A 144,179-nucleotide genomic window follows, 5' to 3' on the forward strand; every position below is an offset into this window, starting at 1 on the left:
AAAAAAAATTTTAAATTAACAAAAACACCCCCATCGACCCATACTTTCTAGATTCCGACAACTACCGTCTATGGTAGCCTGAATCTGTCACAACAGCCTACACCACGACCGGAACTGGTCAGTAATTCCCTGATCTGGCCGTCAGCGAAGGCCAAAGATGGACTTTTGCATCCGTCGATGGCCACATCTGGCCATAGATCTGGCCTTTTTAGGCCAGATTCCGGATGTGGTGGTCGGAATTTGGCACTGCGGGTGATGGGGGTGTTTTTGTCATTTTATAAAATTTTTATATATTGGGGTGTTTAGTTAAATTAGCAAACTTATGGGCTTTTTTAAAAAAATTTTAATTTTAACTTGTAATACTCTCATATTCAACTACCCATTATTATTCCCAAAATCCTATCCAAAATAACTATCTAGAAAGAGTTTTTAACTTTTTATATCAAATAGAGTAACACTACAATCACTAACACTTCTTACTAACTTTCTCTCACTAATGTCACGTGTCAACTCACAATTTGTCAGTTTACATAGGTCCCGCCTGTCCAATAATGGATCCTACTTAACCAAGCCAATCACAAACTCCCGCACGGGGTTAGTGAGAGGGGTTAGTAAGAGAGGTTAGTGAGATGGGTTAGTGAGGTTAGTATTATTGTATCAAATAATATAGAGAAAATTACTTTCAACCTCCTGAGGTTTGGTCAACTTTGGAAAAACCTCTCATGTCGTCTAATGCAAAACCCTATGCCGTCTGAGGTTAACAAAACTGACAAATTTACGCAGCTACCAAAATAGTTAAATATCATTTTTACTCTCAACTTTAACTATTTGTAAGAAAGAGATATATTACCCAAATTTGAAGGAAAAAAAAAAAAAAAAAAAGGTTTTACCAACCCCCAAGGGACTGGCTTGACGGTTGACGGTCAAAGAAGTTTATTCACTTCCTTTGAATTTTGGATTTAAACCTTAGGATCATCTACCATAATAACATTGTGGTTCATTTGATCTCTTAAAGTTATACCTTATGTTGTTTAATGGATCACGTCATTAATGGTATTTGAGGGGGGTTTTTCTAGGTTTGACCAAACCTCAAGGGTTAATTTTTCTTTTTTTCTGAAATTGAATGTTAGATAGAGCAATATTTGATTGTAAGCAAAACATTATCATGATATTAATAATTATTAAGTGCAAAAACTATTTTTCATGAATGGATTGAATTGTGCTACTACATACTCCCATAAGACTTTCTCAGGAAACAAACACGCTTAATAACACCACCACTGTAATATTAGAAGCTTACATAATAATTTTCAGGCAATAAACCTGAAATATAAACATGTTAAACACACACCATGCACACTAAAAAAACATTGAAAGTTCAGAATTTCTAATATATACAATCATCTCTCAGAGAACTGAATCAAATCAGGGAGCTTGGTTTTGATTGTTCTGCTCGTTGATCGAAGACAGGTACATCAACAGCTGGGCACCTCGCCCTTCAAACGCCGACGACCCCATGAACTCTTCCATGGCTTTGGCAGCTGCAGCCGACATTTCCCGGGAGCTCTTCTCCCAGTTCGCAATCTTCTTCACAAGAGACAGCGCCTTGTTCTCCGAGTTCCAAACCTTCTGCTCCGAATCAACCGCCTGGTTCTGCAGAGCCTCAACCTCCGCCTGCCTCCTCATCAACTCCGTCTCCAGGAGTTCAACTCTCGCCCTCAGGTGCCCCTGGGAAGCCTCGCTTTTCTTTAGTTTCTCGTCGAAGCCCGCCCGCTTCCGAAACAGGACTAACTCTGACCTAAACTGCCTCGCCGCAACTTCTTCCAGGGACACTTCACATCTCTTCAGCTTTGCCTCCGTTTCCGCTAACCTATTACATTTCAACGCCAACTCGGCTTTCAGTTTAGAAATGGTTTCACTCTGGTTCGAGATTGTGGCCTCATAGCCGGATCTGGCTCTCTGGAATTGATCTTCCTGGTCTAGTGTTAGATTTCTGAGTTCAAAGGCACAAGCCATGGTATGGGAAAAGCTAGAGCAATTAATTCATAAATTGAAAAGATAAAAATAAAAGAATGACGAAAGAATGCAGAGCTGCGGTTCGCTCCGAAAAGGTAAACTGAGCTGCCTGTAGCCGACACAATTCGAACTCGTCCGAATAATTCAATTTTGCGGAAGCGCATAGAAGTCGACATTGCTCTAGAGCGAAAACAGGATTTTCAGCGATGGCTTGTAGACCCATCTGGTCAAGAAGATGACTCATTTCGTCCAATGTCCTGAACAGTAATGGGCTGCGGGTGGTTTGGCTTCTTACGTGACGGCGGGCGGACTCGGAGGCCTCGGCGGGTGGCCTACTTCCGGCTGATGGAATTTCTTGCGGGGCAGATGTTACTTCCTGGATACGAGAGGAGTAAGTTTCAGCTTTAATTCTCTTGACAGGACGTCCTGATTCGGAGGAAGCTGAAGCGAATTCGTTTCTCGAAGGATGTTTATAGATTGATCGATCCATTGCTACAGGATACCAATTTAAGAAGTTATTCCACAAACAAAATGATAAAATGATAAATTTAGCAAGAAGTCACCATCTTTTGTCGTCATCCATTGCTGCAACCCCATAACATGTTGAGAAGAAGAGAAAGAAGAAACCCCAAAAAGGCCAGAAACAAGTACAAAATTAAAATAACAAAAGTAGGGATGCTAAAAACTGAGAACCCATCATCTTTAAGTCAACCCAAATCACAAATGAAAAACAGAAACTAAAACTAAACTATGGGAAAGAAGAACAGGCTCACATGTAGTCACAGAAACTGAAATAATTCAACAACCTTTGAAGTGTTTTGAAGAGAGAAGATGAAAATATAAGGGAGTGTTGTGATGCTAAAAACTCAGAAGTCATCATCTTTTAAGTCAATAGAAAATACATACAATAGTACAGAAAAAAGCCAACGAGAAAGAGTGTAAATCAACCAAAAAAATAAGAAGAAAGAAAACAGTATTCAAGCTTTACATCATCACTAGCTTAACAAAAAAATATGGGAAAGAAGAATAGGCTCACATGCAGTCACAGAAACTGAAATATTTTGAAGAGATTTGAAGTGAGAAGCTGAAAACAAGAGAGTGTTGAGAATGTAAAAACAAAAAAGTGAAAGCTCAAGATTGGAGAGTGCTGAGATTGAGATTGAGATGGAAAGAAGTGAAGGAGACGAAAGAGGTTAAATAGGGACAGATCTAAACCAAACCAAAGGGAGTCCTAAGAAGAGAGATATAGAGAGAAGGTGATGAGCCAGGCTATTCATATAGGTTTACATGTAGTCTTACGTAAGAAGTATGACCTGAAAAATAGTACTTCAATGTATATCAATATTCACTATACATATTGTTATGCCTGTGAAATCAATGACTGACGTGGGAAATTACGTGATGGAGTGTGACCTGCTCCCGTCAGAACGGTAAGTGTGCGCCAGACCTGCTAGACGCTGTGGAGATCCCACGTGTCCATTCCCTGCTCCAAATCACGTGAAATCAGTTTGGAAGGTGGGCAATGTGACATAAAGCCGGATTTTATCCTGACATTCACACCAACCCACGGATTTAATGATAATTACTTACACTCATCTCACTATAAAAAGGAGAAGACCCCTTCATTGGGATTCGGCCATTTACACCTGAATTAGCTATCCTCTCTCTCTTGTATCTTTGCATTTACTTTTCACTATCATTTGTAAGTCAGTCCACTGTTGCGAGCTGACCCACAATATTAATACAACTATCGATGGACGTAGGACTTGCTACCTTAGCATCCGAACCACTTTAAAAAGCTCTTACTACTACATTTACTACACCACTTTATCCATACTCACTGTGTCTCATGGCCAGCCATTTGCGCATATGTCGATTAGTTGGTGTAAAATCACGCATCAACACATATATAATCTACCAACCATGAGAGGATATCATTTATGTAGACATCAACAAATCTATATATCAACACAGTCGAATTGCAGGATTTTCTGAACGAAACATCCTGCAATTTGTTAAAACAAACCATCAGGAGTTTGAGTTGGATTTGAATATCGATTCTATTGAGGTGTAAGCCTACACACTCTTTCTCATCCTTTACCTCTTATCTCTTGACATAAAAAAGATTAAAAGGTTTATGTTACCAGTTTCTTAACATCATTAATGCACACTAATAAGACTCTTGACTGTAATATCAAAAGGTACATTCAAATTTTCCTCAATTATATAGGGATAGTCATGGGGTTCTTGTCTGGCCGATAGTTTTAGAGTCTCGAAAGATTAGTTGAGGCGCATTGTAATACCCAAGATATCAAAGGTATGTTCCTAACTCAAATTAGTCCTTTAGATGTTATTTTATGTTAAAAGCATAAAATCTAATTAGGGCAAAATAGTTAATTCATTTGGAACGGTATGAATCAATTATCCATAGAGAGGCTTAGGGGCAAAATGGTTATTTTGCCTATGGATAGCATTGAAAAAGTCAAGGATGAGTAGGCTTCATTGCATTTAATGGCATTAATTAAGTAATAATTATGTCTAGTGTGAAATGACCAAAATGCCCTTATATGAAGAATTAAGGACTTATGAGTTATACAATTAAAATAATTGGGCCAATTGCATAATTTTGGAAATAATGAAATATTTTCCTATAAATGAGATGAAATTCGTTCAACCAAAGGAGAGCCTTTCTTCAACATTTCTCCATTTTCTCTCCAAATCTTCCATGAACAAGCTTTCTTTCTCTAGTTTCAAGGAGTTTTGCATAATTTTCAAGAAGAACAAGAGGACCTTGGATTTCAATTAGAAGGGTTTAAGGTAAGGATTAAAAACTTTAGTTTTGATGTGATTTGAAGATTTGAAGTAGATGTTAGGTATAATGTTATATATGTAGGATTAAGTGTAAAGAAGTCAAAGGCAAAGGATTTGTTGAGGAAGTCTTTAAAAAGGTAAGGAAGAACCTCCCATGACTTTAGGGTTTATGCTAGGGTTTGTAGATTTTTATGAAACCTTAAATTAAGCTTTAAGCATAGAATTAGTTGATGGCAAGTGTAGTTAACTTATTTATTCTACTTATTGCCTTGAATTCATTATACATGAAGGTATGGCTATTTATGTTTTATGAGTTGTTATGCTTGATTGAAGAAAATGAAGTGTAGATGCTGATGTGGGCAAAACTGTAGTATGGAGGCCACATGGTGTTGAATGGTTGCTATTATAAGTGTTGATGTGTTGTTTGCATTAGCTTACAATGTTATAGCAATAATGGATGATTAGTGAATGAGATTTTACACTTCCTTTAAGATGTTAAAGCCTATTAAGGGGAGGTTTATTTGACCCATAAGTTAACCTATTGGTTAATGTTATAGGAATTGATGCGGCATAGTAATATAAAATTCGGATTTAGTGGGCTTAGGGTTTTTGTTAACCCTGCTTCAGTATTTTGACCATAACTTGAGTTATAAAAATCGAAATGAGATGATTCTTGAAGAATTAGAAAGCTAAGACACAGACCTATAACTTTTATGTTTATGCCAAGAGCCAATTCGTTTGAGAAAAGGATGGAAAATGCCTGAAGCATAACTGGTTATTAAAGTTTAAGATTTAACATAATCAATTCTTATGATTATGAATTGATTATTATGTATTATTGTAAGTATGCCATGTACTAATGTTTACCCATCAGTTAGATGTATTTGAAAGATATACATGGTCATGAGTTAATACATGATTAATGTTATGAAATGGCATGAAGTTGCAATGTAATACTGTTTTAAGATGATGTAGTGGCAAGAGGTAATGTAAAGGATTGATAATCCATAGATGAATTAAAAGTTTAAGCTCACCAAAATATGTATTTACATGCCAAAGATGTTAGAGATGCAATAGACATGATAGAGATGCATATAGACATGATGGAAAACACGTAAGCATATCCTCGTTTCTGATTGAGGAATGATGAACATATGCTTTAGATGCTAAATAACGTGTAGCATGCCTCTCGATGATATGAGCTCTAGATGAATTTGAGGCTAGATGAATATATGCTTTAGATGCTAATTAACGCGTTAGCATATCCTCGTATTCTGATTGAGGAATGGAACATATGCTTTATGCTAAATAACGTGTAAGCATGCCTCTCGATGATATGAGCTCTAGATAATTTGAGGCTAGATGAATATATGCTTTAGATGCTAATTAACGCGTTAGCATATCCTCGTATTCTGATTGAGGAATGATAACATATGCTTTAGTGCTAAAAACGCGTAGCATGCCTCCCGATGATATGAGCTCTAGATGAATTTGAGGCTAGATGAGAGAAAAAGAAATAAATGCTTTAGATGTTAAATAACACATAAGCACGCCTCCCAATGATATGAACTCTAGATGAACTTGAGGCAAGATGATATGAAGTGCTTAAGATGCTAAGAAAGTCCGATCGGCTAGACGTTAAATGTTTCATATGCATTTAGTTGCATTACAGGAGTTATGATATTTTTACATCATGAGATGATTTATACTCATGTTAGATGATTTTAGATGTTATGTCATGATATGGGATGTGTGTGTACTATGTTTACATACTCATTTGTAGTGTACACATTGATGTTTATATAGCCATGGATAAATATGATGAAAAGCATAAGAATTAGTAAGAAAAGGGAAGCACACCTAGTGTAAAAGGTAAGTGGTGTGTTAACAAATATGTTTAAATAAAGATCAAATGTACATTTAGATGAACCAGATCCATTCCACTGAGCGATTAGCGCTCACCACTCCTTTCATTTGTTGATTGCTTTGCAGGTAGACTAGAAGCGAGGGATGCTAGAGCAGCGGGACTACACGTGAGGGGAAATGATTATTGTCATCTAGATGTTTTTATCTTGATATAAATAATGTAAATGATAAATATTTTGATAAATCTGGAAGCTTCCACCCTATAAATATGTTTTGATTGTGTAATTTCTTAAAGTTTGTAAATTATAAGTTTGGATCCTGCGTGACATTTTATATGCATGTTTTAGATATTATTATTATTATCCTTATACTGATTTTTTTAAATACAACTCGTTCTCCAGACATGTATCCTCGGGATTCCCTTTGAGGGAATTCAGAGGATACCTGACTGGAGGGGTTTTACACGCATGTAATGTGTGGCCAAAATCGTCCTTGGCCCAATAGGGAATGGACCACTAGTGAAGAAAGACCAAGCCCATCCTCAGAAGCCCAAGCCAGATTATCCTATTTGACACGAGGTAAAGCCGCCCAAACCAGGGCGCGAGCCTCTTAATCCCAGTCCATTTCCTAGGTCCATGGGCGAATCCAGAGCCCACAGCCCCCTCAGAGTACTTTCCTACTCCTAATCAACCTCCTATTCAAAGTCGCCTTCCTATTCCTAATCACTTTCCTACTCAGAGTTACTCTCCTAACAGAATCACCTTCCTATCCGGACACTGGTAAGACAGCTCACCACGGCCCTAATTCTTCTAGGGTTCGCATCAGAGTCATACTAGGACTCTTACTTTTGCCAGGATTGGGAGACCAACGACCACTATATAAGCAGAGGCCACGCCCTCTCACAAGGGAAGGACATTACACCTTCACACCCGAAGCTCTTACTTGAGAGCTTCGCTTTAACCGCCGTAGTCAGAGTCCCCGACTAGACTTCCGGTAATCTCTCACTCCCTAGCCCTCACTATATTAGCCTTTCAGCCTTACTGACTTGAGTCGTTGGAGTGCCTACGGCAAACACCACCCCGGTGTTTCCTGTTCACTTCACGTGTGTTTCTCTACGTGTGCAGGTACAGTAGATCGCTAATGGCCTCAACCTCACGGGATCAGACCCCCCCTTCCGTACAGGTAGATTTTTACATCTACGGTAAACTAACTCAGACACCCTCGGTCATTAAAAAAAAAAAAAAAAATTGAATATGCACACTAACGCACACAGTTTTACAATCAAATATTGAAGCCTAGAGATTTTTAATAGTTTAGGCCCATTCGTTTATGAATTATGCGTTTTATTTTCAGTTTTCCTCCCTTGAAAATCACATAATTCTTATAAAGGAAGGTTTTTAACACAAAATTGTAAATGAAAATAAAAAATTGATATACTTAAGACAATTTTTTCGAGACAATCAAAATAAATGATATTTTGAAGGGATTTTATGCGGTTGTGGACACGACAAATTTCATATTTTTCATTATTTTTTTAGTATGTTGTCAAACAAACATGTCAAACACATTTTTATTTTTTATGTTTTCATTATTTTTTTAGTATGTTATCAAACAAACATGTCGAATACATTTTTATTTTTTAAGTTTTCTAATACGTTTTTAGACAAACATATTAAACATGTTTTTATTTGTCGCTTTCTCTAATTATATTTAATATTTCACAAAAAACAAAAAAATGGGATACACAGAATTATAAAAATAGAATGCACCCTTCATAGTTTATATTACAATCTTAAAGTCAATTTATATCTCTTTTGATCTTTGATGCATGTGTCAATAGAGATTAGAAGGTAAAAAGAAAGAAAAAGCTGGTAAGAAGATGAAGGAAAAGTGAGTGAAATTCAAAATAAAACAGTTCATCAATAATAGAGTAAACAACTATTTCCCACCCAAGGTTTGCCTTAATAACAATTTCCCACAAACACCAAATTACCACCCACTCCGTTAGTAGTTTTTGTAATGTAAAAGGGTATAATGGTCAAACGACAGGTAAAAGTAAGGGCATTATTATCAAATAATATTTTAATAAAAAATTGAAATTTGAAATTGAAGTGTAAGGTTGGGGCATTAACAAGTGTCCATGAGAGTTGACATTTGAAAGAAAAGGAAATAGAAACGCTCATGACCTTTGAAAGAAAAGGAAAAGGAAACGCAATGTTTGCGTATTCTAGAAGCGGCGACTCTTGGGTTTTCAGTTCACGTCTTTGACTGCCTTTCTGGTGACTATTTACGGTGACCGGTGAGTGTTAACGGCAAGGTAGACTAGTGGTGGAGTAGCGGTTGGCGAGTTTAGCGTCCGTATACATTGTTAACGGTAGGGGTTAAGGGTTGTTGACAACGACTTTTACCAGTGAACAATTAGGTTTTTCACGACTTCTAGTGACGAGTTGGTCTTCTGACTGTTGAAGTCCATAATTGTTGAGGCTGTCAACAATAAGTTTAAGTGTGCGAATGTTTGAACTTTCGGAGGTAGTCATCTTTGTTTATACTTTTTTTGTTTTGTTTACTACATGTTGTGTTGGAAAGAAAAGTTTTTTTCATTTTGTGGTAATATCTATGTAACTGTGGTAAGTTTGATGATTTGAGTGTTATATTTATCTGCAAGTGGGTCACGAAACTTATCAAGAAGAGACAATTCGTGTGTGACCGAAGAAGCTTGGCATCCAAATAATGTGGGTATCTCCTTCTTTGTCTTTTGCAGTACCTTTTTTGAGCATTTGTAATATGTGCATGTATGTATAAATTAATTCCTTATGTTTATGGTTTGAATGTGAACTTGTTGTTCTTGTATGTGCTTTCACTACTTTATAAAAAATCTAACAATGGAAAAAGAGTAGTGGAGCATTGTTTATTCAATGGGTAATTTTTATTCAATTAATCATTAATCCATTTATTTTATATTGAAATTATTGAAAATTGTGAAATTAGATTTTAATTGTTAAAATTGTGGTTCTGGATGTACTTGAAAATTGGTGTTGAGAATAGGTTCTCATGAGAGTTTAAGGAAGGTGTTTTTAGAGTAATAAACGGTTTTTTATGGAAGAAATTTTGTCCTTATCTTTCAATACTCCAAACCAAAGTGAAGGATCTATAAGAATTCTCATAAGCATTACCCAAAAAAATCAACTTAGTGTTTATTGAAGTCTTTAGCGTGTATAGATTTTTTAAGTTTGACTAGTCACGTGTATTAGAAAAAATTATGCTGCTTTAGTTTGTATTTAGTTCCAAGTTCTAAAGCTGATTTACTGCACTTTTATTAGGCTTAGCTTGTTTAGGATTGTCTATATGTAAAGCTTCTTTCTTTTGTTTTTTTTTTTTTTTTTTTTTTTTTTTAGAGTTGTTTTATTTTTTGTTTTTTTGTTCACCCACTTAAAATGCTGATTCATGATAGGGGATTTTTTTTTTTTTTTTTAAATTTAAGAATTTTAACATTTTACTAAAAATCATTTAAATAAAAGAAATTCATATAAAAGGACCGAACAAAAAAGAAAAAGAGGAGGGTGTTGTTTATTTCTATAATCTTATTGGGTTACAGTAAGACCACTGTGTGTTATTATTAACTAATGAAACAAAATACACCAATTCTTGTAAGCAAGTCTTAGAAAAATTAGTTTATTGCAAAGAAAATATTTTAGTCAACAGTAAATTCTAACATTTCTCTTTCAGCTATATTTATATGCCCCAACATAAAAGAAGGTGTTGACTGAGATTAAGCTTAGGCTTAGGTTTGGTTTGGTTAATTTTGGGTGTCTCATTTTTCAATTTTGTCTTCATGTTTTAACATGGTTGTAATGTTTCAATTTCCTATAGGATTGCATTTTACACTTGTTTTGTTGTATTGCTGATATTCAACTCTTTTATGAGCCTGGGAAATTTGTAGTGATTCATCCATATGAATGTGAATGAATTATGGGTAATAGTTGTTCACTGCTAGTTGCATGATATTGCTGAAATTTTAAATAATGGTTTGCAATTGAATTTCTTGATTTTGCAGCTGTATAGGCAGTATGTATAGATAATATAATTTATCTTTTGATTCAATTTGCTCTATCTTAAATGCAAGTAGTACTGTTATTTCATACAAAATATTTGTTTGTGGACATTCTGAGGTGAATTTGAGGTGGTAATAAGTCAAAAAGGCTTGTTTTTTATTGGTTTTTGTTGGAATTTTTTTTTTTTCTATAAAACTGGTTAATTATTTGTACATTGTATGTATTATAAGTTTGTGGACATTCTGAAGTGAATTTGAGGTGGTAAAGAGTGAAAAGTGGCTTGTTTTTTACTGGTTTTTGTTGGAATTTTTTTCTGTAAAGTTGGTTAATTATTTGTATATTGCATCTATTATAAGTTTGTGGACCTTCTGAAATGAATTTGAAATGGTTCTGAGTGAAAAATGGCTTTTTTTTTTTACTGGTTCTTTTTGGAAATTTTTTGTGTAAAGTTGATTAATTATTTGTATATTGTATGTATTATAAGTTTGTGGACATTTTCAGAGGAAGTTATTGAGTTACTTTGTTTCAGGTCATAACTCTTGGAGATCATCAAGGGTTTGGAGTACAAGAACTCAGGAAGTACTAGAATCAAAGCCTCATGTTTCAGGTCACCCAGGACAGATTGTATACTGGTCATATTTTTGCTATATGTATATATTACTGATCATAGATTTATGACCAAAATTAAAGCCTCATATTTTTGTTCTCTGGAGATGAATTGGCTTTAATATTTTTGAATGAGAAATGTGACAATGACAATTAATTGGCTTTGATATTTTTGAATGAGATTTGTTACAATGACAATGAAGTGATATTTAGAGCTGGTCCCAAATGGGACTAGTTGCTCATGCCCAGGCCCATGAGCAATATTAGGACCCAAACCGGTCCCTAGGACCAGTCCTATGGGCCTAGGACCGGTCCTATGGGCCTGGATAATTTCTTCCCCCCCCCCCCCCTTTTTTTATATTTTAGGGGCGAAATGAAATTTTATAGGGGGTTTTTAGTATTTTTTAAGGGTAGATTAATAAGTTTCTAAAAATATAATTAATTTTAAAAAATAGTTAATTTTAATTTTTAACATAAATTCATATTTCACACATTCACGCTTCACAAATAAACAATTAAATAATTTTTTTTATTAAATTATTCAGTTTCATCGTCAACAATATTTACATCATTCAAATCTGTATTCCTAAAGAGTTTGAGTAGTTCGGGATCTTCAGGGTGCTGTTGTAGTCTTCTTTCTGCATGAGTCTAATCCCGTAAACACGGTATCACTTCAATCATCTCATCGGTTAAAGAACATGTTCTGTCTTCAATAATCCGACCACTCGTTGAAAATGTTGACTCGGATGCAATTGTAGAAACCGGCACAGATAAAATGTCACATGCCATTTGGGCTACAATGGGGAATCGACTTTCATGTTGGTTCCACCATTAAAGAATATCCATATCATGTTGCTCCTTCATCATTATAAAGGACAAGTCCACTTGTAGGTAGTGATTCAGCTCATTTGGTTCATGTATGTACGAGTTAAGGCTGCTACTTTCGCCACGTTCCACATACGTCCACTTGCTCGATCCTTGACAGAGGGTTGCATTAAGGTCCTGATCCTCTCTCCTGAACATTCTACTTCCATTGTACCTGTTCTCATATAAAAAAAAAAAAGCTATCCAATTTTTGTTTAAAGTTAGTCAAATAAGACGTATAATCATGTCCTAAATGCTGGCCTAACTCAGTAATTATACAGTTAACTACGTGTAATTTAAACCTAGGATCTAGAACAAGGCCTAATCCATATAAGAATGGAATATATAACCAATATTTCTCATATTTTTCTTCCATCTTTAAAACAATTTCCCTTAAAATGTTATTATATCTATATGTAGCAAAAGTTTTAGCAATTTGAAGTAAAATATCTAACACTAAACCAGTAGTCGGATAACAAATGCCACTTAATGTATTAGTAGCATCATTAAAAATTTGAAGAAATGAATAAAAAAGTTCACAAACCGCCCAATCATCATTGTTGTCAACTTCTTTTGGATAGTGCTTCCGGTTGACGAAATCTGTAATTTGTTTCGCGATTGGCAAAGCTTTTTCCAACATCAAGTAGGTGGAGTTCCAGCGGATAAGCATATCAATACATAACTTCAAAGGTCGAACCGGTGGGTCCTCTTGCTTACAATATTTGACGTACTCCTGCCATTTTTTATTGCTACCGCCGACGATAAATCCGATAGCCACACGCACCCTCTTCATCTTCGAATGTATAGCATCTAAATCTGCTTTGACTATCAAATTGATGATGTGGTAAACACATCTTTAGTGAAAAAATTTGCCTTCATCACGCGGATCCAATCTCTTTTCAAATAAAGAGACTGTCGCGGTATTAGCAGCTGCATTATCAAGCGTTAGCGCTACAACTCTATCAGTTAATAAATATTCTTACAAAACTTCAAAAATTGTAAAATAAATAGTTTCAGCACTATGTTTTTCATATAATAGTTTAAAACCCATCAATTTTTGTTGTAAACCCCAATTATGATCTAAGAAATGTACTGTGACAGTTAAAAAATAAGTTTTTAATCTACAAGCCAATATGTCTGATGTAAAAGCAATAGATATATTCCTAAAATTTTGAAATTAGTTTTTAAGTTTATTATTTATTTTGTTATAAAGTTTTAGTATATCTCTTCTACTTGTACTTCTATTAACAGGGGTATATACTGGACAAAATGCAGTTTTAAACATGTGAATAAAATAAGGATTTTCATATATACAAATGGAAGAGTCCGTAGCAACTATGAATCTTGCTATTTCCTCTCATGCAACATTTGCATTGTATTGCCATGTTGTGAGAGTTGAGGATTGTGGATTAAAATTAAGTTGAGTTTGAATTTGTCTACCTGATCCGCTTGAAGATGTATCCGATAACTGCATTATTTGGAGGTGTTTCTTCTCCACGTGTCGTCGCATCGTCGAAGTCCCCTTCTCAGCGCCAATAATAGTTCCACAGAAATTACATATCCCACACGATTCTTCCCCCTCCCCATTTGTCTTTGACCGTTTTGATTTGGTGAAGTGTCGTCATACATCAGACACGACCCTCTTTGACGATCGGGGGGGTCGGGCTATGCCCGTGCCTATTGACTCGCAGCTCGCATGTATTTGGCTACACCTCGTCCCGACCGAATGTGGTTGTGGAATTGCAGCTGCTGCCTTTGGAGGAAATTGTGAAAATGGATTGAACCCTTCCATTTCTTCGGTGGATGGAACGTAAAACTCATTTGGGGAATCTATTATAAATTTATGATAAAATAATAAATAATTAAAATGAAAAGAAATTAAATAATAATATGAATAAGAGATGATATTGAATAATAGAAAAAAACTGAATAATATAAATAAATAAATAAATAATATGAATAAATTATAAATATAAATTGAATGAGAATTTGATTAGAGATTTGGAGTTGAGAGATTGAGAGAATAAGAAATTGATTGGTGTGGAAAAAGGGAAAGATTTTAGAGTTATTCATAGTGTGGGGGGGGGGAGAGGAGGAATGAAAAAAAAAAAATTATAATAAAAATTATAACCGTTGGCTGTTAGTAGAAAAAGTTAATTTTTTTTTTTTTTTATAAATTTTGTAAAATTTTATTTTAACCTTTATAATTTATGTTTATTTCAAAATTTATAAGGGGTTTAGTAATTGTACAAAGGACTAAACTAAAAAAATGCAAAAAAATTTGGGCCTGGGCCTTGGATGAGGGCCCAATGGAGGGCCTGGGCCCAATGGAGGGCCTGGGCCCTCCTCTTTAGGCCTGGTCCCGTTTTGGGACCAGGCCTCCTAGGACCGATCCTCTCAAAGACCATGCCTCCTGAGAGGACTGGTCCTAGGATCGGATTTTTGGGCTGGGTTTTTGGACCCAGTCCCAAATGCCCACCTCTAGTGATTTTAACTCCATTTTTTGTTCTTCCCCTTTAAAACCTGTTGGTTTATTTAACCAGCTTGAACATATTTGAATTGCATTTCCAATTTCTTTTTTTTTTGGTATCAATTCAAGTAATTGCATTATGATTTTGGAATCTACACTCTTGCTGGGTTTTAATTGATAAAATTCAGTCAGTTTATTTTGCATCAAACACATGAACAAAATGGTAATATTAATTACTTCAAAATTTTAATATCTTAACGATTACTGATTGGTTTTTAGCATTAGGGATAAATTGGTAATTTAAATTTTATACATATTTGGGTATATATTGGTAATTACATAGCTAAAAAGGGGTATATTGGTAATTACATAGTTAAAAAGGGGGTATATTGGTAATTGAATGCGTTGACGTGACATATAATAATAATAATAAAAAAAATAATTCCTATCAACAGTTAAGGGTATTTCTGTCTTTCTAGTATAATTATTGTATTTGACGGAATTTACCAACAGAAGTTGACAAGTGGATGGTTATTTGGTGTTTTGAAACTTTTTGAGTGGACTTTTGGGAAGTAGTCGTTTACTCTAAAAAATAATATAAAAACTGTTGGTACGATGAAGTAGAACCCGTGACACGCAGAGATATACTTTTCTATTCAGAATCAAACAAATTTCCAGCTCATAACTCTGAATCCCCCACCCACAAAACAACAGAAAACAAAGAACTGCCAGAACCCTACTCTGATAAGGAATCAGAAGCCACATCTCAACCCTTGTTCAGTTTCATCTTTTTGCTATCCGCCATCCTGTGCCATCTTCATATGCACCAAAATTGTGAAAAAAAAGTTTGAACAGATCCATCTTCCCATACACCAAAATTGTGAAAAAAAAAGTTTGAACAGATCAAAATGAAGCAACGAATGAAAACAAATGTTGCAGACAAAGAAGAAAGTCGGGGGGTTGCTGATGGTGATGGTGGTGTGTGAGATGAGATGTTGACCAGTCGTAAATTGATTTATCTTGAGTTCTTCCGGAATCCGGATTTTGTATTTGATTAGACGTGGCAACTGGGTTTTTGAGGACAGGCAGAAAAATGGCCCGCCGCATGGCTGGGTTTGGACATTCTGAAACTGCAGCATAATGTACTTACAGTGTCATTCTCAAAAATAAATATGTGAATTTGCAAGTGAATAATTAATTATCATCCCCTTGATTTAGGGGGATGGCTCTCTTTGTCGCCGATTGAGGATATTTTCGTCATTTAACTTTAATGATCATCTAAAATTTAGAGTTAATGTTACTGGGATTCCATAAATTATCGTATTAGACCGGCCTTATTATCTTTCTTGCAATTCCAACTTTATCCATAACAAAAATTACTATAAAGAACGTTAAAACAATTTTAATTTTTTTTTGAAAAATAATATTTATTGAATTTTAATAAATCTGATAACTTTTGTGACATCCTCGATATTAATAAAACTTGCAAATAAATTGCTATATTTTAGTGAAAAAATGTTGTTTAATACTGAATATTCAATATGATTTTGTTGTGTGGTCAATCCGGAGAGGATATTTCCCTATTAGGAAATAGATATTTAAATTTGTTTAATTTAGAAGGAAGATATTCAGACTGACTTAAACTCCAACTAAGGTAGCCAAAGATTATGCAACTTCTCAATTCTATGTATTTAAATCTTATCTCAACTCTATCATATAAATGAGTGTTATATAGGGGGTGTTTGTATAAGCTTATAAGCTGGTCAAACTTGCTTATAAGCTTTAAAATTTAGCTGACATGTTTGTTTATAATTTTTTTGAGCTTATAAGTCGAGCTTATAAGCAAAAAAAAAATAAGTTGGGGGGGAGGTACTTTTTTTTTTTTTTTTTTTTTTTTTGCTTATAAGCACTCTGCTTATAAGCTAATTTGACCAAGTATATTACCACCTTATTCTTATTTAATTTTAAAATTCTGTAGTATACCCTTATTTTTATATTTGAAATAGGTCATTAGTTTATTTGGTATAAAGAATCTAAAAACTTGGGATATTACTCATTTAAAAAATTAAGTTAATATAGTTTATTATTTGATAAAATAATATAGAACCCTTTTTAGTCATTTTATAATAAAATGTACTTATAAGCCACATTTTACCAAACACATCAACTACTTATCAGTCACTTATAAGTATTTTAACCAAACACGTAATTGCTTAAAATTTCAAATGCTTATAAGCTAAAATTAGCTTATAAGCACTTGTTGCTTATAAGCTAATTTTCATAAGCTTAGACAAACACTCCCATAAACTCATCATAACTTGTTTTCAGGGGGGCTAGCCAATTATTTTAAGCAAATTTTCTTAGGAATTATACTATTCTTTATAAGCTCTCAAAACCAATAAGATAATAGTGGACGTAGGCTCAAGTTCTAACTTGTCGAACCACTTTAAAAATTGTCTTATGTTTTTATTTATGACTCTTTTTATTCATTGCTAATTTTCATTAAATCACGTGCACATCCATTCCGGTTCCAGCAGGGTCAATCGAAATTCTCTAGTTAATGCAGATTTTTGTATCAACATTTTGGCGCGAGAAGGAGGGCATGTTCACATCAGCTCTCCATGTTTTTCCAGCAAGTCTCAACTTCTTTAGCAAATCCCAGCTTCTTTTTCTAGAATCACGTTATCAAATGTGAAAATATGAGCAAGATACAGTCTGAATCTGGCTAAACAGTAAACACAATAATTGTAGCCCTTCGAGTTATCTTTTCGATGGTCCAAGAATCATCAAATCTGAGGTCTGCAGATTAAGTTATCATCAAAATACTGAAGCATATTTCAAATCAGAGCTCTCAGATCGCGTGCTCAGATCTCTCATATTAGAAAGAGCTCGCTAGCTCTCTAGTTCTCAAGCTCTCTAGCTCCCCAGCTATCAAGCTCTCCATATTTTCTAATCAAGCAATGCTCTCAGATCAAGCTCTTTATGCTTCTTGATTGAGCAATGCTCTTAGATCAAGCTATCCATGCTTCCTAATCGAGCAATGCTCTCAGTTCAAGCTCTCCATGCTTCTTGATCGAGTAATGCTCTCAGACCAAGCTCTCCATGCTTCTTGATCGAGCCATGCTCTCAGATCAAGCTCTCCATGCTTCCTGATCGAGCCATGCTCTCAGATCAAGCTCTCCATGCTTTCTTATCGAGCTATCCTCTCAGATCAAGCTCTCCATGCTTTCTAATTGAACTCCTCACACTCTCAGATCGAGCTCTTTATGCTCTCTAATCGAGCTCTTTATGTTCTCAGATCGAGCTCCTTATGCTCCCTGATTAAACTCATAAGCTCGCTCATTCGCTTCAGATCACATGTTCAAGATCTCTCATATCTCTTAAATTGCACCAGGCATAACTCAAGTTCTTTAGTTCGAGACTGCAGCCTATAGTGCGACAGCCATCCAGATCAAAGACATGAGTTTTTTAAGCATGATTACACACTTCAAAAACTGGGGGGCTATTGTTGTGCGGTCAATCCAGAGAGGATAATTTTCTATTAGGAGAGAAGATATTTAGATTGGCTCAATTTAGAAGGAAGATATTCAGATTGACTTAGACTCCAACTAAGGTAGCCAAAGATCATGCAACTTCCCTATTCTACGTATTTAAATCTTATCTCAACTCTATCATGTAAATGGATGCTGTATAAACCCATCATAACTTGTTTTTAGGGGGTTAGGCAATTGTTCTAAGCAAATTTTTCTAGGAATTATATTATTCTTTATAAGCTCTCAAAAGCAAGAAATAACAGTGGACGTAGGCTCAAGTTCTAACTTGCCGAACTAATTTAAAATTTGTCGTTTGTTCTTATTTATGACTCTTTCTTTTTTATTCATTGATGATTTTTATTAAATCACGCACACATCCATTCTGATTCCGACAGGGTCAATCGGAATTCTCTGGTTGGTAGAAATTTTTGTATCAACAAATTTTATGCTATAATAACAATCTCACGAGAAAAATGAGGTAAAATTAATCTACAATATATTAACAATAAAAAAAATATTATAGCTAATTTGGAAATAAAAAGGGTTAGCTTAGACATTTATATAAGGGAGAACAACATATTCCCATCCAAGGTTCGGCGAAACAACACTTTTCCACCCGTTAAGTTTCAAAACGACACTTTCCCACCCACCATTATGTTTTGTTAGGAAATTATGTTCTCTAACATGTATAAACAGTGTAAAGACAAAACTACCCTTCTCCCTTTTCTTCTTTCTCCTTTGCCAAAAACGCTGCCGATTTGCACCTAATCGGATGAAACAAAGACACAATACCCCTTAAGCCTAACTTGGCTTTAGGTTCACTAGATTGTATTACAATATGAACATTACAACAAGAAATTGATATTAAAATGTGTAAAAGCTTAAACATAGAACTGGATTTTCAGAAATATGAAGCAAAACTTTCATGTGGTATAGTAAGATGATTAATGCGGTGTTACACCTTTCAAATTCAGAACAAATGACATTATGTTTTCCACAAGTTAATATGGTCAAGATAGAGCTCTTTGAATCATTCTCAAACTAAAATTTTCAAGCAAAAGTTCTCTACTTAAAAAACTACACTAAAATTAGAAAGGGAGACCAAAAGGTAAAACTAGCTGGGAACTGCTAATTGTTTCTTCCCCTTCTTGCTCCCACGGGTTGTCTCCCCTCCCTTATCATTCTAGAGAGTATATCTGCTTGCTTTGTGTTCCCTTCTTGATTAAGGCTAGTAATCAAATCCTCATAGCTCTTCCAATCAGTGGCTCCTCCTTTCGCCAAAATTTCAAACAATAAAGAATATGCATTGAGAGTCTTCTCGGTTGCTAAGAGAGCATCCAACATCTTCTCACAGTTTGAAAAGTCTACAATGCAGTCTCTCTCCCCACAAAAATACAACAACTTCAGAGCAACAACAGTCTTCCCTTTCTCAAATAGAATAGATAGAAGACTACCAAAATTGGATCCACAACCATTGTGCATCAGCAGATCAATGCATCCAAGGGCTTCCTCAACATGACCTCTCATGAGAAGAGCTTCCAAGACCTCGGCGACCAAATCGCATATGGCCAAATCAACGTGGATTTGGTGTGATTCCATTTTTACCATCCCTTTTCTGATCCCATCAATTTCCTTAACAATTCAATACACAAAAAACAGCCCATTTTCCCAAATAATAACAATATAACACCAAATCCGGGCAATTGGTGGGGGAGGGGAAATGATGAAAGTGATATCATTTGGCAGAGTAAGTAGTGTGTCTTGAGTGAGAAGTGTAAGAATTCATGCCTAGAAAGGGTAAAATTGGTGCAAAACATGGTATAAGGTCATATAACATGTTATTGAAACTAAAAGGCTGAAATTGTTACCTTTTATGCTTTACAACTTTTGTAACTTAAAAAATAGTTCAAGATCTTCAAGAAATTTGATGAAAATCCTCAAAGTAAAGTCCACCTCAAGATGAAGGAAAGAGAGCCGGCCATAAGAGCTCAAGAGAGAGATTTTAGATCCAAATGAAAAATTAGATTAAATTTGGAAAATATCACTTATTTATATGCAAAGACCATTTTGAAATTGTTCTCAAGTCCTTGAATTAATGTGAATCATGTATTAACACTTAATACAAATTCACTATTCCTTGAAATAATTTCAATTTAATATTAACTCCTTAATATTAAATCATTATTGATCCTAAGTCCTTGAAACAATTTCAATTTAATATTAAATCTTTGATTTAAACAAATTTATAATCAAGGCATATTAAATAATCTCATTTAAAATTTAACCCATTATTGAATCCAATTCAATAATATATTTTAGTCCATCGTTGAATCTAATCCAATAATAACCAAATTGTCTTATTACCCTTGGTAACTGCTAGTTTCCCATGAGTAATCATTTCTCATCAATACATAAATTCAGATGCACACGTTTACATCTGAACATCGTTAACCTTTAACGATATGTATTACTCTCTCTTCTCATACAATTCAATAATATATTTTATTCCATCATTGAATCTAATCCAATAATGACCAAATTACCTTATTACCCTTGGTAAGTGCTAGTTTCCCATGAGTAATCATTTCTCACCAATATATAAATTTAGATGCACACGTTTACATCTGAACATCGTTAACTTTTAACAATATGTATTACTCTCTCTTCTCATACTTGGTTTTTAGGTGCGACCACTTAGGTTCACTGTAACCTAGCTATGGGCCTTATATCACAATCTAATATGTTTCATCATAACTCTTTATGATCGAAACTCGCACCGATCATGGTAGGCATCTAACAATGCTCCATAAACCCTAATCCACAATGAAGTTAAACTCCAATAAACTTTTTTCCCGATCATACGTTTTATATAGCAAAATCCCTCTGTCGTCTAATCCCAATTAAGTATAAGTTCATGGTATGTCAAAACCCTTAACATAATCTTTATCCAAATTGTTAATCAATACAATGGAACGTGTCATCATGAAACTCCTTTTTCATATGACTATTTTGTACTCTGGCTAGAGATTTCTCTTTTCCAATGTTTATTGACATTTGTTTGGGAATTCGGGACCAAACTATTTCGAGTCAACGGATCTCATCTTGACCATCACTTGTCCTCACACATGAATAACATATGACCAAACTCACTTCTTACACAAAACATGACTAGTCTCGTGTATATACACCATTTGAATCATATGCATCCTATGTCGAGTCCAACCATGATGTCTCAAGTCCAAAGATTAATGGTACACTAGTATGATCCTACGATATATCATTGACCACATTCTAAATGTCTATGTGATTCATCGTAATCGGTCATATTCGATAAATAGTTCACTAACTGTTTGTACATGCTAATGCCCTACTGACATAACTCTTATAACCACCCACACTAATACCATCATATGATATTCAATGGAAGCATTCAGCATGCCTACTATGCAATGTTATTGCCCAATTAACATTACTTACGTAGGGAATGCTTCGATGATTTGATCTTCTAAAAATTCGTATCATCCGGACATTTCACATGCGTTATAAATAGTACAAATGAAGCAATAAACAACATGTGAAATCAGAACTTTTTCTTCCATTCTCAAAAGAGTATTTACAAGATATAATGCCCTGAAACCGATAACACAATTCATTCTTAGGGTATACACTAACAAGAAGGAGATAGAGTTAACTTGGCGATGAACTGAGCATAGGTGAGAGCTTGACCGGTAATGGTGTTGACGAGAAAAGTAGTGGAGACTGTCGGTGGGGTGAGGAAGGAAGCGTTTGAATTCATGGTTTTTTTTTTTTTTTTTAAGTTTATATATACGAGATAAAATGAAATAACTATCTTTTAACTGTTTTGTAAATTTACCATTTTATCCTTTTTTTAGTTAAAGTTAACAGACTGTGGGTGAGAAAATGTCGTTTTGAAACTTGATAGATGGGAAATTGTTGTTTCATCAAACTTTGGGTGGGAAAAATCCCCGCCCCACAAAACACAGAAAAGAAAGAAACTGCCAGAACCGTACTCTGATAAGGAATCATAAGCCACATCTCAGCCCTGTTCAGTTTCATCTTTTTGCTATCTGCCATCCTGTGCCATCTACTATGCACCAAAATGTGAAAAAAAAGTTTGAACAGATCAAAATGAAGCAACGAATGAAAACAAATGCTGCAGACAGAGAAGAAAGTTGGGGGGGGGGTGTGGTGGTGATGGTGATGGTGGCGTGTGAGAGAGATGTTGACCAGTCGTAAATTGTTTTATCTTGAGTTCTTCCGGAATCCGGATTTTGTATTTGATTAGACGTGGCAACTGGGTTTTTGAGGACAGGCAGAAAAATGGCCGCCGCATGGCTGGTTTGGACATTCTGAAACTGCAGCATACTGTACTTACAGTGTCATTCTCGAAAATAAATTGTGAATTTGCAAGTGAATAATTACATCATCCTCCCTCGATTTAGGGGGGTGGCTCTCTTTGTCGCCGATCGAGGATATTTTCGTCATTAACTTTAATGATCACTAAAATTTAACTGGGATTCCATAAATTATCGTATTAGACCGGTCTTATTATCTTCTTGTAATTCCAACTTATTCCATAACAAAAATACTATAAAGAACGTTATAAAAATTTAATTTTTTTTTGAAAAATAATATTTATTGAATTTAATAAATCTGATAACTTTTGTGACATCCTCGATATTAATAAAACTTCCAATAAATTGCTATATTTTAGTGAAAAAATGTTGTTTAATACTGTATTCAATATGATTTTGTTGTGTGGTCAATTCAGAGAGGATAATTTCTTATTAGGAAAGAATATCTAGATTGGTTTAATTTAGAAGGAAAATATTTAGATGACTAAACTCTAACTAAGGTAGCCGTAGATTATGTAACTTTCCAATTCTATGTATTTAAATCTTATCTCAACTCTATCATTAAAATGGGTACTATATAAACCCATCATTCAGGGGGGCTGGGCAATTGTTTAAGCAAATTTTCCTAGGAATTATACAATTCTTTAAAGCTCTCAAAAACAATAAGGTAATAGTGTACGTAGGCTCAAGTTCTAACTTGTGAACCACTTTAAAAATTATTTTGTGTTCTTATTTTTTGACTCTTTTTATTCATTAATAATTTCATTAAATCACGTGCAAATCCATTCGGTTCCAACAGGGTCAATCGAAATTCTCTGGTTGGTGCAGATTTTGTATCAACATTTTGGCGCGAGAGAGAGGGGTGTTCAAATCAACTCTCCATGTTTTTCCAGCAAGTCTCAACTTCTTCAAAAAATCCCCGCTTCTTTTTCTAGAATCATGTTATCAAATATGAAAATATGAGCAGGATAAAGTCTGAATCTAAAAAGCAGTAAACACAAGAATTGTAGCCCTTCGAGGAATCTTTCGACGGTCCAAGAATCATCAAATCTGAGGTCGCGGCTTAAGTTATCATCAAAATACTGAAGCGTTTCCAAATCAGAGCTCTCAGATCGCGTGGTCAGATTGCGTATCAGATTCTCAGATTAGAAAGAGCTCGAGCTCTCGAGCTCCCAAGCTGTCGAGCTCTCAAGCTAGCTCTCTAGTTCTCAAGCTCTCTAGCTCCTAAGCTATCAAGCTCTCCATGCTTTCTAATCGAGCAATGCTTCAGATCAAGCTTTTCATGCTTCCTAATTGGCAATGCTCTCAGATCAAAATCTCCATGCTTCCTAATCGAGCAATGCTCTCAGATCAAGCTCTCCATGCTTCTGATCGAGCAATGCTCTCAAATCAATTTCTCCATGCTTCCTGATCGAGCCATGCTCTCAGATCAAGCTCTCCATGTTTTGATCGAGCTATGCTTCAAATCAAGCTCTCCATGCTTTCTGATCGAGCTATGCTCTCAAATCAAGCTTTCACGCTTTCTGATCGAGCTATGCTCTAAACAAGCTCTCCACGCTTCTAACGAACTCCTTACACTCTCGATGAGCTTTATGCTCTCTGATCGAGCTCTGATGTTCTCAGATCAAGCTCTTTATGCTCCCTGATTAAACTCATAGCTACACTCATTCGCCTGAGATCATGTGTTTAAGATTCTTCAAATCTTAGATCGCACTAGGCATAACTCAAGTTCTTTAGTTCGAGAAGCAGCCTATAGTGCAACAGCCATCTAGATCAAAGGCATGATTTTTGAAGTGTGATTACGCACTTCAAAAACTGGGGGGGGGGGGGGGGGGGGGGGGGCTGCTATTGTGTGCAGTCTATCTGGAGAGGTAATTTCTAAGGAGAGAAGATATTTAGATTGGCTCAATTTGGAAGGAACATATTCAGATTGGCTTAGACTCCAACTAAGGTAGCGAAGCATGCAACTTCCCATTCTAAGTTTTAAATCTTATCTCAACTCTATCATGTAAATGGATACTATATAACCCATCATACTTTTTTCAGGGGGGTTGGGCAATTTATAAGCAAATTTTCCTATGAATTATATTATTTTATGAGCTCTCAAAAGCAATAAGATAACAGTGGGCGTAGGCTCAAGTTATAACTTGCCGAACTACTTTAAAAATTGTCTTTGTTCTTATATGACTCTTTCTTTTTTATTCATTGCTGATTTTTATTAAATCATGCGCACATCCATTCCGATTCTGACAGGGTCAATCGGAATTCTCTGGTTGTATAAATTTCTGTGTTAACAAATTTTATGCTATAATAACAATCTCACTAGAAAAATGAGGTAAAATTAATCTAATATATTAACAGTAAAAAAAATATTACAGCTAATTTGGAAATAAAAAAGGATTGCTTAGACATTTATATAAGGGAGACAAACATATTCCATCCAAGGTTCAGTGAAACAACACTTTTCCACCGTCAAGTTTCAAAACGACACTTTCCCACCATACGTTATGTTTACTAGAAAATATGTCTCTAACATGTATAAACAATGTAAAGACAAAACTACCCTTCTCCCTTTCTTCTTTCTCCTTTGCCAAAAACGCTGCCAATTGCACCTGGCCGATGAAACTAGAAACACAATACCCTGAAGCCTGACTTGGCTTTAGGTTCACTAGATTGTGTACAATATTAACATTACAACAAGAAACTGTTTAAAAACAAATCATCATCTTCAAAGCTACAAATGGTACCAAGTTTATGTTAAAACGGTTGAAAAGCTAAACATAGAACTGGATTTTCAGAAATATGAAGCAAAAATTTCAGGTGGTATAGTAAGATGATTAATGCGGTGTTACACCTTTCAAATTCAGAACAATGACATTATGTTTGTTAGTATATGCCCTAGGAACCAATCGTGTTCGGTTCCGAGGCATATGTTTTGTATAATAGTGAATGTATATAGTTGTATATACATTTATCTTATCAATAGAAGAAAGTGTTCTTATTTTACATGTGGTTTATTGCTATTTAATATATGTGGTTTATTGCTTCATTTATATATATGTATTACATGTGAAATGTCCGAATGATACAAATCTTTAGAAGATCAAAATCATCAAAGTATTCCCTACATAGGTAATATTAATTGGGCAATAATATTACATAGTAAGCATGTTGAATGTCTTCGTAGAATATCATGTGATGATATGGTGTGGGTGATTATAAAGTTATATCACTAGGGCATTAACATGGATACGCGGTTAGTGATCTGTTTACGAATATGGCAATTTATGATGACTCACATGGACATTTTAAATGTAGTTAATGATTTATCATAAGATCGACTAGGTATTATTAATCTAGACTGAGATATCACGGTTGGATTCTGATAAACGTATATGGTTCATATGGTGTATAACATGAGGCTAATCATGCCATGTGTTAAAAGCCAATTTGATCATGTGTTGTTATGTGTGAGGACAAGTGATAGTCAAAATGGGATCCGTTGACTGGTATAGATTGATATCAAGTTCCTAGACAAATGTCAAGATACATTGGAAAATGGAAATCTCACGGGGTATATAAAATGTTACATGAAAGGTTGTTTCATAGTGACACGTTCCATATGTATTGAATTAAAATTAAGATAAGGATTTTGACATACCATGAATCCATTCTTAATTGGGATTAGATAACGGAAGGATTTGATTATACAACTTGTATGATTGTAAAGGTCGTTGGAGTATATTTTCATTGTGACTTAGAGGTTATGGAGCATTGCTAGATGCCTACCATAATCAGTGGGAGTTTTGTTTATAAGAGTTATGACAAAACATATCGAAATAGTCTTGATATTGGGCCCACGGCTAGGCTACAGTGAACCTAAGAGGTCACACATAAAAAACTAAGGAGAATGGAGAAATAGCCAAAGAGAGTTGATTATCCAAGGTTGGCACACCATCGAGGGTAATGAAGTTATTTTATTAATCATTTTCTTTATATTAAATTGGATTTTGTAAGGGGTTGTAATGTAAACATTAAACAATTTAAGGGTTAAATTGTTATGTAAACAATTTAAGAGTTAAATTGTTAATTGTGATTAAATGTTAATCCAATGTTATAATTTAAAGAAGTTAACAACTTCATAACAATTATGGAATGGTTTAAGAAGTCCAAAACAATTATTGAATTGTTTACAAGGATTCCTATATAAGAAAATGATATATCAATTTTGTGTAGAGAAAAAATCTCTAAGAACCCTAAATCTCTCTCTTGGCCAAATTTCTTTTCCCTTGGTGTGGATACTCTTTTGCTTAATTTCTCTTGAAATTAAGAGTCTCAAGGTTGCTAAGGGCTTAAGGTAACATGTTCTACCTTACTTATTTCAATTTGATTGAATTTTTTTAAAATATAACTACTTGTTTAGTATGATATGTTGACTCTCCATGCATCCATCTTTCAATGTTTTCCACAAGTTAATATGGTCAAGATGGAGCTCTTCGAATCATTCTCAAACTAAAATTTCAAGCAAAAGTTCTCTACTTAAAAATTACACTAAAATTAGAAAGGGAGATAAAAAGGTAAATCAGTTGGGAACTACTAATTGTTTTTTGCCCTTCTTGCTCCCACGGTGTGTCTCCCCCCCTTATCATTCAAGGGGGCGTTTGGTTGGGGGTTATATGGGATTAATAGGGTAATGTCATCTTATATTACTTGATTACTCGTTTGGTGTCAAGTAAAGTAATGTATTCTGGTAATCCTCAAATACATAGTAGTTACTATGGTAATATAGGAGGTAATCTGATTACCTTCATTTTCTTAGGTATTCTAAGATTACCAAGGTAATCTTTTTTTGTAACAATTCTACCCTTATTATAAAATTATAGGACATAATGCCCTTGTATTTAAACAATTTACAAAAAAGTTATGGACATTTTTAACCTTACAAAAAAAATTTAAACCTGTTTATACCCTCCAACTTCAACAAAATTAAAAATTCAATTCATTACTACGTGAAAACCTAACTCCTTTACTCATCATCTATCGAATAAATCTTCATTACCAAATTAATTACCCATTTTTCCACAGTTGAACACAAACCATTTGCATTAACTTTAGCTTCCTTTCATGTCAGATCAAGTGGAGTGCGTCTGTTGCAAAATTCTCGTCTTCACTCCAGCAAAATCTTTGAGTGTACTTGAATCTGTGCCGTCTTCGCCGCTGAATCGAGGTAATCATCCATTTTCCAAGTGCCACTGCCTTTGGGTTGCTGGGGTGATGTTTGCAGGGGGGTGTAGGATGGATCTTGGAGTTTTGTTGGTTGTTAGTGCATGTCGTTTGTTTGTTTCAGTATTATTCATTTGATTAAAAAGTTTGCATTTCACTGCGGTGTTAAATTGGGTAGGGGCTGGGGCCTTGGGTCCACCATTGAGATTTCTCATGGCAGTTTGATAATATAAAAAAGAAATGTATAGGCGTGCTGGTTGGAAAGAGAATAAAACAGAGTGATAAAGAGAGAGTGGCGGGGAGGTGGCGACAGAGGTGGACATAACTCAATAAAGACAGCAATTATTTGACCCAAACCCAAGTACTTCAGTTCCTTTTCTCCTACCGGGGGGCGAGGAGGGCGTCGGGGACGGAACGACCCTCTGAGTTCCTTATGAACAACAGAGTATAAATTAGAAAGCAAATAATCAGGAGCATCAGGACCGTTAAATCCATCATAAATCTCACCAAAAGCCGACAACTGGCGTATCCGTGTTGTTACGTTGCTAGATTTGGTGGCCGACGGTGGTTGTCAACGGCCGACAATGGCTGGGTTGGTGGGGGTGTATTGTTCATTTTCCAAACTTTTTTATGGGGCTGTTTTTGCTAAGTTTTAAAAGATAGGGAGTTATAAAATCTAAATATATTAATAATAATATTTAATTAAAGGACAATTCAGTAATTTAAACAACTACCCACCAATTTATTCCTTCTAACCAAATATATTAATAAAACATACCCACCAATTTATTCAACTAACAAAAAATTTTCCTAAGATTCCCAGTAATCTTCCAAGGTAATCTATCTTTCAGTAATCTAATATTTCTCAACCAAACGCCCCCTAAAGAGTATATCTACTTGCTTTATGTTCCCTTCCTGTAAGGCTAGTAATCAAATCCCACAACTCTTCCAATCAGTGGCCCTTCCTTTGCCAAATTTCAAACATAAAGAATATGCATTGAGAGTCTTCTCAATTGCTAAGAGAGCATCCAACATCTTCTCACAACTTGAAAAGTCTACAATGCAGTCTCTCTCCACACAAAAATACAACAATTTCAGAGCAACAACGGTCTTCCCTTTTCAGATAGAATAGATAGAAGACTACCAAAATTGGGTGCACAACCACTGTGCATCAGCAGATCAATGCATCCAAGGCGGAAAAACAAACACAAATGAAACTATTCCAATGAAAATAAAATAGAACAAAGTAAAAATGAAATTACGCAAACAACCTAAAAAGAAAATAATTAACTAAAAATACAAAGAGACAAACTAAACGGGACACAAATATTAAACAATTCACCCAAACATCTATATGTAAAGCTTTTTTCTTTTTTTTTCTTTTTTTATAGGGTTGTTTTATTTTATTTTATTTTTTTCTTCACCCACTTAAAATTTTGATTCATGATAGGGAAGTTTTTTTTTTTTTAATTTAAGTATTTTAACATTTTACAAAAAATCATTTAAATAAAAGAAATTCATATAAAAGGACCGAACAAAAAAGAAAAAGAGGAGGGTGTTGTCTATTTCAATAATCTTATTGGATTACAGTAAGACCACTATGTGTTATTATTAACTAATGAAACAAAGTACACCAGTTTTTGTAAGCAAGTCTTAGAAAAATTAGTTTATTGCAAAGAAAATATTTTAGTCAACAGTAAATTCTGACATTTGCTTCTAACATTTCTCTTTCAGCTATATTTATATGCCCCAACATAAAAGAAGGTGTTGACTAAGATTAAGCTTAGGCTTAGGTTTGGTTTGGTTTGGTTAATTTTGGGTGTCTCGTGTTTCAATTTTTTCTTCATGTTTTAACATGGTTGTAATGTTTCAATTTCCTATAGGATTGCATTTTACAATTTGTTTTGTTGTATTGCTGATATTCAACTCTTTTATGAGCTTGGGAAATTTGTAGTGATTCTTGCATATGAATGTGAATGAATTCTGGATAATAGTTGCTCACTGCTACTTGCATGATATTGCTGAAATTTTAAATAATGATTTGCAATTGAATTTCTTGATTTTGCAGCTGTATAGGTAGTATATATAGATAATATAATTTTTCTTTTGATGGTATATCAATTTGCTTTATCTTAATGAAAGTAGTACTGTTATTTCATACAAAATGTTTGTTTGTGGACATTCTAAGGTGAATTTGAGGTGGTAATGAGTGAAAAAGGTTTGTTTTTTACTGGTTTTTGTTGGAAATTTTTTTTGTAAAACTGGTTAATTATTTGTATAATATATGTATTATAAGTTTGTGGACATTCTGAAGTGAATTTGAGGTGATAAAGAGTGAAAAGTGGCTTGTTTTTTTACTGGTTTTTGTTGGAATTTTTTTCTGTAAAGTTAATTATTTGTATATTGCATCTATTATAAGTTTGTGGATATTCTGAGATGAATTTGAGAGGGTTCTGAGTAAAAAATGGTTTTTTTTTTTTTTTACTGGTTCTTTTTGAAAATTTCTTGTGTAAAACTGATTAATTATTTGTATACTGTATGTATTATAAGTTTGTGGACATTCTCAGAGGAAGTTATTGAGTTACTTTGTTTCATGTCATAACTCTTGGAGATAATCAAGGGTTTGGAGTACATGAACTTAGGAAGTACTAGAATCAAAGCCTCATGTTTTATGTCACCCAGAACAGATTGTATACTAGTCATATTTTTGCTCTATCTATATATTACTGATCATAGATTTATGACCAGAATTAAAGCCTCATATTTTTGCTCTATGGAGGTTGAATTGGCTTCAATATTTTTGAATGAGAAATGTGACAATGACAATTAATTGACTTTGATATTTTTGAATGAGATTGTTAAAATGACAATGAAGTGATTTTAACTCCATTTTCTGTTCTTCCCCTTTAAAACCTATTGGTTTATTTACCTAGCTTGAACATATTTGAGTTGTATTCCCAATTTCTTTTTTTTGGGTATCAATTCAAGCGATTGCATCATGATTTTGGAATCTACACTCTTATCGGGTTTTAATTGATAAAATTCAATCAGTTTATTTTGCATCAAACACATGAACAAAACGGTAATATTAATTACTTCAAAATTTTAATAGAGTGATGCTATGGGTACTAATGGATGGGTACTAATTTGTGTACTAACTAAAGCATAGTACCCGTACTATGCGCATAGTACGGGTACTATGCTTTAGTTAGTACACAAATTAGTACACATCCATTAGTACCCAAAGTATTATTCATTTTAATATCTTAACGATTACTGATTGGTTTTTAGCATTAGGGACAAATTGGTAATTTAAATTTTATACATAGTTGGAGATATATTAGTAATTACATAGCTAAAAGGCGTATATTGGTAATTACATAATTGAAAAGGGGTATATTGGTAATTGAATGCATTGACATGACATATAATAATAATAAAACAATTCCTATCAACAATTAAAGGCATTTCCGTCTTTATGGTTTAATTACTGTATTTGACAGGTGGTGGTAATTTGGCGTCGTGAAACTTTTTGAGTGGGAAATTGTCATTAAGGCAAAACTCCGAGGAAATAGTCGTTTAATAATATAAAAACTGTTGGTACGATGAAGTAGAACCCGTGACACGCAGAGATATACTTTTCTATTCAGAATCAAACAAATTTCCAGCTCATAACTCTGAATCCCCGCCCCACAAAACAACAGAAAAGAAAGAACTGCCAGAACCGTACTCTGATAAGGAATCATAAGCCACATCTCAGCCCCTGTTCAGTTTCATCTTTTTGCTATCTGCCATCCTGTGCCATCTACCTATGCACCAAAATTGTGAAAAAAAAGTTTGAACAGATCCATCTTCCCATACACCAAAATTGTGAAAAAAAAAGTTTGAACAGATCAAAATGAAGCAACGAATGAAAACAAATGTTGCAGACAAAGAAGAAAGTCGGGGGGTTGCTGATGGTGATGGTGGTGTGTGAGATGAGATGTTGACCAGTCGTAAATTGATTTATCTTGAGTTCTTCCGGAATCCGGATTTTGTATTTGATTAGACGTGGCAACTGGGTTTTTGAGGACAGGCAGAAAAATGGCCCGCCGCATGGCTGGGTTTGGACATTCTGAAACTGCAGCATACTGTACTTACAGTGTCATTCTCGAAAATAAATATGTGAATTTGCAAGTGAATAATTAATTATCATCCCCTTGATTTAGGGGGATGGCTCTCTTTGTCGCCGATCGAGGATATTTTCGTCATTTAACTTTAATGATCATCTAAAATTTAACTGGGATTCCATAAATTATCGTATTAGACCGGTCTTATTATCTTTCTTGTAATTCCAACTTTATCCATAACAAAAATTACTATAAAGAACGTTATAAAAATTTTAATTTTTTTTTGAAAAATAATATTTATTGAATTTTAATAAATCTGATAACTTTTGTGACATCCTCGATATTAATAAAACTTCCAAATAAATTGCTATATTTTAGTGAAAAAATGTTGTTTAATACTGTATATTCAATATGATTTTGTTGTGTGGTCAATTCAGAGAGGATAATTTCTTATTAGGAAAGAGATATCTAGATTGGTTTAATTTAGAAGGAAAATATTTAGACTGACTTAAACTCTAACTAAGGTAGCCGTAGATTATGTAACTTTCCAATTCTATGTATTTAAATCTTATCTCAACTCTATCATATAAATGGGTACTATATAAACCCATCATTCAGGGGGGCTGGGCAATTGTTTTAAGCAAATTTTCCTAGGAATTATACAATTCTTTATAAGCTCTCAAAACCAATAAGGTAATAGTGTACGTAGGCTCAAGTTCTAACTTGTTGAACCACTTTAAAAATTATTTTGTGTTCTTATTTATGACTCTTTTTATTCATTACTAATTTTCATTAAATCACGTGCACATCCATTTCGGTTCCAACAGGGTCAATCGAAATTCTCTGGTTGGTGCAGATTTTTGTATCAACATTTTGGCGCGAGAAGGAGGGCCTGTTCACATCAACTCTCCATGTTTTTCCAGCAAGTCTCAACTTCTTCAACAAATCCCCGCTTCTTTTTCTAGAATCATGTTATCAAATATGAAAATATGAGCAGGATAAAGTCTGAATCTAACTAAGCAGTAAACACAAGAATTGTAGCCCTTCGAGTAATCTTTTCGACGGTCCAAGAATCATCAAATCTGAGGTCTGCGGCTTAAGTTATCATCAAAATACTGAAGCCTGTTCCAAATCAGAGCTCTCAGATCGCGTGGTCAGATTGCGTACTCAGATCTCTCAGATTAGAAAGAGCTCGCTAGCTCTCGAGCTCCCAAGCTGTCGAGCTCTCAAGCTAGCTCTCTAGTTCTCAAGCTCTCTAGCTCCTAAGCTATCAAGCTCTCCATGCTTTCTAATCGAGCAATGCTCTCAGATCAAGCTTTTCATGCTTCCTAATTGAGCAATGCTCTCAGATCAAACTCTCCATGCTTCCTAATCGAGCAATGCTCTCAGATCAAGCTCTCCATGCTTCCTGATCGAGCAATGCTCTCAAATCAATTTCTCCATGCTTCCTGATCGAGCCATGCTCTCAGATCAAGCTCTCCATGCTTTCTGATCGAGCTATGCTCTCAAATCAAGCTCTCCATGCTTTCTGATCGAGCTATGCTCTCAAATCAAGCTTTCCACGCTTTCTGATCGAGCTATGCTCTCAAATCAAGCTCTCCACGCTTTCTAATCGAACTCCTTACACTCTCAGATTGAGCTTTTTATGCTCTCTGATCGAGCTCTGTATGTTCTCAGATCAAGCTCTTTATGCTCCCTGATTAAACTCATAAGCTCACTCATTCGCCTGAGATCATGTGTTCAAGATCTCTCAAATCTCTTAGATCGCACTAGGCATAACTCAAGTTCTTTAGTTCGAGACTGCAGCCTATAGTGCAACAGCCATCTAGATCAAAGGCATGAGTTTTTGAAGTGTGATTACGCACTTCAAAAACTGGGGGGGGGGGGGGGGGGGGGGGGGGGGGGGGGGGGGGGGGGGGGCTGCTATTGTTGTGCAGTCTATCTGGAGAGGATAATTTCTATTAGGAGAGAAGATATTTAGATTGGCTCAATTTGGAAGGAACATATTCAGATTGGCTTAGACTCCAACTAAGGTAGTCGAAGATCATGCAACTTCCCCATTCTACGTATTTAAATCTTATCTCAACTCTATCATGTAAATGGATACTATATAACCCATCATAACTTTTTTTCAGGGGGGTTGGGCAATTGTTATAAGCAAATTTTCCTATGAATTATATTATTTTTTATGAGCTCTCAAAAGCAATAAGATAACAGTGGACGTAGGCTCAAGTTATAACTTGCCGAACTACTTTAAAAATTGTCTTTTGTTCTTATTTATGACTCTTTCTTTTTTATTCATTGCTGATTTTTATTAAATCATGCGCACATCCATTCCGATTCTGACAGGGTCAATCGGAATTCTCTGGTTTGTATAAATTTCTGTGTTAACAAATTTTATGCTATAATAACAATCTCACTAGAAAAATGAGGTAAAATTAATCTACAATATATTAACAGTAAAAAAAATATTACAGCTAATTTGGAAATAAAAAGGATTAGCTTAGACATTTATATAAGGGAGAACAACATATTCCTATCCAAGGTTCAGTGAAACAACACTTTTTCCACCCGTCAAGTTTCAAAACGACACTTTCCCACCCATCGTTATGTTCTACTAGAAAAATATGTTCTCTAACATGTATAAACAATGTAAAGACAAAACTACCCTTCTCCCTTTTCTTCTTTCTCCTTTGCCAAAAACGCTGCCAATTTGCACCTGGCCGGATGAAACTAGAAAACACAATACCCCTGAAGCCTGACTTGGCTTTAGGTTCACTAGATTGTGTTACAATATTAACATTACAACAAGAAACTGGTTTTAAAAACAAATCATCATCTTCAAAGCTACAAATGGTACCAAAGTATTTATGTTAAAACGAGTGTAAAAGCTTAAACATAGAACTGGATTTTCAGAAATATGAAGCAAAACTTTCATGTGGTATAGTAAGATGATTAATGCGGTGTTACACCTTTCAAATTCAGAACAAATGACATTATGTTTGTTAGTATATGCCCTAGGAACCAATCGTGTCATCGGTTCCGAGGCATTATGTTTTGTATATATATGTGAATGTATATAGTTTGTATATACATTTTATCTTATCAATAGAAGAAAGTGTTCTTATTTTACATGTGGTTTATTGCTTCATTTATATATATGTGGTTTATTGCTTCATTTATATATATGTATTACATGTGAAATGTCCGAATGATACAAATCTTTAGAAGATCAAAATCATCAAAGTATTCCCTACATAGGTAATATTAATTGGGCAATAATATTACATAGTAAGCATGTTGAATGTCTTCGTAGAATATCATGTGATGATATTGGTGTGGGTGATTATAAAAGTTATATCACTAGGGCATTAACATGGATACGCGGTTAGTGATCTGTTTATCGAATATGGCAATTTATGATGACTCACATGGACATTTAAAATGTAGTTAATGATTTATCATAAGATCGTACTAGGGTATTATTAATCCTTAGACCTGAGATATCACGGTTGGATTCTGCATAAACGTATATGGTTCATATGGTGTATAAACATGAGGCTAATCATGCCATGTGTTAATAAGCCAATTTGATCATGTGTTGTTTATGTGTGAGGACAAGTGATAGTCAAAATGGGATCCGTTGACTTGGTATAGATTGATATCAAGTTCCTAGACAAATGTCAAGATACATTGGAAAATGGAAATCTCCAGCCGGGGTATATAAAATGTTACATGAAAGGTTGTTTCATAGTGACACGTTCCATATGTATTGAATTAAAATTAAGATAAGGATTTTGACATACCATGAATCCATTCTTAATTGGGATTAGATAACGGAAGGATTTGATTATACAACTTGTATGATTGTAAAAGGTTCGTTGGAGTATATCTTCATTGTGACTTAGGGGTTATGGAGCATTGCTAGATGCCTACCATAATCAGTGGGAGTTTTGTTTATAAAGAGTTATGACAAAACATATCGAAATAGTCTGTGATATTGGGCCCACGGCTAGGCCACAGTGAACCTAAGAGGTCACACATAAAAACTAAGGAGAATGAAGAAATAGCCAAAGAGAGTTGATTATCCAAGGTTGGCTAGCACCTACCAAAGGTAATAAAGTTATTTATATTAATCATTTTCTTTATATTAAATTGGATTTTACAAGGGGTTGTAATTGTAAACAATTTAAGGGTTAAATTGTTATGTAAACAATTTAAGAGTTAAATTGTTAATTGTGATTAAATGTTAATCCAATGTTATCATTTAAAGAAGTTTAACAACTTCATAACAATTATGGAATTGTTTAAGGAAGTCCAAAACAATTATTGAATTGTTTACAAGGATTCCTATATAAAGAAAATGATATATCAATTTTTGTGTAGAGAAAAATCTCTAAGAACCCTAAATCTCCCTCTTGGTCAAATCTCTTCTTCCCTTGGTGTGGATACTCTTTTGCTTAATTTCTCTTGAAATTAAGAGTCTCCAAGGTTGCTAAGGGCTTAAGGTAACATGTTCTACCTTACTTATTTCAATTTGATTGAATTTTTTTTAAAACTATAACTATACTTGTTATAGTATGATATGTTTGACTCTCCATGCATCCATCTTTCAATGTTTTCCACAAGTTAATATGGTCAAGATGGAGCTCTTCGAATCATTCTCAAACTAAAAATTTCAAGCAAAAGTTCTCTACTTAAAAAATTACACTAAAATTAGAAAGGGAGATAAAAAGGTAAATCTAGTTGGGAACTACTAATTGTTTCTTGCCCTTCTTGCTCCCACGGGTTGTCTCCCCTCCCTTATCATTCTAAGGGGGCGTTTGGTTGGGGGTTATATGGGATTACTAGGGTAATGTCATCTTATATTACTTGATTACCTCGTTTGGTTGTCAAAGTAATGTAAGATTCTGGTAATCCTCAAATACTAATAGTAGTTACTATTGGTAATATAGGAGGTAATCTGATTACCTTCATTTTCTTAGGTATTCTAAGATTACCAAGGTAATCTTTTTTTGTAACAATTCTACCCCTTATTAATAAAATTATAGGACAATAATGCCCTTGTTATTTAAACAATTTACAAAAAAGTTATGGACATTTTTAACCTTACAAACAAAAATTTAAACCTGTTTATACCCTCCAACTTCAACAAAATTAAAAATTCCCAATTCATTACTACGTGAAAACCTAACTCCTTTACTCATCATCTATCGAATTAAATCTTCATTTACCAAATTAATTACCCATTTTTTCCACAGTTGAACACAAACCCATTTGCATTTAACTTTAGCTTCCTTTCATGTTCAGATCAAGTGGAGTGCGTCTGTTGCAAATTTCTCGTCTTCACTTCCAGCAAATCTTTGAGTGTTACTTGAATCTGTGCCGTCTTCTGCCGCTGAATCGAGGTAATCATCCAGTTTTCCCAAGTGTCCACTGCCTTTGGGTTGCCTGGGGTGATGTTTGCAGGGGTGTAGGATGGATCTTGGAGTTTTGTTGGTTGTTTAGTGCATGTCGTTGGTTTTGTTTCAGTATTATTCATTTGAATTAAAAAGTTTGCATTTCACTTGCGGTGTTAAATTGGGTAGGGGCTGGGGCCTCTGTTGGTCCACCATTGAGATTTCTCATGGCAGTTCTGATAATATAAAGAAATGTATAGGCGTGCTGGATTGGAAAGAGAATAAAACAGAGTGATAAAGAGAGAGTGGCGTGGAGGGTGGCGACAGAGGTGGCACATAACTCAATAAAGACAGCAATTATTTGACCCAAACCCAAGTACTTCAGTTCCTTTTCTTCCTACCGGTGGGCGAGGAGGGCGTCGGGGACGGAACGACCCTCTGAGTTCCTTATGAACAACAGAGTATAAATTAGAAAGCAAATAATCAGGAGCATCAGGACCGTTAAATCCATCATAAATCTCACCAAAAGCCGACAACTGGCTATCCGTGTGTTGTTACGTTGCTAGATTCTGGTGGCCGACGGTGGTTGTCAACGGCCGACAATGGCTGGGTTGGTGGGGGTGTATTGTTCATTTTCCAAACTTTTATTATGGGGCTGTTTTTGCTAAGTTTTTAAAAGATAGGGAGTTATAAAATCTAAATAATATTATAATAATAATATTTAATTAAAGGACAATTCAGTAATTTAAACAACATACCCACCAATTTATTCCTTCTAACCAAATATATTAATAAAACATACCCACCAATTTATTCCAACTAACCAAACACATTTTCCTAAAGATTCCCAGTAATCTTCCAAGGTAATCTATCTTTCCAGTAATCTAATATTTCTCAACCAAACGCCCCCTAAAGAGTATATCTACTTGCTTTATGTTCCCTTCCTGATTAAGGCTAGTAATCAAATCCTCACAACTCTTCCAATCAGTGGCCCTTCCTTTCGCCAAAATTTCAAACAATAAAGAATATGCATTGAGAGTCTTCTCAATTGCTAAGAGAGCATCCAACATCTTCTCACAACTTGAAAAGTCTACAATGCAGTCTCTCTCCACACAAAAATACAACAATTTCAGAGCAACAACGGTCTTCCCTTTCTCAGATAGAATAGATAGAAGACTACCAAAATTGGGTGCACAACCACTGTGCATCAGCAGATCAATGCATCCAAGGGCTTCCTCAACATGACCTCTCATGAGAAGAGCTTCCAAGGCCTCGAAGACCAAATCGCATATGGCCAAATCGACGCGGATTTGGTGTGATTCCATTTTTACCATCCCTTCCCTAATCCTATCAATTTCCCTAACAATTCAATACACAAAAAATAGCCCATTTCCCTAAATAACAACAATATAACGCCAGATCCGGGCAATTGGTGGGGGAGGGGAAATGATGAAAGTGATATCATTTGGCGAAGTAAGTAGTGTGTCTTGAGTGAGAAGTGTAAGAATTCATTCTTAGAAAGGGTAAAATTGGTGTAAAACATGACATAAGGTCATATGACATGTTATTAAAACTAAAAGGCTGAAATTGTTACCTTTTATGCTTTACAACTTTTGTAACTTAAAAAGGAGTTCAAGATCTTCAACAAATTTGATGAAAATCCTCCAAGTAAAGTCCACCCCAAGATGAAGAAAAGACAGCTGGCCATGAGAGCTCAAGAGAGAGATTTTAAATCCAAATGAAAAATTAGATTAAATTAGGGAAATATCACTTATTTATACGCAATGACCATTTTGAAATTGTTCTCAAGTCCTTGAATTAATATGAATCATGTATTAACACTTAATACAAATTCAATATTATTTTCAAGTCCTTGAAATAATTTCAATTTAATATTAACTCCTTAATATTAAATCATTATTGATCCTAAGTCCTTGAAACAATTTCAATTTAATATTAACTCCTTAATATTAAATCTTTGATTTAAACAAATTTATAATCAAGGCATATTAAATAATCTCATTTAAAATTTAACCCATTATTGAATCCAATTCAATAATATATTTTAATCCATCATTGAATCTAATCTAATAATGACCAAATTACCTTATTACCCTTGGTAAGTGCTAGTTTCCCATGAGTAATCATTTCTCACCAATACATAAATTCAGATGCACATGTTTACATTTGAACATCGTTAACCTTTAACGATATGTATTACTCTCTCTTTTCATACTTGGTTTTTAGGTGTGACCACTTAGGTTCACTGTAACCTAGCTGTGGGCCTTATATCACAATCCGATATATTTCGTCATAACTCTTTATGATCGAAACTCCCACCGATCATGGTAGGCATCTAACAATGCTCCATGAACCCTAAGCCACAATGAAGTTAAACTCCAATGAACCTTTTTCCCGATTGTACATTTTATGTAGCAAAATTCCTCTATCGTCTAATCCCGATTAAGTATAGGTTCATGGTATGTCAAAACTCTTAACTTAATCTTTATCCGAATTGTCAATCAATACAATGGAACGTGTCATCATGAAACTCCTTTTTCATATGACTATTTTGTATTCTGGCTATAGATTTCGCTTTTCCAATGTTTATTGACATTTGTTTGGGAATTCAGGACCAAACTATTTCGAGTCAACGGATCTCATCTTGACCATCACTTGTCCTCATACATGAATAACATATGACCAAACTGGTTTCTTACACAAAACATGACTAGTCTCATGTATATACATCATTTGAATCATATGCATCATATGTCAAGTCCAACCGTGATGTCTCAAGTCTAAGGATAAGTGGTACACTAGTACGATCCTAAGATATATCATTGACCACATTCTAAATGTTTATGTGATTCATCGTAATCGGTCATATTTGATAAATAGTTCACTAACTGTTTGTCCATGCTAATGCCCTAGTGACATAACTCTTATAACCACCCACACTAATACCATCACATAATATTCAAATGGAGGCATTCAGCATACCTACTATACAATGTTATTGCCCAATTAACATTACTTACGTAGGGAATGCTTCGATGATTTGATCTTCTAAAAATTTATATCATCTGGACATTTCACATGCATTATAAATAGTACAAATGAAGCAGTAAACAACGTATGAAATGATAACTCTTTCTTCTATTCTCAAAAGAGTATTTACAAGATATAATGTCATGGAACCAATAACACGATTGGCTCCTAGGGTATACACTAACAAGGAGGAGATAGAGTTAACTTGGCCGATGAACTGAGCATAGGTGAGAGCTTGATCGGTAATGGTGTTGTAGTGGAAAGTGGCAGTTGGGTGAGGAAGGAAGCGTTTGAATTCATGGTTTTTTTTTTTTTTTTAAAGTTTATATATACAAGATAAAATGAAATAACTACCTTTTAACTGTTTTGTAAATTTACCATTCTATCTTTTTTTAGTTAAAGTTAACGGACTGTGGGTGGGAAAATGTCGTTTTGAAACTTGATAGGTGGGAAATTATTATTTCATCAAACTTTGGGTGGGAAAATATCGTTGTCCCTTTATATAACTCTAAAAACTATTAACAATATATATTTAGAAAATAGGATTTAATAAGATAAGAAAGGAGGGGCCAAAAAGCATCACTCAAAAATTGATTGTTTTGATTTAAAGAGAATAAGAGAAAATTTGTATTAACTAACACACTAACACTAACCTTATTTTATAATTGGTTGGATTAACTATAATTATTAAGAAAGCGATAGTGACAATCATAGCTACACGACAATCGTTGCCTTCTCGTAACACGTATAAAATTAAAAAATATATTAAATTCATTTTTACACATTTAATAAAAGTAGTAACTATTTTTTTTTATATATATTATAGGAGTATTTTCATCCATTTTTGTATATCTCAATTAATTTCTGATGTCTATTAAACTTTTAGTTTCATTGAATATTTTATAAGCCTAATAAATTAGGTAAAATATAAATATAATAAATGATCATTTTATAAGATTTGAATACAAAATTTTTGAATAACTTACACAAATGACTGTGAGAAAAGTAATTATTAATAAAATCAAATTAGATTTAAAAAATATTGATATAGATGTATTTTTAAATTTTTAGAATATGATAATAGAATAAAGTAAAAATAGGAACAAAGGTCCTTTTAAACTATTACAGTTCCAATTGGGAGAATTTGCTAGTGACAATCGCGACAGCGCAGCAATTGCTGCCTTCTCGCGACAGGCTTTCTACATTGCTGTCCTTTACTCTTCCTTTTTAAGCCTCAAATACGATCTTATTGAATAATCTTATTTTGAGTTTAATACCTTTTCCCCCTCATGTTTCTTTAAATACAATAGTTCCCTTCACGTATCAAAAATAATAATTCACCTCCTTCTTCTTTTCACTGTTATGTTAGGTATCCGTTTATTAAGCAACATATTTTACACTTAATCCATTAAATTAAATAGCAAAATCCTAGCGAAATACTGATATTAGGGGGTAAATTATTATTTCTGATACTTGAGATGAAACCTCAAGGGGGGAATATTTTATTCTTATATTTTACTTTTAAATTATCTCACTTTTAATTAAAATAAAAAAAAACAGTGTTATTTAAGTCTCATAAAATCTTATTATAAACCCATTTATTAAATATAAAATATTAATAAAATTAAAAAATTAATTTTATTTCAAAAATACCCTTCTGCTAAATTTCTACAACTTGTGTTCTATTTTTTTTTTTTCAGTTCTAATCACAGTTTATTATCATAAGAAGTTTGTACAAAAATTAAAAGGAACTGAAACACATGAAGAAGAAGAAGAATCAAATCCAGTTTTTTTGTTTGCTATAGCAGAAAAATAAGAAGATAAATAAAAAATTAAAAGGGTTTATTTCGTACACCCCTTATGAGATCGTTTAATTTTAGCATACATAAGGTTTTTCAATAACTATCAATATAATTATTGAAAATCCCCTGAAACAGAGGGATTTTTAGTAATTCAAGAGAGTAGTTAATAATCATATGGAGGGTTTTTGATGGTTTATAAAAAAGTTTATGAAGAAATTGAGAACTAGTTCATGAATGGAATTAAAATACATGAAGAGATAAATACAGTTTCTTTGTAAAGGGATATGCCAATGAACCAAAGTTGCCAAAAGTTGGAGAAAATGGTGCATTTTACAGAAAAATCCCAGAAACAGAACCACAAAAACTTAAAAACAACAGCAATTGCAACTTTTCAAGGTAAAAACTTGATCTTATCAGGATAATGTCAAAATGATAAAACGTTGAGAACCATCCAGCCACTTAAAAGACATCCTTCTGAAAATGAGAAAATTACACCTATTCTTTTGGGGTAAGTTATGAACACCTACACTCTTTTGTTTAAACTGTAAAGTTTCCTACCAAGGTTTGTTTCCTTCGGCGGTTAGTTGCCCTCTGTCTTCTTCCCTCCTTCCACTGCTTTCTGGCTCGCTGACTTCTTCCCCCGCTTGCTCGCTTCTTCAGGTTGACGCTTCTCTGCTTTCAGGTCCTCCGGCAGATGATCAGGGTTTCCTTCTTCAGGATTCTTTGGCAAAAGCAACTTGCTGACTGCAGCACTGGCAATCTCAATGGTGAGAGTGGGAGCTGACTCCATCTGGGACAGCTGCATATCGACATCTGAGGTTCCTTGAGCACTGATTTCTTTGATTGCTTCCTCCTCAACTTTTTCTGTAGGAGACAGATCCTTCATCTTGTCTTTCATGCAACGAAAGCTCAAAATGGAGCTGATTACAGCATCTTCTGAAGCTGTTGTGTTCTCTGGTTCCGCCTGCTTTTCTCTGCCCTCCATATCTCCATTCACATCACCAGCTTCCAAACCGTCTTTGTTCTTCACAGCAGCTAGAGCCAATATGGTAATTTGACCTTCAGCATACTTTTCACCAACTTCTTCAAGAGCTTTAGCCTTCTTATTGTCTGTTTGATGATTAACTTCCATAGCTTTTTCGACGTTGACATCAACCTCTGATTTGCTCTTCTTGACTTCATCACCTGGTTTCACATCAACCTCCATCTTTGCATCCACTTTCTCCATCCCTGCAGCCGAATCCTGCTTAACTTTTGTACTTTTCTTTTGCAATTTCGAGCTCCCAAATTTGCCCACCTTCTTGGACACGTTTTCCTTCTTTGTCTCTGGAGTCGTCATCACTTCTTTAGCTTTAACATTCAACACTGGACTCTTCATCAATTCTTTAGCATCTTCAACCTTAAATGCCGTCTCTGGCAGCGTAAGTGGACTCACCTCATTACCATCCAATCCCCTACCTTTCTTTTTGGAACTGGAATCAGCTTTCAAGTTGAAACCCTCATTTGGCAAAATTTCAAGCTCAAACCGCTCCTTCCTTAAATTCAACTCCTCCTTGTCACCATCATCATAGAGAATGCTGTGCAGCCCTTTATTGGCATTGAAAGCTTTGATGTGCCCAGTAAACCATTTCCGTGACTCTGGCCAATAAACCTTGATTCTTTTCTCAACAATTCGGTGATCATCATTCTCACCCAAATCTACCATCCGGAAAGTGGGCACCTGTCTTGGACGAAGCCTTGGTGAACCTCTCTCTTGCGATTGCAAATAAGCTAGAATCATTTCTCCATCCGCACCCCTCTTCCGCCTCAGAGTTATACAGTTCTCGTCACTCTCCATCACAGATTTTTTCTCTGTGCCTTCTTCTTCCTTCTTAGCCTGGCCAGAGTTGCTTTCGTTTGCCAATGGTTGCTCTCCCTTAGGAGCACTGTTTGGATCTGTCTCTGCCAGCGCTTCTCCACCAATAACCTGCACCGTGTCTCCTAACTTGCTTGGTTTTGCCATGACCTCTCCAGTAGGCCGCCCACCAGCTAACTTCCTGGCTATTTCATCTTTCATAGCCCCTATTGTCATATCATCACCCACAGCAATTTCTTCTGATTTGCTTTCACCTCTGCTTTCCTTCAGAGTTACAGATCCGGATCTCTTCCTATACACATTTGCTGCCATCTCCTAATCAACAATGAGTACCAGATGAAACACGAATCCTGCAAAATCATAGAATACTCATAAGAATATACCTTAAAAATCGTAACAAGTGAGCCTTCATAACTCAACTTAGAACAAAGTTTTAAAAACACAACCAGTTAATAAAGCCAGCATTTCTGGAAGTTCAAGACCACAGAAATCATCCATAAACTAGAAATATGAATTCCTTGTTCAACATATTTCAAGACCCCAAAGTAAAGGCAAACCCATGGAACTCTACTAGAATTTAGAACCTTTTAAGAAGATTAAAACAAACCCTAATTTGATCAGAACAGAAGTCTGGAGATTACCCTTTACTTCAACCCTTCTACTGTTTATTAGAGGGAAAAGCCATATATGATTGGTTGGAGCTGGTCTGTAGAAGGTAACTAGAAAGGCACTAGGGAAAATAGACTTGATTACTGCAGCAAGATAAATGTATTATGCAAGATGTTCTGGAACAAAGAAGGGAACTATAATCAATGCAAACTCTTTATAACATCCATATTTTGCAGAACATCAACAATCATCTCGCCAATGGTATACGTTTGGCACAGAAGCTAAGGACAAGAAGGGTAGAGTTATTGTACCACACTAGTGCAAGGGAAAATGATTAGAGATGCTTTAGCTGATTGATTCATGAAATAAGATGTTTAGATTTTCACCGAAGAAGAGTTGAAATTGGAGGACATTGTAAAACGAGAGCAATCTGGACAAAACCTTAAATGCTGATACTCAAAATACAAAGTTAACACACAACAAAAATCACTGCAATCCCATAACTTATGGTATCAATCTTTGCTGCATGAGAACACCCATATTGACCAAAGTAGTCAAGAACTTTTATGAACTTGAGAAAAAACCAACATTGATTCTAGTATCAGAAAACTCAAAACTCAACAAAATCTAATGATTCCCAACCCAATGCATTCCCATTTAACTTCAAAAATGCAAGAAAAAACTAAAAACCTGAATCGATCAAAGAAAAATAAATTGTTGAATAACATCCACATTGCACGTATTAATCAACTTATCTGCCCAACCCCATCATAGAAACTGTTTTATTTGTACTTGAGTGTGCAAGTGAGTTTCGATTCATGAGTTTTAAAACTGTTTGGCAGTGGCTGTATGTATGGTGCTTGGAAGCTTAATTACTTTTCTATTGGAAATAAGATTAAGGCACAATCAAATGCAAGAAAAGCATTTTGGACACCACAGTGGCTTGAATGCTTAATTACTTTTCTATTGGAAATAAGATTAAGGCACAATCAAATGCAAGAAAAGCATTTTGGAACCACAACTGACAGCCGAAAGATTTAACCAAGCACACAATCCATTGCAACACATGAAAGCCATGATCGATTAGAGACCATTAGCCTGTTTGGTGTAAAAACACAGGATGCGATGAAACAAAAGCAAAATAAATAAAAGCATTACAGAATGCAAGAAATTTAACCTGAATGCCAACAGAATGGAACAATAGCAAAGCATATTGAAGACTATAACTCCAAACATGCTCAAAGACTTTGTTAAATTTCTGTAACAATGTAGCCAGATATGAAACCCAATCATCCTTTCAAGAAGAAATTGGTCAAATACAAGATTAAAAGCACAAAATTGAAGAAACAAACCTTAACTTTTGATACTTGGAAACCCCAATTCAACAAAATTGAAGACAAGAACCTCAAAAGAGCTTTAAAAAAAGGACCAAACCCTAGATATCAGGCAGCAAAAAATTGAAGAAACCAGAGACTGAAGACGAGTCCAGAAACCATAAGGATGAAAACTTGAATGCTGATATGAAAGAACCCCTTTACAAAATCAAGAAGTGATAAAAATTACTTAAAATTGTAAGATGGTAAAGTACATTTGACCAAAGAATCGTGAACATGAAGAAACAATTCAAAACACAATAAATGAAAACATTGGAGAGAGAGACTCAGAAACCAAAACGACAAAGTAAATGCTGATGTAAGAAACGCAAAAGCCCTCTTCTTGAAAGCCTCAAAAAGCCACATGCAACCCAAAATTCACAAGAGACATCACAAACAAATAATGATCAAATCAAATAAACCAAAAACTCAAACAGAAAGCAAAACAATCAGCCTTCAAAGAATCCCATGTCATCACAAATTCATGACTATAACCTGACCTTTAACAGTAGCAACACAACGGCCCTAACCCTGCAAGAAAATAACACAATTTAAGACCCAAATTCATCAAAAACCAAGACTACAAACTACACTCAACCCAAAAAAAATCAAAACTTTACCAAACAGAAACACTAGAATAAAAAATCAGAACATACCCACCAACCAAAACTTCAAAAAGAACTAAACTTTACTGGTAGCAACCAAATAGGGGCACCAACCCTGCAAAAAATACAAGAAAATTTAAGAAGCCCGAAAAGGAAAAAAAAAAAAAGAACTTTCTGTGGAAAAAAATTGAACTACAATGAGGCAAATTAAGTACTGAAACCGAAGAAACAGTGCATGGACAGTGAAAAGACAATACTTGGTAAGCAATTTATAGGCAGAAGACAAACCAGGGAGAGAGAGAGGGAAAAACCTTGTGCCAGTTGAGATTTGACAGTGTGCTGTGTGAGTTGTGAGTTGTGTTTTTAATAGGTGCAGGTGGTGTTTAGTGTGTTGTGTAGTTTCATAGTGTAGCCAGAGAATAAACGCCATGTCAGCATGGAAAAGTGGCGGGAAGGCTTCTGCGAAGCGACACATCAGAGTGGGGTCAGAGGCTTCTGTCATTGAACTTGAACAACCTTAATTTAGGCTAAACACCCTGTTTCGGAATAGTAATTAAACACTACTCCTATATATGAGCAAATAATAAACACATAATCTACCATTCTAGACACAAAAATTATGAGATACAAAGATTCTTATCATATATATATATAATTTTAACATAAGATTTGTCATTGAGAGAGAATGACATATTTCACCCTGAGTTTTTGGCTTACATCGAGATCCTGACCTTTTAAATACTTGGAAAAAACCCCCTCTATCTAATATCTCTAATCAAATTCTAACTTTAAACAACTTTTTTTTTTTTTTTTTATATAGATCTGAGTGAATTACATGTTTTATTCTTATGTCTACTAGTGTATTGCCATTCTACCTTTACGTGGGTTAACGTCTATTAGGTTAAAGGAGATTTATCTTAATAGTTTAAAGTTTAAACATTAGGATTTTGGCTAAAAGACCAAAACCCTTGGGGGTAAATCTAATTATCTCTTTTGTCACTTGTAAAAAAAAAAAATATATATATATATATGGGAGATTTTCAAATTCTATCCTATCCTTGGGGTTTAGCTAATACTCAAACTCCTAACACTTTTACGGGGAATCATCAAAAACGACCCTTAAACCCTAATTTCATCAAAAGATAGTTAACGCCCAAGGATACTTTCTTGTGAAAGTGACACAAATTTGAGTATTAACTAAATGTTAAGGGCATTTTATGAAAATCTCCCCAAAAAAATCTCAAAAATCTCATCCTAAATACTATATGACATTGATATGTAAATAAAGTAATGATTTTGTAAATGATATACAAACACCATAAAGAAATAATTATACATCACTTAAGATGAAAATTTTTGAAATATCTCTCCGGATGTATAATATTACTAAAAAACATACCATGAATGAAGTAGTTTCCTTGGAGTTAGAAAAAAATTTCGAGATTATAAAAAACGGAAGATACTAAACATATCAAATATCATACTATTACTTATAAAAAAAAAAAAAAAAAATTCATAATAAAATATCGAATTAATATGTAAATGATAAACAAATGTATAAATAAAACGGTAGTTAGTGACCATGCATTCTAAGTTTTAGTTCAATTATTATATTTTTGCAACCTACTTATATCCGTTATCACATCAATTCATCATTTACATGATTGAAACTATATAATATATTATTTTGGATGAAAATTTTGTCATTTTTCATTCAAAGTAATACACTATAACAAGTAATAAACTTATTACATAGCCATACATAGGGTGCACAACATTTATTTTTATAAAGTTGGAAATTTAAAGTTCAGTTTTTCACTTCATATAAAAGCTTGAGTAAAAAAAAAAAAAAAAAATTAAGCAAAAGTAATGCTATAACTACTAAGTTTTAACGTAATTTTTTTTTATATTTTAAGTGTTTTATATCGTTTATTCAATAATATTATATATCCCAAATAGATAAAGAATAATATTAGATGTACAAACAAATCTGACAAATATTTCTATGCAAACTAATGTAGCAGAAAATGGATTGAAGAATGAATATAATAAGTTTGATTTTTTGTATTTACTCTTCTATTCATTTTCGGTTACATCATTTTGTATGAAAATCTTTGTAAAATTTGTTTATACGTCTAACATTATTGATAGATAAAACATATAAAATAGATATTGGTAAAATGAAATTATGACTTAATTTAGTCTAAAAATCTATTACCATTGCTTAGCATAAATATTTAACTAAAAATAAACAATTAATTTAAAAAAAAAAAACTTTTAAAATAAATTTTATTATTTACAACACTTTGGATAAATACCGATACATTACTTAAATAATAGATAATATCGTAAAATGAAAATTACTATTTACTGTTTATAAAGTAGTTTTATTAACAATTATCTTTTATATTTCATCATTTCTCACATGTAAACATTAAGGGTTATTGTCACTTACACCCCCTCAACTAGAAACAAATAACAAGCTACCTTCACCAGCTGAGGACTTAATTACTCGGACACCCTATCGTCAACTTCGACGGTCAGTTTCGATAGAAAACCATAGTTGATGAACAAAAGGACCAAAATACCCTTAATGATGTCTCCGTAGTTTGTAATTACATATATACTCATAGATATTTTAAGATTTGACCATTCCACCCATGTAATTTCATTAAAAGCATTTATATGTGTTGCTTTTAAAAAAAAGGCATAAGAATGTTAACAATATTTACTTGTATTTCTTCTAATATTTCATTTTTGTAAAATAAAAAAAAAAAGGAAAAAAAAATTAAGACATACCTTTTAAATATATTTTCCTGTAAATAAAACAATCAAAAATCAAAATGTTTTTGTAAATTAAAAAACGAAAAAAAAGTATTAAAAATATGCTTTTTAAAATACATATTTTTTTGTGTAAATTGAAAATTTTAAAAATTTAGAAAATTGTTTTTTTTTTTTTTAAATGAACTGCAACAACAATCTCAAAAGTGGTTTCTACAATGTAGGACAATCAACGATTACAAATTTTCTTAAAAATATATTTTCTAGAATAATATTAAAATTTAAAATATATTTTTATTTTTAAAAATTTTCTAAAAAAATTATTATTTTAAAATATTTCATTTTATATTATGTATTTTACCATGAAATGTCAAATATACCTATTTTAGCATGAAATGTCAAATTTACCTTTCCGTTATTTAACTTTAACATAAAAAAATTTGATGGTAAAGGGTCTAAGTGGCTAATTCCTTAGTTGGTGAAGGTAACAAGTTAGTTGTTTATGTTTGAGGGGGTGTAAAGTAATTAACCCAAACATTAAACAATGAGTTAGCATGATATGTCATATGATCATACCAATAAGATAACACATTGTTTTGAACACAAAAACTTGAAATTGTACTTAGATGTATAAAATTACCTATTACTTACTGCCTCAACTCTTCACTTTCACTATTCTACATATTACACACCATGAGCATATATTTGCTTTTGTGTTTTTTTATTTTTTTCCACAAATGTTTTATGTACAAATCTAGATGAGGGATATGGCTACCTTAGATAGTGAACTTATATAATATTAGGTTTAAGTGCTAATTTATTACTTAAAAGGCTTCTAGGGTTAATGCTAAGTGTCACGAATCCTATATTGAAAAGCGTATTAAGGAAGTCTTGAACGTATAAGAGAAGAGTTTCTTTATCTAATGGGTTAATCTTTTGAGTGAAAAACTCACAGTCCATGACAGTGGTATTAGAGTAAATCTGATTCGTTGAATGTCATGAAACTAACATCAAAAGCATATTAGAAAAGTTTTGGACTTATATAAAGAGTTGTCCCTCTGCATAATGAGTTATTATTTGGGGCGTGAAACTCCCGCCTGTGACATAACGTATTTTTTTTTTTTAAAAAAAACATGTTATCCTACGCACCATTTTTTAGATACCACACTACTAAAGCAACAGTAACATTACCGGATTGGGTGTAGTTCGATTTGACATAGTGAGGAGGGACACGTGGCAATAACCCACAAGAGTTCCCGCTAATTTTTATAAGGAGAAAAATTTGGGTTAAAAATTAAAATGAAAGAGCTTGAAAGTCTTTTACAAATGTTGATCTCTTCAAGATATGTAATCTAGGGTTTATCTCTTCAAGTCTTTCAGGTTTGGTTGTTTTGTTTAATATCTTAATTGCTTTTTATGATCCTTTATGAAATTTTCAGATGAATTTGGCTTAGGTTAAGTAAATTTGATATCTGGGTTTGAGTGTTCTAGTAAATTAGAATTTCAGGTGTTCTAAAAGTGAAAAAGATTCAATTTTCATGAGGCCTGATGATGAAATGTTGTAAAAAAAATAATGATAAGCTGGAGTCATAATGAAATTAGAGAGTGAGTGGCTTTTGAAGTAGCTGCTGACAAAAAAAATCCTGATATTTTGCAGGGAAAATTGAAAAGTTCAATGTTTGATCTAAAGACAATGTATCCAGTAAGGAGCAGCAAGGGTTTTGAATGCGAAAAAAAGGACCTAGTTGGATGAAGCCAAACAATGCGCAAAACACGTGAGTGTACTTGCTATTATCTGAAGATTATATGACTGAAGTGATAACTAAAAGTTTTCTATTATTTTAGTTTGTTTTGAGGAGGTAAAGTCGCTTTCACTCTTAGGAGTTTCTTTAGATTTGGTACTTATGACTTGCTCTTGATGATAGAAAGTGTTGGCTTTGATTCTGAAAGTAAGTTGTAAATTAATCACAAACCTTGATGGGTTATACTTCAAGCCATTAGATTGATTCCTAACATTTCAGATAATGTTTGCTTGTTTTGATGGCTTAGTATATCAAATAAGGGTAATCACTTGTCATTCTAGATTTTGTTGGTTAAATGAGTGCCGTTTAATCGTATTTTACCTTGGAGTGGATGCAGTTAAATTGATTGGAATTGGTTTGCTTTTCTATTTGAATCCTAAGTGTCATCAAACTGGGAAATTTGTGAACTTAAAATCTACACTTAGAGCTTAAAAACCACTAGAACTCTGATGATTAGTTAACACATCAATAACAAGAAAACAGAAGTAGACAACAATCCTACTTGAACTTATGCATATTAGATAAATAATGCAACAAATCAAGTTAATGAATAACATTTTAGGAAAATCACAAGTAGAGTTGATAGATGCATACCTGCGTTGCTCCAAGATCAGTAGAAAGAGTTCTCCTGAACTTTTTGAAGATCTCAATTAGTTAGAATAAAAATAGTGTAAGAACTTACTGGAAACTCCTGCTAAGTTTGAACATCTAAGATCAAGAACTTCCTTGACGAACTAAAGTACCTCCACCTGCTAACGTACTTACTGGAAAACATCTGCTATGTCTGAACAGATAACCTGAAGATCCTTACCTGGTTTTGACAGAACTACAAAACTAAAGTCATTTTATTAGGAATTTTCAAGTAGGACATTGCAATTTTCATACTTGAATTTCATTAATGAATTTGCAATCTTATAAAGGGCTTGGAATCAACAATATACTTCCTGTTTGGCTAAATGCTTCAAGCTGAACATGGTAAATTTTTATGGAGTAAACATCACAAAAAATAGGAGGGAAATCCTTATACCAAATGGTGCAACAATATTATGCAATGTAATCAAAATCTTGTCAATGTATATGTCTAAATGACATTCACATGCTTGTTCATTATTGAAAACTAGGGTATTCTTGCCAACAGAGCAGTTAATTGTCTTTTTTACCTATTTTTGGTCAGAATTTATCCCAAGAACTAACTTGATACAAATGAACTTAATCTCTGGGGTGAGTTTCTTGATATCATAGATCATGTACTTAAATTTTGATTAAGAATAAAATATAACAACAACATTCAAGTCAAAATTCCTCACATACTTATAATTTAACTGATTTGATAAAATTAAGCACAGCTCATTTAGAGAATAGGCAAAACTCAAGCGAAAAAATTAATATCAAAAGCTATTAAATGATAGGTGCAATAAAGAAAAGGAAAAGCTTGTTAGTTGATCAATGATTGAAGAGTAACCAAACAAACAGATTGCTGCTCATATAATGGGATTGATGATCAAACAATAACAAGAAAGCAAAAAAATAAATGAATTGAATATTAGTTTGAAAATTGGTTACCTATAAACAAGAATCAATTTGGTAAAAAGTTTTAAGCAAAGGTTGCAAACATGCATGTTCAATATTCATTAGCGTGTTGATAGAATATTTTTTTATGTAAATCTTCTAAAAGGATATAAAAAGAGATAATCAATACAAATCATCCAACAATTGAATTGAAGAAATTGGTGTGGATCAATAGCTATACAAGATTCACCAGCAAAACACCTGCAAGGAATTATTAGAAGAAATCAAAGAGTCAATTAATGTAGAAATCAATTGAAAGAGTGATCCAATTCAAAGTAAAAGCATATGAAAATGAGTCTAGTTAATCCTTAATCATGATAAATGAGAGGAAATTAAAGAAAGAGATATTAGAAAACTTAAAAAAGAAGCAAGTATTCACAATAAAGAGGGGTAAAAGTACTCATCTCTTCAAGTTTGGGAAAGGGGAAGAGTATGAAAATTGCAAAGAACACAAGGTAAGTTTCAACTTCTCCATTCTAGGGCTAATATAGCTAGCTTAAGTTCTCGAACTTATCGAAATGAATGCTACGTGGCCCTTTCTTGTCCATATTTTCTAGGTTTTAAGTTATCTCTAAAGGTTCACTAACGGCGTTTGCAAATTTGACGCTCATATACGTGGCATTACAAGTTGAATACCAACTTGTCCATCATAAGTAAAACAATATGGCAAAAATGTTAAGATCTCTTAAATTGTTTCTAGAAGCCTTCTAGCACAACTGTAAGTCTATGAAATTTATGAAGTTCATGTTAAAAATGGTCCACGTATGTGTGGACATTATCAACACTAGGTGTGAGTCTGTTTTCCTTATTTGGGTGTCACCAAGATGTAAGGTAAATATCAACCTATCTCTTTTAGGTTAATTACAGACAAGTCAAGCTGGTAAACTATACAAAGTAATGCTAAGTTGTCTCCAAGTAAATGCAGGTCTATCTTCTGATAGCTGGATAGGAAGAGCAAGGAGATCTAGAATGGAGAGTGATTAATGAATTGTCCATTAAAGTTGCTAAGTGAATACAAATGCTTCCTCTATTGGCAGAATGTTCTCTGTGTCTATGAAGAATCTTGAAGTGAAAAAAATATTGTGCTCTTTTAAATCTCTAGCTAGAATTCGTAATTTCAGAGACCTTTACATCTAAATTTTATGACTGACACTGTGAAGGTGGTGAAGAAATTCCAGAATATCTTAAAGGAACCTTATTTCATTCCAACCATGACTTTTCCAATGTTTTTATTTGAGGAGTCATAATCAACATGAAGAAAGTGGGAAACTAAAAAAGTAAAATCTAAACCAATAAAGAGAGAGGTGTTGATCGTTAGTTGTATCCTCAAAAATGAATGTAACAAAGAGCATTGTCATGAAAAGTGCTGCTGACATACAAAATTAATTCTCCAAATACTAATTAGAAAGGTTTTATTGGTTTAGTCAAACATGACTCTGGATTAAAATGATCAAAAAATGGAAACTGTATCGTAGGAGAAGGAAATAACTGACCAAGAAATTTTTGTTGTACTTGAAATGAAACCTATCACTAATGATTCAAATTCAACATGAAGAAACATTGTGAGGAAAATATTTTATGAAAGAAATAATGTAATATAATCTTACATTGAGTTTAATGTTATTATTTCACTATCTCTGCAATTGTCTCACCATGCTAGGTTCCTTGATGCGTGAGCATGGCTTGGACCGTGTTAAATCTTGACTCAGAAACCTTGGAGAAGATCAGTGTTGAAACATTTTCCTGTACATAAAGCGACTCTAGTCTTGTCTTGTATTAGAAATAAAAATTTTGTGGGAGAAGTGTTTATAATTCTAGCAATTTAGAGGTTTGATTGAATGTGAAAGATAAAGAGGGATCTCATTTGGAATGTGTGAATAGAAGATCTGTTACAAAATATTTTAGTCACGCATTGAAGTATTTGTATAAATAATTGATTATTCAAAGAAATGATAAACCTAGCTTGTGAACCAACTAAATTATGATTAGAAACATTAACTGAATCCATGATCAAGCAATGTGAATCTTAGATGTCAGTTTTTATGAATGTGAACAATAGTCAAATAGATGAATGAGGTTTAATTTGAATTCCCCCAAAGGTGGACCTCTTGTGCTATTGCAAAAGATCTGACAGTTAGGCTATCCACTGCAATACAAGTTAATCTACTATATTTATTAACAGGATTTGTTAATTTTCATCCCATTAGTGAAAAAGATTTGATCTCTCAAAGAAATAAGCTAACTAAAGAATATAGAAAGTCATCAATGTATTGACAGTTCATCCTCAAAAGATTAACTGACAGGAATTCTAGATTTGGAAATGTTGAAGATAAATCCTTAATAATAGTAGGTCATTGAAAATTTAACATGTTGCTAGAAACTGCAATATGGTAGTGATACCTAACTCATTTGTAAACATAACTGGTTGTTCGACAAATCACTTTCACTGGTAGATGTGTGACCTTAGTTTCTGTAGAAACTATTTTCTAGAAATGGAAAGAAAACTTCCCTTTTTAGTCTTTTAGACCTATATGTTTCTTTGATCAGAAATAAACGCTTATATATTTGTTTCCACTATCAACATTTATGGTCTTTTAGATATTTGCTAGCAATGGTGAATTCAATACCAACATTACTTCCTGAGCACAATTTGAACCTAGATAATTAGGAATCCAATCAAATGTCAAAACAAATGACTTGTTCTTTTTGGGTCTCTTTATTAAAATATTACCCAAAAAAATAAAAAGGAGAAGAAGAAGAAGCTCAATTGGCTAAGATTAGTAAGAAGATAAGATCTAGTATGAAGTATGAACAACTGCAGTACCTAGTTTTGCCACAGCATATTATACCTGTGCAATAGTTTTGTCAAAACAATGGCATAAACAAATTTTGTTGAACTTAATTTCAGCCAGTGTGTGGATGAGCTTCTAACATACCATTCTGAATTTCAGTTCACCTTCTTGGTCAGATGCGCTTTATACTTGTGCAGTCAACTGATTTGTTTTCAGTAGATAATTATTCTGACAGTTTTGATTGTGGCATTACAGGGCCTAACTGAAGGATGGGTAGTTCCAATTTCATTCATCTGAAAATTGGTTTTCCGTATGGTTGGAGAGGTATAAGAATTTTGTGTTCCATATGTTTAAGATTTAAACATTCTCTTCTCATTTATAAGTTTGAAATTGTATTTAGTTGATTAAGTAGATATCAGTTACTATGGAAAAGAGAAAACATTGGTGGCAGTAGAAAGATATTGAATTTTATCAAACATGTTTTTATGTACATAAAACATTGATGGCAGTAGAAAGAAATTGAATTTCATCAAACATGTTTTTGTGTACATTTCAAGGAATTTCATGAAGTGCACCTAAAAGGTACAGAGTGCACATCCAAACATTAATCCCGTCTACATTTAGTCTGATTCTATGCTGCTTGTTAATCTGCTGTCTTCATCTTGTCTAATTCTCTACAGCTTGTTATCGCATGCCGCAGAAGACGCCGACAACCATGCCCATGAGCCAGGAGCATCTATTCCATCAGTTTTCTGTCTAACCAGCCAATTTTGAAGGTGAAACCTTGATTGAAACAAGGCAGTTGTAGAGGAAGATGTCTTACAAAACTTTTGAGAGAATTTCTGTAAATACTTGTATTCACCAGTGTCTTGTACCATAAATGAGACTGGCTTCTCTTTTCCTATCTTATGATAGTGTGTACATATGACTCAACTATTGTATTGCTTTCTTTATTCCTCTTCTAAAATTAAAAAGGTAAAATTCAGTTGAGCATGAGAATGACTCCAATGAAAAATTTTGTGGGGAACACTGCAGCAAATACACAGCTTACTTCACGGCAGTTACTGTTGTTGGCACCAAAAAGAAGTACTAACTTTAGTCGCGCCTGGTGTTGCCAACTCTTTTCGTGACAAATGTAAAAGTGAATCTAATATGCATTGGTTTTAAAGAATTTTAAGTCTAATGAGAAAAACTAATGACTGGCAAAAGCTAATTACTGTGGCAGGCGCCACTGCAACTCTTGCAGAAACTTGTTTACACAAAACAAAAGTATAACTTCATTGCTCTATTTGGAATGTTGCAACCGTAAAAAGAATAACATATTAATCCAGATATAAGTCATTCCTGCTACCAAAAGTCTCAAAGTGATCCAAGTCATTTCAGGCAAAAGCAAAAGCAAATAAAAAGCTATTACATAAATATTTCTCTAAATAAAAAAGGGCCTGTAAGCCTAATTCAATATGTACAACCACTAATAGTGGTTCATAATAACAATCTTTCCATCTCTCTTCAAAGAATTCTTTTTTCTTCTTTTGAAACTACATAAACAGATAGATTCTAAACATTTTTGCTAGTTAAGAAACTTTAAGACCAAGCCATCCTAATCCTACCTACACATGGGAATAAATTGAAAAAATAACAAAATTAAACAATCTTTCTTCTTTTCCCCAGTCTTTCGGATAACTTCTATAGTCAGCTGGCTAACTGTAATGATCCATCCCTCATCAACTTCAAGCTCAAACTGTTGAATCTTTCTCGTGAATATTGTCGGGATGCCTTTCTCCAGTCTGTACCAGCCTTCATCATTGCAGCAAACTCCTCGTAACTTATGCGACCATCCTGCAAGACAAAAATGGAACAAGATTGAGCTTCTAATATAGCTAGATAAGGTTCTAAAGCAAATACTAAATATATAAATTGTTGAATACAACCATGATTGGGGCTAATATCTAATGTCAACGATTTCATTCTCTAAAAGCATTTGGCTAAATTGGTCATTTTTTGGAGGTCTGGCTTGAAGAACTTATAAAACTTGTTTTCCAGTTCTCCAAAGGATCATACCAGATGTAACTTCACTATTTTTGTTCACAGAAACTGTTTTCAAATAAAACATCAAACCCTTGTTTAATCTTGAAAATGCAAAATCCAATATCTTGTTTCCGATTTACAAAACAATTTTGCAAAACATTACCAAGCATTCTTAGAGTTTCTAGTATTAGAAACAAGATTAAATGACAGAAAACAATGAACCTATAGGTAGGGCAAATAGGCATTGAGATGAGGGAAAATGGGCCAAAAATGATTTATTTTATTATGTGCACAAAATACGAACCACTCAATAAAGAATTATCTACAGCAAAACTAAGGCCTCACAGGGAGAATTAAAGGACCACATGGTAGTTGAATTGAGGAATAGAGAAATGACATTGAACTCTTTTGTCTTAATTAGCCTGAAAATATGATTCATTGTGGAATGTGGGGAAAAATAATCAAAATAATGATGACTTGGGTTAAAAGTCATTTTTATTGGACATGACCTATTGCCTATGAATATAAAATGGACACAAACCTTGTCTGTATCAACATCATGCATAATGGCATTGATAACATCTTCACTATTGGGCTCGACTTCATCGTATAAGGCTTCTCGTAGCTCCTCAATCTCTATGTAACCAGTCTGATTTTTATCAAAGAAAGCAAAAGCTTTGTGCAAATGCTCATCATTGCCCATCTTCTTAAGGTGAACTGAAACCGCAACAAACTCTCCATAATTCAAAGTTCCATCCCCATCAGCATCAGCCTGTAGAAACCAAAAAAAATCTAATTCTGAGACTTTATTCAATCAAATGATTAGTGAAATTCAGGAAACCGTTTTCCCCCAATTCATTGCTTTTACTTTATACTGATCTTCAGACTTTCTCCAATGCACTATCTTGGTTTCTTCTTTCTCTTTTTTTCCTCTTTTTTTTTTTTAAAAAAAAGAAAAAGAGAAAAAGAAATTTCAATCATTATTTTTACCAAAACTAACGAATTCTTTACCATATTCAGTTCAATATGATCCAATTAATGAGTCGATAATGCTTTGAGAACTTGTCAGCTATGTTGAGAACAGAATAATGCTTACAGCTTCCATTAGGATTTGAACATCTGCATCAGGAATGTTTTGGCCAATTTTTTGCAGCCCAACTCTAAGCTCCTCAAGGTTTATCTTGCCTCTCTTGCTAGTGTCCATCATTTCAAATGCTTCCTTTATGCCAGCCGCTTCCTCCACGGACAAGTGCTCAGCCACAACCTGCAGAAGAAACAAGATTCAGTCATCTAAAATGTAATACAAAGCGGAGAGGACAATTTTTCATGATCATTTGACACTCTGATAACACTTCCTCTCATGACTCCAAAAAAGAAGCAAACAAATGTAGCAGGAATTCAAATAGTACCCTTAGAGCTCTTTTCTTCAGCTTGTTCATTACAGAGAATTGTTTAAGCCTTGCTTTCACAGTCTCACCAAGTGGAACATTCGGTGCCTTCTTGGCATTTTGTATCCAAGTATGCTCTGCATACACAAGAGAGAGCTTTTTTATTATATCGCACCATATCTAAACCATATCAAACATATTTTAAAAAAAATAAAAAAATAGGGAAAGCATATCAGAGAAATTACCTAGCACTTGCTCAGCTGTAAGCCTCTCCTTCGGGTCAGGATTAAGCATCTTCTTCACAAGGTCCTTGGCATTGTCAGAAACTTTAGGCCAAGGGTCCCTCTTAAAATCAATAACTGAGCGAATAATTGCCTGTGCTACACCTTGCTCAGTTTCTGCATTGAGAACACAGAAATTTTATACGAAGCAAGTGCAAATATAAAACATGAGATACCATACACATGAACATGATATGTGTTTGCATGTGAAGACCTCCAACAGAAAAAAATTAAGAACCAGAAAAAATGAAATGGGACGCTCATAATGTACTCCCTCCTTTCGTTACACTCAAACCAAGCACTGGTCCGCAGCCCTACAAATTATAAAACTCATGCAGGTCCAAGAAAAAGAAAGAGAGCTAGAGATAGTCTAACCCCATTGAAGTCAAATGAATAAAGAAAAATATTAACCTGCCCAGAAAGGTGGGACACCACAAAGTAAAATATACAGAATAACTCCAGCACTCCAGACATCAATCTCAGGACCATAATTGCGCTTTAGAACCTCTGGAGCCATGTAATATGGACTTCCCACAATCTCATTAAATTGCTCACCTGTAGAAAAAAATCACTTTCCAGTAAATACAGTATAATAGAAAGGTATAAAGGTGACATGATAGGCTACAATGTTGATTTTCCAGCTAAATTAAAAATAGAATAAAAATAATAAAAATAACACATATATAGGTACATGCAAGAGCTAGGATATAGCGCTTTACCACGTCTGAAGAAGACTGACAGCCCAAAATCAATTGCCTTCAATGGAGAAGTTTCCTTCTTATTTGCAAACAGAAAATTCTCTGGTTTGAGATCACGGTGCATCACTCCATGCTTATGACACACCTAAAATGGGACAATAATACAAAAAGAGAAAATTAAGATTATGGTGCAAGAATTTCACCAAAATGATAGCATACTTAACAAGAACCACATAAGTTAGAGCAGAACCAGAGTAAGTGAATATAATGGTCCAAAACACATGCATGCACGCACACATGCACAGGTATATCATATATGTCATATGGGGTAAACCACATGATAAGATGCACTAACACAGAACATTTAAGCTTTATGGAGAAACCAACTTCAAAATGACTGAAACAATTATTCTGTATCAAAATGAGTATTGAGAAGTTTAAGAAGCCAACTTCTAAAAGATGTAATAGACATAAGAGTTAATGAAACCACTAAATAAATCCCAGCAAGTCAAGTGCTAGACAAAGAAAGGGCAAAAGGAATCAGAAAATCAATTAAGTGGAAGTATTTTAAGGAAACTTGATTCAAAATTTTCGAGGAATGTTATCCATCTGTGTAAAAACCAACTTTCACAAACAGAATCCTTCAGGAGAATACCCAGAAATTAAATTTTTAAAAAAAAAAAAAAAGGATTTGTAGGTAACCAAAACAAAAGAAAGAGGGAAAAAAACGAAAAAGAAAGCAGAAGTCATAGCACAAATAATTTAAATGAGTTTCAATATTAATATTTGACTTCAAAGGCCTGTGTGTGCAAGAACTTCCAAAAACTCATCTAGTACAAAACCAATTGCAGGATATCAATATCATACTTTCCAAAATTCTAAATTATCAAAGAGTAAATCTCCGCAGACCATTAATGTCTAAACCACATCAAAACAAATTAAAAATAATATGATAGGTAATTCAGTAATTGAAAATCCTATTTAAGGCCATAAGTATCAAATTCATAAAAATGGAAATTCAATAACAAAGTAATTATCTGAACCTGCACAACTTCCACAATGGTCCGCATGACTGCAGCAGCAGCTCTCTCTGTGTAATGCCCTCTCGCAACAATCCTATCGAACAACTCTCCTCCCTCACACAACTCCATCACAATATGCACAGCACTATCATCCTCATAAGTATCCTTCAATGACACAATATTTGGATGCTTAGGCAAATGCTTCATGATCTGCACCTCTCTCCTCACATCCTCAATATCCACTGCAGTCCTCAGTTTCTTCTTTGAAATAGACTTGCAAGCAAACTTGTCACCAGTATTTACATCAGTACACAAATATGTTACACCAAACTCCCCTCGTCCGAGCTCACGACCCAGATCATATTGAACTGAAATATTATGAGCCGTGGGGTCTTTCAGTACACTGAGCTTATGGGTTCCAGATACATTGCTTACTACATAATCATCACCATAAAATGGATTTGGTTTGTTCCTTCTCGCCTTTGTTTTCTTCTGAGATGAAGAGGTAGGTGTTGTACAGCAATTTCCCATGACTCAAAGCTTCAAAATTCTCAAAATCTCCCTGACGTTCCAACAAGACCTGGTTAATTTATATAAGATCAACAAAATCAAACTTTGACCTTCCTATACAAAAAACCACAAGCAAATCACAAAACCAATGCCCCAAAATCAAAACTTCATCAACATAACATCAATTCCCTTTCAGCAAAGCAAAAGTGTTTTCCCTAAAGGCACTTTCCAACAAATTTGGAAGGTTTCAACGTCTAAAAAACAACCATCACAGACAATCCAAAACTATTAACCCCCCAACAGCACCAAAGCTCATAAAAAAATTCAAAATTTCTTCTCTTCTAGTCTCAAAAACTTACCAAACCCAGAAATTAAAAAAATTGAAACTTTAAATGAAATAATAAAAAAATAAACAAAAAAGAAAAAAGAAAAAAACCCACCTGAGATTTGCAAGAACCCTTGATGCTGAGATGGGAACTTCGAGGGAAAAAAAAAAACCAAAAACCCAGATGGGGTTAGAAAAACGAAGAGGTTTGCCTTAAATTGCACCACAAATGAAGGGTTTTGAGTGGATAAATAATGAAAATAATTGGAAATAAATGTGAAATGAAATGGAGAGAGTCAAAGCTTTGGTGCTTTTGCAGTCTCTGTAATTAAAAATTAAAAAAAAATTAAAAATTATGCGAAATTTCGTAGTGTTTTGTAACTTTTGTCTTCTTAGGATTCAACGTAGGAAGGAGACAGAAGAACAACCATTCTGTCTTCTTTGTTCTTTAACTTTTCTTTTCCCAAAATACCCATAAATCCAACATACATAAACAAATAAAAACATTTTAATTTTTGCCAATTTTAGTTTTGGGTTTTACATCCTAATTTAATTTTTAAAAAAAATTGGGTAATTATAGTATTTAATATATTATATTAGTTAACGTTACCCAAATAAAGAATTTTTTTATTGGAGCATACACGAAATAACATCCAGAATAACAAAATATTTATAAGTCGATATTATGTGTTATGTATACTATTCGATCTACCTAATACCTCATTAAATTAAGGATAAATTATTGGTATTTTTTTTTTTAAGTTTTTATCATTGGAATAAATAAAGATTTGATCAATTTTGAAAATGTATAAATAAAGTTTGAATAAATAAATAAATTAATTAATATTATCACTATCAATTAATTATTATTTCATATCGTCAATGTTTATCTTATTTTATTTTATACTAATAAAATGATATATATGAGAGAAACAAAACGTGTTTTTTGTAGTTAAATCGTTTTTATTTTATTATTTTAAGTGGAGATACAAATATTTTAGAAAGCCCTTTTAGTTTTTTTTTTTTTTCAAAAACATGAAAATAGTTTAGGAAAAAAAAATAGGTTTCTAGAAAGACAAGCCCATTGTATAATATAATTTTAATTCATAAATATATATATACTAATAATTAAAAAATAAATAAAACGTGAAAAAAGGTAGTTCACTTTTAACCTACCACAATTAAATTGTGAAAGTTGAGAAGATAGATCAAATGCTTAAAACTTTCTAGATTATGCAAAATTAAAATTAAAAAAATTATATATATTTAATATTGATTAAGGAAACGATAATGATCAAAACAAAGTTTTTTTTTTTTTTAATTAATTTTGGTCAAAACCACTTGCATTTCATTAATTATTTATTGACTCATGAATTAAATAACTCCAATTTTGCAGCCCTTTGATTTGGAGATTTTTTGGCTTATATCAACTTAAATTCTTATTGTCATATTTTTGTTTTTATACTATATGGTATCGAAACATGTTTAAGATAACGGTTTTATAATTTTATAGTCGTTTATTTCAAAAATTAACATAACATAATCAGTGCTTTAAAACTTACAAAAGAATCACATACACAGGTCTTATATAAAAAAATAAAGATAATACAAATTAAAGGAATCTTATTTTGATATATTAACTTATTTAAGTTTGAAGATGCTTTAGTTATATTATATAAAATATAAAAAATTATATTTTAAAAAATTTAATTGAGACTCACTAGTCAAATCACTTATTTGTTTTTATTAAGGAATTTAAATTAATTTAGACCAAATAATGGATGATTTTGTAACTGACTTTTAATCTTTTTAACGGTCAAATAAATTAAATATAAAATCATAATTAATTAATCAATATGGATAACGGTTGGAGTAATCTGTAGAAATTGAAGGAAAAAAATAACCCTAATCATAATTATAAATAAATGATGGATTAGGCGTATGTCTTTGATGATTAGAATTGAGATCTAGATCCAAACTTTGTAATCTCTTGGATTTTTAATAATTCATTAACAATGATATTATATAATAATAATAGAATAAAATTATTCATACCCCTTCGGTTTGTGAAAATTACATATGGTTCAAGGTTTGGGATATTTACAATCACCACCCTTGTGTAAAAACTATTTTGTGATTTGACTTCTGAGTTAACGACAAATTATTTGTATAATAAGCTCGACAAAAAGAAATTCGTCAAACTTGGCGGGGTTTAATATAATTTTTTTATGAATTTAATAAATTTGTTGCTTTTGGTTTCTTAAATAATCTTTTAGAACCGGTCTTTTATTATTTTAAGAATTTATTTTTAGGGGTAATTTTGTCATTTAATAGTAATTCAATAAAGTTTCTATTAATGGAAAAAAAAATTATAGTAAAGGTGTAGTTGTGTAAACTACAACTTCTGGACCGTCTGTAATTTGTAAACCTTAGGCGTAAGAGGTTTAATGTGATAAAAATAATAAATTTTGGAGAAGCAACAAAAGGTTCATTGCTTTAAATTTAAAAAAATAATAATAATAATTAAAAAAAAATGTCACTACAAGATAGTGGTTTGCCCAATAAATAAAATATCAAATTGGTTGAGATAAAATTTGATTATTCAATAAATAATAAATAATATTATTTTCTTAATATGACTCTTGAAAATGTTTTAATTAATTAATATGGCCGGCCAAATAGTTCCATAGATTTGATTTGTTTGGTGAGTGCAGGCCCTTTGATTTTGAAGGTCAAATTTAATTTAATTAAACATAAAAAAAAAAGTGGTCAAAGACGAAAAATAATTTAATTGAAAAATAAAAGATTAAATGCAATTAAAAAAAAAAAAAAAGACAACAAATTCCAACATATAATGCAAATAAATAAACTTTGAGCTTATGGGTTTTCTGAATTGAAATTTAGGCAAAAATTCAAAAAATATAATTATTTGTTATTTATTTAGCATATTTTATTTTTGAGATCGCATTATTTTGCACGTGAAATATAATCTCAATCATCTGTCGATTAAGCTTATATATTGTCCGAAAGAACTTATTTAAAGTTATAACACTTTTAAAAGCCTTTTAGTTGTTTGGTTGGATGGTAAAAGTGTTTATAGAATTTGAGCTTCTTCCATAAGCACTTTTTAAGCTTATTTAAAGTATTAAAATTTAAATTGCCAACTGTAACTCAACTGATAACTAGACTCCCAATAGGCAAACTCACTGGAAGCAGCTTATGGCCAGGGGTATTTACCTGACCCCCAATTGAGAATTAGTCTTATACCTTCGGATGTGTTGACATCTTAAGGCGCAACATCAAAAAGACCTATTTTACAAAATCAAATTCCGAAAAGGTTTCAGAAATTTCACCTTCATATCACCAAATTAATACTTCACCGAAAACCATGCTCAAGCCTAGCAATTCATAACATTCAAAATGATTTTGGATAATTCATGTATTTAGTTACTTCAAATATTCTAAGACTCGACAAGGGTCTTTTAGTTGTTTGGTTGGATCGTAAAATTGTTTATAGAATTTGAGCTTCTTCCATAAGCACTTTTTAAGCTTATTTAAAGTATTGAAATTTAAATTACGAGCTATCGAACTGGATTGTCAGTGAGCGAACTTTACCTATGATGTCAAAGATTCAAATTTCACTAGAAGCAGCTCATGGCCAAAGGCATTCACTCGAGGCCCGTTCAAAAATTAGTCTTATACCTTTGAATTTCACTAGAAGCATCTTGTGGCCAGAGACATTTACTCAAGCACCATTCGGGAATTAGTCTCGTACCTACGGGTGTGAGGACATTGTATTATAAATTTGATTGATCATTTCTTGGGTTTCAGAAATTTCACCTTCATATTACGAAATTAATACTTCACCAAAAACCATGCTCAAGCCTCGCAATTCATAACATTCAAAACGATTTCGGATAATTCAAGTATATATTTACTTCAAATATTCTAAGACTCGAAAAGGGTTTCAGTTTCTAATTTAAGCATTTTTACAGATAATCAACATTTCAGAGTTGAAGGAAATCTTTCGGTACTGAGAGCAGCGACTGCAAAACTGCTGCGTTCGGAGATTCTGTCACCATGGAAGGCGGAGGAGCTTCTGATACATCATCAGGTCCATCTATAGCAGGCTTTATTACTCCATAAAATAGTGCATTGTAAAGTATGGTGAAGATGAGGAGAGCAAAAGCAGTATTGGTAAGGAAAGAGCCTGAAATTTCTGGCATTTCTTCATCTGTTGGACCCCTTGTAAGCTTCACATCCTTCGCTGCAATTAGTAACCGGAAAATCAAAACGTTTAGGCACAAATAATGCAATCTTGATATCAACCTCACTTGAAAACCAAAACTTGGCAAGCTCTGAAAACTTGACAAAATTAACTATCCTGATGCTTTCTTGTTTGAAACTTAAGCAGCTTCAAACTTTAACTGAAGTGCAAAGGGCCAGAGTTCAATATGCATCAAAACAGATGCCAGAGGAAATAAGATATAAAGAAACCTACAGAAATCCTAACACACATATTCTAAGCAGGAACAGACCCAGGAATTAACGTTAGGGAAGCAAGTTAAGTGATTTAATATTAATTTGGGAAACTAAGTGGGATTGCAAATAATTTAATATACATATAGAAAAAGTGAGTGGGGTCAAATATATAAACATTAACACGAGTACAACCTAATCAAAACAGAAAATTAAGTAGAATTGGTGAATTTTTTGAGTGGGGTCACCAGCCCCCCTTTGCCCCCTAACAGGTTTGTCCATGATTCTAAAAGTGTATTGAGTAATGACCAATTACAGTTTGCGTGCAAAAGAAAGATTATCGATCAATTGACACAACAATCTTCTGAATGTAGCAATAATAATTCAAAAAATGCAGAAATCCAAAAGCCTATATATTTAATGCAGTTTATAAGCTGCAACTGTGTACTAAAAAATGGCTCTACTGCCTTCATTCTGGTCACATCTGCACTAAAATTTACCACTAAACTGGTATCACTAGCAGGCGAAAACCTGGATTTTCATTACTATAGTTCATGAAACCTGAGTTTTCTTCTAAAATCGGTTGCTTTATAATCATTGCATAGTCAAAATCGAGACAAAATACAGCAAGGGGAAAGAAGAACAAAAGCCCTGCTTCATCCATCATCGTCTGAGCTATTCCGCTATGAAGTTAAACGCACTTTACACTCACCAATTACTGATAGAAAGCTTAAGTAAAAATGAATTAAAAAAGCCATGCATCACTTTCCTCAACAGGATAAATGCATAACTGGAATTCGACTAGACAAGTAGAATTGATTCATTCATAAGTTTTCAGTCATGCTTCTGCACAAATCATAACCTCAAGAAGCAGATTTTTAAATACTATTTTTCGCATTTTCCAATCATTTTCAACATTTTCAAAAAATCAGAATAAGAATAGAAAACATTATCATAAAATGATGAAAACAAAAATAATAATTGAGCTGATAAAAAGTACCCTTTATCTTTGGAGTTCTAGGTTGTTTTCGGGAGAGGGTTTGGAGCTGCTGGTCAAGTTTTTGAAGGGCGGCTTTGGCCTCATCTGGGTCAATCTCAAACTGCTGTGCATCTTTCTCTCCTGCATGAACAATACAAGCTGAAGAACCGCCGCCGCCGCCACCACCACCACCACCACAACGGAGAAGTGACTGAGAAGGGAGTGTTTTAGGGCTGTTGGAGATGAAAGAGATGTGGGAAAGTGATAAAGTTGAGATTTTGAGAAGTGAAGAAAGCATTTGAACTCTGGGAAATTCAGTGCAAAACTCCAAACCTTAGCAACTGCAACAATGGCTTAACGATAAAAACTGAATGGACATTAATGTCTTTTCACGATAAATATCTTTTTATAGCTGATCCTCACTCTAGATATGTAACTACCCCGGGCCGGGCTGGGCCGGGTTGGGCCGGGCTTCTCAGGTTAGATTGGGCATACATCTAAAAAATTCAAGTTTGATATCGGAAAAAACCTCGGCCTTCGTTTGGTTCAAAATTGGGAATACTACTCTTAGTATTCCCAAAAAAGTTAAATAGTAAAATACCCAAAAACTCTCATTTTTGAGAATACTACTTTCAATATTATTCAATTTTTTTTAAACCCTCTAAATTTGTTAATTTAATTAAATACCCCTAAATATTTTTTTAAAAATTATAAAAACACCCCAACAATCCACATTTACCAGATTCCGGCCACCACCGCTGGAAAATGGCCGGAATCTGGTAGGATGGCGCACTACCGGCTGAATCTGGCCAGTAGTGCGCTGATCTAGCCTTTTCCGGCCAGATCCACAGTGGATTTGGCCGGAAAAGGCCAGATCTAAGGCCAAAGATCTGGCCGTTAACAGCCAGATCTTTGGCCGTAACAGTCGGTCACGAAGGCCAACAAACGGTCGTCTTTGAGAGCAAATACGGCCAGATCTGACCGTAGATTTGGCCTTTGCCGGTGGATCTGGCCGAAAAAGACCATAGCGGCGTATGACCGGCAAGATCCAACCGGTCATGCGTCGATAAGACGACTCCGGCCACCTCCGGTGGTGGTGGCCGACTGGAGGTATTTGAGGGTGGATTATGGGTGTTTTTGTTAACTTTTAATGTTTTATTATAGGGGGTATTTTGTAAAAAAAAAAAAAATATAGGGGGTATTTTATTCATTTATAAATCGTACCTCATAATATCCGCCCAATTCAACTTTTTTTTAACTTTTTTTAAAAAACTTTTCCCAAAACCCCCAAATTTTGAACCAAAGGAAGCCTCGGTTTTTAACACTTAGAGGATTGGGAGATAGAAAATGTTTGTCGGAAAATACAAGGTATAATCTATTAGCTTACATAGAAGGTAATATTAACTATATTTCGCTCTCAATAGTCCATAAGAACGGACCCATATTGGGCCCAATGGGGTCAACAACCCGCACTAGGCCCAACGTGGCCTTTGAAAAGTTTTCGTATAAGTTTTTATATGCATAGAGGGTTTTAAATAAATTCAACATTCATTTAAATTCAATAACAACATAAATAAAGGAATAATTTTTTCTTATTTATGTCAAAACTTACACTTTACTTCAATTTATTTAATTGAAATATTTTTTTCACCTCCTAATTGACCACAAGCATACTCAAAGGTCTCCTCATTTAATAATGGAACATAATTTTCTTATAAAATACAAGAAAAGTAGCTCCAAAATTTGACTATTTTGTTGACAATCATGAATTTTCCATTAGTTTAATGCTACCCACATAAAATTTTAATAATTTATGATATTAGAATCACTAGGTTTTATCTAATTAGTTAATATTATATCTATGTTGGTTATAATTATTGGCACGTCAAATCTTTTTATGATAAATAGAATAATATACATAAAATTCAACACAATAAATAATAATGTCAAAATAATTTGTATAGTAAAATGTTTGTAGAAAAAAATAATTAAATATTAAATTTTTTATTATCTTTGTGGTTATTAAGAGTAAAAAAGAATCAAAACATTGAATGTGGAAATTGTATTTAATGTGTATGTACTCACAAAATCTTCTATTTAATACCAATTATGACATCAAATCTTACTTAATAATAATAATAATAATAACAAGATGTAATCCTTTAACTACAGCGTTGTATTTTTTATTTTATTTTTTTAATAGTTCATAAATTATTAAAATTTCAAGCATTAAGCAATTTTAGAAAACTATTAAATATCTTGGAAATTATCCAAAACTTTATTAAAAATATAACAAAATTTAAAAATTCATTAACCATCTCACAGCCGACGAAATTAATTATTCTTATATATACATATGACATGGCACAATCTCATTGGTGAAAGAAATGAAAACAGAGTGATTGACCAAAAATGTTTTGGGTGTTTTATTTATTTCAACACGACAAGATTTGTGGGCAAAGCAACATGAAATATTTTTGTGAAAGAAAAAGGACTAAATCCATTTAGTACCCCAGAGTTTCCCGAAATTATCTGGTCCCTATGTTTATCCAAATACAACCCTACTTTTAGTTTTGTCCGTTAAATCTAACTTTTGACCAATTGTGACCTATGAAATGACCAAATTATCTCTAAAATTAAGCTTCTATAAAATTAAGTAAAATATCCAAAATTTTCAAAAAAAAAAAAAAATTAACTTAACATCAAAAATTTAATAAAGTTACCTAAAACACAAGAAAATTAAATAAAATTAGAAAAAAATATTATTAAGTTTAATTTCTTTATGATTTTTGCTTCTTTAAAACTGTTTAAGAATTTAATATAATTTTGATTTTTTTACTCTTTTTTTTTTTTTTAATTTTAGGTTTTTCTTTTAGAATTTTCAAAAAGTTTATTTTAAAGGCTATATTGACATCTAGTAGTTAAAATCAATCAAATGTTAATTTTAACGGAAAAAACTACCAGTAGAGGAAGCTATTGGAGAATTCGGATAACACAGGTACCAGATTGATTTTTGGATAAATCAGGGGCACTAAATGGATTTAATCCGTAAAAAAAGAAACATGAAAAGCAGAAATAATAATAATAAAATAAAAAACAAAAACACAACACTTGGAGAAAAGAAAGAGAGAGACGAGAAATCACAAAACAAAACCACAGAGAGATGAAGAAAGCAGGGGCAGCAGAGAAAAAAAGGGTGCGAAGATCATCAGCAGCCTCTCAAAACAGCACCAGAGATCCCAGCAACGATACCCCACCTAGGGTTTTTCCCTCTCTCTCGCTTTGTCTTTACACTTTTCTGTGAAACGACACATATCCACATCTCGTTTCGTTGTTTTTGTTCTGTTTCCTGATCTGGGATTTTGTGTTCGTCAGGTTTTATGTAGGTTTAAATGTTTGTGTTATGATGGACATTTTTTAGTTGGTGAATAAAGGTTGTGTTTTAATGCTTAACTGTTTTGAAAGTTGAGGCCTTTGTGGGAAATGTTTGTGTTATTGTTTTGATCCGTTTTTGTGGCGTTTAGCAATTGAAAGAGGGGAAAGGAGATTAATTTGTTGGAGAAATTTTGATGTAATCATGCTTTGTTTTTGTGAATTTGAGGATTGTATGTGTGTTTGGTGGTGTTTTTTATTTATTTTTTTTGTTTTTTGTTTTTGGGAAGTAGAGGTAATGGTTTTCATGTAGGGAAGAATTGGGTTGTTGTAATGAAAATAAAGTGGGATTTTAGCCCTTGATAGATGGTAGATGATAGAACATTACTAAATGAAAGGAAATAAACTTTGCTTTAGATTACACTTGTTCTATGTTTTCGTTTCGCTAACGGGTAAATAACGGTTAAGGGAAATTGAATCGTTATTGTGTTGGTTGGTATAGCCTTCAAAATGAGAACATGAAAGCTGGTAATAGCACAAAGGTTGAGTTTTGGATTGACATTTAGTGCTTCAATTTATCGATGCACAATTTGTATGACGGTTATAAAACTTGGTTCTCATTTTCTTTCGGGTCACAGGATTTTCATTTTATTTGTAGAATTGCTAATAAGATGAAATGCTTACGTACGGAGTCTTCACTGTTTCTGTGGTCCTGTATGTAACCTTATTTATTTATTATCAATCTTATTGCCTTGCTTAGACCAGTTGCTTATCTTTGTCTAAATTTTGCTCACCTTTTTCTGTGCGGATAGTTTTATATATTTCTGATCTTAGTATTATGAACATCTTTCTGTTGTCTTATTTGTCTCCGCCATCTAATTGTTGTTCATGTATTTTTTTACTTTCTCTGTAGAAACAAGCTGCCAAGAAGGATGTTTACCAGTTGTTTGCTGAGAAGGTGAGAGACCATAAAGAGTTGGAATCTAGGTGGGCTGTATTGCAGGAAACTCGAGTAGAATATTTTAGAGGTAAGGATTTTGTAAGCTTTTTGAGAAATCATCCAGAGCTTAAAGAAATACTAGAATCAGACAAGAATCTAGAAACTGAAGATATTGCCAATGCTCTATTAAGAAAGAATCTCTTGGTGCGCTGTGATCGTGTGGTGAAAACTTTACGTCCTGGGAAAAAGAAGTTGTCTACCTGGCCAGCACATTTAGAGATCTTCCCTGTAAGTCTTCCTTCTAAACTTTTATATAAAGATTGATGCAGTGAAATATTTGAGTGGTCATAATCTACATGAGGCTCTTAAGCCACTTGAACTTCTCTTCCAGTGAGATTTGATGATGCCATCTCTATATTTTAGGATTTATTTGTATGATGAAAAAGTTATGCTCCAACGATCACTTTGAAGCATGTCCTGTTGGCTTGTACTAGAACCTGTATCTTAGGGGGGCTCATTTTGTGCTTTTTATTAGTTTTCTAGGGATAAAAATAGGTTTCCTGGCCTTTCTTAGTCGCACATCGTGCTTTGAACCTGAATCCTTGTCTGGGTTTAGTGGTTGTAACAAAGTGCTCGTTTTGCAGCTCAGTTAAGGTGATCTCCTGAGCTTGCAGTAAATATTGTGCACTAAACCTTTAATGTTTTCCGTGACATACGTGTCAATTTGTACATGTCATGAGCTACTATTTCTCAGAAAACATTTTTTTTTATCATGTATGTCTTCTTTTTGGATGTAATTTAATAGAATTTTACTGTGTTATTCCTTACCTTTTGATCTCCTCCTGTGCTTGCTTTTATCCATGATGTCCAAGTTGTATTTTGTAATTGCTGAAAGGGTAAATCTTATCCACTTTATACGTGTAAACATAGACATATGTGCTCCTGCATCAAGCAAGAGGAACTTGAATGCTAGGGATAAAAACAACTTGATTGAACCATCTGAAGTTCTTGAATACATCCTTTTTTTGGGTAAAATTACAAGCATTTTCAAAGCATCTTCGTTTCTTCTTACTTTGTGCTTCATTCTAGATATTTTTTTCCTTGTTCTAATGCTGTGATTTTCTTTATTACAGGAGCAAATATTTTCTGATAATGATGCCTTTTTTGCGTGGACATTTGTGAAACGGCGGCCTTTGTGGCAAACGCTTCTCTCATTTTGCTGGCCCGTCCTGACCCTTGCAATTTGCTTGTTTCCTGTTTATCCACATCGGTGCAAGCTATTAATACTTTATTCTTGTGCGGGGGTCTTGCTAGTTATTCTCTCTTTACTCCTGGGTAAGCTTTATGGCTTCATTAGATATTATACTTTTATCTTCTTCTTTTTTATTCTATTGTATCTTGAATCCTTTTTATATTATTTAGTAGCTTACATTTGCGACTTTTTTTAAGTCCTTTTGCTTTCTGAACTAAGAGGAATCTGATTTTTTCTATGAAAGCATGATAGTATGAAGATGTTAATTGGGTTTGTTGATTCTTATAGTTTTGTGCAATGATGGATTCTGGTATTAAGCATAATGTCAGTAACTTGGTGATTAATTTTCACATCTACCACTTCTTTGTCTGATGAGCCACAAGTTGCAATTTTGTTGTTCTAAATTTGCTATGTTTGACCTCATACTCATATTCTTGCTTCATTGATCTGTATTTAACTGTACCATTTATTTTTCAATCTAATTTTGGTTTGGGTCAGAAAGTGCAATGGTAAATTTCTTTCTTTTGTGTTTGTTGATGGCCAAGTGCATATTCTGCCTTTATGTATTTAAATTCAAAGTGCTTCTCTTGTGCAATAGCAAGGATTTTGCACCTTCCATTTAGATTATGATCAATTATTCAATCTTTCATGTGTGGGCACCAAAAATTTCTGTTGTGTTTATTTAGTATTTAATCCTGTAACCATGTAATTATAACCATTTCCTGTATTTGTATATTAAAATTTTTTACTGAGATCTTTTTTTTCTTTGGGTGGTAAATTTGAAGTGAGGGCTGCAATATTTGGTGCTATATGGGTTATTCTTGGAAAGCGTGTTTGGATTTTCCCTAACATTCTAGCTGAGGAAGCAACATTAGGGGAATTATTCCGGTTCTGGCCCAAGAAAGATGAAGAGGAACGGCCTAAGTGGACAGCAAGACTTTTCTTTGCTGTAGTAGCTGTACTGGTAATATTATTGCTAAGGCACCATGCCCCTGACGAAGCTGCTAGAGCCAGGTTAGTTGCTCCTCTTATCACCACTTTGGATTAAATGCTGTTTTCTTTTGCAAAATGCAGTCATTTAATTTCCCTACGGAAGAAACATTAGTTCGAAAATTTTGAATGAGTGTTTGGTTCTTTTATTGTTTATATTACAGTCTGTATATATGGTTTACATGTATTGATCTAGTGAGATATTGAGATTCCATCATTGTTTAAATGGATGATTAGTTATTTGTTGTTGGATAAAACCGGTCATCATGAATTATTTCATCACCGCGGAGGTTGTTATGTTCATAATCTCTTTAGTGGGACTTACTTTAATGTGCATTAAGCTTTTAAGAGCTCTCTTCCAAAGAGGGGTTTTGAGAAACATTTTGCAGGTGCCTTCATGAGGTTGGGTCTAAAGTGCCAATTTTACTCTTTCAGGTATCATAAGCGGATGTCAAACATAATTGATGATGTTCTTGAGTGGAATCCAAGGTTGGCCCTGTCTGGGATGATGGAGAAGCAGCCAGATGTGGCTAATGCCACAGAACCGGACAGAAATTTTTCAGACACAAGCCAAACAAGCTCAGAGAAGACTACCGCTTCTGATAGAATTGCAGAAACCATTTTAGAGCAACATGAGAATGAAGAAACTGGAAACACACAAGACAATCATCAACATCAACAGCAACATCACGACAATATATGATAAATACCTGCTACGTGTAGCACACAGAGAGCATTGTTGTCTCTCTCTTTTTTTTTTTTTTTTTTTTTTTTTTAATTTTGCGAGTTTTTTGGCTTAATTTTGAGTGTAATACTATAAAGCATGACAATAAAGCAGTTGAGTTTCTAAACTGTGCCTTTTTGACAGATTTATGAATATAGATTACAATGCTAACTATAGGATTTATTATTGATAATGCACCTTCATCGATATCGAATAGTGTAAGCTTTTGTTATGCCGCTTATTTATCTTGTTCTGGAAATGTTTTTGCATTCTTTTACAACAATCAAACTGTGAGATAGATGTTGGCAAATTGCTTCTTATACTATACTTGTTTTTGCATCTGAGGTGTTTCAGGATTCTTTTGAACTGGCACTCCAATGGGAAATGGCCACGCATTGTGAAGTCTGCTTTGTACTATTATGAACCAGCCTGCTTTGTACTATAGTTTTGATTGTGTCAAGGCCTCTCCTTGCATTATTATATTATCAATGCAGGGATTCCGGTGTTCATTTGAAAGAGAATAAAATACTATAAGAAAAATCACAGCTCAGACTTTTTAATAGCTGAAACTCCAGAAGCAGAAAAGTAATTTGTTCAAGTCACCACCAATGGCACACAAATTCAGTCAATGCTGTCACCCCATTAACACTATCATGACATTTTAAGTACAGAGGGTAAGACTTTTTGTCTAGTTTCACAGAAAAGGAAAGGACTGCTGTTTGTTTGTTTAAAGTTCCTCCACAAACTATTTCTAGTTTTGTTTAATTCAACATGATCACTGTACAAAACAAAAGATGGAAAGAATGATAGAAGCATTCATCTCTTCTTCCCCATTCACCCACAATCCATGCAAAAGAACAAAGCCAAGAATGATTTGCCGCCTGGCAATGAATTGCCAAGAGTGGTCACCAGACAACCAAGAAGTTACCCTTCTCCATATTATATCACTTGGGTCTAGATCCTACATCTTGGCGCCCACCTTGCCCACAGAGGGTTTTCACTGAATGGCAAGAGGCCTCTGTGAAGCCTGGTTCGAAGAGATGCTTCCCCATTGCTGGCCTGAACAGTCTCCATCATCTCCTCTGTCGCTAAGGTGTGAATGGTATGTTGACACCTGCAAGCCACCATTGTTCTGGTAGCGGCCATTGCCATTTACATGATTTTTAGCTTCATGTGTGTCATGTACTTGCGACCCTCTTGCATCTTGTCGACTAGTGGAGGAATTCCAGGTTTCAGCAGAGTCAGATGGCAAGGGTTCAGATCCTGATGAACTACCAGACTGAGATGAACGAACTGGCCCTGAACCGCTACCCTTCTCTTCACCTGTGCCTTTGGAATCATCACCACCAGTTTTCTTTGCAAAGCGTCCACCAGTACCCCTTGCTCTTCGCATAGCATGCTGGTGTCGAGACTCATGAAGATATGGCTGTAGAACATAGAATCAATTAACATACTGAATTCAAAACGGTACAAACAACGCCAATTAATCAAATAATGTATCTTGTTAATAAAATATCGCAGTAGCACATGATGATGTAATAATCCATCCAAATAAATCCCTTATTATCCAAACTATAATTGTTGAAAATATTTGCAGTCGCAACTACGCACTAGGACATTGAGCAACTCCCACACTGAATATGTATGCTACTCCATATTATCTACAGTAAAACGTCAGAGTGCACAAATATCCTGAAACTAAGAGAATGAAATACGCATATTTACCTTTCGAACTTTTATCAGCTTCCTTTCAAGCTCTGCCTTGGCACGTGCCTGTCTTCGCCTCAGAATCCCCTGGTATTGCTTGGCATTCACATAAACAGGTTCTTGGGCCATCTCAAGGGGCAAAGGCATTCTAGCATGAGGCATTCCAACAAAAGGAGGATAACCCTGATAATTGCAAGGATTGCTTAAAAAAAATTCCAGGTTCTACAATTTTCAAAGATTAGAAGCAAAGTATGTTACAGCCAAATTCTTGTTACTCCCTCACTCTTCTGTTTAGAAAAGGAAAAAGTCAATAAAAAGACCGGAAAAGGAAGTCCTCCCTGATCAAGGCCTAGAAAATAAATGCAATGACCTGAGTTAAAAGACAACTCAACCACATTTTGTTTCATGCCCATTGCCTTGATTCCAACAACTATTCACAATATAAACACAAAAGGGTGTAGAAAGGAGGAAAGTTTTTTTAATATTATTTTGGCTTTGGGGTTGCAGCTCATGCAATAACACTTTGCTAGGTCATCACATTTAAAGAATTTAAACCATCCTCCATGACTGTAAAAAAGGTCAAAGATTTTAAAATTTTTACTCTCAAACAAGGTTTTGGGATCTAAAAAAAGATAGAGAGAAGAGGCAACTAGAGATATAATTCTATTCCAACATAATTTTACATTCCAACTCCATAATACAGTTGGTAAGTAGATAAGAAAGGGTGAGACAAGTTGGGCTAAGCAAGCATTGTAGCATTCAAGCTCAGCCGGCTTGAATATCACACTGTTTGCATGGAGAACTACCAGCCAACTGGCTCAGTTCAAGCTCAAATAACAGGAAGTACAGCCATACACAATTATACATGGGACAATGGTCATTCAATTTCATTTAACAACTGGAGTAGACAATTAAAGCATTCATTAAAGGCTCACTCAATTCTTCAACACATTAAGCCTAGGAACTCCCTAATTTCAAGCCAAAATAGGAAAAACAAGTTCAAGACATGATACTATAAAAAGGCAGACTCATTTGATTTCCAACTACCAAGAGTTTATTCAAACGAAAAAGAAACCAAATTTAGATGCTTTTTACAGAAGAATAGTGTCTCTCAAGTTCTCTGCAGAATTAAACAGACTGAATCACAAACATTTTTCTTCTTTAAAAAATCAAAGTATTAAGACTTCCATTTACATAATAATCTGGCCAAAATACTAAATCTTACATTTAAAGGAACAAGCTAAAACTGCAATCCAATCAGAAGGAATGAAAGCACCCAAACATAAACATAACTTGTAACTTCCCAAGAAATTAAACTTCAACTTTCAAACCATGGATTTTTGTTAAAAAAGAAAGAAAAAGAACGAAGGTAATCCACAAAGATTAAGCTAACCATTAGGGTATAACACAATCAAACAGCCAAAGAGGCGTCCTGATCAACAATGGATATCAACATACCATAGGTTGATGTCCATAAGCTGCCATCATTCCTCCATAATACGGATCCTGATAAGGATTTGACGTACAAGCCTGCCAAAAAGTTGCAAGAAAACTAGGAATCCCTTCTGTTCCAAAAATAAGTACAAGCTCTCGTACTTTACACATTACAGGAAGTAAAGGCTTAACCAATTCTCAGTGCCAAAAGCTAAAGGGCTATTTATAAAAATACCGAGCAATATATGTATATCACAGACAAAAATGAAGGCACTTACAATGGAGTGACCCACAAGTTCAAGCTGTGGAGGCTGTTGGAAGCATTCATCAGGCATCGTAGGCATAGTTGATGCACCTTGCTGCAAATTTTGGTGCTCTCGTCCAACTGAAATTCAAAACAAGAGTTTAACTAGTCTCCTAACCAATTATTTTTTTTGCATCAGCTAAAACCAAAATGCACTATACCGATACAAGTTCAAGAGCATAAATATAACTGGTATCGCATACCCATATTGTGAATGGCAAAGCATAATTCATTTAAACACATTTTTGGGATACAAGATTATATTATTATAGTATTAAGGTGACGTTGACAATCTTGACTATAAAATACAAAAAATAAAAACATAATTAATGTAGGGTAGTCTAACACATTAATCTTACTCTGAACAGAGTTGACATCAGCAAATAAATTGTTGCAAAAAGCTTCTTCAGGTATGAACCAGAGCTAATTAGATTAACTGATGATTGCAAATAGTAAGAACTGAATAGTTAACATCACATAACAATTTCTCAATCCAAAGAGAATTCTCAAACCACACAGCAATTGATGCTAAAAAATTCTTCTCTCTAAACTTCTTTCCAAAAGCAATGTTGAAACCTTATCTATAGCCCCTTGCATCTCACAGCACCCACAGCATTGACAGCTCAGAAATTTCTCTCAACTTGATAAATGACATGGTACAGTAGTGTTTGTAGCATATCAAAAAAGGTATACACAATGGTCATGTACTTCGGAGCAAGGTATATGCAGATAGTAGCTTACAAACTGCCAACAAACGGGGTGACAAAGAAATAACTTTCTAGTAAATAACAGACAAGAAAATTTATGTGCAGATATGTCACATAAATCTATCTTCGGAAGAGTAAATTGTAGCTTACAGATCACAATTACAGGTATATGTTGACAACATATATATCTGTGCCTGCAGATATAACAAGGAAGTTCTTCAGGGAACTTGATGGAAGACAACAATTAATGATTTGAAAAGTATTTGGTATCCAGAATGCATCACCATTAAATTCTTACCATAAAACAGAACCATATACTTCTGCCCATTGTGGTACCAGTAATTAATGACAGTATACAATCAGTCGAAACTCAGAAATAGGCAACCAACAATTAAATGAATCCTTGAAACTTTAAAAGTAGACATGCTAAGACAGGCTTTTGATGACAGGATATTTACAAATGCTAGGAAAGTACTACAACTAAGGTACCCAAAACAGATAATATAAAATAAACTGCACCAGGTTTCAGTTCAAAATTTCAAATTTGATAAATGAACCACCAAAATTTTACAAGATAATCCATAAAATAACTATAATTTCATACATCTAATTGGTTCTACTCTTATTCATTCTGGCAGTTATAGTCTTCGGTGGACAGAGTCAACAGAGCTTGCATTGTGACAACATGAAAGGTTCAAATTTCAATGTCAACAGCTATTTGTTTCACATATCTTCACAATAACCAACTAAAATCCATTGCCAGCACTAAAGGCAGCAGCAGCAAGTAGTATAGCTTTGGGGTAGTATCCTTTGAGTTTGTGATGGTTTATCTTCTATTGCCAACATAACGTTGATGTAGAACCAATATCAAGACTCAACTTAATCTACAACACAACAGTAATAAATGTATAAAACTTATCCATTTTCTTTCAAAGATCAACTTATGCCATTGATTGAGTAATAACTGTTACTCAAATCACTAAAAATAGTATATATGTTAATTACCTGATCGTGAAGATGCAGTATTTTGTGATTCTTTGTTAGCATCATCATCTTCCTCATTCACTCCATCATTGGACATTGATGGACCATCATTTGAGTCTAAACCATTAGGGCCTTCCAATGAAGATGAATTAGATGGATTCGCACCAGCCCCAGATGGTGGGATTATATTATATCCAGCATTACGCCACCAGGGTTCAGAATAAGTCCCTGGTGGAATGGCGTGTGGGTCAGGTTCCAATTGATTTGAACTTTCAGACTTTGGCCGCATGCCTTACAAATTCCTTCAGACAACACTGAATAACTTATTTCCTGACCTAACATACAAATACATCCATTCAGTGTCAGCCAACTTTCAGAAAACACACTGAATATAAAAGATCATGTGGCTTTCATAAAAATAAAGCAGATACACAGCAAACCAAGCACACATAACTAAACCGTAGATCAAATTTACACAAATACATATATAATCTAACCATTGACTAGAATGACAATCAAAAGGATAACAGGGTATTACAAAGACTAGCTTAGACTAGCTAATAGATAATCCCCCAAAATTTTAGCTAGGCTACTATGAATAATTAAAAAATACTTAAAACAAACCTCCAATCCAAACAATCCAAACAATCCAAATATCGAAAAAAAAAAAAAATTCCTAAAAAAAAAACAGAATAAAAAACAACCCTTTCAGGAAAAATAACCGAAAAGTCTATTCCGGTACTGTTTAATTGCTACAGGATCTTACTCTTGTTCACTTAAAACCCAAAACAAGAAATGAATCACGCGAAATATCATGCATGCAGAGTTAGGTTCTTTTACTTTACATTTCAATAGTTTGAAAACATAAAACTCCAAAAGATTTCACAGCAAAGTCAAATCATCATAAAAAGTAAGCAGTATACCGCCAGACAAAAATCAAGGTAAGATCATATAACCACTATACCAATCACATAACCTTATAATTCCTGTTCTTTCTTCTCTTTATCTCTTCAAAACCTACCCATAAAAGTACTTAAAAAACAAACTTAACTAAACCACACACTCTTATGAAGCCCAATCAACCGAAATTTCCCAAGTTTCCAACACTTTCTCAGCAACCAAATAAAATTCAATCACCAAAACCTGAAATTCACCAATTCTCACCCATTTTTCTATCCAAACTAAATCAAAATTCCCAGCTTCACCCGCGTTTTCCCAGCAATCAAACACAATTCACCCACCAAAACCCACAATTAAACGCAACAATTAAAAAAAAAAACAATTCCGGAAACCCTAGAAACCATCAACGTGACATAACACAACATGCAACCAACGAATCACAATCAACCAATCACAAAATCCATAATAATAAAATCAAACCAGAAATACAGAAATCCAATTGGATAAAGTTACTTACTGTGTGCTGAATTGGGAGGAAAGTACAAGGAAATTAAAAACCCTAAAACTTTGGGGAATTTTTAAAGCTGAGGTCTTTATCTCTAAGACTTTGAGAGAAATCGAATGAGAAAGTCAAGCTAGTTTCTATTGAAATTATCTCAGTATTATTATTGTTAATAAGAAAATTACTAATTTATTTTATTTTATTAATTTATCATTATTTTAGTAGACTTTAAATAGGGAGTCTTTTTTTGGAGGTGGGTTGTGATTGCGTCACTGACTGTTACGATTCTGTGATATCTATTGTGAAGGTTTTACTGAAACGTGGCTTGTTAGGTAGTGCTACTTGCTTGGCCGGGTTTTTTTTTTTTTTTTTGGATAATAACAATAATGCCCATAAAATTTGATTGGCTAACCCCAGCCACCGTGAGATTTATAAAATAACAAAATTCCCCTATTATAGTAATAGAGTTAGAATGATGAACTTGTAGTACAAAATTCAAACTTTTATAATTTACAATTTGAATATTATATGTTATTGTAATTTATAATTTACAATTTTGAAAAGAATATTTTATTATAATGTGTAATTTCAAATGTTATATTAATAGTAATTAATAATTAATATTATTTATCGTTTTACACAATAAAAACATAAAAAATAATTGTAATATAATTTATATGTAGATAGTTTTTAACTTTTTATAGAGATAAAATTTTAGATGTAATAAATACATCATGTTATTTGTATTTTCGCTTGATAATACTTGTCTATTAGGGTCTCTCAATTTACGCAATATATGTTATAGTAACATTCGATTGAAACTATTACCAAAAAGTTCAATGCTATTCATTCACCCACAAAAATTTAATATTTGAGAAAAGCGTAAAGTGACATAAAAGTAGTTACTTCTCAACCCTCTTTCAAAACGTTCTAAATTTATATGTATATTTCAAATTATCTCAATCTAACCATGATATTACACATCTCAATTCAATCCCAAAATTTTCATTTAAATTTATGTGATTTACCATGAAGTCAAAACATAGGTATTACTAATATTTTTACACTAAAATTCTCATGTTTATCACTCAAACTCAATAAATAAATAAATAAAAGAGTTGGGAAACCGGTGAAAGCCGGGTTACCGGTGGAAGTGAAATAGTGGTGGGGGTGACGTTAACATGGCGCTCTAGCGTGAACGCAATGAATAAAATAAAAACGGAGGCCCACGTGACACGCAATTGCCGGGCACAATACGGGAGACGCGTGGCTCAAGATGTGGGGACCACGTCATTAGCGCTATGACAGACAAGCATTGACACGTGTTACATTATTACAATTGTTTATTTTACTTTTCCAACTAAGAACTTTCGACCGTTACTTGCAGGTGACCCACACCAATGACAGCCAATAACAGCAATAATAATAATAATAATAATAATATTTATTAATTATAATTATTATTAGAGGTTTTTTATAATGCTCAATTATTATTAATATTTTTTACATAACTTCTTATTTTGATTTTAGACTAGGTCTAAGTGGTTGAGATTAGATCGGGTATGAACGATTAATAAATCTGAAAACGACATTTTAATTATAAATTCAACTACTGAAAGTACTTTTTTTAGGGTTAATCTCATAAGGATGAGAGAGAATTTATTAAAGAGACAATAGAAAGAAAAGGCCTAAGATAAGGAGCATATTGAGTTGTACCCTTTTTGGACCATCCTAATTCGAGTAAAGAAAAAAGCAACTAAAGTAATACATGATAATGTAATTTAAGGAATTTAACTACAATACTTCGATCCTAAGAAACTGTGTAGAAAAAATACGGAGTGAATACCAATTGTGCTTATGTTCTGAGAACTCTCTTATAATAAAATTTGTTTGATATATTTTCTTGAAAATATATTTCAAGAGTTATTAAATCAGAAGAATACCAATATTATCGACTTGATAGTATTATTTGATCAATTTTTTCCACTCGATTGTGGGCAAGGGAACCATAATCAAACCCTTAACCACAATTCAATGGAGAAAATTGACGTGATATATTATTGAACTAGTAACATAATACAACCCACTAAACCAATAATACCATTGTCATTAGTCTAATAATTGTAAGAAAATAATGGTTCAATTTCTATGGTGATCATGGGCCGGTCAGCCCATTAGCCTCCCAAGCCCACATCTAAAATTTTGGGCCATAGCTGGAGGGACTATGTCTAGGGCCAACTAGATAAATTGTTTGGGCTTGATGAAAGTTACCAAACCCTAACAAGAAACTCACAAGAGCTTGGTTTTTATATTACGATTTGTGTTTGATATCACTTCATAAGGAAAAAGAATCTCATTCATGGGAGAAAAATATTTATTATTGTAAATTTTATCTTGATCAATATTCACTTAAAATTGGTATTTTGTCGTCTATGGGATTCAATTGAGTTTAATGCTATACGAGTGATATAGATTTTTTTTTTTTTCTTTTTGATCGGAGTGTCCGGATTTGTTTACACGCACGTAAACTAATCTTCGAGGCCCACTAAACACTTTACAAGCTCAATGTTCTAAAGTAAACCACAAATATAGCAAGTGACCCCAAGATGGTTCGAATCTAGAAAGTTAATAAATAAAGCAAACATTCTCATGTTGAAAGTAATTAATTTGCATGATATAGACGATGTCCGTGAACTACTTTCTTTGGCACGGGTCTTGCTAATTTCTTATGTAAGTCGCGAAACTAATGGAGTGGTTCATGAGATCGTCTTTATCTTCATCTTTATCATAATTATTTTTATATCAACAAATATTCGTCAATCTAATCATGACATGTCACGTCAACACGTATAATATATATGTATGTCGTGATTAGATAAATACATACTAGACGGCCAGGTAGAATAAAATTTAAAAAAAAAAAAAAAAAAAAGGTTATCTCTATCTTCATGAACATGCATGCATGCATGCAGTTCGGTCAGCTGAGTTTGAGATAGCTTTTCAATTTGATCTCTTTACACTGTAAATTAAGAATCCTATAATGTTTTCATGGCTTTGATCATCGATCGATGTAATAAGAAATCAAAAAGGGTTAAAGTTTTAAAGAACAAATTAAAGGCCATTCCAGTCTCTACAGATTTATTTTATTTTTGTACGGTGGGGAGACATTCATTCATTCCTTCAGAGAAGATTCTGAAAGCTTTTCGTTTTCGCATCTTTTCATAATATATGCCTTCTTTAACTACTCTTTACTTGCATGGATTTAATCAACTCTCTTCAGTCGACTTCTCTTGTTTTATTAATTCTTCCATTAATGCTCTCTCTCAAAAGCTTGCCAAATCACAGAGCAGTAACAATATGAATTCTGATAATACAGTTTGATATTATTAGAAGAACAAGAACTTTTTCCCAGTTATGCTGGGATCAGGAAAAGATCTTAATCCATGTATTAATCTTTGCTGATATAAACATGTATTAATCTATACTAAACAATCTTAAAATCCACTCATAGATATTAGAAGAAAGAATGGTATACATAATAAGATGATGTACATACGGACAATTTTTTTTTTTTTTTTTTTTTTTTTTTTTTTTTTTTATAACTAGGGTTTCAATCAGTTTGCATATACCTTAATTGATCCGTCAGGACCCTAAAACTATCAATAGGATAAGATTAATAGTTGTGGAGACTCAAACTTAAGAGACCATGTTAGATTTTCTTCTTACTCTGTTACTATCAAGGGGATCTGAACTTGGGAGATCATTCTAAGTCTTTTTTTGCTCTTTTACCATCAAGGGAACTCAAATTTGGGAGACCATTTAATTAGCTATCGTTCTAACTTTACGACTCAAGTTTAACATTATTTAAACTTTGAAAAGAGATCAGTGAAAATCTTCATAGATTTTGGAGATTATTTCTTTCACAAAATAATCGACAAGTAATAACGTTATAAAACCCTAAAGTAAATTATTAATATATATGATCTAAGAAATGGATCGATCGATCAGAATATAACTAAAGTAAAGTGCAGATTGAATATTGAATATTGAATATATTCCTGAAGCAGTCTAAAGAGCTACAGAAATTACTTTTCAAAAACATTTTAGACAAACTGGAAGCATTAAATCCGTTAGCCTACCCCATTATTGCTTTGATTTTGCTTTGCCAAATTAACAAAGCAAAGTTAGAGACAAAAGCTGCCATATATTTTTCCAGAACACTTCATCTTTGTATATTGCTTCTGATGCAGCTTTCATTTATCAGTACTACACTTTATTAGTTTTACAGAAATAAAAGGAAAAGTATATTATGGAATTACAATAATTTTATAAGTACAAATTATTCTAGTAGATGAAAAGTACTTTGGAACGAGAATCAATTTTATTACTTGCAACAAGTGCTTATGTAAAAAGCACTTTAAAACAAAAATCAAATTTGCATGGGAGAATATCATAGACTACCCTTAAAGTTTGAAAAATGTATCATTGATACACCTTTACCTTATCACATAGACCCTCCAGGTTTAAATTTTTTATCACAAATACCCCTTTAACCTAACTCTATTATATTGTTGTTAGGTTTACAAAACACTTTTTTTATAAGACCAAGATTACCATTTTCCTCAACAATTGTTATTAACATCAAAGTTACAATTTCACCCATCTACCACAAATAGCTACATAATGAACTTAGGGCAAATGTGTATCTCTGATACAATTTTCAAACTTTGAGGGTCCATTTGATAAAAATCAATTTAGAAAATGAAAATGCATTTCAACTATTTTTCTATCTTGTAAAATCATTTTTATTGGTTTATCTCATTTGAATATTCCAGAGAAAAGAAAAAAAAAAAAAAGAAGCTTGTAATTTACTATAGTGTCAAAAATATATTCCACTTTTAAATGTATTTATACAAATTAAACAAGAAAAAATAGAATAAAATATACTGTTGAAAAGCAAATTAAAGAAGTCTTTAGATAAAAAAATTTCACCTTTAGTTCAAGAGTAATTAATAAATTGAAAGAATATCCTTCACACAAAGTGATAAAAGAGAAGAAAGAATATACATACATGGTTTGAGTGTATTTCATTTGGTTTAATTAGTATTTATTTACTTAATCTCATTATTGACATGTTAATTACACTCAAAAATAATTAATCAAACATATGGGTATCCCTTAAACCCAAAAAGCAAAAAATGTTAAAAGGAAAAGATAAAGGATCTAAGATTATGTATGCTTTTGGATCATTATCTTTCTTTATTGAATAACTACTATATATATATGTAATAGTATCATCCTATCTAAAGATACATTACAAGAGACATTGTTTTATGTTTGATTCCATTTCATAAAAATTGATGTTTTCTGATTGTTTCTAACTTTAAAGTCGTGTAGAGCTTTGGCAAAAGCTTTCATTTTTGTTTTTATGTATATACCAATTTTTTTCATCGAATCCTTAGATTTGTCCTAGGTGTTTCAAGTGAAAAAAAAGTAGAATATTTATCTGAATATCGTTTGTTGAGAAAAAAAAACTTACATGGGATATATACTGTCACCACTTCACTTGGTTGACGTGGTGAGATCGTCCAATTAAATATAAACATATGCCACTAAATTATTAGACGGTCTCATCGTGTTAGCCAAATGAGGTAGTGAGACTGTCCCTATAAGAATTTATCTTGTTTGTTCACCAGTTTTTTAGTTATTTTGTTTCAGATAATCGAACAATATTATAAGTACATTTAATAAACATTTTCCTCTTCCAATCCTTTAAACCCTGAGATAACTCGAACAAATTAACCTTGCTTATAATTTTGGTCTATTCTTTATTTTATTTCAATCAACTTTTTAACTTATTTTTCCTCAAAATCCATGCAAAAAGCAAATTTCAACTTGTACTTGCTTTTCTTTAGCTACTTTGATCAATAAGTGCCTTTTTTTTTTTTTTTTTTTAAATTGGTACAAATTGAATTAAATTATTGTACATGGGGGATAACTTTAGCCTTAAAGCCCAATAACAAGCATTTTTTTAGGGCCAAGCCCACATCTCAGGAGATTCTGTGGACCTTAAATCAACCTAATGGGATCCATTTTAAGCCTTTATTTTTCTTCTCTTTTACCAAAACCTAGGATTCCCAATTTTAATTTGTGTTTTTTTAATTTATTATTCACTTTAAAAATTATGCAATATTCTATAATCATCTTTTTTTTTTTCTTTTATTTATAGCATTATATGTTTTAATGTACCAAGAGGATATCTTTAATTTTTCAGAATTTTAAATACACTCAAAAAAATTTTAAGGGAAAACTTAATTTTAGGTTTCTTCGAAGTTTTGATAAATTATTAAACGAGAATGAGAAGGGTTGAGTAAAGATAGATAAATCGTCATTCAATAATTTGAAATTTTCATAACTAGTCTTTAACCTTTAATCTGCAAACGTAAAAAATATGTCGACGTATGCATTTTACAGTTTTCCAATATATATATTATTCACTCTAAAAATCATACACTATTATATAATTATCTCGAACTTTCCTTTTTATACAACAAAGTAACTGTTAGTTTGGTACGGTTTTTCCAAATACGTTTAATGATGGGTTTAATTTCATCTACTTCCTTGATATTGCTAGTGTTAACCGTGATTTTCGAAAACTATTATACCCTGTACCATAAGGGTTTTTAATACATTAATAGGAGGAGATTTTGATAATATCAAATGATTTTTAATAACTCCAATGAGTATTTAATAGTTTTTTTTTTTTTTTTAATTATCAATGATAAATAAGTTTGGGTAGAACTCAACTTTTAACCACGTATACTGCAAATTGGCGATGTGTATTAAACAAATACAACTCCTAACAATTAAAATGTTTAATACTTATGGAATATTATAACTTGAACGTTAAATATTACAAATTTATCTGGATACATAAACATATTACAATATCATAAAGTAAAATAATTTGATAATATAATAATCAGTGTGAAGTTAATGGATGTAGATTAGGGTTAAGGGAGAAATTAGAGTAATTAAACAGATAATTACAATTAAGTTTGACTTGAAAAGAGATTATCATCATCATCATCTTTGTGAAGGAGCTGAGCCTGAGGCAAACCTCGGATTCTAGAAAAGTTAATTAGGAAAGTTGATAGGTAAATTTAATTAATTAATAGTAATTAAAGTCTTGTTTGATTAGAATATTCATCATTGGTATTGATAAGAGCTAGCTGAGACATCAATCCATATGTACTATTATTAATGAATTAATTGATTAATTAAAGCTTACAATAATTTCCTCATTCCAATGTTTTCTTACTCTTGCCTCTCTTTTAACTCATCCCCATACGCCCACATGTAAATCTATTAATTATTACATTTACAAGCTTCCATTTGAGTAATATTATGTTCAAATATTTTACTGTAACTTCTTTTCTCTTTATTTTGACGTACCTTATATTATATTATAGTAAAGGTTTAATTACTTTATTATATGAAATATATATTCAAAAAATTCTTCGGGGATTAGCTAGAATCTAATGTGTCACCTATTATTGTGTAAATTTTAGAATTTTATGTTCTCTGATAGAGTAATTTATGTTCTTTACTCATTTACCCATTTATTTCGTCTATAAATAACAACATGAAGAATAAGATACAGGGAGAGAATGGGAAATTCCCATATATTTCTTCTACATATATATATATTAATCGTTTGCTTCAAAAAAACTTCAAGGGGTTAGTCTGACAGTCAAGAAGATTTGCTTTCTTCATTGACTTCCTGAGTTCGAACTACATTAGGGTCATCTACCACATTTGTGACTTACCTTGAAATATTGGATTTGTTGGATGTTCAATAAGTTTCAGAGATTAGTTAAGGTTAACGCAAGTTGACCTGGACACCCCGGTCATCAAAAAAAGGAAAATCGTTGGCTTCACAAATGCAATAGCTGAAACCAACACGGCCAATCTCTGTCTATTGTTATATGTATCCACGTCTTGATATTAATTTATAAGGATAATGCATATATACCATTGGATCGGAGTTGTAAACTATCATTTTAGTCCCATAAAATGATCTAACTTGTAGATGATGTATATACATACATGCATGCATGCATCATGATACATGAGAGACAAAAGAAAAGGCCTAAAAAAAAGGGGAGATAATGATGATATAAAGAAGAGGGACAGGAATGAAAATTCCATCCTCGACAAATAATTTATTTCCAAAAGTTGGAAACTCAAAGCTAAAGTTGTATTCACTCATTCCTCTTTTAAACTCATCTCATTATTTCTTTTTCCCACTCTCTCCTCAAATGTACCACCACCACTTTGCCATAAAAGGCTAATTTTGGCTCTCACCTTATTTATTCTTTCAATTTCAACATCTATATCAACTATTCAACCAAAATTATTATGTGTTAATAGTACTATTATTTTTTAATACCAAAAAAATATTATATTCTCAAATGTCAGACGTTCGGATTTTTTTATATTATATTGTTGTCGATAGTTTTGTACAACAAGAATATTTAGTTAGATTTCTTATATGTTTATTTGAAAAATTTTCTGGTTTAGTGCGAAACTGCCGACAAGAATACATATCTGAACCGCTTGTTGTGTGTGATCGGATGACAAGAGTTTAGAACCCAGAGGTGTTATGTTCGGGTCTCACAAAGTGATCATTTATTATATTTATGGCTTACTTAGCTTATTAGGCTTATAGGATGTTCAATGGACCTAGAGATTTAGTATGTGCACGCTGGCCCGAACACCCTGGTTACGCAAAAAAAAAAAAAAAAAAAAAAAAAAATATGAAATAAAAAAAAAATTCAAAGTGTTGTAGAAGAGAATGATTATATATATCACCTGAAACTGACAAATGACAATTATGCCATTTATAATCGCCCCTAAATGCTTAAATCTATTTTTAATCGATCGAAGCTCCTACGATTTCACAATTCCTATATATATATATATATATGGTCGGCTCAAGGGTTAGGCAGGTGAGGCACCCTTGGATTCATATATTACAATTCCTACGAAATAGTAAGTTTGTATCTCTAGTTTCATATATTACAATTTACACCCCTAAATTAACACATTGGATTTCTTTTAACAATGAAAGGCTAAAATAGTCATTTACATGTCTCAAATTACTCACCCCTAATTCAATCTCAAAATTTGACGTTCACATAAATCATCTCCACCCTCTTCCGCCGCAAGCCGTTTGGAGTTGATTCTAGTCGATTTTCTCACCAAAATTGACCGAAATTATCACTTTATCATTTCCCAAGTGTTTTCCCCAACCTTGATAGCCCTCGATTTGACTGATTTTTGACAAATCTCGCAATCCAAGTTCACCACGTGAGACAACCATTTATAGCATTTTTGACATGTACCCAGCGTTGTTGGCCTTCCCCAACACCACCATCTTCCTCCCCTTAGCCCTCTCACAAAAACCCCTATCATACCTCATCCATTTACTCTACCAATCACAGACCACTGATATCTTTTGGGCTGCGACTTCTCAATTATTTTTCGGTCAATCCTAGCATCAGAAATCACCAATTTCACCACCCATCGCTTCTCCAGCATCTGCTCTCCAAAACCCCCCACAACCTGACCCCATTAGCCCTCCGGTCATTGTCCACCTCTCCTAGTGATTTTGCATCTCAAAAGGCAAGAAAAATAAATTTGAAATATTTTTTTAAATATATGTTTATATTATTAGAAGATCCTAAAGTAACTCTTTTCTAGGGTCCCAAATATTCTTGAGACGGTTATATATATTGTTATGCCTAAAAAAGTAGGGCTGATGTCAAGCCTTATCAGCATAGGTGGTCAGAGCTTAGGTAGGCTTTGCAACCATTCACACACAGCCACGTCGCATGTTGACGCTAGCGGCATGCTCCTGCCAGTGCAGTGAGTGTGCGCCAGACTAGCGAAAGGCTGGAGGCGTTCCACGTGTCCAATCCCAGCACAAGTCGAGGAAATCACTCGAGTAGGTGAGCAACGGGACATAGAGAAGGATTTACACGGCAATCTAACCCACTCCTAGATTCAGTAATCATTACCTTAATTCGTCCCACTATAAATAGAAGACTCCTCTCCCGTTTGTGGGATTAGCTAATTTCACTCTGTAATTGCATTTTCTCTTTCTCTCTCTCTCTCTCTCTCTCTCTCTCTCTCTCTCTCTCTCTCTCTCTCTCTCTCTCTCTCTCTCTCTCTCTCTCTCTCTCTCTCTCTCTCTTTCTCTCTCTTTTATTCACTTATACTCTCAACACTATAAATCAGCTCGCTAGACTCGACTTGATCTCACATATTAATACAATATCAGTGAACGTAAGACTCGCTTGTTTAAGCATCCGAACCACTTTAAACATTGTTCTTCATCTCTTATTCAACTCAATATCCCATATATACATGTATCTTCTGAGTCAGCTCAACATTTCCCACATGCGATTAGTTGGCGTCAAAATCACACATCAACATATATATGTTTTGAATGTTTCACTTAATAAGTTTAACGGAATAATACTACATATACATCATTTCCATACAACATTATGTAACAAGATATGATTGGGTGAAAGTTTAATTTTAACTTTAAATTAGTCAATCATATCTTATCATATAATATTGTATAAAAAATAATGTATATGTAGTATTACTCATTTTAAGGAAGTAAGCAAAAATGTGGTTTTTGAAAATATTTACCGTCAACCTATCACTTTTACAATAGACTCTATCTGGTAAATTTCTTCTAATTTTTGACAAAATCCGTTAAATTAATATACTTCCAAAAAGATATCATAAAACCAATTTGAAATCTGAAAACAAACAAAAAAAATTAATTTTTTGAATTTTAAAAATAAAACATCTATTGAATACCAAACGTATTTTTCATATTGAAAATCAAAACACAATAATTCAAAATTCAAAACCATATTCCATTATATCAAGATTTTTTTTTTTTTTTTTTTTTTTTTTTTTTTTTTTTTTTTGAAAGGGTTAGAAATTAGATTTCCACCCCACTAGAATAAATAAAAACATTTAATTAGACTTCATTAATTCCACTTTTGGCTTTAGTATAATTTTTCAATATGAATGTTTAGAGTTTGAATTTAGCCACCAACCCCTTCAATAAATTAATTAGCTACAACTCGATATCACTTTTTTGACATTTAATATTCAATAATTGGGAACTTATTAAATAAACAAATTAATTAATTTCTATTATAAACTATAAAGTACCTGGAGAATGAGAGTCAATTTGGGTGGCGGTTGTTTCTTGGAAATAATTTCATAAATTCCGAAATATGCTTTCAAAAAATTATCAGTTCGCATATAAATTATCTATCTGATAATTTCTTCTAATATTTTTTTTTTTTTTCACAAGAAAAATATTAGACATAATTCAGAGATATGATAAAATAAGAAAAATTTCACTACCGTTAACAAATTATTAGTGAATCGTTAAAATTTACATCTTAAGAGTTCGTAAATATTACCAAATTGTCTTTCTACTGTTTAATTTAACATCTAAAACTTAATAACAAAAGAATCTTTGTCATTTTTAAACCTTAAAAAGATCGTTGTTATTGTATCATGTCTCAAGACGGATTAATGTCCTTAACCCTGATTGAATATTCAAACAATTAAATTTAAATTTGATTTTAAGAGAATTTATTAAAAAAAAAAAGAATATCTTATACATATCTTAAATTTTATATCTCAAGTGATATTTTATCATTTAAAATCTCTTATTATTTAAAATAAATTAATTAAAAAAAAAAAGCCCTTTAAGTTACGTCTTAAAATACAATAACTAAGAAATAATTGAGAAATATAATTATGAAGAAAATAATAATTTTTTTTTGTCTTGAGATTCTAAACGTGTGACAATGATCGCAATTCGCAACCCGCACGAGTCGTTTCATTGGATTCTCTCTTATTGACGATGGGTTGAACTTGGACTGTTGGATTATATACACCCACATTCTGACACCATCTTCACTTTCCGACTTTTGTTTTACCACTTTCCATCCAAACAAATCCTATTTTCTCGTCATTTTCTCTCATTTTCCACTGTGTTTTTCTTGCTGTTTTTACTTCCCCTGATGGTTATTCTAACCTTCTTGTTCAATGTCACATCTACTAATTCTAGTTCAAAAGAGTAAATATTCTCGACATGTTTTAAAAGCAATAATAATTGTTTGATTGATTTACATCATAATGTTATATTAATTACGAGATTTTTTTTTTTAATACTTTTACCGAATATTAATTAAATAGTCGTGAACTTTTAAACTGTTAAAACGCGTTTTAGGTTACAAGCAAAATCCGAAGATAAAGCTATATCATCCACGATATATAATAATAATCCCCCACTTTTTTTTTTTTTTTTAAATAAAGTTAATGATACGATTGCACGTACAAAATCCGAAACCGTCTTGATATTACTATTCCGTATACCAAGTAGAGACTAGAAACCTAGGCTAGAGCCTGAAAGTAAAAAAATCTCACATAAAATCCCACCAAAAGTGGAATTACATAGGAAGAGACCTTTTGAGGAAGTCTTTTATGGAGTCAGGATTTGTGTTTGTGTGTGTGAAGAAGACATAGTTTTCACTTTCACTTTCACTTTCATAATATTACAATCAAAATACTATTCAATTGGACCCATTTAATTAATTTTGCAATTCTAGCCACCAATTAAGGACTTAATTAAATCTCTTAATCAATTAATCAAATGTCTTTAGTGGGTTGTTAAGGGTTCCCACTACACACCCAACAAATAAATAAAAATAAAAGCCATAAATTAAGATTAATTGTAAATTAAATTAATTATAAGTACAAGCACATTGTTGATAAAGATTCCATGCATAATCACTTTAACCCTACCAAAAAAACAATAATGTTAAGAAGAAGAAGAAAAGCATATGCTTAATTAATTCTTTAATTTCTCAAGTTGACTTACAAACTTCTTCAAAATAAAATTAAAATCACACTCAAACAAACCTCAAAATCCACCCTTAATCAAATTACACTAATTTAGCCGGCAGTTCCAAGCCTCGAGTAATTAGTTGAGGTGTACGCAAACTAACCAGAATACCCTGGTAATAAGAAAAAAAAAAAAAAAATTACACTAATTTTGGACTCTTCAAACTCTCCAAAGTTATCAATACATCCATAAAAAAACTATAAAAAAAACCCCCCTAAAAATAGTGATGATAATTAATATACCCTAATTATTAATTAAAAGAAAAGGAGAAAGAAACCTACCTCAAAAATATAATCTCAAGTTCCACACTATACTTCAACTATGAAATTGAAGAAAATATATTGATATCATGTCATATTCAGGCATATAATTTATCAGACTGAGATGTCACGAAGAGCAAAGAAGAAGAAGAGCTCTAAATCGGGAGGGGCGAAGAAGGCAATGGGAGTTCTCTGCAGTGATGAGCAATTTGAGACAACTCTTTGCTTCTTTGGAGCTGGTGGGCATGTCATAATCTCTGGTATTCTGTATCTCTCAGCTTTTGGTGTTGAACACCCACTTGGTGAACTTGAAGAATCAAGGTGATGATGATCACTAATATTAGTATTATTATTATTGTTCTTTGAAAAATCATCTGATGAAGTTGTAATGGTAGATGATGATGAAGCTTTTTGAACTTCCTTCTTCTTCTTCTCCTCCTTCTGCTTCTTCTTCTTATTTTGAGTGGTTCTTCTTGCCTTTGGTGCTGCTGCTGCTGCTGATGATGATCTTGTTCTTGCTCTTGTCCTTTCACATGGAGCCATTTTCAGAGAACTGAGAAAAAAAAAACTTCTTCTTCTTCTTCTTCCTCAGTTGAAGTACAAGAATTACAGTACTAAAAACTGACCAAGAACAAACTGAAGACACAAAAAACTAAGAAAAAATATAAAAGAAGAAAAAACTTTAAAGCTACTAAATTTGACTGAAAAGATGATGGAAAAAAGCTTTGGCTACACCAAGACTCTTTAGAAGCAAAACCTTTTCAAGCTCACAATTACTCCCCAAAAGACTCAGTAAATTTAACCGACCTCAAACTTGATCACCAACCCACAGGTTTTCACACAAACCCATATGAGAGATTATGAAGAAGAAGAAGAGCATGAACAACTCCACCTAAAAATACTAACCAAACCCACAAACAAACTCAACTCAAACTAGAATTAAAAAAAAGAAAATCTTAACATGATCTAATGCACGAATAAAACCCTAAAAAGGAGCCGGGAGGGAAGGAGAGAGGGAGAGGGTTGGATTGGAGGGGATAGAGATAGATGTAAGGGGGGTTTATATTTTGAGTTAAAAGAATAATTAGGGCAGGGGGGCTGCCCGCTGCCCCTGAGATGAGAAAAATACTCACAGAGAGAGAGAGAGAGAGAGAGAGAGGAATTTCAAATTATGTGCATCTAGGGATTATTAATTAGGAATATTTTTGGGCAGCCTAATATATTGATGGCCACACTCCTATGAATATTTATTATTTTTTTTCTTTTTAATTTCATTTTATTTATTTAATGAATAATATATTAGAAAAGCCTCCTTTAATGGAACTTGAATTTTAAGTTTATGTGATAATTTTTTTCGAATTTTTATTTCGGATGATAAATTATCTATAATATCCTTAAATTTGAATAATTTTATCTTTTTTTTTAATGGAACTTAAATTGTAGTTCATCCTAACAATTAATAGTTTAAATTTTTACTTTTGAATAGTTTTTATCATCTCTAACAAAAGATTTCTTCTTTCTTTTTCCATAAAAAATTTAAAAAATGAAATCTTAAATTAAGAGAATTTCAAGATTAATTTCATTTGTTTTTAGAAGATTACCAAGTCGAAAAATATTTTTTTCCTTATAAATTTGCACGAGGTTTTTGATACTTTTATGATGGTTTTTAGTATTATCCAGAGATATCTAATAGTTTTTTCAAACTTAGCAATCTCGTCAACACACCAGAGTAATCCCTATTAAGATATAGTGAAAAAGGTGCCCATGTTAACCTAGGATGATGAACCAGGCTTAGGAATAAGTTAGGTTTGCATGGTGTCATAAACTAGGGTTAATACTTAAGATTCTCAAAACCCTTTTATACATTTTCAATTAATTAATTATAGGATTAACACTAATCCAATAAATTAATCAATCCATTTGGACAAAAACAAAGATAGTTCAGGAAGTAAGCAGAGTTTTGTCTCTAACCCCTGAATCTTAGCTTCTTCCTCACTTGGTGGTCAGCCATTTTTATATTCATTCATGGCCCTTTTCACCACTTCTGGTTCAGGGGATCCTAGAAATGTCAAATGGGTAACACTATATGCACACGTGGGTTCTGCTTTCAACCTCTAGACATTGGAGATTAATGAATTTGTTTTCTTCTGGTTTCGGTACTATTATGTTTCCATCCTTGGATTGAAGTTTAAGATTCTAATCTAACGGTTGTTATTGGCTAAGTATTGAGGAAAAATCTTCGTGTTTGTTGTTGACGTTTGCTTCGATATGGATAAACATGAGTGTTTTGTCTCTTGGAGCTCCTTCATCTTATGTCGGTTGGACAAAAAAAGGAGTTTATTTTTGAAAATTCATTTGTGACATAAAAATATNAGAGAGGGAGAGGGTTGGATTGGAGGGGATAGAGATAGATGTAAGGGGGGTTTATATTTTGAGTTAAAAGAATAATTAGGGCAGGGGGGCTGCCCGCTGCCCCTGAGATGAGAAAAATACTCACAGAGAGAGAGAGAGAGAGAGAGAGAGGAATTTCAAATTATGTGCATCTAGGGATTATTAATTAGGAATATTTTTGGGCAGCCTAATATATTGATGGCCACACTCCTATGAATATTTATTATTTTTTTTTCTTTTTAATTTCATTTTATTTATTTAATGAATAATATATTAGAGAAGCCTCTTTTAATGGAACTTGAATTTTAAAGTTTATGTGATAATTTTTTTCGAATTTTTATTTAGGATGATAAATTATCTATAATATCCTTAAATTTGAATAATTTTATCTTTTTTTAATGGAACTTAAATTGTAGTTCATCCTAACATTTAATAGTTTAAATTTTTACTTTTGAATAGTTTTTATCATCTCTAACAAAATATTTCTTCTTTCTTTTTCCATAAAAAATTTAAAAAATGAAATCTTAAATTAAGAGAATTTCAAGATTAATTTCATTTGTTTTTAGAAGATTACCAAGTCGAAAAATATTTTTTTCCTTATAAATTTGCACGAGGTTTTTGATACTTTTATGATGGTTTTTAGTATTATCCAGAGATATCTAATAGTTTTTTCAAACTTAGCAATCTCGTCAACACACCAGAGTAATCCCTATTAAGATATAGAAAAAAAGGTGCCCATGTTAACCTAGGATGATGAACCAGGCTTAGGAATAAGTTAGGTTTGCATGGTGTCATAAACTAGGGTTAATACTTAAGATTCTCAAAACCCTTTTATACATTTTCAATTAATTAATTATAGGATTAACACTAATCCAATAAATTAATCAATCCATTTGGACAAAAACAAAGATAGTTCAGGAAGTAAGCAGAGTTTTGTCTCTAACCCCTGAATCTTAGCTTCTTCCTCACTTGGTGGTCAGCCATTTTTATATTCATTCATGGCCCTTTTCACCACTTCTGGTTCAGGGGATCCTAGAAATGTCAAATGGGTATCACTATATGCACACGTGGGTTCTGCTTTCAACTTCTAGACATTGGAGATTAATGAATTTGTTTTCTTCTGGTTTTGGTACTATTATGTTTCCATCCTTGGATTGAAGTTTAAGATTCTAATCTAACGGTTGTTATTGGCCAAGTACTAGGGTAAAATCTTACCTGTTTTTTGTTGAGGTTTGCTTCGATATGGATAAGCATGAGTGTTTTGTCTCTTAGAGCTCCTTCATCTTATGCCGGTTGGACAAAAAATGGAGTTTATTTTTGAAAATTCATTTGTGACATAAAAAAATTTACCTATAGCATCGCAGAATTACAAGTGAGCTCCAGTAATTATCCCTATTAGCAACCGATAAGAGATTCGAACTTAAAATCTCTTGAATAATACACCCAAAAGTCTTTATTAAACCACTCGACCGCAGCACAGTTGATGTTGTCTTCGTGGTATTTTAGATTTTTTCAATACAATAATTTTCTCAAAGTTAAGTCGACCATAGTTGAAAGAGCTGTAAACAGGCATGAAAGAGCTATGTTTCATAGAACTCTTTCAGAGTTGTACAATTTATGAAGAATAAAATAATAAGAAAGATTCATTTCTAGAATGAAGGGGAACACACGAAGGCATGCATGCAGTTGCAGGAACACAGAATTTAGAGTCAAGTAATTGGCTTCATCAAGTTAACAACAAAAGTCTTGAGTTTCTAAATGCAATTATGGAAACCTAATTTAACTAGCATTTGACTTGTACAGTTTTAACAACCTGCAATATTTCCAAGACAATTCTATTAGTTGATTGAATTTGATGATGATGATGATGATGATGACTGTAAAAAGAATCTTCACAATATTTCTATATTCTAAAGTACAGTGAAATCAATGAATTTGATTCTTCTGAGTTCACTGAATCTGAAGAAGTATCAAACAGAGAACACGAAAAACTAATCTCATTCCTAAAACTCAAGTAAATCTCAAACACAAATGATTCGGGGTCAAATCCTACAAATATAAGTGGTTACTCCAGGAAGGAACATCCTCAGGTCGACGACACTGGACATGGAAAAACCATCTTGTTTTTACATCTATTCCCTTAACTATGACTTGATATTTTTCAGTAAACAATCAATGGATTAGTGATTTAATCAGTGTAGCCAACCTTAAAGATGCCAAAAAGTAAATTCAAGAGACGTTTGTCTTGTCGATTGCCTAAGCTCCAGCAGTATGTCAAGTTATGAACTTATGATCAAAATGAAGACATAGAGATCAAAATAGGCATACAATCTAAGAAGATTATATAATAAAAAAAATCTACTCTCAGAATATTCGAAACAGTTAGCTTACGGCTGAACTGAGGGAAAACTAGAAAAGCAAATTCCCAAACAATAGTATTCAAGTAATAGAACAAAAGAAGTACAGATAACAAGTAAAAGAAAAAGGCGCTTAAGAAACAGTCACCGTCCTCTTGAAACTGCTTCATCCATCTCCTCTTGTGATGAAGGAAACAACTCTATATAACGACTCCCAAGAGTCATCCGATCTTTGGCCATTGCTGCCTTAGAATCTTCTGCATTTGCAAACTCTACAAATGCTTCGCCAGTTGGCCTCCCATCTGAATTCATTGTCAGATGAATCGAGTCTTCTGACAATACAAAATCTTTAAAGAAATCCATTATATCATCCTTGCCGGCTGAAAATGGCAATCCTCTCAATCGCAATACCCCTGTATGTTCAGCTGAGTCCTTGCCCTCATCATGCGATTTAGCTCTTGGGATATTCCTGCGAGGTGAACCACCATGAGCATCCGAAACTTCATTTGCTATTGCCTTATAATATTCTTGCCTCTTACTTCTGAAAACCTCAACATATCTCCTTCCCATGTTCTGCCTATTCTTTTGGAGGGCAAAATCAACTTGAAGAGGATACCCCAACACACAAAATGCTTCCCCAGTGAACTTGCTGCTCTTGTGGACAAATAGAACATCAACAATGTCCAGACCGTGAAAGAACTCAGCCACATCAGCTTCTGTGCAATCAAAGGGAAGACCACGAAGTCGGACAACTGGGAACGGTGGAGGTTGGTTAACATATCCATAAGGTGGTGGATTGTACATAAAACTTGAACTCGGGGAACTTCCATAGAATGGAGGTCCCTGATCAATCAAGCGCTGACGCTTTGCACCCATTTCACGCCCATCGATACCATCAGCAAATTTACTTCATTTTCCAGAAATCACGAAACCAACATAAGACTACTAGTCAATACTTGAGCACAGACTACAGATAATTCATTACAGTTTATACTAATAAAACCAATAAAACACTCAATTCTCCTACATCATTCAAATATATAAGGAAAAAAAATGGTCAAGTAATTCTAAATTTGCTCCAGTTTCATCCAACTTAAAATCAAAGCATTACCAACTCCACTGCTAATATAATAGGAAGTTTATAAGACTCTTCAGGGATAAAAAGGTCACCACACTCACCTACATGGTCTAATTAAAACAAGCAGATTTAAGACTAGAAAGAGCTTGTTACGTAGGATTTAAGCATAATTATTTGAAGAAGCAGTGATTATTTCCAGCACCTTGTTTCTAAATAGCATATTATTGAGCTCCGACCTTAATACTCTTCCATTTTAAGTTATCTTAGCATATTCTCCAAAAACTCTCAGTCGGTTTTATGACTGTTAACAGTTAACAAGTCTGAGTACAGTAAAATCCTTTCACCAGCTCAAAATTCATTTCATGTAAGATGCAATAGATAAAGATATTTCAGCGCAAGATTAGCATAAAAATAATTTTTCTTCTTGTGCATAAACTTTAATTAACAGAAATGATGTGCAAGAGAAAACAAACGAATCTAGCAGGTTCCCATTTTTATTATGGTAACAAAGCTAACTTTCCCACCATTGGCAGGGATGTGATTAAGTCCAGTTCATCCTCCATAAATAGAGTACTGGACATTTGAAAGATGCGGAAAACATTATCTGTACCATACTTCTACACATTCTTTTACTTCAATAACAGAGAGTCAAAATCAATCATTAAAGCAATATAGCCAGCAACCCTGACCACCGTGAAGAAAAGAAAGTTAAGGTAGCATGCATAAATTACCTCTTTATGAATGCAACAAAACGCACCCAGAAAGAAGAGTTTATGTTAATCAGTTATATTTTATCCAGTCAAACTATAGTATGCTAAACAAAACAGATCTACCTTCAGCACAAGCATTAACTCATTTCATTCTAAGAAAACAGCCACATTTTGCCAACTAATTAATAATCTACACCTGAACTGCAGCATCAACAAATGACATTACAGCCTGTACAAGAAGACTACTCTTAATTCGACCTTAATGTTATTGAACCCATAAATACCTTGCACATGACCTTATGATATCTATAATACCAACAATCCCATATTAGATTAAGCTCAATCTTAAATTCATCACAAATTTACAATTTAGCCAAGATATTTACGGCTTGACCTGTTTGATATCTATAAATCAAGAAAGCCAAGAACTGATCAAGAAAAACCGGTTTCAGCTGAACATCAACATACACTACATAAACTGGACGTCCCTCAACACGCATGAATCCATAAAAACAATATACTCTAATCACAAAGCACCCACCTTGCTATGTCTAAGCAACTACTCAATCAAACCTACAAAAATTCTCCATTCCCCTCTCTCCAAAGGTTTCCAAAACCAAAACCAAATAGGTTTCTTGATATTACAGATTCTCCGACCAAATAACAATAAACCCACATAAAAAAGCTATAAAAAATATCAGAACAAAACAAAAGCTGATGAAAGGAATAGTTTTTAAAGATCTTTAAATTTAAATACAAGAAACCCACGAAAAAAGGGCTTCTGGGTATCAAAATTAACAAGAAAAACCAACCATTAGCCACAAAATAACTCAGAATACATAAACTAAACCCTGAAAAACTGGTGGGTATCTCATGTAAATAACAAAACAAACAAACAAAGAATCCATTTAAATCAAGAGTATATTTAAATAATTACAAAAAAAAAAAATAAACAATTATCTTACCCTCTGTAGAACATCCTCGGAGAATCTGATTAACTTTCTATGTTTTTTGGGGCTTCAATACGTATGTTTTAGGAGCTATGCCGACGCGGTACGGAAATATTTTTACAGGAAGAACGAAGGGGCAAACGACGTCGTGCATAGTCTTTTCGTTTTAATTTCACTTTTAATATATGGCTCTGTTTGGTTCACAATTTTGTGTTATGGGGAAAAGTTTTTTGAAAAAAGTTAAAAAAAAAGTTGAATTGGGCGGGTAGTACGATGTAAGATTTATAAATTAATAAAATACCCCTTATGTTTATTTTTTTACAAAACACTCCTTATAATAAAACATTAAAAGTTAATAAAAACACCCCTAATCTACCCTCAAATACGGATAGCCGGCCACCACCGCCAGAGGGTGGCCGGAGTCGCCGTAACAAAAACATTAAAAATATTTAGGGGTATTTAATTGAATTAACAAATTTAGGGGGTTTAAAAAATATTGAATAATATTGTGAGTTTTTAGGTATTTTACTGTTTAACATTTTTGGGAATACTAAAAGTAGTATTCCCAAAATCCAACCAAACGAAGCCATATTTTTTTAATTTGGGGTATATAATATTTAATTATTTACATATATTAATTTAAATATAATTAAATTTTATATCGTTGAAACGTTAATATACGCAATCAAATAATCAAAACTTTATTGTGAAAAAAAATATAGTTTAGTAGATGTAGAATAATTTTTTTAATTTTTTGCAATTACAACCAAATAAAACGATAAAAATTAAATAAAAGCTTATGAGAAATTAAAGATGTTTGACAAAATTAATTTTTTAGGATTCTATTAAATTCGATTAGAAATTGACAAAAACACCCTCACCCACCCACATTTGCTAGATTCCAACCACCATCGTCAAAACCTGGCCGGAATCTAGCGTAAGGGTGCACTATTGACTGGTAGTGCACTAATCTAGCATTCTCCAGTGGATCTGGCTAGAAATGTCAAATCTACGACCAAAGATCTGATTATGCCGTAACTGGTCGTCAACAACGACCATATCTTTGACCTTCGTTAACAACTAAATCTGGCCAAATCTGGCCATACTGGAGCATTGTCGTGCTCCATTACGGCAACTTCCGGCCACCCTTCGGCAGTGGTGGCCGGTTGTTGGCATTTAATAGATGGGTGAGAGTGTTTTTGTTAATTTTCAATATTTTATTGTAGGAGTGTTTAGCTAAATTAACAAACTTAGGAGATATTTTTGTTAATTTTCAGATCCAACCAGTTGTGCGTCATTACGACAACTTTCGATCACCCTTTGACAGTGGTGGCCAGTTATCAGCATTTAATGGGTGGGTGGATGAGAGTGTTGTTGTTAATTTTTAATATTTTATTATAAGAGTATTTAGCTAAATTAACAAACTTATGAGGTGTTTTTGTTAATTTTCAAATCATACCTCTTAATAACCACCAAACTCAACTTTTTAAAAATACCATCCCCCAAATAATAAACAAACACAGTCCACTCATCTTTTAATATCTCATAATGTTAAATAAGATAACATCTCACTTTGAACGTGAAATTTAAAATATATTTAAAAAAAAATATATATCGACTTTTGTGGTTTGGAGACTATAAAAAATAAAAAAATAAAAAAAATGTGATGCGTTTAATTTTTTTAATTAGAGGGAAAAAAAAAAAATGATGTATTTTCTGGTTAGGTGAGGGTGCTGTACACACGACTTCGTGCCTTGCAAGTCTCGTGGAATCTGTTCATCTAAAAGAGTACAACAACTTTGGTTGTCACTCGCCTTTCAAGGACCGTGGACTTCAAATTCTAATTTTTAATTTTATTTATTTTGCATATAATTTATAATTAAATTACCGAAGACCAAATATATTTTCCAATCTTTGTTGATAAAATGTTTTTAAAATAAGTTAATAGCATTAATAATTCCCCTGAAGCATGATATACTTTTTGGAAAACATTTTATAAAAATAATTAATAAAATGTTTTTTAAAAAGTTTAGTTGGGTTGTTATTACGAGAATATGATTTAAATTTAATAACTTATATTTGTTAATTTAGTTAAACACCACTTACAATAAAAATATTAAAAATTAACAAAAACATCATCATTCACCCATTAAATGCCGACAGCTGGCTACCATCATTGGAGAGTGGTTGACAATTGTCGGAATGGCGCACGATCGGTTGCATATGGAGGTCGTACACCGATCTGGCCTTTTCAGCTTCAGACAGATTTTGACCACCTTCCGACGGTGGTGGTTGATTGTCGGAAATATGTGGATGGGTGGGAATGTGATGAGACCATCCATTAAATATATATACGACAAATTCGTCAATACGCATAAATAAAAACCACCGAATGAAATCATTTGGTTGTTTTCATACAATGAACACCTCATGTGCAGAGAAAAGTTACTAATTTTAGTCGAAGGTTTCTTCAAACAAAAAGAGTTCATTAACAATTCGATCAAATAATGTCGTTATGAAACTTAGCGGGTGGAAAAGTGTCGTTTTCTCAAACTTTGGGTGGGAAAATGTTGTTCTCCCTAACAATGATTATCATCTCTCCATTTACAATCTCTCACAATCTATAACTATTTTAACCTAAATAAATAATAATCCCAAAATAGAAAGTGTAGTACACGAGCAACTCCTGCGAGTGGGAATGGAACAATCAATTCTACAAAACTACAAGTATCGTTAGAACACTATTAAACAAAAATGAACACGTTCACAAAACACCAATCAAAGATTCTTAGACCCTACCACGTGTCAGAAAACCCATCAATCTGGAGAAACCGTCCAGATTCAAGTAGTTAAAGGCTTAAACCAAATGAAAAAAAATAAAAAAAAATAAAATTTCTCAAATTCAAAAGCGCCAATTTTGATTTTGGGTTGGAGAATTTTGGACCTCATAATTTTGTCTGGTTTAGATTCATTGTTACCTTAATAATAAGAATAATAAGAATAATAATAATAATAAAAACAGTTTCCATCATTCTTGATGAACTCAAATAACGTTTTGATTCTTTGAATCTTGGACTAGAATTGCGTCAAAATCCAATTTTCTCGGATACCCACTTTCTTTTACTTCATTTACTGTAGTGGGTATCCCTGATTTTATTGAATTATTAACTTTTTAATCTAGAACAAAATTCTGGTTGATTTTGTGTTCATTTAATTCTGAGTTTGTGGTTGTGGTGGTGGAGATGGTGGTAGCGTTGTCGGTGGTGGGTTCGGCGGTGGTGGACTCACATACAGGGCCGTGTCTGTGCGTGGAGGCGGCGGCGTTGCCGAAGAATGGAGGAGAGCTGACGTTGCAGAGGAGTTCAGCGAAGAGGAAGCAGGTAAAGAGGGGAGTGGAATTGGGGAGCTCTTTTGTGGATTCATGGCAGGATTGGCGGGTTTCTTCGAAGATGATTTGGAATAATTGTTCAAGAAAAATGAAACAGCAGAGAAGACATGGAAGATTTGTGATTGTTAATGAACTTGCTGGACAGTATGAAGATAGCTTTGAAGATGTTAAAATGGTGAGATTATTATTAGAAATTATTTTTATTCTTTTTTCATTAAATGTGACGTTGAATTTTATATTTTTAAATACCCAGAAAATGCATCTCGCCAATGAGAAAACTAAGTAATAAACTAGACTTTTTATTGTTAGTGCATATTTGAAACTAATCAAACTATTGTAATACAACAACTCACCAATGTTTTTAAGATTTTGAGAACGTGTGTATTAGCAGAAAAAAAAACTTGTAAACCATCTTTGAGCGGTTCGATAGAGATTATTAGATATATTATTCAAGAGGTTTTGAGTTCGAGTCCATCCTCGATTGTTAATAACGGTAGACATTGAAGTTCTTATCCGATCGATAGTTTTAAAGTCCTGAAAGATTAATTGAGGTGCGTGTAAGTTGATTCGAACACTTTCAATAAAAAAAAAAAAAACCTTATGTGTATTATGTTAAGCATGTTTTTTTGGATTCAAGAACACATCTGTTAGTAAAAAAATAGTAACATACATTTTATTGTAATGACTCGTTAATAAGAGAACAAGTATATGTTACTCGTGTTGATGTGGTATACTCTTATTGACGAGTCTTGTTTTGACAAGAATCATAAAAAAAAAAAAAAAAAAAAATTCTATGCTAGCATAGTTCGATAAAACATCAATTTTTTTTTTCTTCTTTTGTATATTTTGGATTAGATAGTATATCATGAAAATCGATAAGAAAATCAATGAAAACATTGAAAATACATTTAGTAATAATGTTTTGAGGAAAGGGAATGTGATTTATATTTTTTGTGGTTTATTTTACGGCATATTTTGAAATCAATCGCTCGAAAATGAAAATAGTGAAAACATTAATTTTAATGTTTTATCATATTTATATATATATATATAAGTTCCTCTTTGGTAGAATTATATATCGTGTTAAGCACAATGAATATGATATTCTCTTTCATATCATATCAATAAATTTCTTAATCATGAAGATCGTAAGGTTCGACAAAAAACCCTAGTTTCAAATAGGTCATATAACACTATGATTTTTTTCTTGTTTTTATTTTCAATTTTAATTGACTGAATTGTTTTCTGAATGCAGCAAATCCTTAACTATTTCACATATAAAGCAGTCAGGACTGTCATGAACCAGCTCTATGAGATGAATCCAACACAGTATAGGTGGTTTTATGAGTAAGTATTTGAAATTTTACAGTAATAATGGCAACAGAAAGCAAAGAAACTGTTTTTTTTTTTTTTTTTTTTTAAAGTAATTTCTGCTTTCATTTCTTTGTTTCAACAGTTTTGTTGTATCAAATAAACCTGGAGATGGCAAACGTTTCCTCCGAACTCTTGTAAAGGTAGTTTTCTGAAACCTCTTCGTGCTTTACACAGTAACCCCGGATTTTTGGGAACAAGGCCAGGGGTGGGTCATTTTCCCCGTGGTCACCCCTAGCCCAAAATTTTCCGGGTATTTTCACCTGGCAAACGTGGTTTTTTCACGTACTAATCCCGCCCAATAATATTAGACATATAAAAAATTTTACAAAATTTTTTATACAAAGTGATATATAGAAAATAAACGAAAGAGTAAATACAAAAAGTCAAATATGATAACTTATCATATTCACTATTTCATTCATTTTCTACAATATCGCTTTGTATAAAATTCTTTATGAAATTTCTTTGTATTTATAGTATTACTCAATCTCGCTAGGTTTTTCCACCATCCTATAATCATTGAAATCTTATTTTTTTGCTTGCAGGAGAAGCAAGATCTTGCAGAAAGAGTAATGATAACACGACTGCATTTATATGGAAAATGGGTTAAGGTAATGAAAATCAGTCCAGAATTGTCTTGCTTTTGTTTCTCAACATGTAATAGAACCCAGAATTCATCATTTATTTGTCTGTTATTTGATGCAGAAATGTGATCATGCTGAAATCTACAAAGAGATATCCGATGAGAACCTGGAGTTGATGCGCGAACGCCTGTTCGAGACGGTGATATGGCCTTCAGATGATACGAACACAGAGAAGATTGGCTGAGGAGCAGCAAAGGTGGCGGATTCAATCTGCCTTGATGTTCTCTCCGGTTTTCCAGTGTGTTCTTTCTTAGTCTTAGACTAGTTATAACTTTGCTTTGTTATCCTCCGATTTGGTTTGGCTCAATAACTGTGATTTATATTATTTTTTTAGCAAGTAATAAAATTTATACTGTAAAATTGTATATAATATGAATACCACTCATCACTTTAGATAGTTTGAATTGAAGGCTCTGAAACTGGGTTCTCTCTGTGTATTACTGATTTGAGAGTTTCTGCCTTTCTGGCATTAGAATTTGATTCAGAATGCTCAAGATTATACCTTTATAGGTTCTATACCACTGCCTTTGAAGGATCCATCGACAAAGTAATACTCGTCCATCCAAACGTTAGATATTGGTTCATCTGTCATTAGATCACCAAAAACCTTTGATCATAGAATGTCACTCAACACCTAGCCTACATAAATTTGAGCTAAAATATACCACAAAATACCAGATAAAATGCTTCATCAGGCACTTGGATAATTGTTTTTGGGGGGACAAGGCTTTGTTGTGCTCCCACTAAATTTTGATTAACACCACTCAAACCACTTCAGTTATGGTTAATCTCTGGCCCAAACTTCCGGCCACCGAATCTAATCCGCATGTCAGATGGGTTGCCCTTTGTCTTTTGCTCGTTTTCCGAGAAAACAGTCATGACCCACGAATAAAATACCCTGAAATCTATACACTGTAAAACAAATCCCCAATTCATAATAAAGCACACAAACACTTTTGACATAGGTTCTCTAAAGACCCAAAAAAATGCACAATTGAAAGAAGGGTTGATTTCTATATAACAAATTTAACAACAATGCATTTGCTGCTTCATTCAAAACCTGCAGACAAGTCAATTGAATACTAGTCATCATTTCAGATGGTCTGGAATAAAGGCACCAAAACTGGGAGCTTCGGTTGCCACCATTCATTGGGGCTTCACCAACTTTTTTGACCTTCTGGCATTGGGCAGATACAGATTTTGCAGAATCATATTATATCATGTTCATTCAAATCATTCAATCAAGCTCAATTCTTCTACCAAAGTTTAGGCAAAAGTTTAGATGGACAATGAAAGAATGGAAGATATGTTATCGTCTCAGCCATTGAAAAGAACATCAAAAACAGATGACAGAATCAACATTACATTGTCAGATTATTGGATAAACAGCAAAAGGAGAAATTACAACAGAGTTTTTTCCATATCGAGAACCCAATAAGTTAAGCTTCCACAAGAGCAATAAACACGGGGAATGCATCAACATGATAGCACGACAAAAGAAAGCTAATAGATTGAAGCCGGAAACAGCTAAATAGAAATTAGAAGAAACCGCTGCAGTCTATCACAGGCAATATACAATTCAGATGGTACATAATTATACAGTTTATATCACTATCTGATACATACAAAAATTTAACAAAAATATGTATGTATCAATGGAATGAGATTTACAAATGTAACCTGGTCGGCAGTACCAACAATGAAAGATAGCTCTTACACCGCTCTGACTACAAAAAACTCAAAGCAATTTGTCGGGCCTGCAAAAGAAAAAAGTTGGAGAGAAAGGATGAAATAATATTGTACGATGATTGAACAAACTATTTGAAGATATTTAAACCAAAATGAATTAGAAAAAATGGTGAATTAGTAATTTAATTACAATGAACTTGTCTAAAGCATTACCACACTGTTGAAAGCCTCCAGAGAAAATCTGAACAGTATCTTACAAACAAGGTCAAAACCAAAATCCAGAAACTCTATCAGTATAAGTTTTCTTTGCTTTGGTTCAACAAAGATCATATTGAGCCATCCTCAAAAGTCGTAAACTGTCCGAGCGCTGTTCTGACCCGTAGCTGCACCAAACAATGAACTAGACAAAGTTAGCAGTAAATTAAACTGAGTATAGAGGAAACTGAATTGAGATGTAAGAATAATGACCTTTACATCCAGGCAGGGATCGTTCACCATTTCCTTCATTTGAGAAACTATGCCAGTATCACGTAGTTTTACACGCCTGCTAAATGCACCTGGACTTGAACAAGTTAGATTTACTATAGCCCAAACAGCAGCAGTACGTAATCGGCTGTCGTTACTCCGCAAAAACTTAATTATACAGGATTGGGTTCCGTTGTCCGCATGTGGAAGGAGTTGGTTTATTACTGCTTCCTTATGAAACTCTTTTCCAGTTGCCACATTGCTGAGCACATACATTCCCTACATAAGAAGGATTTGGAAAATCGATTATAAGTCAAAAGGACAAAAGGAAAAAGGCCCACTCCCAACCCCTTTCATCTCACATTGTTATACAGTATGTAAGAACTTCATCAAAAGTCCTCGCAACCAAAAAATAAATGGAATTCACAAATTTCCACATGCATCTGACAGTATAAGTAGCACTTGTGTAACCATAGTCATAAGTATCATATTGAGCAATAGTTTTTACAATAGTTCACTTGATACAAGAACAGATCAGACAGTACACATGATTTGATCATACCATGTGTACTATAATTATAGAATACAACTTTGAGCCCAATAAGTTGCATGAGACAAAAAATTCATGAGTAAGATTGATCTAGAGCACATTGCAGGCAGAAAAATTAATGATCTGCGCTTCTTCATCTGTTTAGGGGGTTCACAACTATTATACTTCTTTTATTATTCAACAATGAAGGTACCAAGATCCTTTTATCATCAACCAGGGAAGATCTTAGTTTATTTATCATCTCTTTAATTAAGGCTGTGTGTATTTGTTTGTTTGGGGGCAGAGTCAGGGTCTGGGGTTCCCTTACCACAGAATGTTGGAGAATTCTTGACCAACATGAAAATAAATAAAATAACATTTGTTACAATAACATCATTGTATAGTAAAATGTTAATTCTTCCATGCAACCTCTCAAATACCCCAGGTTAATTTTTTTAAATAAAATTCATTATGTGGCTTTGAGATATGTATCACATCAATATATAAATCAAAAGAGTAATACTAGACGTATAAACAAATCTTACAAAGATTTCTATACAAACTGAGGTGGCAGCAAATGGGAGTGAATATGATGAGTTTCACTTTTTGTATTCACTCTTCCATTCATTTTTCGCCACATCAGTTTGTATAGAAATCTTTGTAAGATTTGTTTGTACATCTAACATTATTGAAATCAAAATCATTCCTTTCCGTAGATATGCAATTGGAATTAGTTAGACAAGACTTTTACCCATTGAAGTTGATGACTATAAATGACTACTGCAATTGAAGAATCTATTTCTACAATATACTGCAACTGAAGCCGCTCTTAGTATATATTGCTTAGTTCTTTTAATTAGCCTCTTCTTCTTTCTCTCATTTTTCCTTAATGGTAGAATCATTTTACATGTAATGTTTTGTTATGCACAACATATCAGTGCATGCATTTAACCCATCACACCAGTCTTCTATATTCAGTTATGGTGGGAGCACACCACCTCACATCAAGTATTAATGTGCTTCTCATCCATTAATTCATACTATAATGAAATGAAACTAGGACAGGACACATCAATACAAATACAATGCTTTTCACAAATTATCACCTGGGCAATAGCACAAGTTATTGGAGGATGATTATGATAATATTCACATTCTACAAAGGCAAACATAATAGAATTTCTTATGCTGTTTCCATGCGTGATTCTTACATAACTTGTCGCACTCTAGATTAGCATTGACAACAAGTCACAATAAGAAACTAATAAAGTACATCACCTAATCATTCTTCATAAAAAAATTAAGTTTCTAAAAATTATTTCAACCTTCCCACTGGAAAAGACTTCTAACCTGTATTCCAATTTCAGCTTTTGAAGCACTCTGTAATTGTCTTCCAACAGCATCAAATATAACACCATCTTCAGCAAACATATACTCAACAGAGTCTATACATCCATCAATAAGATTACAAACAAGGGCCAGAGCTTGCTCTTGAACAAAAGATTCAGGGTCTGCATTGTACCAACAAAAGAATAGTGGCTTACATTTAAAAGCGAAATATAAGTTAAAAGGAATACAAATAGTCACAAATAAAATATGTTCATTACCACAGATAAGACTTGCTAATAAGGGTGCAGTAAGCTCCGAAAATACTCCTTCCTTACACTTATTTTCTGCTAGGAACATTAAGTTCCTCAAAGCCCATAAAGCATTTAACCTAATAGTTGCATCCATTGATTTTGATAACTGAACAAGCTGTTTCACACCTCCACACCGTATAAATGTTGACCTACGAGTCGTAAGATCAACCACTATGTTGCTAATAGCACCAAGAGCAGCAACCTGAAAAATAGAGCATTGATTTCTATGAAACATAATTATAAAACACAAAGAATTGACAAGATGATACCATAACGTGGTCAGCAACACAATTCCTCCAAACTATGTAATTGGTGGAAGAAACTCCAATTAGTCAATACTATGACCTTCCTCTAATGGTAATCAATTATACCCACTAGGAATGATTATATGAGAATATCTATAGCCACAGCGATTAGCAAACTTTGCAGTGTCCACTTTTGGTTTCGAAGTGGGATAATCATTTAAGATTTCCAGGAAAAAATTGTTACATATAAACATAATTTACAGTTTGGGTAATCTGAACATGCATAAAAAGGAGATTCACGACGCAACCCGAGTTCTAGAATGTACAAAGGAAAATCTGCACCAAAGACTCTACAGTGGAAAATCATATTGTCTGAGTTATGAACTATATGTAAACCCCTAAGAACTAAAACGTGTCTCACTCATATACTTTTTGTGAATTATGCAATCGAAATCCTCATAAAGATGATGAAAAAGTACAATCTAACTCCAAGAATTGATTAAGATGCAATCTTGAGACCAGCACATCAACAACATAACCAAAAGAATTTTATATCAACCATGTTTGTTTGCATAAAATCAAGCATATTCAAAACAATTTAATTAAAACAAAACCTTTTATATACATATTTATAAATAAAAAAATTGAAGAGCATCAAATATGAATTCTTGAGCAAATTGTTATACAGTATTAAAGAACTTCATCAAAAGTCCTCGCAACCAAAAAATAAATGGAATTCACAAATTTCTACTGCATCTGACAGTATAAGTAGCACTTGTGTAACCATAGTCATAAGTATCATATTGAGCAATAGTTTTTACAATGTTCACTTGATACAAGAACAGATCAGACAGTACACATGATTTGATCATCCATGTGTACTATAATTATAGATACAACTTTGAACCCAGAATTCATCATTTATTTGTCTGTTATTTGATGCAGAAATGTGATCATGCCGAAATCTACAAAGAGATATCCGATGAGAACCTGGAGTTGATGCGCGAGCGCCTGTTCGAGACGGTGATATGGCCTTCAGATGATACGAACACAGAGAAGATTGGCTGAAGAGCAGCGAAGGCGGCAGATTCAATCTGCCTTGATGTTCTCTCTGGTTTTCCAGTGTGTTCTTTCTTAGTCTTAGACTAGTTATAACTTTGCTTTGTTATCCTCCAATTTGGTTTGGTTCAATAACTGTGATTTATATTATTTTTTTAGCAAGTAATAAAATTTATACTGTAAAATTGTATATAATATGAATACCACTCATCACTTTAGATAGTTTGAATTGAAGGCTCTGAAACTGGGTTCTCTCTGTGTATTACTGATTTGAGAGTTTCTGCCTTTCTGGCATTAGAATTTGATTCAGAATGCTCAAGTTTATACCTTTATAGGTTCTATACCACTGCCTTTGAAGGATCCATCGACAAAGTAATACTCGTCCATCCAAACGTTAGATATTGGTTCATCTGTCATTAGATCACCAAAAACCTTTGATCATAGAATGTCACTCAACACCTAGCCTACATAAATTTGAGCTAAAATATACCACAAAATACCAGATAAAATGCTTCATCAGGCACTTGGATAATTGTTTTTGGGGGGACAAGGCTTTGTTGTGCTCCCACTAAATTTTGATTAACACCACTCAAACCACTTCAGTTATGGTTAATCTCTGGCCCAAACTTCCGGCCACCGAATCTAATCCGCATGTCAGATGGGTTGCCCTTTGTCTTTTGCTCGTTTTCCGAGAAAACAGTCATGACCCACGAATAAAATACCCTGAAATCTATACACTGTAAAACAAATCCCCAATTCATAATAAAGCACACAAACACTTTTGACATAGGTTCTCTAAAGACCCAAAAAAATGCACAATTGAAAGAAGGGTTGATTTCTATATAACAAATTTAACAACAATGCATTTGCTGCTTCATTCAAAACCTGCAGACAAGTCAATTGAATACTAGTCATCATTTCAGATGGTCTGGAATAAAGGCACCAAAACTGGGAGCTTCGGTTGCCACCATTCATTGGGGCTTCACCAACTTTTTTGACCTTCTGGCATTGGGCAGATACAGATTTTGCAGAATCATATTATATCATGTTCATTCAAATCATTCAATCAAGCTCAATTCTTCTACCAAAGTTTAGGCAAAAGTTTAGATGGACAATGAAAGAATGGAAGATATGTTATCGTCTCAGCCATTGAAAAGAACATCAAAAACAGATGACAGAATCAACATTACATTGTCAGATTATTGGATAAACAGCAAAAGGAGAAATTACAACAGAGTTTTTTCCATATCGAGAACCCAATAAGTTAAGCTTCCACAAGAGCAATAAACACGGGGAATGCATCAACATGATAGCACGACAAAAGAAAGCTAATAGATTGAAGCCGGAAACAGCTAAATAGAAATTAGAAGAAACCGCTGCAGTCTATCACAGGCAATATACAATTCAGATGGTACATAATTATACAGTTTATATCACTATCTGATACATACAAAAATTTAACAAAAATATGTATGTATCAATGGAATGAGATTTACAAATGTAACCTGGTCGGCAGTACCAACAATGAAAGATAGCTCTTACACCGCTCTGACTACAAAAAACTCAAAGCAATTTGTCGGGCCTGCAAAAGAAAAAAGTTGGAGAGAAAGGATGAAATAATATTGTACGATGATTGAACAAACTATTTGAAGATATTTAAACCAAAATGAATTAGAAAAAATGGTGAATTAGTAATTTAATTACAATGAACTTGTCTAAAGCATTACCACACTGTTGAAAGCCTCCAGAGAAAATCTGAACAGTATCTTACAAACAAGGTCAAAACCAAAATCCAGAAACTCTATCAGTATAAGTTTTCTTTGCTTTGGTTCAACAAAGATCATATTGAGCCATCCTCAAAAGTCGTAAACTGTCCGAGCGCTGTTCTGACCCGTAGCTGCACCAAACAATGAACTAGACAAAGTTAGCAGTAAATTAAACTGAGTATAGAGGAAACTGAATTGAGATGTAAGATTAATGACCTTTACATCCAGGCAGGGATCGTTCACCATTTCCTTCATTTGAGAAACTATGCCAGCATCACGTAGTTTTACACTCCTGCTAAATGCACCTGGACTTGAACAAGTTAGATTTACTATAGCCCAAACAGCAGCAGTACGTAATCGGCTGTCGTTACTCTGCAAAAACTTAATTATACAGGATTGGGTTCCGTTGTCCGCATGTGGAAGGAGTTGGTTTATTACTGCTTCCTTATGAAACTCTTTTCCAGTTGCCACATTGCTGAGCACATACATTCCCTACATAAGAAGGATTTGGAAAATCGATTATAAGTCAAAAGGACAAAAGGAAAAAGGCCCACTCCCAACCCCTTTCATCTCACATTGTTATACAGTATGTAAGAACTTCATCAAAAGTCCTCGCAACCAAAAAATAAATGGAATTCACAAATTTCCACATGCATCTGACAGTATAAGTAGCACTTGTGTAACCATAGTCATAAGTATCATATTGAGCAATAGTTTTTACAATAGTTCACTTGATACAAGAACAGATCAGACAGTACACATGATTTGATTATACCATGTGTACTATAATTATAGAATACAACTTTTGAGCCCAAAAAGTTCCATAAGACAAAAAATTCATGAGTAAGATTGATCTAGAGCACATTGCAGGCAGAAAAATTAATGATCTGCGCTTCTTCATCTGTTTAGGGGGTTCACAACTATTATACTTCTTTTATTATTCAACAATGAAGGTACCAAGATCCTTTTATCATCAACCAGGGAAGATCTTAGTTTATTTATCATCTCTTCAATTAAGGCTGTGTGCATTTGTTTGTTTGGGGGCAGGGTCCGGGTCTGGGGTTCCTTTACCACAGAATGTTGGAGAATTCTTGACAATATGAAAATAAATAAAATAACATTTGTTACAATAACATCATTGTATAGTAAAATGTTAATTCTTCCATGCAACCTCTCAAATACCCCAGGTTAATTTTTTAAATAAAATTCATTATGTGGCTTTGAGATATGTATCACATCAATATATAAATCAAAAGAGTAATACTAGAGGTACAAACAAATCTTACAAAGATTTCTATACAAACTGAGGTGGCAGCAAATGGGAGTGAATATGATGAGTTTCACTTTTTGTATTCACTCTTCCATTCATTTTTCGCCACATCAGTTTGTATAGAAATCTTTGTAAGATTTGTTTGTACATCTAACATTATTGAAATCAAAATCATTCCTATCCGTAGATATGCAATTGGAATTAGTTAGACAAGACTTTTACCTATTGAAGTTGATGACTATAAATGACTACTGCAATTGAAGAATCTATTTCTACAATATACTGCAACTGAAGCCGCTCTTAGTATATATTGCTTAGTTCTTTTAATTAGCCTCTTCTTCTTTCTCTCATTTTTCCTTAAAGGTAGAATCATTTTACATGTAATGTTTTGTTATGCACAACATATCAGTGCATGCATTTAACCCATCACACCAGTCTTCTATATTCAGTTATGGTGGGAGCACACCACCTCACATCAAGTATTAATGTGCTTATCATCCATTAATTCATACTATAATGAAATGAAACTAGGACAGGACACATCAATACAAATACAATGCTTTTCACAAATTATCACCTGGGCAATAGCACAAGTTATTGGAGGATGATTATGATAATATTCACATTCTACAAAGGCAAACATAATAGAATTTCTTATACTGTTTCCATGCGTGATTCTTACATAACTTGTCGCACTCTAGATTAGCATTGACAACAAGTCACAATAAGAAACTAATAAAGTACTCCACCTAATCATTCTTCATAAAAAAATTAAGTTTCTAAAAATTATTTCAACCTTCCCACTGGAAAAGACTTCTAACCTGTATTCCAATTTCAGCTTTTGAAGCACTCTGTAATTGTCTTCCAACAGCATCAAATATAACACCATCTTCAGCAAACATATACTCAACAGAGTCTATACATCCATCAATAAGATTACAAACAAGGGCCAGAGCTTGCTCTTGAACAAAAGATTCAGGGTCTGCATTGTACCAACAAAAGAATAGTGGCTTACATTTAAAAGCGAAATATAAGTTAAAAGGAATACAAATAGTCACAAATAAAATATGTTCATTACCACAGATAAGACTTGCTAATAAGGGTGCAGTAAGCTCCGAAAATACTCCTTCCTTACACTTATTTTCTGCTAGGAACATTAAGTTCCTCAAAGCCCATAAAGCATTTAACCTAATAGTTGCATCCATTGATTTTGATAACTGAACAAGCTGTTTCACACCTCCACACCGTATAAATGTTGACCTACGAGTTGTAAGATCAACCACTATGTTGCTAATAGCACCAAGAGCAGCAACCTGAAAAATAGAGCATTGATTTCTATGAAACATAATTATAAAACACAAAGAATTGACAAGATGATATCATAACATGGTCAGCAACACAATTCCTCCAAACTATGTAATTGGTGGAAGAAACTCCAATTAGTCAATACTATGACCTTCCTCTAATGGTAATCAATTATACCCAGAAGATGTAGAGTAGGAATGATTATACGAGAATATCTATAGCCACAGCGATTAGCAAACTTTGCAGTGTCCACTTTTGGTTTCGAAGTGGGATAATCATTTAAGATTTCCAGGAAAAAATTGTTACATATAAACATAATTTACAGTTTGGGTAATCTGAACATGCATAAAAAGGAGATTCACGACGCAACCCGAGTTCTAGAATGTACAAAGGAAAATCTGCACCAAAGACTCTACAGTGGAAAATCATATTGTCTGAGTTATAAACTAAATGTAAACACCTAAGAACTAAAACGTGTCTCACTCATATACTTTTTGTGAATTATGCAATAGAAATCCTCATAAAGATGATGAAAAAGTACAATCTAACTCCAAGAATTGATTAAGATGCAATCTTGAGATCAGACATCAATAACATAACCAAAAGAATTTTATATCAACCATGTTTGTTTGCATAAAATCAAGCATATTCAAAACAATTTCATTAAAACAAAACCTTTTATATACATATTTATAAATAAAAAAATTGAAGAGCATCAAATATGAATTCTTGAGCAAACTTTTTTTTCTTTTTTGCTAGGAACCAAAAAAGAATACTTATTAAACTAATAGAAGTTAAAAAGCAAATGACGTGCTGACCACAAAGAAGAAAATAAGCTATCAGATTCTCTATTCCATGATTTTCCATAAGAAAAAGAAGTTACAACCAAAACCTTTAAGTTGTTTACAGAATCTGTGAGACATAGTCAAGCTACTTTCCAAACTCAGTAAGGTTCATCAGCAATATACAATAAGCGTATTCAAGAGAGAAAATAAACACATACCTGGACAGAAGTAGAAGGGTCATTTAAAAGCTGAACCAAGGGAATGACAACCGTTTCATTCATAAAATAACCTGCACTCAAATTCTGAATGATGTCTATCAGCAAAAATTTATGCATATTAGACTCAGGTTTTTGATACCGTAAAACTAAACATTCATATTGAAAACCTTGATTGATCGAGATACGCTTCTTAAGCAAATGCAAGCTGCAGTACGCACATCAGCACTTTCATGTGCTAGAGCATCTATTACCAAGTTCAATACCTATTTTCAAGGAAAGAACAATGAATTACTAAAAATTTGAAGGTTAGTATTAAGCAAACAAAATATCTAAATGCTCATTTCATGTTGCTTTTCTAAATATGCCCACAATGGGAAGATGTAAGTACTCAACAGCTTCCTCAAAAAAAAAATTACTAAGACCCAGATAAACACAGTACAGCGTATCAATTAATAATCAAGAAACTATAACTGTCTTGAGGATATCAATTAATAATCAATATCTATTGCTTATTCCATCAATTTAGAATCCAAGGATCTTCATCTGCCTCTCCAATTAGTTGGGAGCCCAATTTTTTTGTAGATCCCCTAATTATTAGAAAACTTTTGCTAACTCTTACTGCATCAATGTGCATATCATCAATTAAACAATGCCGTGTCTTTTTCAGGAAGATTGCTAATCATGCAACTCAGTAACAAATATATTATACAGCAGGAAATTATGAAAATAAAGTCACAGATTCAAACCTTGTCTTGATGATTCAATAAAAGAATAGACTGAATCACTATGCCGAAAAGCATAGGCGCACAGATAAGGAAAAGAAATAAGCAAATGGAAAACCAGAAATAATAAATTACTAACTTGGCACATGCATGCAACACCATACCTGCAACGACAAAAATCTAGCCCTGCAACATTCCAACTTTGAGCACATGTCAGCCAATGCCAACAATATTCCTTCAAACCGTCTAGGATGTAATGAACCCTTTTGTAAATGGTTGTAAAGTTTATCGATAGCATTAAGCTCAAATGCTAGTTTCTGCATATCTTCCTTTTGTGTTATCAAACTAGAGAAAGCAAAGGAAGCTTCTTCTCCAATATGACCAGGATCATCTAGAAGCTCAAGTAGAGTATTTATAAGTTTGGCTTTGATTCCTACATCTTGCAGATAGCAAGGAGACGTATTCCTTATGACAATCAAGCATGACGAAGCCAACAATCTTGTCCGGATAAACCTATCCTTCACTAATTCAATTATAGAACCCAAAGCTCTTCCACTGTCAGGTCCAACAAACTTTAAAACAACTTCAGGATTGTTTTTGAAGATTGTCGCTAGAGACTCTAAACTGGCATCTCTCTGACTTAAAGAACCTTTAAGAAGGCTGGTAAGCTTCTTTAAAACCCCAGCATCAAACAATATCTTCTGCTCTAAACTTGTCTTACAGGAATGGGTAATAATACTTGCACCAAGCCCATTAACATTTTCATTTCCATTATTCAGTAATGAAAGAAGAAATTCCACGTTTTTCTCTTCAAGGAAATCATACTTTGGAGCAAATTTTGATTGATAAATCATTTTAAGAGAACGAGCACCAGCACCCACCACCTGAAGAACCAAACAAAGTGGCAATTTACAGCTATGAGGTATATAGAATGGAGTCAGTTCTGTGATTGAACCAAAAAAAAGGGGGAAAAATTAGAAACAGAAGCATCAACAATGTTAGCTAAGGTGCAGTTTGTTCTGGATTATGGTATGTGATCGAGCATGAAGCTTTGCCCATACATGATTCAACAAGAGTAGGCTCAATTAGTTCACTATTTAGGGTCCATAATCACTTTCACTTTATATGACATGAGTCCACTTTTGCTTAGCAAATTAGTTCGGTATATTCTATCATTTAGCTATAATGTGTGAGCTTTTACTATAATCTTTTAACAAAATTGCATCTCACATTACCAATGAAAAATAAACTTCAATCCATGACATGTAATATAAAAATACATCAGCCCTAAGATTCAAAAAAGTTACCATAAATACAGCCTTTGTGACCCTATCAAGATTCTAGCTCCCGGTCCAGGAGCTTCATATGTTGTTCTGCTGATAATAAATTATCTTCCACAAGAGCCTCCCCGGAATTACCGACTAATAGGAATTTTACGGCAGGCAAAAGTTTCTAATAAAACTATATTTATCAAGCAGACAAAAAATGGTGAACCCCAAAGAGTAAGAGAGTGCACCATTCTATCAAGAGATCCACCCAAGTCCCTCGTTTCAAACTGGTTACAACACCAAGCAATTTCCAGGCTTAAAAAAAAAAAAAAAAAAATGTGTATGCATCATCTCTTTTCATTCTACTCTATTGCGATGGAGAAAATGCATCCAATAACTATCACCTTCAACACTTTCGCAATAAATTAAAGCTAAAAACTTTCCCAAAATGTAATCAATTCAATGCATTAACCTCATCCCAACTTCATTCAAAAGCTATTAAGCTCCATTGAATTCACAACTAGCTCATCGTTAATCAAAACGTAACTTCAATTATTGCATCATTTATTAAAAGAAAAACACGAAAAAACGAATTACCATGCAAATTAAATCAGAACAAAAATATGAATAGTTCAATTTAAAATTTAACCTTGTCATCGAGATTCGAAAGGAGCCGCGACAAATTCGGAAACGCGCCAGCTTCAAGAACGGCTTGGACTCCGGCGTCGAAGCCGCAAGCGAAGCTGCCAAGCACCGCAGCTGACTGTACAATAATATTTTTGTTAACACTACAATTATGATCATTATTCTTATTATCATAATTATTGTCATTGACGACGTCATCGGCCGAAACGGCGTCGGCTAGGATAGCGGCGACAGCAGGTACGGCGCCGAGCTTGAGGAACGAGAGCTTCTTGGTGCGGTTACCAATGATTTGGTTCTTGAGCTCACGGAGAGCCTTGAGCTTGACGTCTTGATCGTCGGAGGCCAGGCGGTGGAGGATTCCGGTGGTGGAGGTGCCGGTGCCGGTGCCGGTGGTTGTCGGCATGGTGGCGAGCTCCACAGAGAAAAGGCGAGCGGTGGTTGGTTTTAGAGAGAGAAAATGAAAGGAGAGAGAAAGAGGTTTGTGGTAAGTAAAAAAATATAATTTTGAAATAAATAAGGAAATTAATTAATAAATTGTTTATTTTTGCTTTTGTTTATTTATTTTATGTCTTCTGTTTTTAGCTTTTCTTTTCTTTTTCTTTTTTTAGAAAATGATTTAAAATTTTAGTTAATAATTTAACAAATTATTTTTTTTAATTAAATAATTTTTAACTAAAGAAAATTCTTACTAAAAGTTTTGGAGGTTTTCATAGGAAGATTTAATAAGAATTTTAATTTTGTAAATTACTTAAATGCCCTCAATAATTGATTTAAAGGATTTTTTATTTTTTTTATTTTGCTGATTAATATTCAAGTTTCAATGAAGTAAACTTAAAGTGGGATCTATAAGGTGACCATTTTGGTCAATTAATAGGAAATTATTTAAATTTTGAATTTTTGAGAACTAATCCTCTATTTTGATGATGTTTGGTTTTGTTTATTAATTTAATCAAATATATATAATTCATTTCTCTAAATATAGAATGATTAAGACAAATAAGGTATCTTTAATAATATTAGACGTCAAATGAGTCTTTTTAACACCTATTTTAAGATCAATCAATTTATTAAATTATATTTAAGCACATGTTGTGTTGCAACAAAAAAAAATATATTAATTTTATATATATATATATCATATTTAATCATATAATTTAAAATTTTGTTAACTTAATACCCCCATTTTATTCATTTGACAACGTCTATATATTGCACATATGTTTGTTGAGCTTATAAGCTAATAAAAGCTCTAAAATCAAACGGATTTGTTTTATTATATCTTTTTTGAATTTATAAGAAAAAATATATATATTTGGTGGGAACCTAATATATTATCATATTACTCATATTTAATTTTAAAATTTCATCATATAATCTTATTTATTATTTGATAAAATAATGTAATACCTTTTTTAGTTATTTTAATAATAAAATGTACTTATAAACTATATTTTACCAAACGCGTCAACTACTTATCAATCATTATAAGTACTTTAACCAAACACGTAATTGTTTAAATTTTAAATGCTTATAAACTCAAATTACCTTACAGTAACTACTTATAAGTTAATTTTCATAAGATCGTCAAACATTGTTTTAATTTCTTATCTTGATTTTTTCTGCTGTAAATTATAATATTATCAATTATCATATTACTTACACATCATTTTATTATTTATATGTCAACGATATCTAGAAAGATAAAAGCCAAAAAAAAAAAAAAAAATTGATAAAACTTAGTATATGGATAATACTTCTTCTTATGTCGTCTGCAGCCATATGGTAGGTGTATTTTTTTTATAGGTATTGATCGCTTTGGGCCTACAGGAAGGACTACTAATAGGCTCGCATGGTTTTGTCTTGAACAGATACCTCTAGGTTTTTTAAGATGTTTTTGTGCTATATAAACAACTAAGATTCCCGTTTTCTAACCGACTGGAAGTTTGACACAAAAAAGTGCAATAATCTATATATTATATATAGAGAGATAAAATAGTTCCATATTTAGTTAACTTTTATTAAATTATAATAAAATATCAATTGTACGTAATTATTTTGCCGCTGATAAATCCCTAAAAATGAAACGATTTAGACAAATAGATAAGAGAGTAATTTATACATCTCAAGTCTTGTCATAATTTCTTATTTTGACTTATCTTTTAATGTAAAATTACCAATTATCATATTGCTAAGATGCCATGTCACCATTTACTTGTCAATGTAACTTGAAAAGACAAAAACAATCAATTTTAGAAAAATCTTACAACTTGGATAAAAACATGGAAAATAATACAGCCACCGATAATAGTACATCAAATTTGTGCACCAAATAACGTAACAAAATCATGATCGTTAATTAATATTAAGTTAATATTAATCAATGGTCAAGATTTTATTACGTCATTCAGTGCACTACCATCGGTGGTTGTAGCATTACTCTAAAAACATATGCATATAAAAGTAAACAACATAGTTACACATTTGGTTTTTTTTTTTTTTTTTTTTTTAAAAATATGGTAACTTATAATATAAATATCGATATGACAATATAAGGGTCCGTTTGTTTAATTATTTTTTCCAATCCTATTAATACTATTTTCAAAATACACGTTTGTTTCTCCATTATGAAAATACTACAGTAAAACCTCTCAATAGTCATAATGGTGGGACTAACTAATTTTATTATTATAAAGAGGTTATAACTTAATGGAGGCGTAATTACAAAAATTATAGTTTTGATTGCTTATTTTTTAATTTATGTTTTAGTAGTACGGTATTAGGATTTCAATTCATATTTTAGCAGTATTAGGATTTTAATTCAAAGCTTCAATTGCCTACTTTTGAAATGAATAGAAGACCGTGTCTTGGAACCAGCAAAGATAAGTGTCATTGATGGAACTATAAATGCAGTTGATACATGGTCAATTGATGTGAAGCCATAGACAATTGCCAATGGTTTTAAGCATTGCAAAATTAGGACCTCTGATTTCGATGAATTGCAAGTTACAAATGAAGCAGATGAGAAAAATAAAAGAGTCATTGCAAAATTGAGTTATTAGATTTGCCAATTTCACTACACTAATCGAATTGATATTAATGTCTTCCTCGATCATCTAAATGAGCAACAAATCGTGTATGCTTTAACCGAAGAAAAAATCATTGCTACAATTAGACAATGACATAAAGAAAATAATCCTAAGGATAATAGTACGGAAATACAAAAAGTTTCGTGTCATGAAGCTCTAAACATGCTTAAGAAGCTAAAAATATTTGGCTTCCACAAGAGGGTGTCCATACTAGCAAGTTATTACATACTAGCAAGGTAAAAGATATGGTAACAACTCTAAAATATAAATCATTGTCCCAAACAACTTTAGATAAATATTTTATTTCATCTTAAACCTTTAATGTAACATAACATATATGTTTTGGTAATATACAGATAATTATTACTATGTGGAGACAACTTTCCTTAAGACGAGAATTAGAAAAATTATAACTTATTACAATGTGGAGTTTATTCTTATTTATAACTATTTCNATTTACTTGTCAATGTAACTTGAAAAGACAAAAACAATCAAATTTTAGAAAAATCTTACAACTTGGATAAAAACATATATATATATAAAAGCAGACAACATAGTTACATGTTTGGTTTTTTTTGTTGTTTGTGAAAATATGGTAAATAATAATACAAATATCGATGTGGCAATATAAGACCCGTTTGTTTAATTATTTTTCCTAATCCTATTAATACTATTTCTAAAATACACGTTTTTATCCAAATTATGAAAATACTATTATATTTTATTCAATTATTTTAAAATCCTTTAAGTTTATTAATTTAACTAAACACCTCCCGAAAAAAAGTTTAGAAATTGATAAAAACACCCCCATCTGTCCATATTTCCCAGATTCCAGCCAACACCACCATCGAAAGGTGTCCAGAATCTAGTATAATCACACACTACCTACTGGATATATCCGATAGTATGCCGATCTATCATTTACCAGCCAGATCTATGGCTAAAGATCTGGCTGTAGCTAGTCTTCAACGACGGCCATATCTTTGGTCGTCATTGATGACCAAACATAGCCAGATCTGGCCGTCAAAGGCTAATTTTGGCCGTAGATCTGAACTTTTCCAGTCAGATCAACGGTGGATCTGGTTAGAAAATGTCATCTTCCTGCACGATCGACTAGATCCAGCCGGTCGTGTGCCGTAACGCCAGATTTCGACAGCGGTGGTCGAAATTTGACAACTATATGTGATAGGGGTGTTTTTATCATTTTACAAAAAAATTATATATTAGGGTGTTTAGTTAAATTAACAAACTTAGGGTTTTTTTTATTAATTTTTAAATTTTACCTCATAATAATCACCCAACTCTACCTATCAATAATATTTAAAAAATACAAATCAAAATAATAAAACAAGCACACCCGTTAATTTACTGTTAACAAATCCCAACAAATTGGATGTTTTAAACAAATAAGATATAAAGAGTAATATTACATATCTCAAGTCTTGTCTCGATATCTTCTATTGACGAATTTGTCAACGTAACATTATTAATTACAATATCATTTACCCGTCATTTTATTATTTACATTTCAACGTATCAAGAATAAAGTTACATATATAAACAGTGACAATATAATTACATGTTTGGTTAATTTTATTAAAATATAATAAATTATAATCAAAATATTGATTGGACAATATTATCCGACACGTTTAACAAATCCCTAAAACAAGACAATTTAAACGAATCAAACATAAAGGGTAATATTATATTTTACGTATCAATATTGTTTGGATTTCTTATCTTGACAAACAAAGCTTAGTTATTTTTTTATCAAAATATCGATCCCACAATATTATCGTCATAGCATTATTATTAATTTGACCTAAATTTTCTTTTTACTTTTTTCTACTTTCGTTTGACACTTTGACTTAGTTTGACCACCACCCACCCGAACTCCGCTCCACCTAAAAGCATTTTTTTTAATTTTCCGGATCCCCAAAAAATAATGTATTACCCGACCCCACCCAAACGCGCCCTTAACATTCCACCGGTTGAGCCGGTCACCAACTCCTACTGTCACTCTGTCACTCACCTACTCCAGGCCCTCTCTGTCACCGTCTCTCCCAGTCACCCATTCTCCCGCACCAAATTTTAAAATCTCTTCATTTCACTCGAATTTCGAACTTAAATTCAACCCAAATTCACTCTCTGTTTATTTAGTTTAATTAATTTAATTTAATTTCAACTCATTGATTTCTCAAGTTCGTGTTTTTATGGTTCCGTGCAGTTGCTCGGTGAGTTCTGTTCCTGTTTAGAAGTTTTTTGTTTGTAAATTTTGATTTGAATTTTTGGTTCTTCGAAGTTTGTTGTGATGTTTTTTTTTTTTTTTTATATAATTTAATGTAGGGTAATGCTATGGAATCTTGTTGGTTTGAGCTGTTTGGTTGGTGAGAAAATGTGGGAAAATGAGGTCAATTTATAGACTTGTTTTAAAGATTTGTTAAGTTAAATCTTAGTAGAATTGGGTCTTTCTCTGTTTTATTGAATAAATAAATAAATAAACTTTTGTTTTACGGTGTAATATTTGTTCTTGCTATATTTGGGATTTTTTCTTAAATTTTGAATTTAAGATTTTTAAATATTTATAATGAGATTTTGTCGGACCAGATTCAGAAAATCAGCGTTTCATTTTCCATGTTAGTATATGTAATATTTGGCGAGAATTAATATTTTTCATATTTTGGAATTTGCAGCACCCACCCCACACCCCCCTCCTTTTTTTTTTCCTATAAATATCTTTAAAAATCTATTCTTTTGTTGACCCTTGTTTTGCGTTTTTCTCCAAATAGCTCTTTTTGCTAGCTTTTCTATGAATTCTTAGTTTGGTGCTTGCTTTTGGGTTGTATAGTTGATTTGAATTGGGTAGCTTTCATTTTACCAAGAGCTTGTTTGGTTTTTGTTTTATGTAGTTTTTATTATCTTTTGAGTGGGGAATTGATGCTAAGGAATCATTATAGTTAATCGGATTTGTTTTTTTATTGCAGATATTCTTTGTGTGTTTATTCTTGTAGATCAGTTGTTGATTTTTCAGGGGTGGTTTTGTTCTTTTCAGATTGTTTTATGATCTATTAAATCATGTGTGGAGGTTCAGAGAAGTTAAGTTCTAAGGCCTTGTCTCCACCGGCTTCCCCTCAAAGCAAGTCATCTCTAGATAAAAATATGAGTTATCTGTCTGAAACGGTTGAGACCAAACATTCTTTTTCCCCTTTGCTTGAGCTTGCAGCTGATAATGATTCTGAGGGTTTCAAGAGATCTATTTGTAATGCATCCGATATTCATGAGGTTGGAGTCTGGTATTGCTGCCAACGGTTGTCAAAAAAGAAAGTTCTTGAGAGTATGACGCCGTTTATGGTTGCTGCTAAATATGGTAGCGTTGATGTTGTGAAACTAATTCTTTCTTTAACTAAGGCGGATGTAAATCTGTCTTGCAGTTCAGATAAGAGTACTGCCTTGCATTATGCTGCTTCTAGTGGATCTATTAATGCAGTCGATGTCATCAAGTTGCTTTTACTTGCTGGTGCGGACCCAAATGTCACTGATGCTGATGGACATCGGCCATTAGATGTTATTGTTGCTCATCCAAATATTCCCCATTCAAGAGTTGTCCTTGAAGAACTTTTGAAGAATGATGTTTCTGTTTGTTTAGATGATATGCAGGTTTCAACTGTTAGTTTGAGATCCAGTTCACAATCTCTTTCATCATCATTGGATACTTGTTCTTTGGCTTCAGTGTCAGATTTACCCTTGTCTTTTGTTAGTTGCAAGCCTGATGATATGCATACTTCATCTGTACCGGAGAAGAAAGAGTATCCTATTGATCCGTCTTTTCCTGATATCAAGGACAGCATGTATACATCTGATGAATTCCGGATGTTTTCCTTTAAGATCCGGCCTTGTTCCCGAGCTTATTCCCATGATTGGACTGAGTGTCCTTTTGCTCATCCAGGTGAGAATGCACGGAGAAGAGACCCAAGAAAGTTCCATTACAGTTGTGTGCCATGTCCTGATTTTCGTAAGGGAGCATGTGGGCGTGGAGATTTGTGTGAATATGCTCATGGAGTTTTTGAGTCCTGGCTACACCCAGCCCAATACAGAACCAGACTCTGTAAGGATGGTATAAGTTGTGCACGCCCTGTGTGCTTCTTTGCTCACACATCTGAGGAATTGCGACCTCTTTATGTGTCTACTGGATCTGGTGTGCCATCCCCTCGATCTGCTGCAGCCATGGAGATGGGCCACATGGCTTCAGCCTTTAACATGTTGCCTGGCTCCCCATCAGCTGTGTCTGCCATGTCACATTCTCTGTTTAGCCCAACCATGTGTTCTGCTAATGATATATCACAGTCATCCATGGGTTGGCCTCAGCAAAGCATCCCAACTTTGCATCTCCCAGGCAGCACCCTTCAGGCGAGCCGTTTAAGATCTTCTCTCAGTGCTAGAGACATTCCAGCAGACGATCTTGATAAGCTGCAAGATTTTGAAATGCAGCATCAGAAGTTACTTAATGATATATCTTATCTTTCTCAGCCACAATTTGGTGCACAAGCAAATCTTTCTGCTTGTTCAAAAACCCTAACTCCTACAAATCTTGACAAGCTTTTGTGTCCTGAGGTTGCATCTCCTCGATACTCTGATCAGTTTTCTGCTACAACTGTTTTATCTCCATCACACAGATCAATGGCTCTTAATCAATTTCAGCAGCAGCAAAGCATGTTAGCTCCAATCAAGACAAATTTGTTCTCTCCAAAGAATGCTGATCACCCTCTCTTGCAGGGTTCATTTGGTGTCTCCTCTCCAGGGAGAAATTCACCACGGAAGGTGGAGCCTATATCCCCAATGAACTCTTGTCTATCCGCCCTAGCTCATCGTGAGAAGCTGCAGCAACAGTTATGCAGCCTCAGCTCTCCCGAACTTCGGTCTAACCTTTCACATGATCCTAAATCTAATAGTGTTGTTGGTTCCCCAGTGCATTCTTGGTCAAAATGGGAATCTCCCAATGTCAAAGTAGACTGGTCTGTTCAGGCTGATGAATTAAATCAGTTACGCAGATCATTTTCATTTGGGCGCAATGGAGAGGAGCCTGATGTTTCATGGGTTCAATCACGATTGAAGGAAACTCCATCAAAGATCAAAGAAGCAAGCATAGTTCCACCCTCAAGCATGGCGCCCTCAGTTGAGGGCTCTAATTTAAATCCTGAGAGTGAATCCAGTGATCACTTGGGAGCATGGCTTGAGCAACTGCAGCTCGATCAGATTGTTGCTTAGCGAAAATTCCTACTGCTTTTACCGAGCCTTGAGACAGTTAAAACTCAATTATTAGTTAATTTTTTTTTTTTTTTTTTTAGTTTGTTGCTGATAATAATTCATCACTTGGTTCCTGATATCATATGGTTGTCAAGAAGATGATAGTAACAATACAAGGCAGAGGAAGAATGAAGTGCCAGAGAAAAGTTTGTCTCCATTTGTTTATTCATTTATTTATTGTCATTACAGAAGAAGTCAGGAAGAAATGACAATGTCTGGTTTAGCAAAGACCCAACTCAGGTTAGGTAGTTTTCTTGCGATACTTTCCATGACCTAGGTCTCTTAATTTTTATTGTTCTTGAAATTGTTCCCATGTTTCATTAAGATGGGGTTCACTGTCCCCTTTTTCATTATTGATATTTGTTGTTATTGTTTTCATCTCAGATGAATCTGTAATGAGTTTGAACACTTGATGATGGAATATTTTATCACTATTCAATCAAATTATATTCTTTCAATATCTTCATATCCTTTCCCCCTTTCACATGCTTGTTTTTATCCATTTGTTTTATTGATCATAGTATCATATTCTGGTACTGATTACCAGGTCATTATCAACTATTTGCATTTGCTTTGCTCTGATGTTACGTGCACTTCATCAGATATCGACTCGATAATGTTATCAAACTACTATTCAATTATAATGCTTTGAATATGTGATCAGGTGGAACCCAACAAGTAGGGTGGTGGTGATGGTGGCGGTGGAAAGCTTACGAGAAAGATGAAATGAATGTGTGGTTGGATGGAGAATTTTTCTTTTTCTTATCTAAAAGACTAATGAGATGTGATGTGGAACCTACTTTCTTTATAACTTTGATGGGGGCTTTAAGGTATCATGTACCAAGATATGATGCCATTGTCACCCCACTAACTCCTCTAGTTGGTTTTGTCTTTTATTGTAGTGGGGGAATTCTTAAATTTTGATTTCACATGTGGTGGCCAAATTGCTGAGTTACAAGGAAGGAATTTATCTCTTCTGTTTTTTGACTCTTGAGATAGTGATATTGTTATTGTTTAGGTATGGTTTTTGTGCATTTGGAGGTCTAAATATCAAGTATTATATAAATATTACCACTTTTTTATTTTATTTTTTCTAAACGTAACTTGTTTAGATTGCCTCCCACCGAACCCTACAAACATGGCAGATGACCTTTGATCATGCAGGTGCCCAAGACGGGACTCGAAACCATATCTTATGGGAACAAACCACAAATCTGATCATCCACTAAGTTCTCGTAGGTTGTTTAGCTCATATTATTGATATGCTATCTTGATTAAGTCACGATGTTTAGTAATGACCAAGAATATTTAAGGGTTCACCCTAATAGAATACTAATGATATAATTAAATATTATTCGTAACTTGAGGGTAAAATGATATTAATTCTTTCAAAAAATACAAAAAGAAGAACAATGATATGCTCTACTTGATATATGTTAATTTGTATAATAAGTCAAAAAATTTGTACAGAAAATCACTTTTAAATTTTATCATAGAATGACCTTTTCTTATTTCCATAATTAGAAAAATCAAATCCTTCAAAGTCACACTGCTTCAATGTATCATTATATAAACAAATTTACCTTATGTGGAAAGAATAAGTAATTATGAATACTTATCATCTCAACCAAGCTAATGATATTTAATCTTTTTGAGATATATATAATAACAAAAATTTCCTTTAGGTTATAAATACAAAGTTATAGGCGTTAAAGAACGGTTGAGGGCAATTTGGTAATATTTATTAACTCAAACATTGTAAATTTTAACAAGCTATTAACAATCAACTACATGGAGATTTCTATTATTTCGAAAACCTCATAAAGATTTTTTTTATATCATTATATTATATCTCAGGAGATTTTTGACATTAATTTTTTTTTATCTTATCATTTTAAGTGGTTCTCCCTTATGCTGGTATCTTTCTTAGGACCAAGGCGATCCATTGATTTAAAGCATAGTATGAAGAAAAAAGTTTGATCTTAAGACCTCTTATTGGCTCATCTTAAACATCCACACCATCAATATTCAATTTTAGCTGACGCTGCAAATTCATGAAAACCAAGAATCAAAGCATTCATGGCTAAAAATTGGCTATCTGAAACTGAAGTTAATGAATTGTGAAATCTAAACTGAGGAAGACAAGATTCAGTAAAGGTTCAAGCAATAAAGTGAATAAATTTTATGTGCAAACTTTTCATCTTTTGCAATGTTTGAATAGTTAAATTCAACTAAAACAGGAAATTTACCTGCAAAAAACCTATAATGCAGCTGAGTCTTCCAACTGCTCTAATTGTATCAGGATCGTCAGCGTCTATTTCGGTTATATGTTGCATCTTTGACTTGAGAATGAATCTTTCTGGGGTTGGATTCTTCACGACGCTCTTCTTCTAACCTTGGATTCTTTATTAGCTGAGCAAACGGAAGAACTGACCCATCTTCATGTCTTCATACAGCTTAGACTTGTGATGATTATTTTGGATCCAAAAAGGTTCATCTAGTTCTTGTTGTATCCGTGACAAAACAGGATAAATATGTACAATGCAGTATTATTTTACTGAACTTTCATAAATTATTCTATAGATGTCGAAAATATGAGAATTGTAACGGCGTTCTATTGCTGCAAGTCCTGGATTCAGTGGTTGCCACTTCTTCCCTAATGTTCCAGGTTGAAGGTTTGTGGTCCTTCCAAACATATGTCTGAACTTCCAGTCTTGCAAGGTTTTCCTGCATATTTCAGCAACCGACAAATATTAGAAATAGAATGTCAAGAAATTGTTTAACAGTATTCATCTGGGGAAACTGTTAATTGATTAATGAAAAGGAAACATCCCCAGGAATCATTCTCCCAGTAATTAAAAATGACACGTTAGCTTAGTTAAGGACAATCAAAGCAAAGCCTTACATTCTGAAAGATCATGATGAGGTCCCAACCTCATGGTGTTCAGTCCAATCTCCAAAAACGAGGTTCTCAACAGAGCTGAATTGCCGCTGAATGATAAGCTAATCCTCTTCATTATGCAATACAGAGCGAAAATCAGGTACGTATCCGACTTCTTTAATTGAGGATAACAATGAACTCAAAGTTTCATAGATATTGTCAGACATCGGATGCAATCTACTTCCAGCAGTAAAAGAGTGAATCTGATTTCTAACGACAATCCAACTAATTCCTGGAGGCTTTTTAAGACCCTTGTCCCTGAGCCTTGTTCTTATCTGTCTGACTTCTGACCAAAGACCAGCTGCAGCATAAATATTGGATGTTAAGACATAGTTCCCTGCATTCGTTGGTTCTAATTCGACAAGTTTCTCAAAAATGGCTCTAGCTTCTTCGGTGTCAATATGAAGCCGACTAGCACTAAGTAGAGCTCTCCATACCGATGCATCTGGTTCAATAGGCATCATTTTGATGAACTCTTTAGCTTCATCTAAGCAGCCCCCACGACCAAGCAGGTCAACGACACAACCATAGTGAGCAAGCTCAGGAATGATGTTGTAATCCCGAACCATGGAGTGAAAAATCTCTAACCCTTTTTCTATCAAACCAGAATGGCTACAAGCAGACAGAAGAGCTATGAATGTTACTCCATTTGGTTGGAAACCAACTTCTAACATTTGTAGGAAGGAAAGAACAGCATCGTACCCACGGCCATGCATACCATAGCCAGTTATGATGGCATTCCATGAAATGATATTTCTCCTCGGTAGGGTTTTAAAGATCTTTTCGGCATTTTTCAGACTACCACATCTTGCATACATTGTCATAAGAGCATTTGCAAGAGACAAATCGAAACCCAGAAAGGACTCTCGCCGTGTTACATATGCATGCAAAGATTGACCATGAGGTAGATTGGCAAGATGGGTACATGACGAGAGAACATTTATGATTGTGACTGAGTTTGGTTCCACTTCAGATACCATCTGGTTAAAGAGTAACACAGCTTTGTTAGCATCGTTATTTTTAATATAACTCGCAATCAAAGCATTCCATGCGATTAAATCCCTATCTGGAAATCCATCAAATAGATTCCTTGCTGCTGCTTCATCTCCACAATTCAAATACATATCAGTGAGTGCAGTGTTTAATGACTGGTTTATTTCAATGCCATATTTTATCACAAAACCATGGAGTGATCTCCCAATATTAAGACAAGTTTCATTTTCACAAGAAGCAAGAATAGATATAATGGTGTAAGAGTTAGGTTTGATTTCAGACTCTCGCATTGCCCCGAAGACTTCCCATGCTTCATCTCTTAAATAGTTACGGGCCAATGCAAAAATCAAAGTGTTATATGAGACAACATCTACATTACTCATCTCACAGTAAACCTTCTTGACTGATTCGATACAATTTTGCTTAGAATACATACCAAGCAACGCATTTCCCATAGAAGTGTCTAAGCTCATTCTACTCTTGACTGCAAGAGCATGTAAGTTCTTACCCTCTTTCAAGCAACCAGTCAACTCTGCACATAAAGAGAGCATAATAACAATGGTTCTTTCGTCTTCTATAATGCCTTCTTTTTGCATTCTAATAAAGAGACTAATAGCTTCCTCGTAATACCCGTATTCGATGTATGCAGATATCATAGAATTCCACAAAGCATTGTCAGGGGTTGGGATGGTATCAAATAATTTACATGAAAATTCCAAATATCCAATCTCACTATACATATTGATCAGTGCATTCACTATGAACAAATCATTTTTAAACCCAAACTTAATAGCCATAGCATGGACTTGCATGCCCAATTCAAGATATTGAAATTCTGCACAAGCCTGAATAACAACCATTATTGTAACGGAATCAGACTCAACCCCATCCATGACCATCCTTTCAAAAAGTTTCAAAGCTTTAAAGCAATCCCCATTATCAAGATACCCATTGATCATAGCATTCCAGCTCACAATATTCTTAACATCCATCAAATCGAACACGAGTCGTGAAACCCTCACATCAAGACCCAAATAAAACCTCATTAAAGCAGTACCGACATGAGGATAAGCTTCAAAAAGTCCATTCCTCAAACAAAAACCATGAACCGCCTTCCCTAACCTCAAATTTAACCCCTCTTGACAAGCAACAAGCAACGCTACCACAGTGCGCGAATTAGGCCTCAAACCCTCCATTTGCATCCGGAAAACCAGCAAAATTGCTTCCTCATAACACCCACACTCCACACACCCATTTACCATCGCATTCCATGAAACCAAATCTCTCTCACATATTTCATCAAACACATTCTGCGCATCCTCTAGAAACCCTAATTTGCCATAAAAATCAACCAGTGCCGTCCCAACACGCACGTTTTTTATCAAATCTGTACCCCGGATACAATCATGCAATCTCTTGCCTCTCTCCACGGCGTTTAGGCGCGTACACGCCTTGATAATAAGTGGCAAAATGGAGGTATCAGGGACTATGTTGAGGGATTCCATTTGGGTATATGTTGAGAGAATTGCATGGTCATTTTTTAGCTTGATTTGCTGTTTAATGATTGAATTAAAGTCTTTTTTTGGGTCATTTTTTAACTGGGTTTGTCTTAATGTGAAGGGGTTTTGGAGACTTGAACTCAAAGCTAATGCCATTCTCAAAAGTTCGTTAACATTTGGCGGGATGAGGATTTGGTGTTCAGATTTTCTATTATAGTTGATATATGGGCTGGGTGGGCCGGGCCGGGATGGGTTGCCCATTTTGAGAAAGGTTTTGGACTGAAATTTAAGTTTGGGCCAATATTAGCTCATTTAGCATATTAAGTTGGTTTTTTCACGTCAACCCCCGAGGCTTAATAAAATTACAAAAAATTTCATGTAATTTTAGGAATAACATAAGTTCCCCTCCCATTAGTAAATTGTACAATTTATAAGATGATGGGTTAATGAATATTTACCTAACTGTCCCTCTGCCGTTTATTTTAAAACCAAAAACTTAACGATAGAGAGATTTTTGTTATTATTATAATCATAAGAGGATTTTTGTTATCTAATCATACTTACATGAAAATATTGCTATTAACCCTACAATTATACCAATGATAATAGCCTGCAATAATTTGGTAAACATCCCCAACTCCACTTTATATAATAGTATAGTTATAAGGGATAATTTCATCCGCCCTCGAGAGATTATAAGTCCAAATGCTATAATAATTTTCGAAACTATTAAATATCTCCTTTGTGGGTTTTATTTACTAATATTTGAAAATCATTGGGGCTATTGAGATATATTGATCACTATTAAATAGCTTCTATCCAAATTTTACAAGCACACAAACATATTATTTAGGGTAAAAATTATGGACCCTTTTGGTCTAAATACATGACAGTATAAATTTTACTTTCATTATTCTGAATTGGTTACTAAGTAACACAAAATTTATATACAAAAGTAGTGAACATAGAATATAAAGATGAATCAATAAACATTAAAAGAAAAAGAAAAAGCGAGCATTATTAGTTAGTAGTTCTCATTATTCTGAATTGGTTACTAAGTAACACAAAATTTATATGCAAAAGTAGTGAATGTAAAACATAAAGATGAATCGATAAGCATTAAAAGAGAATAAAAAAGCGAGTGTTATTAGTTAGTAGTTCTCGACGTCAAATGCAAAAACAAAACAAAATCTTGCAAATGGGAAGAATGAATTTGCTAGAATTAACTTCCTCAAAAACAAAAGTAACATTGAGGATATGTTTTTCCTCTTTACGTGTATACTTGCATAATTTTTTCTGCATTCTATTACATCTCTACATATTAGGAAGGAAAAAATTATATCAGGCAACCAAAAAGCCTGAACTTGAAGCAGAAACATTGGTGTACATATTGCCAAAAGCAAAAGTTTGCTTCCATGAGATGAAAATTATGGAAACAAAGTGTTGCAACTTCTTATAGACCTGCCAAACTGATAGCTGAAACCACCATAAATGTGAATCAAACTTCATCTCTTGAGAAATTCCCAAGGCCCCGTTCCGGTCCCTATCCTGCAAATGTAAGAGGATTCTTGAGTTAGAAATGTCGAGATTCTTAAACAGAAGTGTCATGTGTCGTGTGTCTAAGCATGAGTCTTGATGATCTTGTGGGGATGAAAAGGAATGACATGAATGAAAACTACCTCCAAAATCCAGCAAAAGCTCGAAGACTCATGTAGATGGTTAGACCAACCCAGAGTCCGATGAACCCGCTTGTGGTGGAGAGAACCAACAAGCATAGGATGCTGAAAATAGCTACTGTGACCTGAAGAAGGAAGTGTCTCAAGTCAAAAAACATTTTCATATAATACTCTTACTTCAATATTCATGGGAGAAAAAGAAACTATGACTTGCCATAGAGTATGCTGCATATTTGAAATCGGATGCTCCAAAGTTGACACCATCAAAAACGAATGCTAACGAATTCAAAGGTTGAGTACCTGCAACAAACTGATATATAGTGTAATATTAGTTTTCAGTGTTTATTTCTCATTTTAAGCTTGTAAGAATGTTAATTATTGCTCTGAAGGAGTACCGGAATTCCTATACTAATGAAGTGGAGAACATCAGCGTCTCTTGAGAATAATACTTTTCCATAAGTTAGCCCTACTGAAAGCGTGATGGATAGAATGCACCCGAGAATCAATCCCAACTGCAGGACATCAATGGAAAGTCAGTTGAGAAAATTATATCATGTCAAAAACCGTTTGAGCTTTCAGAATAAAATAAGGTACCTGCAATACTCGAGCTGCAGTTTCTGTTGCCCTCACATAGTCCTTCTTGGCGAATGAACTTGCAAGGATTGCCTGCGAGCATAATAAGATGCAGATTATGTTACCATGATACGACAGTTTAGCATTTTGGTTGAGTCTTGAGACTCTTGGGAGAGTTGAAATGAAAATAAATATGCAGTCGGTGCAAGGAAAAAAGATCTAACCTGACCAGCAACAGCCAAACCATCAGCGAGAAGAGATGTTGCCAACCAAACCTGCAAGCAGACCTGAAATGCAGCCATGGGAGTTGGTCCCTGTCGTGCAGCCAAAGATGCAGAAAGGGTGACACAGAATGTAACTGCCATTACTCTAATCAGTAATAGAAAACCTGGGGTTCAAACACACAGGAAAAAAGTATGTCTGAGAACTTTCAATTAAAAGAAGTAAAAACCATCCATCAATAAATCTGAAATAATTACAACTTGATTCATATTAGCTTAGAATTTGTTGATGTGAAAAAAGACTAATTACCATTCTTAAGAAATCGACCAAATTGGAGATGTTTGACAGAAGGAGGAATGAGATCGACTTGCTTTATTAATCTCCACAAAAGTATTACTGCAATGAGGTACCTGTAATGGCCATAGAGTTGTATAAACAAAGCCAAAAGTAACAAGCATAGAATCATAAAAGAAGCATTGAAATTTCTGTATGTTGATAGTAATAAATATAACTTACTGAGATATAACATGAGCAATGGCTGCGCCACTGACTCCCCAACGAAAAACAAAAATGAATATTGGGTCCAAAATTATGTTTGCTAAGTCTCCAGACACTGAATTAGTTCACATAAGAAGATAAATTAGAAGGCAGTTGGAAATTTAAATCAATCTGTTGAAAGAGATTAACTTGTAAATCAAGTATTCGAGTCAGATAAGGCTTACCTGTGGCATATAAGGGGGTTTTGGTATCCTTGAATCCGCGAAAGACCCCTTGCATGGCCAATGATAAAAGAACTGCAGGGGCACCGAGTGACCTTAATGTCAAGTATTGTTGAGCAGGGATTAGCATAGGAGAGTCCTGTAAAAACAAACATATTTTGCTCTTTTTGGTCAGCAGTTGTTGTAGATTACAGTGTTTGTATAGAGAAGAAAACAGCTGAACAAGTTCAAGAGCCTTTGATTCTCCTAATGAGTACTTACAGCACCAATTCCCATAAAATCTAATAGAGGTTTTGCTCCAGTTATAAGGATTATGGCTTCAAGGATGCCGAGGATGCTACCAATAACCAAAGCTGATGAGGCTGATGGAATATGTCGCCTTTCATTTCCAGATTTTGTAGATTCATAGCTACTGCCTCTGAATCCAGACTCGCCAGAATCTGATACAACGGGAAGAAAAACAAAAAACAAAAATACACCATTATTATCATCTTGTACTAGCAAGAACAACACTAATAAGCATTAGAAACATAGATATATCATACCATTTTTTGGCAGCAACTCCTTATTTTCAGCATCACCAGATTCTAAGTACCCATCCAACTGTTGTGCCTCTTGATTGGTTTTATTAACAGTATCTTCCTCGGCAACGAAAGAAGTTGTGATACTGACGAGTGGAAAGATTGCAATTCTTGATATTTGATTGAATAGAGCAATAGCAACTCCTACAGCTGCAAGTTCTACTGGGCCTGTACCGGTTAAGACATAATTAGATGATTTATTCCAAGGATAAGTAGTGAACTAGCCTTTGCGAAATGATGAAATTTCAGAATGAATAAAGAGAAGGAAATACCTATTTGGCCAATAAAAGCTGTATCAACTAAAGAAGCAATTGGATCCGCTGTCAAAGCCAGTGATGCAGGCAGTGCAATCTGTAATATTTCTAAACCAAGTTCATCCAACTTCAAAGCATTTCTGTTCACAGTATAATAAAGGTTCAATTAGTAAAATTTCGAAGCAGAGTTAGATGATGAACAACACAAGATCACGATGTCGAATTTTGTCTCCTGAACAATCAAATACAAAATCGTAAGTTAAGTACAAAATTTAAAATGATACCTGGCATTCCTGAAGAAAATGTAGAGGGGAGGTTTATTCTTATCAGAAGAAGGGAAATTATCATATTCTTCAGCCATTATATGATTAAAAGCTTCAAGTTGTCCACAAGAAGCCAAGTTAAATAATTTAGTCTCTGAGGCCACAATGTTCCTGTAGATTTTCACAAGCTGAGCTCCACAACTCTTAGAGATTTTTCAGTCAATAAAAGCTTCTAGAAAATGAGAGCTTGGACTTTCACCCGTCAACAGAGAAGTTTCTAAATTCAAAGTTGGAAAGAAGAAACAAGGAGTACCTTTCACTTCACTGTAAGCCCCAACAAATTTAATTTCCTTAAGAAACTCTCAGTTTCTATCAGCCTTTGAACTTTCCAAGAAATTAAGCCGGAAACTTGAAGAGAAAAATTTCAGCTTTGAAACATCAACAATATTTATTCATCCAAGCAAGAAACCACCTATCAACAAGAAGAAAAAGATTAAAGCATCGCCAACTCTCAACAAATTCACCTTTACCAAAGAATTCCACATTCATTTGATCCATTTCTCAAACATCAAATCCACACCCACCAAACTCAAAACCAAGAACGTATCAGTCATTTTCACTCAATCAAAACAGAATTGAGACCTGCCAAAATATAAGCCACAAGAGTGTTTGTGTAAGTGAAGTTGGTTTCAGTTTAAGACTTTTTTCTAGGCTACAAGGGAGAAAGAGATGAAATAAGGACAAGGGTGGGCCTTCACATCCCAGAAAAAAGTTGTCTTCTTCTTTCCTCTGAATTTGAACTGATTTAAAAAAGAGATTACATGTGTCCGCATCAGGTTCAGAAACAACCCAGTTGCATAAGAATCTTCAAAAGTGGTCATTGCATTCATATAATGGCTGCCAAGTGTCATATTTCATGCACAAGCTTCAATGACTATTAATCATCACCATTAATGCAATATCGAACACGGCCCCAGCGGTTAAGCGGAATTTTTTCAAACAATAATAATCCACATTAAAAAACAAGAATCAATAGAAGCTAGAATCATCACAAGCTTCCTTTTTTTTGCTAAAATAATTAAGCTTCAAGTCATGTTTTACATGAATCAACCATTAATTTCTATCATTCCATCCAAAACTTAAAGGGTTTTAAACATCTTCATAAATAATGGAAAAAACAACGAAAAAGATACAGAAAAAAAAAAAAAAAAAGCTATAAAGATTGAATTCCTTAACTAGCTTTGACATGAGCCAACCATAACATCTTCAAAAAAAAAAAAAATCTTTTGCTGTAAAGATTAAACCTCAACTAGCCTTGACATGAACCAACCATTTAATTTTTTTTATCATTTCACGAAGAAGCTTAAGGGGTTACGAAAAATCATCACCAACAATAATCCAAACAATCTAAAACACCAAAAAAAAAAAAAAAAAAAAGTTAAGCTTCAACTCATCTCTTGCATGAACCAACCATTATTTTTTATCATTCCCTGCAAAAGCTTAAAGGGGGTCACGAAACATCTTCATTAACAATGGACCAAACAACGAAAAAACAAACACAAAAGAAAGAAAAAAATTCTTTTGCTGTAAAGATTAAACCTCACTAGCTTTGACATGAACCAACCATTCATCTTTATCATGAAGCTTAAAGGGTTATGAAAATTCAGCACCAAGAACAAACCAAACAATCACAAAACCAAAAAAAATAAACTTTCTTGTGCAAGAAGCAATTATACCTTTAAAGTTTATTGGAAGCTGTATTCCATGCACCGGCAGGTTCGATTTAACTACAATGAAATCTCGAAAACTGCAATGGAATGGGAATAAGAATAAGAACGGGGAGGCACTCACTCTCTTGTGAGAATGCCTTTTGTGTTTGACTAAAAAAGTAATGAATAGGAATGAGCATCTTCTTCTCAATATGAAGAGGGGAAATCCCACTCACAGGCTGGGAATCAATTTTCTATTCTTAGTACCAATTTTTTTTCTCTTCCTCCAACTATTTTTTGGTTGTTCATAATTTTTTTTAACATTTCTGGTGTGGTTTCAATCAAATTTAGACACCCTTTTGACCTCACTTTGACTCTTTGATATTTTTATATAATTAGTTTTTATTCCAGGAAAAAATTAGAATATCACAGAGGTATGGTTATAACCGTAACCATAGTACAAGGTATGCCATGTCCAAATTTATTCTTTTTATATAATTTTTACAATATATATAATTAAGAGTTATTAAATTAAATATTCACGAGCCATGCATGCGTTAGTACGTGATATTGCTGATATGGTACCATCGTGGATATTTCTGATTCGAAATGGAAATTTTTAAATTTTAATAAAAATATTTTAATAACTTAAAAAATATTATAAATCATTGTTTACTATGATTTTTTGGTTACACGTTTATATAAAAGTATCTACCGCGTAGATAATTTATGAAAAATTCTACGATACTACACGATATAGATATCAAATAGGCGTGACCATTTGTAATTGTAATATTATAAAAACTTGATTATAATGGAATTCAATTCATCAATTGATAGTGACTAACAAGAACATAATCTTAATAGAATAAGTGAAGCATAAGAATCTTAAAAAGATGAAGATTTGGAATTTACTTTAATAAATTAAAATAATTTCACTATCATAATCTTTCATTAAGATTCCTAGACAAGTTGTTTGGATAAAAGGAAAGTGGAGTTAATTTGGATATAAATTTAATAATGTGAATGACATTTTAGATAATGAAAAAAAAAAAAAAAAAAAAGATAATATGATTTTCAATAACTAGGGTGCGTTTGGTTTATTACTTTGGATAGGATTTTGGGAATAATATTGGATAGTTGAGTAGGAGAGTATTACGAGGTAAAAGTTAAAAACTTCTAAAAAACCCCATAGGTTTGCTAATTTAACTAAATACTCGAATATATAAAAATTTTGTAAAATGACAAAAACACCCCCACCACCCGCAGTGCTAGATTCCAACCACCACCGCCGGAATCTAGCCAGAAAATTGCATTACGACACAGATTGGCTAGAAAAGGCCAGATCTACAGTTAGATGTGACCGTCGACAGCCGCAAAAGTCCATCTTTGGTCGTCGCTGACGGCCAGATCGACGAATTACCAACCAGTTCCCATAGTGGTGTAAGCCGTTGCGCTAGATTCCGGCCACCACCGATGGTGGTTGTCAAAATCTGGCAAGTATAGGTGGGTGGAGGTGTTTTTGTTAATTTTTAAACTTTTTTCTGAGGGTATTTAATGAAATTAATAAACTTAAGGGGACTAAAAGTAATTAAAAAATATGCTAATATTTCTCAAATAATGTGTCAAACAATATTTAGGGAATAGGCTTGGAAACATGGGTAGAAATATTGAACCATAGGCACCCTAATAGTTAATGCCATATTATTTTAGAATACTAGCTAATTTTGAAAAATATAATTAACTTGAATGAGCTAATTTCTTATATTCTGGACTTTGGAGAGATCAATAAGTATTAAACGTTTTTTGTCGATTTTTGAAAAATATTAAATATTTGTATTATATCATAAGGATTTTTTATTCTTCTACCGATGATTTTTTATAATCTCACGATGATTTTTTTATAAGCTTAGGAATTCTTAGGGGTCGTTTTATACAAAATTGAAATATAGTTTTTTTTTTGTTTTTAAAAAACAAAGGAAACAATAAATCTTATGAAAACGTTTTCAAAAACAGTTTTTGATACAATTCTAGAAACTAGTATAAAATTAGAAATCGATGATACATCTAACAGGCCCTTAATAACTTTAACGATAATATTTAATAATTTTGGAAAAAAAAAAGGACCTAATCTTAAACAAAGAAAATTAAAGAGAGATAACGCGCATGCTCTACAAATTAAAAATTTGTCTCCTTTATATATTGCCCTTTGAGTAATACTATAGCCATCGAAGGTTGTACACCGAATCTGTGCACCAAAGGACGTGATAAAATCCTGATCGTTGATTCATTATCAGTTAATATTAATCAACGGTTAAGATTTTGTGACGTCATTCGATACGCAATTTTCGATGACTTTATCATTTTCGATTGCCTTTTACCTACTTTCTTTCCATGCATTTGAATTAAAAATTTTAAAAATAAAATATAAAAAGATATAAACTTCAGGTGGCAATGTCATTTTCTTAATATTCTAATACTAAATTCCCTCTCTATGCAAATGTCTGCGAAGTAAGATTTCATAGGTAAGATTTTTCTTTCATCTTCGTCTTCTTTTTTCCTCTCTCTCCAATTCTTTTGTCTTTTTCTCTCTCCCACTTTTCCATATATTTTTTTCTTCTTCTTAGAGGTGAAAAAGTAACCCGTCTGGTCCTACTTGACCTGCGATAGGTTACGCAAATTGGTGGGTTGGTCCTGACTCACCTGTCAATTTTGGGCGGATTGGTTGGCCCACCCGGTCCGCCAGCCCTAACCTATCGGGTTAGGTTGCGGGTCGAGCCGGGTTAACCCCCTTTTTGATTTTTTTTTATTTTGTTTTGTTTAAGTTTAAATATTTAACTAACTTTTCAAATGAATAATTAACAATTTATAAATGAATAAATGTAATTGTTTTTAGTTATCTTCTTTTCAAATATCAATAATTCAATTAAATTAATTTTTTTTGTTAACATTTCAAATATTAATTCAATTTTAATACATTAAAATTGTAATATAAGAAAAATTAAATTTATTCATTTATCAAAAAATAAAATAAGAAATTACAATAATTATTGTCTCGTTAAAAACCTCACTAAGAAAAACCCAATGGGACAAAAACTTGATAAGGAAAAAATAGTACAATAATTGACAATTAATTTACAAGTTACAATTTACAAAAAAACTAATTTGGGGGTTGACTAGGACCTCTCTCGTCCATATCATCTGTATTACAAAATTGAAATGATTCTATTAAAATATCGTCGAGAACCTCGTATTGATTTTGATGGCGCGACCGTTCCCAATCTCGAAGACATGTGAGGACTTCAATCATTTTTTGTGAAAGTTTAGTCCTCCTTTCATTTAAAATTCTTTCACTTGCACTAAATGTTTGTTCGGATGAGACGGTTGAGACTGGAACAGCAAAAACATCCAAGGCAAGTCTTGATAATACCGGAAAAATACATTTCCTAGTTTTCCAATATTCCAAGACATCAAAGTTGGCTCTTTGTTGTGGAT

General features: G+C 33.4%; 13 protein-coding genes and 1 long non-coding RNA gene across 21 annotated transcripts; 3 read left to right on the top strand and 11 right to left on the bottom strand.

The window, feature by feature from the left end:
- Positions 1-19,346: 19,346 nt before the first annotated feature.
- Positions 19,347-38,650, bottom strand: LOC116130355 (pentatricopeptide repeat-containing protein At2g37230-like). The gene is made up of 2 exons (XM_031416104.1): positions 38,252-38,650; positions 19,347-19,850 (listed from the first exon to the last, which is right to left on the bottom strand). Exons 1-2 carry the CDS (start codon positions 38,648-38,650, stop codon positions 19,347-19,349), a joined length of 903 nt encoding a protein of 300 aa, XP_031271964.1.
- Positions 38,651-42,472: 3,822 nt separating this feature from the next.
- LOC116130393 lies at positions 42,473-46,978 on the bottom strand. 2 transcript variants are annotated; one of them, XM_031416146.1, is made up of 5 exons: positions 46,909-46,978; positions 46,672-46,735; positions 46,516-46,546; positions 44,675-44,785; positions 42,473-44,383 (listed from the first exon to the last, which is right to left on the bottom strand). In XM_031416146.1, exon 5 carries the CDS (start codon positions 44,343-44,345, stop codon positions 42,759-42,761), a length of 1,587 nt encoding a protein of 528 aa, XP_031272006.1. In that variant the 5' UTR covers positions 44,346-44,383; positions 44,675-44,785; positions 46,516-46,546; positions 46,672-46,735; positions 46,909-46,978; the 3' UTR covers positions 42,473-42,758. The 2 variants fall into 2 exon arrangements, with proteins under 2 accessions (XP_031272006.1, XP_031272005.1); XM_031416145.1 differs by lacking the exon at positions 44,675-44,785.
- Positions 46,979-56,955: 9,977 nt separating this feature from the next.
- On the bottom strand, positions 56,956-62,232 carry LOC116130335 (calcium-dependent protein kinase 7-like). 2 transcript variants are annotated; one of them, XM_031416081.1, is made up of 9 exons: positions 61,932-62,232; positions 61,003-61,543; positions 59,981-60,104; positions 59,673-59,816; positions 59,226-59,378; positions 59,002-59,117; positions 58,689-58,856; positions 58,134-58,364; positions 57,257-57,403 (listed from the first exon to the last, which is right to left on the bottom strand). In XM_031416081.1, the coding sequence occupies exons 2-9, from the start codon at positions 61,510-61,512 to the stop codon at positions 57,257-57,259; spliced, it is 1,593 nt and encodes a 530-aa protein (XP_031271941.1). In that variant the 5' UTR covers positions 61,513-61,543; positions 61,932-62,232. The 2 variants fall into 2 exon arrangements, with proteins under 2 accessions (XP_031271942.1, XP_031271941.1); XM_031416082.1 differs by lacking the exon at positions 61,932-62,232 and having other exon boundaries at positions 56,956-57,403; positions 61,003-61,512.
- Positions 62,233-65,707: 3,475 nt separating this feature from the next.
- LOC116130356 lies at positions 65,708-67,572 on the bottom strand. Its single transcript, XM_031416105.1, has 2 exons — positions 67,296-67,572; positions 65,708-66,083 (listed from the first exon to the last, which is right to left on the bottom strand). The coding sequence occupies exons 1-2, from the start codon at positions 67,570-67,572 to the stop codon at positions 65,824-65,826; spliced, it is 537 nt and encodes a 178-aa protein (XP_031271965.1). The 3' UTR covers positions 65,708-65,823.
- Positions 67,573-70,385: 2,813 nt separating this feature from the next.
- On the top strand, positions 70,386-74,700 carry LOC116130415 (translocation protein SEC62). The gene is made up of 5 exons (XM_031416167.1): positions 70,386-70,536; positions 71,560-71,874; positions 72,720-72,921; positions 73,624-73,852; positions 74,264-74,700. The coding sequence occupies exons 1-5, from the start codon at positions 70,438-70,440 to the stop codon at positions 74,529-74,531; spliced, it is 1,113 nt and encodes a 370-aa protein (XP_031272027.1). The 5' UTR covers positions 70,386-70,437; the 3' UTR covers positions 74,532-74,700.
- A 428-nt stretch (positions 74,701-75,128) lies between these two features.
- On the bottom strand, positions 75,129-80,041 carry LOC116130416 (nuclear transcription factor Y subunit A-1). Its single transcript, XM_031416168.1, has 5 exons — positions 79,710-80,041; positions 77,972-78,078; positions 77,718-77,789; positions 76,278-76,442; positions 75,129-75,978 (listed from the first exon to the last, which is right to left on the bottom strand). Exons 1-5 carry the CDS (start codon positions 79,975-79,977, stop codon positions 75,550-75,552), a joined length of 1,041 nt encoding a protein of 346 aa, XP_031272028.1. The 5' UTR covers positions 79,978-80,041; the 3' UTR covers positions 75,129-75,549.
- A 14,028-nt stretch (positions 80,042-94,069) lies between these two features.
- LOC116130408 (cyclin-dependent protein kinase inhibitor SMR13) lies at positions 94,070-95,462 on the bottom strand. The gene has a single exon (XM_031416161.1). It carries the CDS (start codon positions 94,903-94,905, stop codon positions 94,477-94,479), a length of 429 nt encoding a protein of 142 aa, XP_031272021.1. The 5' UTR covers positions 94,906-95,462; the 3' UTR covers positions 94,070-94,476.
- A 3,616-nt stretch (positions 95,463-99,078) lies between these two features.
- LOC116130418 (heterogeneous nuclear ribonucleoprotein F) lies at positions 99,079-101,997 on the bottom strand. The gene is made up of 2 exons (XM_031416173.1): positions 101,864-101,997; positions 99,079-100,017 (listed from the first exon to the last, which is right to left on the bottom strand). Exons 1-2 carry the CDS (start codon positions 101,875-101,877, stop codon positions 99,255-99,257), a joined length of 777 nt encoding a protein of 258 aa, XP_031272033.1. The 5' UTR covers positions 101,878-101,997; the 3' UTR covers positions 99,079-99,254.
- A 2,822-nt stretch (positions 101,998-104,819) lies between these two features.
- LOC116130389 (chaperonin-like RbcX protein 2, chloroplastic) lies at positions 104,820-107,673 on the top strand. The gene is made up of 5 exons (XM_031416137.1): positions 104,820-105,411; positions 106,492-106,583; positions 106,693-106,750; positions 107,156-107,221; positions 107,316-107,673. Exons 1-5 carry the CDS (start codon positions 105,091-105,093, stop codon positions 107,436-107,438), a joined length of 660 nt encoding a protein of 219 aa, XP_031271997.1. The 5' UTR covers positions 104,820-105,090; the 3' UTR covers positions 107,439-107,673.
- A 933-nt stretch (positions 107,674-108,606) lies between these two features.
- On the bottom strand, positions 108,607-109,486 carry LOC116130348. Its single transcript, XR_004128036.1, has 3 exons — positions 109,412-109,486; positions 109,157-109,326; positions 108,607-109,011 (listed from the first exon to the last, which is right to left on the bottom strand). It is a non-coding gene; the product is annotated as an uncharacterized LOC116130348 (long non-coding RNA).
- A 4,572-nt stretch (positions 109,487-114,058) lies between these two features.
- Positions 114,059-121,335, bottom strand: LOC116130347 (armadillo repeat-containing protein 8). Its single transcript, XM_031416097.1, has 9 exons — positions 120,865-121,335; positions 119,112-119,831; positions 118,393-118,488; positions 118,226-118,309; positions 116,996-117,230; positions 116,739-116,899; positions 114,864-115,139; positions 114,609-114,778; positions 114,059-114,463 (listed from the first exon to the last, which is right to left on the bottom strand). Exons 1-8 carry the CDS (start codon positions 121,261-121,263, stop codon positions 114,722-114,724), a joined length of 2,028 nt encoding a protein of 675 aa, XP_031271957.1. The 5' UTR covers positions 121,264-121,335; the 3' UTR covers positions 114,059-114,463; positions 114,609-114,721.
- A 4,754-nt stretch (positions 121,336-126,089) lies between these two features.
- Positions 126,090-129,359, top strand: LOC116130402 (zinc finger CCCH domain-containing protein 56-like). 4 transcript variants are annotated; one of them, XM_031416158.1, is made up of 3 exons: positions 126,096-126,184; positions 126,297-126,360; positions 127,003-129,359. In XM_031416158.1, the coding sequence occupies exon 3, from the start codon at positions 127,026-127,028 to the stop codon at positions 129,213-129,215; it is 2,190 nt and encodes a 729-aa protein (XP_031272018.1). In that variant the 5' UTR covers positions 126,096-126,184; positions 126,297-126,360; positions 127,003-127,025; the 3' UTR covers positions 129,216-129,359. The 4 variants fall into 4 exon arrangements, with proteins under 4 accessions (XP_031272015.1, XP_031272018.1, XP_031272016.1 ...); XM_031416155.1 differs by lacking the exon at positions 126,297-126,360 and having other exon boundaries at positions 126,090-126,184; XM_031416156.1 differs by lacking the exon at positions 126,297-126,360 and having other exon boundaries at positions 126,103-126,184; positions 126,935-129,359.
- A 2,087-nt stretch (positions 129,360-131,446) lies between these two features.
- Positions 131,447-134,769, bottom strand: LOC116130412 (pentatricopeptide repeat-containing protein At5g27110-like). Its single transcript, XM_031416165.1, has 2 exons — positions 132,160-134,769; positions 131,447-131,981 (listed from the first exon to the last, which is right to left on the bottom strand). Exon 1 carries the CDS (start codon positions 134,691-134,693, stop codon positions 132,258-132,260), a length of 2,436 nt encoding a protein of 811 aa, XP_031272025.1. The 5' UTR covers positions 134,694-134,769; the 3' UTR covers positions 131,447-131,981; positions 132,160-132,257.
- Positions 134,770-135,890: 1,121 nt separating this feature from the next.
- LOC116130345 (protein DETOXIFICATION 42) lies at positions 135,891-140,623 on the bottom strand. 3 transcript variants are annotated; one of them, XM_031416094.1, is made up of 15 exons: positions 140,575-140,623; positions 139,289-139,447; positions 138,997-139,146; positions 138,731-138,852; positions 138,423-138,626; positions 138,139-138,317; positions 137,881-138,016; positions 137,675-137,771; positions 137,468-137,568; positions 137,161-137,324; positions 136,958-137,029; positions 136,759-136,875; positions 136,578-136,673; positions 136,367-136,488; positions 135,891-136,235 (listed from the first exon to the last, which is right to left on the bottom strand). In XM_031416094.1, the coding sequence occupies exons 3-15, from the start codon at positions 139,071-139,073 to the stop codon at positions 136,193-136,195; spliced, it is 1,530 nt and encodes a 509-aa protein (XP_031271954.1). In that variant the 5' UTR covers positions 139,074-139,146; positions 139,289-139,447; positions 140,575-140,623; the 3' UTR covers positions 135,891-136,192. The 3 variants fall into 3 exon arrangements, with proteins under 3 accessions (XP_031271954.1, XP_031271953.1, XP_031271955.1); XM_031416093.1 differs by lacking the exon at positions 140,575-140,623 and having other exon boundaries at positions 139,289-139,924; XM_031416095.1 differs by lacking the exons at positions 139,289-139,447; positions 140,575-140,623 and having other exon boundaries at positions 138,997-139,218.
- Between the last annotated feature and the right edge of the window lie 3,556 nt (positions 140,624-144,179).

Source organism: Pistacia vera, unplaced genomic scaffold (genome assembly GCF_008641045.1).
Source record: "Pistacia vera cultivar Batoury unplaced genomic scaffold, PisVer_v2 Contig22, whole genome shotgun sequence".
Lineage (NCBI taxonomy): Eukaryota > Viridiplantae > Streptophyta > Magnoliopsida > Sapindales > Anacardiaceae > Pistacia > Pistacia vera.

What these genes read in the sequence shown, in the direction of transcription:
- LOC116130335 (XM_031416082.1), bottom strand. Translation starts at nt 61,512, where the DNA reads ATGGGAAATTGCTGTACAACACCTACCTCTTCATCTCAGAAGAAAACA. An exon ending in TGAAGAAAAGAGCTCTAAGG is followed by an intron (nt 58,857 to 59,001) that starts GTACTATTTGAA and finishes TTTCTTCTGCAG; the next exon opens with GTTGTGGCTGAGCACTTGTC. An exon ending in ATGATGTTGATACAGACAAG is followed by an intron (nt 57,404 to 58,133) that starts GTTTGTGTCCAT and finishes TTTGTCTTGCAG; the next exon opens with GATGGTCGCATAAGTTACGA.
- LOC116130416 (XM_031416168.1), bottom strand. Translation starts at nt 79,977, where the DNA reads ATGCGGCCAAAGTCTGAAAGTTCAAATCAATTGGAACCTGACCCACAC. An exon ending in TACTGCATCTTCACGATCAG is followed by an intron (nt 78,079 to 79,709) that starts GTAATTAACATA and finishes TTTGAATTTCAG; the next exon opens with TTGGACGAGAGCACCAAAAT. An exon ending in AACTTGTGGGTCACTCCATT is followed by an intron (nt 77,790 to 77,971) that starts GTAAGTGCCTTC and finishes ACTTTTTGGCAG; the next exon opens with GCTTGTACGTCAAATCCTTA.
- LOC116130355 (XM_031416104.1), bottom strand. Translation starts at nt 38,650, where the DNA reads ATGGAATCACACCAAATCCGCGTCGATTTGGCCATATGCGATTTGGTC. An exon ending in AGGAAGGGAACATAAAGCAA is followed by an intron (nt 19,851 to 38,251) that starts GTAGATATACTC and finishes TGAATTGTTAAG; the next exon opens with GAAATTGATGGGATCAGAAA.
- LOC116130408 (XM_031416161.1), bottom strand. Translation starts at nt 94,905, where the DNA reads ATGGCTCCATGTGAAAGGACAAGAGCAAGAACAAGATCATCATCAGCA.
- LOC116130415 (XM_031416167.1), top strand. Translation starts at nt 70,438, where the DNA reads ATGAAGAAAGCAGGGGCAGCAGAGAAAAAAAGGGTGCGAAGATCATCA. An exon ending in TATTCTCTCTTTACTCCTGG is followed by an intron (nt 72,922 to 73,623) that starts GTAAGCTTTATG and finishes GTAAATTTGAAG; the next exon opens with TGAGGGCTGCAATATTTGGT. An exon ending in GACGAAGCTGCTAGAGCCAG is followed by an intron (nt 73,853 to 74,263) that starts GTTAGTTGCTCC and finishes TTACTCTTTCAG; the next exon opens with GTATCATAAGCGGATGTCAA.
- LOC116130402 (XM_031416155.1), top strand. Translation starts at nt 127,026, where the DNA reads ATGTGTGGAGGTTCAGAGAAGTTAAGTTCTAAGGCCTTGTCTCCACCG.
- LOC116130347 (XM_031416097.1), bottom strand. Translation starts at nt 121,263, where the DNA reads ATGCCGACAACCACCGGCACCGGCACCGGCACCTCCACCACCGGAATC. An exon ending in TTTCGAATCTCGATGACAAG is followed by an intron (nt 119,832 to 120,864) that starts GTTAAATTTTAA and finishes TTGGTTCTTCAG; the next exon opens with GTGGTGGGTGCTGGTGCTCG. An exon ending in AAGCTGAAATTGGAATACAG is followed by an intron (nt 115,140 to 116,738) that starts GTTAGAAGTCTT and finishes CTTCTTATGTAG; the next exon opens with GGAATGTATGTGCTCAGCAA.
- LOC116130389 (XM_031416137.1), top strand. Translation starts at nt 105,091, where the DNA reads ATGGTGGTAGCGTTGTCGGTGGTGGGTTCGGCGGTGGTGGACTCACAT. An exon ending in CAGTATAGGTGGTTTTATGA is followed by an intron (nt 106,584 to 106,692) that starts GTAAGTATTTGA and finishes TTGTTTCAACAG; the next exon opens with TTTTGTTGTATCAAATAAAC. An exon ending in TATATGGAAAATGGGTTAAG is followed by an intron (nt 107,222 to 107,315) that starts GTAATGAAAATC and finishes TATTTGATGCAG; the next exon opens with AAATGTGATCATGCTGAAAT.
- LOC116130356 (XM_031416105.1), bottom strand. Translation starts at nt 67,572, where the DNA reads ATGCTTTCTTCACTTCTCAAAATCTCAACTTTATCACTTTCCCACATC. An exon ending in TAGAACTCCAAAGATAAAGG is followed by an intron (nt 66,084 to 67,295) that starts GTACTTTTTATC and finishes TACTAATTGCAG; the next exon opens with CGAAGGATGTGAAGCTTACA.
- LOC116130345 (XM_031416094.1), bottom strand. Translation starts at nt 139,073, where the DNA reads ATGGCTGAAGAATATGATAATTTCCCTTCTTCTGATAAGAATAAACCT. An exon ending in AACCCCCTTATATGCCACAG is followed by an intron (nt 137,772 to 137,880) that starts GTAAGCCTTATC and finishes GAACTAATTCAG; the next exon opens with TGTCTGGAGACTTAGCAAAC. An exon ending in TGGTCGATTTCTTAAGAATG is followed by an intron (nt 137,325 to 137,467) that starts GTAATTAGTCTT and finishes TTTGAACCCCAG; the next exon opens with GTTTTCTATTACTGATTAGA.
- LOC116130393 (XM_031416145.1), bottom strand. Translation starts at nt 44,345, where the DNA reads ATGGCAGCAAATGTGTATAGGAAGAGATCCGGATCTGTAACTCTGAAG.
- LOC116130412 (XM_031416165.1), bottom strand. Translation starts at nt 134,693, where the DNA reads ATGGAATCCCTCAACATAGTCCCTGATACCTCCATTTTGCCACTTATT.